At 46.3% G+C, this 144,179-nt stretch overlaps 1 protein-coding gene across 1 annotated transcript; it reads right to left on the reverse strand.

Annotated features, from left to right (window-relative positions):
* Positions 1–14,726: 14,726 nt before the first annotated feature.
* Positions 14,727–115,210, reverse strand: DRG2 (developmentally regulated GTP binding protein 2). The gene is made up of 13 exons (XM_078665188.1): positions 115,016–115,210; positions 86,808–86,968; positions 66,988–67,077; positions 65,824–65,884; positions 63,696–63,786; positions 60,429–60,501; positions 45,187–45,277; positions 39,528–39,625; positions 32,037–32,113; positions 30,171–30,259; positions 28,002–28,060; positions 15,590–15,643; positions 14,727–15,495 (listed from the first exon to the last, which is right to left on the reverse strand). Exons 1-13 carry the CDS (start codon positions 115,077–115,079, stop codon positions 15,409–15,411), a joined length of 1,095 nt encoding a protein of 364 aa, XP_078521314.1. The 5' UTR covers positions 115,080–115,210; the 3' UTR covers positions 14,727–15,408.
* Between the last annotated feature and the right edge of the window lie 28,969 nt (positions 115,211–144,179).

A 144,179-nucleotide genomic window follows, 5' to 3' on the forward strand; every position in this document is an offset into this window, starting at 1 on the left:
GAGTAGTGAGTGCAGAGTAGTGAGTAGTGAGTGCAGAGTAGTGAGTGCAGAGTAGTAAATGCAGAGTAGTGAGTGCAGAGTAGTGAGTAGTGAGTGCAGAGTAGTGAGTGCAGAGTAGTGAGTGCAGAGTAGTGAGTGCAGAGTAGTGAGTGCAGAGTAGTGAGTGCAGAGTAGTGAGTGCAGAGTAGTGAGTGCAGAGTAGTGAGTAGTGAGTGCAGAGTAGTGAGTAGTGAGTGCAGAGGTAGTGAATGCAGAGTAGTGAGTGCAGAGTAGTGAGTGCAAAGTAGTAAGCAGTGATTAGTGAGTGCAGAGTAGTGAGTGCAGAGTAGTGAGTAGTGAGTGCAGAGTACTGAGTAGTGAGTGCAGAGTAGTGAGTGGTGAGTGCAGAGTAGTGAGTGGTGAGCAGTGAGTGCAGAGTAGTGAGCAGTGAGTGCAGAGTAGTGAGTGCAGAGTAGCGAGTGCAGAGTAGTGAGTGCAGAGTAGTGAGTGCAGAGTAGTGAGTGCAGAGTAGTGAGTAGTGAGTGCAGAGTAGTGAGTGCAGAGTAGTGAGTGCAGAGTAGTGAGTGCAGAGTAGTGAGTGCAGAGTAGTGAGTGCAGAGAAGTGAGTAGTGAGTGCAGAGAAGTGAGTAGTGAGTGCAGAGTAGTGAGCAGTGAGTAGTGAGTGCAGAGTAGTGAGTAGTGAATGCAGAGTAGTGAGTGCAGAGTAGTGAGTGCAGAGTAGTGAGTAGTGAGTGCAGAGTAGTGAGTGCAGAGTAGTGAGTGCAGAGTAGTGAGTGCAGAGTAGTGAGTAGTGAGTGCAGAGTAGTGAGTGCAGAGTAGTGAGTAGTGAGTGCAGAGTACTGAGTAGTGAGTGCAGAGTAGTGAGTGGTGAGTGCAGAGTAGTGAGCAGTGAGTGCAGAGTAGTGAGCAGTGAGTGCAGAGTAGTGAGCAGTGAGTGCAGAGTAGTGAGTGCAGAGTAGTGAGTGCAGAGTAGTGAGTGCAGAGTAGTGAGTGCAGAGTAGTGAGTGCAGAGTAGTGAGTAGTGAGTGCAGAGTAGGGAGTAGTGAGTGCAGAGTAGTGAGTAGTGAGTGCAGAGTAGTGAGTGCAGAGTAGTGAGCAGTGAGTAGTGAGCAGTGAGTGCAGAGTAGTGAGTAGTGAGTGCAGAGTAGTGAGTAGTGAGTGCAGAGTAGTGAGTAGTGAGTGCAGAGTAGTGAGTGCAGAGTAGTGAGTGCAGCGTAGTGAGTAGTGAGTGCAGAGTAGTGAGTAGTGAGTGCAGAGTAGTGAGTGCAGAGTAGTGAGTGCAGAGTAGTGAGTAGTGAGTGCAGAGTAGTGAGTAGTGAGTGCAGAGTAGTGAGTAGTGAGTGCAGAGTAGTGAGTAGTGAGTGCAGAGTAGTGAGTGCAGAGTAGTGAGTAGTGAGTAGTGAGTGCAGAGTAGTGAGTAGTGAGTGCAGAGCAGTGAGTGCATAGTAGTGAGTAGTGAGTGCAGAGTAGTGAGTGCAGAGTAGTGAGTGCACAGTAGTGAGTAGTGAGTGCAGAGTAGTGAGTGCAGAGTAGTGAGTGCAGAGTAGTGAGTGCAGAGTAGTGAGTAGTGAGTGCAGAGTAGTGAGTGCAGAGTAGTGAGTAGTGAGTGCAGAGTAGTGAGTAGTGAGTACAGAGTAGTGAGTAGTGAGTGCAGAGAAGTGAGTAGTGAGTGCAGAGAAGTGAGTAGTGAGTGCAGAGAAGTGAGTAGTGAGTGCAGAGTAGTGAGCAGTGAGTAGTGAGTGCAGAGTAGTGAGTAGTGAATGCAGAGTAGTGAGTGCAGAGTAGTGAGTGCAGAGTAGTGAGTGCAGAGTAGTAAGCAGTGATTAGTGAGTGCAGAGTAGTGAGTGCAGAGTAGTGAGTAGTGAGTGCTGAGTAGTGAGTGCAGAGTACTGAGTACTGAGTGCAGAGTAGTGAGTGGTGAGTGCAGAGTAGTGAGCAGTGAGTGCAGAGTAGTGAGCAGTGAGTGCAGAGTAGTGAGCAGTGAGTGCAGAGTAGTGAGCAGTGAGTGCAGAGTAGTGAGTGCAGAGTAGTGAGTGCAGAGTAGTGAGTGCAGAGTAGTGAGTGCAGAGTAGTGAGTGCAGAGTAGTGAGTGCAGAGTAGTGAGTGCAGAGTAGTGAGTGCAGAGTAGTGAGTGCAGAGTAGTGAGTGCAGAGTAGTGAGTGCAGAGTAGTGAGTAGTGAGTGCAGAGTAGGGAGTAGTGAGTGCAGAGTAGTGAGTAGTGAGTGCAGAGTAGTGAGTAGTGAGTGCAGAGTAGTGAGTAGTGAGTGCAGAGTAGTGAGTGCAGAGTAGTGAGTAGTGAGTGCAGAGTAGTGAGTGCAGAGTAGTGAGTAGTGAGTGCAGCATAGTGAGTAGTGAGTGCAGAGTAGTGAGTAGTGAGTGCAGAGTAGTGAGTGCAGAGTAGTGAGTAGTGAGTGCAGAGTAGTGAGTAGTGAGTGCAGAGTAGTGAGTAGTGAGTGCAGAGTAGTGAGTGCAGAGTAGTGAGTAGTGAGTGCAGAGTAGTGAGTAGTGAGTGCAGAGTAGTGAGTAGTGAGTGCAGAGTAGTGAGTAGTGAGTGCAGAGTAGTGAGTGCAGAGTAGTGAGTGCAGAGTAGTGAGTAGTGAGTGCAGAGTAGTGAGTGCAGAGTAGTGAGTGCAGAGTAGTGAGTGCAGAGTAGTGAGTGCAGAGTAGTGAGTGCAGAGTAGTGAGTGCAGAGTAGTGAGTGCAGAGTAGTGAGTGCAGTGAGTAGTGAGTGCAGAAAAGTGAGTAGTGAGTGCAGAATAGTGAGTAGTGAGTGCAGAGTAGTGAGTAGTGAGTGCAGAGTAGTGAGTAGTGAGTGCAGAGTACTGAGTAGTGAGTGCAGAGTAGTGAGTGGTGAGTGCAGAGTAGTGAGCAGTGAGTGCAGAGTAGTGAGCAGTGAGTGCAGAGTAGTGAGCAGTGAGTGCAGAGTAGTGAGTGCAGAGTAGTGAGTGCAGAGTAGTGAGTGCAGAGTAGTGAGTGCAGAGTAGTGAGTGCAGAGTAGTGAGTAGTGAGTGCAGAGTAGGGAGTAGTGAGTGCAGAGTAGTGAGTAGTGAGTGCAGAGTAGTGAGTGCAGAGTAGTGAGCAGTGAGTAGTGAGTGCAGAGTAGTGAGTGCAGAGTAGTGAGTGCAGAGTAGTGAGTGCAGAGTAGTGAGTGCAGAGTAGTGAGTGCAGAGTAGTGAGTGCAGTGAGTAGTGAGTGCAGAAAAGTGAGTAGTGAGTGCAGAATAGTGAGTAGTGAGTGCAGAGTAGTGAGTAGTGAGTGCAGAGTAGTGAGTAGTGAGTGCAGAGTAGTGAGTAGTGAGTGCAGAGTAGTGAGTGCAGAGTAGTGAGTGCAGAGTAGTGAGTGCAGAGGAGTGAGTGCAGAGGAGTGAGCGCAGAGGAGTGAGTAGTGAGTGCAGAGGAGTGAGTAATGAGTAGTGAGTAGTGAGTGCAGAGTAGTGAGTAGTGAGTGCAGAGTAGTGAGTAGTGAGTGCAGAGTAGTGAGTAGTGAGTGCAGAGTAGTGAGTAGTGAGTGCAGAGTAGTGAATGCAGAGTGCAGAGTAGTGAGTGCAGAGTAGTGAGTGCAGAGTAGTGAGTGCAGAGTAGTGAGTGCAGAGTAGTGAGTGCAGAGTAGTGAGTGCAGAGTAGTGAGTGCAGAGTAGTGAGTGCAGAGTAGTGAGTAGTGAGTGCAGAGTAGTGAGTAGTGAGTGCAGAGTAGTGAGTAGTGAGTGCAGAGTAGTGAGTGCAGAGTAGTGAGTGCACAGTAGTGAGTAGTGAGTGCACAGTAGTGAGTAGTGAGTGCAGAGTAGCGAGCAGTGAGTAGTGAGTGCAGAGTAGTGAGTAGTGAGTGCAGAGTAGTGAGTAGTGAGTGCGGAGTAGTGAGTGCAGAGTGCAGAGTAGTGAGTGCAGAGTAGTGAGTGCAGAGTAGTGAGTGCAGAGTAGTGAGTGCAGAGTAGTGAGTGCAGAGTAGTGAGTAGTGAGTGCAGAGTAGTGAGTCGAGAGTGCAGAGTAGTGAGTAGTGAGTGCAGAGTAGTGAGTGCAGAGTAGTGAGTAGTGAGTGAAGCGTAGTGAGTGCAGAGTAGTGAGTAGTGAGTGCAGCGTAGTGAGTGCAGAGTAGTGAGTAGTGAGTGCAGAGTAGTGCGTGCAGAGTAGTGAGTAGTGAGTGCAGAGTAGTGAGCAGTGAGTAGTGAGTGCAGAGTAGTGAGTAGTGAGTGCAGAGTAGTGAGTAGTGAGTGCAGCGTAGTGAGTAGTGAGTGCAGAGTAGTGAGTAGTGAGTGCAGAGTAGTGAGTAGTGAGTGCAGAGTAGTGAGTGCAGAGTAGTGAGTAGTGAGTGCAGAGTAGTGAGTAGTGAGAGCAGAGTAGTGAGTAGTAAGTAGTGAGTGCAGAGTAGTGAGTAGTGAGTGCAGAGTAGTGAGCAGTGAGTGCAGAGTAGTGAGTAGTGAGTACTGAGTAGTGAGTGCAGAGTAGTGAGTAGTGAGTGCAGAATAGTGAGTAGTGAGTGCAGAGTAGTGAGTGCAGAGTAGTGAGTGCAGAGTAGTGAGTAGTGAGTGCAGATTAGTGAGTGCAGAGTAGTGAGTGCAGAGTAGTGAGTAGTGAGTGCAGAGTAGTGAGTAGTGAGTGCAGAGTAGTGAGTAGTGAGTGCAGAGTAGTGAGTGCAGAGTAGTGAGTAGTGAGTGCAGAGTAGTGAGTGCAGAGTAGTGAGTGCAGAGTAGTGAGTAGTGAGTGCAGAGTAGTGAGTGCAGAGTAGTGAGTAGTGAGTGCAGAGTAGTGAGTAGTGAGAAGTGAGTGCAGAGTAGTGATTGCAGAGTAGTGAGAAGTGAGTGCAGAGTACTGAGTGCAGAGTAGTGAGTGCAGAGTAGTGAGTGCAGAGTAGTGAGTAGTGAGTGCAGAGTAGTGAGTGCAGAGTAGTGAGTGCAGAGTAGTGAGTGCAGAGTAGTGAGTGCAGAGTAGTGAGTGCAGAGTAGTGAGTGCAGAGTAGTGAGTAGTGAGTGCAGAGTAGTGAGTAGTGAGGGCAGAGTAGTGAGTGCAGAGTAGTGAGTAGTGAGTGCAGAGTAGTGAGTGCAGAGTAGTGAGTAGTGAGTGCAGAGTAGTGAGTGCAGAGTAGTGAGTGCAGAGTGCAGAGTAGTGAGTAGTGGTAGTGAGTGCAGAGTAGTGAGTGCAGAGTAGTGAGTAGTGAGTGCAGAGTAGTGAGTAGTGAGTGCAGAGTAGTGAGTAGTGAGTGCAGAGCAGTGAGTGCAGAGTAGTGAGCAGTGAGTAGTGAGTGCAGAGTAGTGAGTGCAGAGTAGTGAGTAGTGAGTGCAGAGTAGTGAGTGCAGAGTAGTGAGTGCAGAGTAGTGAGTAGTGAGTGCAGAGTAGTGAGTGCAGAGTAGTGAGTGCAGAGTAGTGAGTGCAGAGTAGTGAGTGCAGAGTAGTGAGTGCAGAGTAGTGAGTGCAGAGTAGTGAGTGCAGAGTAGTGTGTGCAGAGTAGTGTGTGCAGAGTAGTGAGTGCAGAGTAGTGAGTGCAGAGTAGTGAGTGCAGAGCAGTGAGTGGTGAGTGCAGAGTAGTGAGTAGTGAGTGCAGAGTAGTGAGTGCAGAGTAGTGAGTAGTGAGTGCAGAGTAGTGAGTAGTGAGTGCAGAGTAGTGAGTGCAGAGTAGTGAGTAGTGAGTGCAGAGTAGTGAGTAGTGAGTGCAGAGTAGTGAGTAGTGAGTGCAGAGTAGTGAGGGCAGAGTAGTGAGTGCAGAGTAGTGAGTGCAGAGTAGTGTGTGCAGAGTAGTGTGTGCAGAGTAGTGTGTGCAGAGTAGTGAGTGCTGAGTAGTGAGTGCAGAGTAGTGAGTGCAGAGTAGTGAGTGCAGAGTAGAGAGTAGTGAGTGCAGAGTAGTGAGTAGTGAGTGCAGAGTAGTGAGTAGTGAGTGCAGAGTAGTGAGTGCAGAGTAGTGAGTAGTGAGTGGAGAGTAGTGAGTAGAGAGTAGTGAGTGCAGAGTAGTGAGTGCAGAGTAGTGAGTGGAGAGTAGTGAGTAGTGAGTGCTGAGTAGTGAGTGCAGAGTAGTGAGTGCAGAGTAGTGAGTAGTGAGTGCAGAGTAGTGAGTAGTGAGTGCAGAGTAGTGAGTGGTGAGTGCAGAGTAGTGAGTAGTGAGTGCAGAGTAGTGAGTAGTGAGTGCAGAGTAGTGAGTGCAGAGTAGTGAGTAGTGAGTGCAGAGTAGTGAGTGCAGAGTAGTGAGTAGTGAGTGCAGAGTAGTGAGTGCAGAGTAGTGAGTAGTGAGTGCATAGCAGTGAGTAGTGAGTGCAGAGTAGTGAGTAGTGATTGCAGAGTAGTGAGAAGTGAGTAGTGAGTGCAGAGTAGTGAGTGCAGAGTAGTGAGTAGTGAGTGCAGAGTAGTGAGTGCAGAGTAGTGAGTGCAGAGTAGTGAGTGTAGAGTAGTGAGTGCAGGTGCAGAGTGAGTGTGCAGAGCAGTGAGTGCAGGTGCAGAGTGAGTGTGCAGAGCAGTGAGTGCAGGTGCAGAGCGGTGTGTGCTGTTGAGTGCAGAGTGCTGTTTATTGGCAATGTAAATGACAATGCCATTTATTTATGATTTAAAGAAAAAAAAAGAAATGTCATGAGCAATGCCAATAGCTCTACCTTTAATGATGCCGAGACCATTGCATTGTAAATGCTTGTTCTTTATGCTACCGGGATGCCTTTAAAAAGAAACGTTTATTGATTTTGTTTAAAAAGGAGCAATGGTTCCATGAACAATTGCTTCCTCTTAAAACAACCTTTTCCCTTCACAATGGGAAAGCAGTCCCCAGGGGCTATTCTTGTTTGCGAATGCATTAACACTACACTTCTGTAAGTGGGAAATTATTAATGTTTTGCAACTGGAATTCTGAATCAGTTTTGATTTAGTACACCCTTATATGGTTTTTGGAATGCCAAAAAAGGAGCAATGTTATGTGTTTGGCATATAATGAAGACGTATAGGGGTAAACGCTAATCCTGTTTTTTTGTAAATGAAGTATGTATGAAATAATGCACTGAACAGCAAGTGTAAGTGGATCTCGTTTTTTTTGTGGTACAACAGTGGACAAACCATTTCCACCTGAAAGTGTAGCAAGCACATGTAATGGGTTTACAAGACTCTCTCAGGATGTCCATAATTCTTGGGATAAATCAAAAAGTGACAAATTCCAAGACTTCAGGTGCCAAATCGCGAGATTGAACTGCTTGGGATCTGGGCATCTGAAATAACCCTGGGATATGGGGAAGTCAACACCATTGGGGAGATTCTTGTGTGGGCTGATGGACATTTGCATTAGGGCACAGTACGAGATGAGGGCTGTCTTGCCCAGGTGGGCGCCACTAGTATGAGTGTTTGTGAAGTTTGCTGCATCTTCCATACCACTCGTGGAAGAAGCAGGAGAGGTTCATAAGCATAGGGAAATTCCTGACAAATCGGTCCATGTCAAGTCACAAATTGATCATCTGAATTCTCTCCACCTAGGCCTTCTGAAGGGTTTGAGTCAGACGCTTCAGCTGGTTCTCAACCAGCCGTCCAGATTGGTATTTACAACAAGGGGTGGTGAGGGACAGAGTCTCTGAATTAAGCAGAATACTCTCACCCAGTCAAGAGATCAGGGCTAGATCCAACACCGCCGAAGACGCCTGAAATGGCAGAAACCGGTCCCCGGAAGCTTGTTTCCTTCCCAGTGTAAGAATTGGCTTTTGTAGTCTGGTCTGCCCTGTTCCCATGATGCACTGGGCCAGGGACAGACTAATTTGCATACAGCCAGGTTCTGAAATTGGGATGGTGCAATGAGCTAAAAAACGGTGTTGGATCTAGCCCTGATCTCTTGACTGGGTGAGAGTACTCTGCTTAATTCAGAGACTCTGTCCATCACCAACCCTTGTAAATTATTTTGTCCACCCTAAGCGTGGAAGGGTATACTCAGATGTGAGTCCCTTGCTCATTGCACCATCAGGATTCAGGCAAGCCGGGCCGAAGACGCCTGAAATGGCAGAAACCGGTCCCCGGAAGCTTGTTTCCTTCCCAGTGTAAGAATTGGCTTTTGTAGTCTGGTCTGCCCTGTTCCCATGATGCACTGGGCCAGGGACAGACTAATTTGCATACAGCCAGGTTCTGAAACTGGGATGGTGCAATGAGCTAAAAAATGGTGTTGGATCTAGCCCTGATCTCTTGACTGGGTGAGAGTACTCTGCTTAATTCAGAGACTCTGTCCATCACCACCCCTTGTTGTAAATTATTTTGTCCACCCTAAGCGTGGAAGGGTATACTCAGATGTGAGTCCCTTGCTCATTGCACCATCAGGATTCAGGCAAGCCGGGCCGAAGACGCCTGAAATGGCAGAAACCGGTCCCCGGAAGCTTGTTTCCTTCCCAGTGTAAGAATTGGCTTTTGTAGTCTGGTCTGCCCTGTTCCCATAATGCACTGGGCCAGGGACAGACTAATTTGCATACAGCCAGGTTCTGAAACTGGGATGGTGCAATGAGCTAAAAAACGGTGTTGGATCTAGCCCTGATCTCTTGACTGGGTGAGAGTACTCTGCTTAGTTCAGAGACTCTGTCCATCACCACCCCTTGTTGTAAATTATTTTGTCCACCCTAAGCGTGGAAGGGTATACTCAGATGTGAGTCCCTTGCTCATTGCACCATCAGGATTCAGGCAAGCCGGGCCGAAGATGCCTGAAATGGCAGAAACCAGTCCCCGGAAGCTTGTTTCCTTCCCAGTGTAAGAATTGGCTTTTGTAGTCTGGTCTGCCCTGTTCCCATGATGCACTGGGCCAGGGACAGACTAATTTGCATACAGCCAGGTTCTGAAACTGGGATGGTGCAATGAGCTAAAAAACGGTGTTGGATCTAGCCCTGATCTCTTGACTGGGTGAGAGTACTCTGCTTAGTTCAGAGACTCTGTCCATCACCACCCCTTGTTGTAAATTATTTTGTCCACCCTAAGCGTGGAAGGGTATACTCAGATGTGAGTCCCTTGCTCATTGCACCATCAGGATTCAGGCAAGCCGGGCCGAAGACGCCTGAAATGGCAGAAACCAGTCCCCGGAAGCTTGTTTCCTTCCCAGTGTAAGAATTGGCTTTTGTAGTCTGGTCTGCCCTGTTCCCATGATGCACTGGGCCAGGGACAGACTAATTTGCATACAGCCAGGTTCTGAAACTGGGATGGTGCAATGAGCTAAAAAACGGTGTTGGATCTAGCCCTGATCTCTTGACTGGGTGAGAGTACTCTGCTTAATTCAGAGACTCTGTCCATCACCACCCCTTGTTGTAAATTATTTTGTCCACCCTAAGCGTGGAAGGGTATACTCAGATGTGAGTCCCTTGCTCATTGCACCATCTGGATTCAGGCAAGCCGGGCCGAAGACGCCTGAAATGGCAGAAACCGGTCCCCGGAAGCTTGTTTCCTTCCCAGTGTAAGAATTGGCTTTTGTAGTCTGGTCTGCCCTGTTCCCATGACGCACTGGGCCAGGGACAGACTAATTTGCATACAGCCAGGTTCTGAAACTGGGATGGTGCAATGAGCTAAAAAACGGTGTTGGATCTAGCCCTGATCTCTTGACTGGGTGAGAGTACTCTGCTTAATTCAGAGACTCTGTCCATCACCACCCCTTGTTGTAAATTATTTTGTCCACCCTAAGCGTGGAAGGGTATACTCAGATGTGAGTCCCTTGCTCATTGCACCATCTGGATTCAGGCAAGCCGGGCCGAAGACGCCTGAAATGGCAGAAACCGGTCCTCGGAAGCTTGTTTCCTTCCCAGTGTAAGAATTGGCTTTAGTAGTCTGGTCTGCCCTGTTCCCATGATGCACTGGGCCAGGGACAGACTAATTTGCATACAGCCAGGTTCTGAAACTGGGATGGTGCAATGAGCTAAAAAACGGTGTTGGATCTAGCCCTGATCTCTTGACTGGGTGAGAGTACTCTGCTTAATTCAGAGACTCTGTCCATCACCACCCCTTGGTCTAGATTGGTATGGCATCAGCCTAAATTATGTCACACCATGCCTTTACTGGTAAAATTACATTGCCTTCCAGTTGCCCAGAGAACCCTTTTTAAAACTGGGTGTATTATTTTCAAATCTCAATATGACAAACGCCCATCTTTTGAGACTCACAGAATCTGGAATTCTACCTTGGTATGGGCTCATCAGACAGTTATAGCTTGGTTCCAGGACACAGTATGCATGGGACCCATGTCTGGGCATACCCGTCCTACTCATGGTAGCATACTAAAGGATACAAAAAGTGAAGGGTGGAATGCTTGAATGAATCTCATTCACTGGTAATTGCTCTGGCCTCATCCCAGTCCATTATCTTGCGCACCGTGCCACCTCAGTTTGGACCCAGATGTGGGTCCTGTGTATATTCGGTTGGTGAGCCCATAACAAGGGGGAAAACCTGGTCTTGGATTGCGTGTGTTCAAGTTCAGGGAGAACCTGGCTTGGTAGTTTGGGGTGGACTGTCAGATTGAAGCAGGGTAAAAAAGGATTTGCATATAGCTGGGTTCAAACTGAGGTGGCACAGTGTGCAAGATAAATATGGACTGGGATGCGGCCCGAGTATTTATCAGTGGCTGAGATTAATTCAACCATTCCATCCATCACTTCTGTATACTTTATTATGTTGCCTCAAGTGGGATGGGGATGCCCAGACTTGGGTCCAGTACACACTGTCACTGGAACCACGTGTTATCCGACTGATGAGCCCACAAAAGTGAAACCAGTCCTGGATTGCTCGTCTTCCAGTTCAGGGTTGACCTGGCTTGTCAGTTCGGGTTGGACTGTTCCTATTAGAGCAGGGTCAAGACTGACTTACAAAATCTGGGTCCAAACAGAGGTGGACTGGTGTGCAAAATAACAATGTACAGGGATGCAGCACCCAGAAACTACCTAGCATTCCATACATCACTTTTATGCGACTTTATTATTTCATCACAGTCTATAGTGCCAGAGCGAATGCTGAAAAGCTTTTAGGGCCTCGAAGGATTGTAACAGTGTTCAGAATAAACAACCAGCTCAGTTCTGTGCCCAAAGTCAGGGCCAGTCTCAGCTCAGAAGCTTTTTCTCAGTGTCTGACCATGGCTCAAAGGCACTGGTGGTACAGCTGCATGTTTTTGAAGTCCAAGATTAGAGGCTTGGCCTTTACACTGAATGTGGTCGCCCTTGGCTTCAAAGCTCCTTATTATTTATTTTTTATTGTATTTAAACAACTTGTAAAGCGCACAAATACCCATAGGTGTCTCGTGCTATGTGCTGCAGAAGGTATGGCTTAGAATGGGGAAAAAAAACTACTACTTGAAAAGCCATGTTTTTATTTGTTTCCTGAATGACAGCAGAGTAGGGCTTGCCTTAATCTGCGAGGGAAGGGAGTTCCACTGTTTAACAGTGGCATCTACAAAACATCTGATGCCCCAGTTGGTTCTTTTGGTTTTAGGGACGACAAGAAGATTGGCAGCTGCTGAGCGAAGGGATCTGATGGGAGTGTATACCTGAAAAGACTTCTTCAAAAATTCCAGCCCTGTATTGTGAATGGCCTTATAGGCAATACAGAGAGCTTTAAATTTTGTTATGCTTCTTATGGGTAGCCAGTGGAGCTGTTGCACCACGTTAGAAATGGACTTTAATTTAGGAGTACCCAACAGTATCCTAGCAGCCGCATTCTGCACCAAATGCAGCTTACTAAGAACCATTTCCAGTGCATTAATTAGAAGGCTATTACAGTATTCAATTTTGCACATAACAAAAGCGGAGATTAGCTTTCTCCGGGCTCCAGCCACGATAAACGGCAGCAATTTCTTTACCATTCTTGAGACATAAAAGGATAAGTAGACCACTGCGTTAGCATGATGTTTAAAAGACAATTTATCGTCAAGAATGACACCCAAGTTCCTGCCTTTAGTGACCGGAATTGGGGGCGATCCCAATTTATACGACCACAAGCCCGCAGACCACCCTGGGGTTACATTTCCAAAGACCATTACTTCTGTCTTGGATGAGTTTAATTTAAGGAATTGCCCTGACATCCAGGTACTGATGGCCAACATGCCATCGTGAAAGCTAGCCAATACTGCATCCCCGTTTTTATGAACGGCGAGCACCAATTGGGTTTCATCTGCATAGGTGGTGAGAGCTAGTCCAAACAATATGATTACTCATGCTAAGTCGGTGACGTGAATATTGAACAGTGTCAGACTTAATGAGGATCCTTGCGGGACACCACATGGAAGTGAAAAGACTGGGGAATTGAAATCTCCCAGGCTAACTAGCTGGGTACGATTAGATAGAAATGATGACAGAAGGGCTTTTGCCTTGTACCCAATGCCTAGGGCAGAGACAGGATTTATCAGCGTGGCATGATCAACCGTGTCAAATGCTGCTGATAGATCCAATAGCACAAGTACCGCAGCACATCCTTTGTCTAACACAAACCTGATTTTGTCAGTATCTTTGATGAGTGCGGTTTCTGTGCTATGGTCTTTCCTAAAGCCAAACTGTTTCATCCAACAGCTTAGTCTCCTCAAAATGAGCAAACTGAACGTTCATAATTTTTTCAACAAGTTTGGCAGGCAAAGGGAGCCGAGCAATTGGTTGATAATTGTTGGTCTCCCCTGGATTCAGATTAGGTTTTTTTAACAACAGGTGAATAGAGACTTTTTTCCATTGTGAAGGATAGGTGCCTGAGCTGAACCTAAGTGTTGAAAATGAACCTATTAGGTCTGGGATCAGTTTCAGAACTGAGGGGGGGGGGCAAGGGACAACCCGTGAACCTGATTTGGCCATGTTTACCAGATCGATTATCTGTTCCACTGAGACTGGCCTAAATTCCCTGAAGGCAAAGCTGTCCTGTCTCTCGCTATTTAAGTCCAGTTGACTCCGGCCCTCAGCAGAGGCATGAAAGTTTGAATAGATTTGCACCACCTTAGGATCAAGGTGACCCACAGAGGACACGGTACTCACAGTCTACAATGTGGTTTAGACAACTCCAAGCTCTTTCTGCTGTTCTTCAGACTCGGAGGAGAACTCTGCCTCAACGTTCGGATACCACTGGGTAATTTCTGGTTCTGACGGCCCATGCTGCTCCTCCTGTTGTGATTCGCTGCCTTGCTCCCCAAAAATATCAGTGGTGGCTGGCTCCTGGTGTTGCATCCTATTGGTCCACCTGCACTCCTGTTGGTGCCTTAGGGTTTTTTTGGCCAAAAAAAGAAGACAGGCCCAACACGTGGTGTTGTGTTCCGGTGAGAAATAAAGGTTGGAGATTTGATAGCGATCAATCCAAAGGTATTTGGACTGGCACTATGGACAATATTGAAAAGTCGTCTCCTCCATCACTCCAGCCGCCTTTTCCTCAAGAAAGTTTGAGGGAAGGAGCAAAAGCCTTGAAGCCGGTCCAAGGCCCTAATTGTTGGGCATCATGAGTTTTTTGCCTTCTAGTTCAAAGAATTGTGATGAAAATTGGATGAATTATTGTCAAAATGTTTTCCCATGCAAACAGGGTTAAAAAGATGCACAGAGAAGGCTCAAAGAACTGTGCTGTTCACACTGAACATAGAGCCCAGTGGATACACTTCAGACCTGATGTCAGAAAAAAAAAAAAAAACGAACAATGGAGTCGATGCCCATGCAGATTCCCAGCTAAGAGAGGAGTCACTATATCTCATGACTCGAAGGATGTTTTCGAAGAAAAACAAGTTGCAAACGTCCAAGCCCAACACTAGATGATAGAAGTAAGCACAGCACATGTATTTACAGTAACACATGCAGGGCCAGACTGGGAACACAAACAGCCCTGGCAATTGGGATCGGCCTGGGGGGGGGGTCAGGGTAGTGAGAAGCAGTACTGTTGCTGGCCGCTTTTGTTACAGGGGGCTGATATTGCTGCATGGCTGCAAAACCGGCCCCCAGTGACAAAAGCACGCCCCACCACTCAAAAAACGGCCCCAGCCCTTCCGGCCCACCGGGAAAACGCCCGGGCCCCGCTACAGCCAGTCTGGCCCTGAACACAAGCTACAAACATAAGCATTTATAATGCCAAAAACTAAGAATGGAAACAGGTACCCAATCTCAGCATTTTTACTATTTTCTAGATCGAGAAAATAGCATGCAATACTATAAGGACATTGTTTGAAGTATTATCAAGTTACACTCCTCACATAAAAGGAAACTATTTTGGACAAGTGTGTTCTGGTCAAAAGCATGCCTAAAAGACACCTCACACTACTCCTTGCATAGTGAAATTAGGTAACCAATTGCTTTTTTTAGCAGTAGATTTGACACTTATTGATGGTTTGGTCTTGCTTTCAATTCATTGTAAAAGATGTAGCCAAGTTTCAGCCATTATTCGGCATTTAGCTTGGAGCTGTCTTGCAGTACAGAGCTTCTAGAAGCAAGTACTCCCCCCCACCACCCTTCACTATCCGAGATTTGTGGTACTGAGTTACAGCTGAAACACTGGTGTTTCTGTTGGGCTTCTCTGAGAAGTCAATAGGATCACATGGTAAGTTTGTTTTAGCGAGAAATCCAGTGGTTGGTTGGTTGCGTAGGCGTCACCAAAATTTGATAATTAGACTAAAGATGCATTTCGTGGACGACATGAAATACACTGGATTGCTATCTGTATATTGTACAGCATCACCCCTGGATACTGTAAAAGATATGCTACACTGGAATCTACTAGTTCTCTATTGCTTGAAGTCCCACCTCATCAGTTATTTAGAGATTTACGTTAACTTGGGGTATTTGGGTGTACATATGAAAACAAATACAAACAATGTTCATGCTTGCTGCAAGATTTAATTTTCTACAATAAATGTAGTGACCAATGGCACTGCACCTGGGGGATGTGGGACCCCTGGGCCACGCTACCTAGTCACCTCTGAGGTGATTATTGCTTCTGTCAGGTGATCCCACTCACAGTTCTTAAGGCCTGAAGCATAACAAATATGGACCAAAACCAAATGGATGCAACAATCCTCTCCCAGAAGCACATTTAAAACAACGAAATGCATGCACAAAAGAAGGCAGCGGATTTCGAACACTTAAGCCACAGGCTGGCAGGTTTAATGTTAATGCCAGCAGACTGCAGACTTGCTTGTGAAATCATAAGCGCTTAAAAGGCTGCAAACCAATTGGTTATCTTTCCAAACTTTGTAGTTAAAGGGAGAAAGCTGTAGGTCAGCTCCCATGTTCTATGATTGTAAGATGCCGTATAAATGAATTGTCTTTTGAGAAGTACAAGTTTCACACTTTTTTGCTCGTCTTTCCCACCACCCTCGAGATGAGAGCATCACTGTTGGTTGTTCATCTTTTCCTCGGGCTTCATGGAAGCATACACTGATTTACGGCTCTTTTCCTCCTTTTCTCATGGAGGAGCTCTCTTTCTGCAGCAGGTCACATTGGCATGGTTACAGCAGGGTAGGGGAAGTCAGGCACCAGTGATCAGCTGCAGTGGTAGACTACTTCTTCACAATCTGGATAACATCTTCGTGTTCTATAATGTGCGTCAGTCCAACTCTCTGAGGGCTGTACTTCGTGCTTGTGCCCTGAGAACGGACAGCCAAAAAGAAATCATTAGCTAAAGACTTGCTAATTACAAAATATCAACATCAGTGGCTTTTTTGTCTGCCAAGTACTCACCCACACCAAGGCATATTTGAACTGGCTTGCAAGTGTTCGGTGAATTCGGTGGCACTATGAGGAAAAAACAATACCTTTAAATTGTGCTATCAAACCTTTTTAAATAGCCCTCCAACATGGGAAATACTATTGTTTACAATTAAGTAAGTTCTCAAATTGTAATCACCTTTAAATACATACAAATGTTTTCGAAATTGGATCAGGAACATGCAACCTGCTTCTGAAAATTATTTTAAAAATCAGCTGCTTGTTTACATTCCAGTTACTGCTTTTGGAGCTCTATGGTGACTTATCACGATTGTATGCCGTTTACCACAGATATTCCTTTATTGCGCAAGGTAAGTGTAGTTAAGCTAAGTTAAACATACATATACATATAATTAAAAATTCATATTTTTTTTATTTTTTGGAAGGGGAGGCCCGCCCCCCATTTTTTTAAACTATATTTTTCTGTTTATTGGCTGGGACCCCTTTTTTCTTTTTAATTACCTTTACCACCCTATACCCCTACCACCCCAAAAATACCCTTACCATCCTATACCTCAACCCACACCTAAAGCCTAAAAATACCCTCATCACCTTACACCCTTACCCATCCTTAAACCCCCCAAAATACCTTTAACACTCTATATTACTATTTCAAGTTACTATAACACATGCCCTAAAATAATTAATTCACGTCCCCATCATGCACTGTTATCAATGATGTTTTTCCAGATGTTCCAATCATGTTAATAATGAGGGCATAGATCATGTCACTAGTGATGTAATATGGGAGGTAATTAGCAGCGCATGGCAAGGGCACGAGCTACAGTTAGGTGATATACTATATTTGGTGAATTTCACGGGTTGTATTGGTTAAAAACAGTATGATTTAACTAACATGTTCAACTACCTATAACATCACTTTCGCCTTTGTTTTTCTCAGTGAAATTTGGAAGGTTTAAAAAAAATAAAAATGCAAAGTGAGATATAAATACAATTCCTAACTATAACCTCACTTAAACCTTTGGCTTTTTCGTGAATTTCAGTTTTTTTTAATGCAAAACACCAGCCACTCACAGTGTGAGGTTAGACACGGGGCCAGGCTTGCGCCCCCCCTCCCTTAGCATTTGGGGCCTCTGGTACCCCACCGACCCTCTAGGGCCATTTACTTTAAGAAGATGGGACACCTCCCCAAACCAATAGTGGCCCCAGTGACCATACCCCCGGGGGTCTCAGGTGGGTGCTCCCATGTCCACCCGCTGCACAGACAAAACACCATGTTGTGGGCTGCGGTCGAGCCTCAAGGACCCACGGCCTCCCCACATGCACCCATCCTGGAAGCATCAGAGTCTGCATTGCTCTCACCAGAGGGAGCAGGATTTTCACTGCTCCCACCAGGTGGGAGCAATTTGATTTTCCCCAATTTGATTTTCCCTGCTCACAAGAGCACAGGCAGGTAAATTACATGTCTTCTCTCACTTGGCGGGAGCATTTTTAATACTTCCACAGAATGTGAGCAGACAAGTGCTCCCTACCCGCTCACAGGCAGGGAAACTACTGTGTCCTGGCGGTGGTCTCTCAAGGACAGAGCGAGTGAGTTGGCCCCAGAGATGGGTTCCAAGGTTGTGTTTTGCAGCTCAGGGAGGCGGGCCATGTGCATCCCCTTCCCTTTTTTTTTGGTATTCGGCAGAGGGTAATAGGGTCCCTGGGGCCTTCCAGAGGCTTGGGGGTAAGGAGGGGCCATGCACCATCTCCCCAAAATATTTAACTGCCCCGCCCTCCGTGCTATTGTTGTAACACAGATCCTCCGCAAAATCGTGGAAATTTTTTTTTTGTACGCCAGGAGGGTCTGTCCTACTGGGGCCATTCTACTAGGCCTTGGTGGGCAGGGTATCCCTATCCTAACCCTTATAACTTTTTTTTCTACAGGGGTCCGGATTGAGTCCAGAGTCATAAGATGGCTTGCGCAACATCATTGCGGATGTGGTGGCAGACAATCAAACCTCCTCTTGAGATTTGCCGACTCCACAGACCATCCACAGCTTGATATATACAGTGTTTTTGAGCCTTGCTATCTCAAAAGCTACTGAGCTGATCTACATTAAATCACAAAAGCACACTCTCCGGACCAAGATCTAGCTTTCTGCCAAATTTGGTATGATTCCGTTCAGCAATTTTTTGCGGTATCGCTGTTCAATTTTCATATGGAAAAAGCATTTTGGCTCTGCAAGCTTGACTATCAGAGTAGTAAAGAGGAGCAGAAAAGGCTTCTCAGTGAGGTTAAATGGCTGGTGGGGGGAGGCTCAGAGTTCGAATAGTCAAGCAACATACAATACATTAGTAAAAAGAAAGGACTTTGTGACAGCAAAGTGAACTACTATATAGTTTGATGAAAGGTTCAGATATAGGGTTCTACGATTATGCCTACACACTAGTTAAATCACTGCACCTTCTACATAGCTGCAACTATCTATGGTGTAACAGCAAAGATACAGTCATAGGTAAAGATTAGGCAAGTTCACTAAGCAATTATTACATCAGGCATTTCATAGGTCAGTTCAATTAATTCCTACTGGCAAAGAGCTCATACTGGCAAATGGTATCTTTCTAATGGCATGTGTACCTTTGGCATTCATGACAGTCTCTCAATCTTTTGATCTTAGGCCCTGTGACACCTGCTTATTGGAGAGACAGCTTCGAGCAGAGCTGGATTGTGTGCTCAGTTGCATTGCACTGGCTGTGTCTTTGTCAGCATCACAGGAACACGGACAGAGTCCTGTCTCCTCACACGGACTGATTGGATGAACAAGCATGGAAGGCTTGAACAGTGGGTGCTCATATTCTTCAGTTGCAGCCTCTGGGCCATGGACAAGGGCCTCAATATTGAAGTTATGATGGCGCTCACAGAATACATCACACATCGGGCAGCAGTAGCATAATTTCTTCTGGCATGCTGCTATTTTCGCAAGTAGTAGCTAGAGTCATCGCGTCCTGCCTGTCCCGCCAGTCTGTTTGCCGCGAGGGGGACTCCAGCGTCCAGCAGCACCAGCGCCAGTGCAGCGCGCCAGGAGGCGCATAAAACTGAGGCCGGCAACCCGCAGCGCGGGTCAGTCATTGGCAGGAAGAGGCAGGGCCACCCCCTGACGTTTGCTGTTTGGGACGGTGAACAGTGCTTGAGAACACGTAAAGACAAATTACACCCCAAAGGTACTGTTATACTTTCCTGTTTGGGACTGATTGTAAAGCCTTTGGTGTCCTTATCTGGAAGTAATAGCTGTCCTATTATGTAGGGTGAAATGTTCTCTTCTCCTTTTTTTAATTCTTTCTCTTTTAGTGATGTTTTATAGGAGATAGTGTATGTATGTATGGTAGCATATGTTTGAGGTAACTAGCAGGCACCTAGCACCGATTGTGAGAAGAGGCCATACTGCCTAATAGCTATGGGTAAAAGGAAGTTGCCTGACAGCAAAGAAGACAGTGGGGAGGCTGGAGGAAATAGCTGAAACCAGGGTAAAAAGGGCAAGATGGCGAAGAAGTTACAACTGCATGCAGGTAGCAACTGCGTCCTAGATCGGATAGACACCCTCATTGAGGAGTGTGAGGGCATACTAGAGCTGGAGCCCTCGGTGCAATCTATTGGTGAACCGATTCCCCCCAGGTTGTCCCCTGTTGTAAAATTAACTACTCCCACCATCTCGGTAATGTTCCAGAAAACCCTAAAAAAGAATGTGGCCAAAACTACTGTTGGAGGCGAAACAGCCGAAGGGGGAATAGCGAAGAAAGGTAACATTACCACCACAGTGCATTGTACTGACAGATTCCTCCCACTGGTGGACATAGCCGACAACGAAAGCAGTAAAGAAGATGGGCTACAGGTAACACAGGAACTACCAACCCCTCTTGAGCAGGGAAAGGTTATGGGGACAGTTCTGATAAAAGAATATCAAGAGTTGCTACAGCAAGTTACTCTGCTAAGGCAAGAAATGGGCTTAATGAGAGGCCAGATAGAGAGATTGCCATCGCTGGTAAAATCACTGACACGATCCCCCATGCATTCCGGAGATTCAAGAACAAATGGAGGCCCGGGTCACCAATAGGGCGCAATTATACCTACGCAGGTAACACCCAGGGCTTTACCAACTACTGCCCCTCATGTAGAAAAAAGTCAGGGTCATTGGCCCATATCCAATTTGGAAAGGCATTGGTCAGAGAACACGAGGTTGTTATCAAACAAGTCAGTCAGTCATCATCCAGTTTAGCCCTTCCAAGAGTGAAGTGAATGCCAGGTTACATGTGCTCAATCAATCTAGGATCCAGGGAGTATCTACCCTGGACAATATAGACTGACTTCCGGCGATTATGGCCAAGAGGCAGCAGGCATGTCAACTGATCAAGGTGGCCTATGGGGATAGTTTGTCAGCGGATGAATGTTTTACATCACAGCTGGAATGGAGTGTAAAAGAGGGTTCCTTGTCATCTGATCAGAAAGATGGACTAGAACAGGAGGTCAGCCCAAGCCCTCTCGCCATATGTAGTAATATGGCTGTTAGTGCATTACCTGTTTTGAATACATTATTATCATGGAACATCGCAGGATTAGGTTCCAAGATGGGTTCCCATGAATGGAGTGCTTTTATTGAGGAGTTTGAGATCTGTCTGTTCCAAGAGACCTGGGCAAAAGCCCCGCTCTATCGCGTAGGGTATCTAAACTTTTACATCCCGGCCGTTGAAGGCCCTAAATGGGAGACCATCAGGGGGCCTAACAATGTGGGTGAAGCAAGATGTAGGGTTAAATATTCAAGTTCTCCCTACCCATAGTCAGGATATCCAGGCCCTTAGACTGTCTAGAGGTACTAGTGGGATCTATAATATTTATGTGCGAGGCTCCAGGGGGAAAAAGTCAGGAGTTTTAGCAGCTCTTGATGACCTTCTTGAGGATTGCCATACAGACGCATATAATATTGTCGCAGTGGATTTTAATGCGACGTTTGAGCCATTGCTGAGTGAGGGGGATAACCTATTCGTTGAGGAAGATCTAAAGTGGGGTATCCCAAAGCTGGAGTTAGACCCATTAAAAAGATGGTCAGAGTCGGTGATTCAAATTAATTCTATATGCTTGGAAAAGGGACTAGGGGCTGTCAATGGCCGCACAGAGTCTGACAAAATGGGAGCTAACACATTCAACAATGGATATAGCTTCAGCAGGATAGACTATGTACTGGTTAGCTTAGCAATTTGGCATAAAGTGAGGGATATGAGGATTCAGGCTAGACTAGAGCGTGACCATAACCCTCTATGTGTGGATCTGGACCTTTCACACCTCAAAGACCCAGTCATTAGGCCAGACAGTTATATCACCGCTGATTATGTTCCATCGAACGATTTAAAGCGATTAAAATGGGGTAAGGTAAAAGAATTACCGCTATCACTAGCCAGCATCAATAAAGAGTTAGGTCACTAGCGATTTACAAGCCAGCGTAACTAATCTGTTAGATTTAAAGCGATCCACCTGCATACATGACAAATTTTTGGGTCGATTGCCTACGCATTTTAGGAAAAGGGGTAAATCAAAAATGGTTGCAACACCCATAATACAGGGATGGTTTAACTTAGAATGCAGAAAGGCTTGTGCAGACCTTGGGGTAGCTATAAAGCAAGGTGTTCCCGCAGTGGTACGAGCAGCAAGAGCCATATACCGGAGGGCGCAGTTTAAGGCAAAAAGGGAATGGGTCAGTAAGAGGTGGGATGAGCTGAGGGAGGCTTGTGCTAGCAGGAATCCCAAGCAGTTCTGGAATGTTCACAAATGGGATAGAGGAGGGCAGGCCTCTCAGCCCCAAAACCATGTCTCTCAAATGGAGTCGGTAAGCCATTTCAAACCACAATATGCAGTAAGTGAGCACGAAACTGAGGGCAGTATTGTAAAGCAATTCTTTAAGGAGGCAGTCTTTAGTAAGGCAGATGTGAGGTGGCCCTGAAATCAATTATGGCTGAGAAGGCTACGGGTTTAGTTGGATACCGGAGGATATATTAATTTATGATAAAGTGAGATGGAGCAAGTACATACACTTACTGTTAAATGCTATTGCCCAGGGTGCGCCGGTTCCAGAATCCTGGAAATGGGCAGAGATTATCCCTGTCTTTAAGAAAGGGGACAAATCATGCCCAGGGAATTATAGGCCGATCAGCCTTATTGACTTTTTACAAAAGGTGATAAGCAGATTGGTGCTCAATAGAGCGCAAGATTGGATCGATGAATTCTGCATCTTATCGCCCTTTCAAGCAGGGTTCGGTGCCCTTACCAGCACAATCGACCAAGTGTTTAGGTTTATTTTGCTGTGCTGGAAAACAGTTAACCTGGGGAAGGGTAGTTTGTACGCAGTCTTTGTAGGCCTTTAGTCAGCATTTGACCTTGTAGAGCGTGACAAACTTTGGCAGTCATTACATGAAATGGGGCTACCACTTGAGTTGCTGACACTCATCACCAGGCTACATGAGGATAATAAGGCTAAGATCCGATGGGGAAAGCAGGGTGAAGTCACATAATTTTTTCCCTTAGAGAAGGGAGTCCGGCAAGAATGTGTACTGGCCCTGACCCTATTCTCCTTGTACATCAATGGGATAGTGAACTGTATGAGGTTAACCCCCACAGATGCACCGATATTAGCAGGGGGAAAAGTCCCCATATTAATGTTTTGCGGATGGCACGTTGATCCTTTCCAAAACACCAAGTGGTCTTCAGAGGGCACTAACAATCTTCGAAAAGTTTTGTGCTAGTCGATGAACGGAGGTCAACGTGTCCAAAACAAAATTGATAGACTTTAATCCACACAGGGCCTTTAAGGAGGGCATTAGGTTAAATAAAGCCGTGCTGGGTCAGGTCAAGGAGTTTACATATCTAGAGGTCAATATCCAGGAGGGATTAAATTGGTCACATCAGGTCGATATAGCTTCCCTAAAACATCGACAACTGCCTGGGGTGCTACAAAAAGAATACAATACTTCCTATACTAAGATAATTAGCCGCGCTATGGAGATTTACAACCTGAAAGTCATCAGCTCTGCCTTATATGGTGCAGAACTCTGAGGTTATGAGAACTTATCTAAACTGACTATCTCAGAAAATAGGTTCCTCAGAAACATAACCAGTCTGCCCCAGAGTACCCCGACACTACCATTATTGAATGACCTTGGGAGAAAGCCAATCGCAGAAATTGACAAACTACGTCCCCTCTTGTACTGGTGTAGACTCTGGTCTACTCCAGAACTTGCAGCGTACGCGGCTGGCTTCCTAGATGTAATAAGGGTGGATTCACTGCACCAAATACAATGGCTTAGACAACTTAGAGCAACCCTAACAAAAATGGGCATGAGTTCTCTGTGGGATGGTCCCAAAAATAAAAATGTTCCCACAAAAAAAAGGTCTTGAAAGCCAAATATTGGGACATGGCCCAGACCAACATAGTGAGAAGCTGTGAGGCCTCTACCCTTACAGGGCTTTTCCTGGATTGTAAACCGACTAGAGCAATATTGGGACTTCATCACAAAACCCTTTGAGAGCAAATTATATTTCCAGTTCAGGGTGGGCACCCTGCCGCTAAGAGTGTTTACTAGCAAATGGTCTATACCTAGAAATGACCTGTGTCCGGTGTGCGGGTTTGGAAAAGCGTTATCAGCCCAGGTATTGTTCGAATGCATTGGGTATAAAGCTACTCGCCGTGCCTGGTTGACTCCCATTTGCAAGCTCTTAGGAACAAGAAGGGCGCATGAGGCGGAAAGAATCTTAAGAAGTGACACCGCTGAAGCAATCGCTATAGCCATGGCTAAATATCTGGGGTGGGTGTGGGCGATAAGAGCAAGGTCCCTGATGAGGTTTCTGTCCATTAGCGTTTTTATTTTCAGGCTTAGATGAATTTTTTGTATAACCTTCTGCTCCCTTATACTCAATTGGTATATTGGTAGCATGTATTGTAGTATGTTTATAAAGTTTTTAGTATATTAACTTTTAACAACATTTTAGCCTTGTACATACATTTTACCAGGCGAAAGGACTTACATGTATGTTTATGTTTTTATAATGTTATACGTCGAATAAAGCTAGTAGTTTTTTCAAACAGTTACACAGATGAACTGCACAAAGACCAAGTGATTCCATATGGCTTGGGTCGGCAATGGCTTTGCTTCCAATGTCAGGCGGACTCCTCATACGAGGAACATAGCTGGACTTTTCCTTCTGTGTAGAATCTCTCCTGCTGAGTCAAGCACTCTTTCCATCCATCCATCCATCTCACAGTAAGCAGACAGGCTTCTATGTGCTAGGTAAACCCACAGTTACTCTAGTAAGTTGCACACTTCAGGTGATGTCACCTCACCTCTGGAAGACTGGATGCCATGCAGACACCAGCTCTGATCTCACAGCAGCTCTTCGAGGACTCTGTGGAGCATTAACTTCCTTAATCAAGAAAAACTTGGAAAAGGAACAATGTGGGATGTTTTGATCCCATCTGTATATTAATTTTTCAGACAGGAAGTGGATTCATGATCTATGTCTGGGAAGACCCACATCTGAAAGAATGGTAGGAGAACTCGAGGGAGGAGTTCCTACTCGTGTATCTGTTGTGTTTGATGACTGAGCAGATCTGCTATTTGATTGTCTACTCCTGGAAGGTGTTCTGCGAGGAGATACATTTTGTGGCGTATGCCCCACTTCCAGATGTTCTGTGCTAGTTGTGACAGCTGGAGAGAGGGTGTCCCTCCGGTTTTTGTATGTAGTACATTGCTGTCTGTTGTCTGTACGTATCAGGACAGCTTTGCCTAGTAGATGAAATTGAAATGCTTTGAGTGGTAGAAAAATCGATAGAAGCTTTAGATGATTTATGTGAAGCTCCACATGCCCTGAATTGTGTGCGTTTGGGGATGAGCTCCTCAACCAGCGAGCGACGCGTCTGCTGTTAGCAATGTCTGTGTGAACTAAGTCGATGAAGGGCCGCCCTTTTGAAAGATTTTGTGGATTCCAACACTGCAGAGTACAAGGAGTGCGGCCGTCCACCAACACTAGATCTAATAACTGACCCTGAGCCTGGTTCCACTGATGTGCTAAGCATTCCTGAAGGGGACGCATTTGAAGACTTGCATAAGGGACTATTAGGATGCAAGACGTCATCATCCCTAGTAACTGCATGAACACTCGAGCTGGCAATGAGTGTTGTGGCTGAAGCTGAGATAGTAGAGTCTGAATGTTGCAGATACTTTTAGTTTCGGATCTGGAGGAGGAACATTGCAAGGCTCTTTTAATGGAGTCTTTTCCTGTTTGGGCGCTTTTATTGGCGTCGAAAGTTTCAGCTCCTAAGATTTACTCTTCGGTAGCGAGGGAATGGTCACCAAGACATGTTTTGGTGCCGAAGGTTTTGGCTTGGCACCAGCATGGGCCTACTCGAGCCCGTAGGCTTTTCCTTGTGTTTCGGCACCGGGGCGCCCGAAACATTTTCTCGGTGCCGACCTTGGCCCGAGGGCAGAGGAGGGGCCGGAGCCCTTATCTTTTTGTAGTGATGGGGCAAGGGGGTTTCTGTACTCACACTACGCTGACCCGGTGTAACTCGCTCCTGTTCTTCCACGACGAAGTCGGCCTCAGACACAGAGATATGCTCTGCTTCTTCTTCGGTTCCTTGAGCGTGGAATTCTTCTCCTTCGGAATCTTCACCGAAGATGTCCGGTGCGGAGCAGCTTTGATGTTGCATTTCGTGACGTCGAGCCCGGTGGTCACGGAGCGTCTTTTTGGGTCAAAACGATTGGCACGCATCGCAGTCTTGTTCATCATGTTCCGGGGTAGGCAGACGTTGCACACTTCGTGCAAGTCAGTGCGCAGAAAATTTGCGCGACACCCGGGACAGAGCTTGAATGAAGTCTGTTCCATCGACTGCTACTGAGCCCGACGCAGGTAGGCCCAACAGCCCTCCACGAGTTTGCAGATCGAAGACCTTTGAGCCGAAATGATACATGGAGAATGGGGAACGCGATCGTGGAACAATACCATTGAGGGAAGTGGATTGTGCGTCGAAGGGAACCCGAGAAATGGTGCCGAACTGGAGTGCAGTAAGTCACATCCAATCCCGATGGCGGAAAAAAACAATAAAACAATGGAGTCGATGCCCATGTGCACTATCATCATCGAAAGGAGGAGTCACCTCCCTCGGGACTGGGAAAGACTTCTTTGAGGAAAGACAAAGTGCAAACATCCAGACCCAACACTAGATGGCAGACTATGCAAAGCATGTGATCTACAGCTCACAGGCCTCAAACATATTATATGTAGATATATGTGTGTAAATATTTATACACACATTTATACACACAAAGTTATACTGTGTATATATATATATATATATAAATACCTGACTTGGACTACAGTTCCCATAAAAACGCCGCAGATGCTAACGCCTATGGGGCGGGGACTGTGCTATTAATTAGTGTGAATCCTGGCAGATGACGCACAAGCCACTGAAGAAGAGAGCGAGCCTCTCGAAATGCATTTGGCAGTTGACTTACCTTGAAGACCGTCGCCTTTGAATTCCTGCTGGCAGGTTCTTGCAAAATAAAGAGTTCTTCAATGAGTTCGTGTGTGGCAGTTTCCTAAAAGGGTTCCCTCACTGTGTTGAATTTAAACGGCCGCCCGGTCGTGGAAACTGCTCGCTGCAGCAACAGAGCCAGCTCTCCATTTTGAGGGGGCAATTGGTCACGAACGAGCTTAAAGGCATTTGCAGGGGTTGCCTTTTTGAACACTCTATGCAGAAACTGGAAGCAGGGCAGGGAGACGAACGTGATGTGCCTTCTTCCACTGGGTTTTAAATTTGGATCCATTTCACCAGGAAATAATCCCTACCTGACTTGGACTACAGTTCCCATAAAAACGCCGCAGATGCTAACGCCTATGGGGCGGGGACTGTGCTATTAATTAGTGTGAATCCTGGCAGATGACGCACAAGCCACTGAAGAAGAGAGCGAGCCTCTCGAAATGCATTTGGCAGTTGACTTACCTTGAAGACCGTCGCCTTTGAATTCCTGCTGGCAGGTTCTTGCAAAATAAAGAGTTCTTCAATGAGTTCGTGTGTGGCAGTTTCCTAAAAGGGTTCCCTCACTGTGTTGAATTTAAACGGCCGCCCGGTCGTGGAAACTGCTCGCTGCAGCAACAGAGCCAGCTCTCCATTTTGAGGGGGCAATTGGTCACGAACGAGCTTAAAGGCATTTGCAGGGGTTGCCTTTTTGAACACTCTATGCAGAAACTGGAAGCAGGGCAGGGAGACGAACGTGATGTGCCTTCTTCCACTGGGTTTTAAATTTGGATCCATTTCACCAGGAAATAATCCCTACCTGACTTGGACTACAGTTCCCATAAAAACGCCGCAGATGCTAACGCCTATGGGGCGGGGACTGTGCTATTAATTAGTGTGAATCCTGGCAGATGACGCACAAGCCACTGAAGAAGAGAGCGAGCCTCTCGAAATGCATTTGGCAGTTGACTTACCTTGAAGACCGTCGCCTTTGAATTCCTGCTGGCAGGTTCTTGCAAAATAAAGAGTTCTTCAATGAGTTCGTGTGTGGCAGTTTCCTAAAAGGGTTCCCTCACTGTGTTGAATGAATGAATGAATGAATGAATATATATATATATATATATATATATATATATATATATATATATATATATATATATATATATATATATATATATATATATTCCAACCTTTCGTCCACAGATAAGAACGATGTCCAAGCCTCAGTTGTAAACTTTCTTTGGAACTATATATATATATATATATATATATATATATATATATATATATATATTGTTTTACTTTGTGCCTTTTCTCAGACTTTTGCACCATGCTGTGCTGTTTGAATAATTGTTTACAAAGAGCACAAACTACATTCCCTTATTTGGCACTTCACTGATAGGTATACATAGATAATTATCTTGAAAACGCTGTACATCTCAGACACGAATGACTCAAAAACCTTGACAGAAATTGACAACTTATTTAAGGTAGGAATACAACAGTTAACAGCTGTACAAGGCACTGTGATTTTTCATGCTGCATTTTGATGAACTTTTCAGCTCTAAAAAAATATATATTTTTGCTAAAAACCTAGAACCATGCAGCATACTATTAACTGTGTAAAACATAAGCGAAGTCAGTAATTATGCAAATGAACACATGGCCACAGACTGACATAAGGACAGATATCACCGACAATGATAAAGTAAAAGTGTGTAAGCTACTCAAAGGGACCACAGCAGGAGTAAGTGGAATGATGTGTAAAGTCAGCAGGCAAATTAAGGTCATGTTACCAAAGGTGAAGCTTTGTCTGAAATACTATGACAAGATCATGAAGTGCCTTCTTAGCCCGTATAGAACACAGAGCAACATAGCCTTACCACATGTTCGACAGAAGCTCCTTTCCGCAGAATGATTGCATCTGAAAAGTCTGGTCTTTCTGCATAGAAAAAGCAAAAGGAAATTGTAAAACGATGTTACTGAGACACAAAAGGCTACCTTTATTTTGGAAATGTAAATATTGAATTCTGGAGGCTCTCTTACAAGTAATGCCAGTTTTTGAAAATTACTTTGGTGGCTTTTCATAATTGTATTATTTTCAAACACACAACTTTTTATTCTATTTTACACATACATTTGTATACAAAACACAGTTGATCCACAAATGAGAGCCAAATAAAGCCTCCCATTTACATCTTATATTTATTTCATTTTATTTATTTTAGGAGCTTTATATAGCGCTAGCTGGACCAGAGGGTATCAGAGCGCTTTACAACAAGTAAATTATGAGCAAGTATGCAGTACAGGTTATAGTCAAACATGTGGATCAGGCCGAGAGTAGGACAAACAAAGGCACGGTAGCGCGGGCGGGCAAGGAGAATGCAGTTCGAACAAGGTGCCCCCCAAAGGTTGCTTAGTTCACACCGGACGCGAGTCCCAAAAGATTTTCTTGGTCCGAGTCAATGACACTGGTCAAAATATAAGGATAGAAGAGGTGCAGGGGGGAGTGCATCCTGGCTTCTATCGGTTCCTTCGAGAGCGGTCGAGGAAGAGGATTTTTAGCGGATTTTTGAATTTGGGAAATGAGGGTATCGTTCTGATGTGGGGGGGGATGGAGTTCCAGATTTTGGGGGCGTTTCCGGCAAACGATTTTGTCGCGTTTTTCTGCTTGCGAGATTTCAGTGGGATTTGTTAAGAAATAGGAGAGCAATAAGCAGACCATTATAAACCAAGAACTACATTACCATCACGAGTTTACTATGCCAAACCACAAAATTATACATAGCATAAGGACAGAAAACAGCACATGTGTAAAAAGTGCCTTTTCTGGTTTTAAACTTAATAAATATAAAACAGAGATTCTTCCCTTTGGCAAACAATCTCTGGTGTGGATACCACAGTCTTTCTTAATTCAAAAACATTGTGTGGCTGCTGCCTGCTTTAATTTTCTCTGAATGCGGTCAAAGATGTTTTTCATTTCTTCTGACCTTCATGTAAAACAGTGGTACAAGCTCTCCTATCCTCTAAGATTGACATGGGGAATTTATCATAGCCTGGGGCATAACATAAGCAGTGAGTTGCAATACTTACTAGCTGCCTTATATATATCAAATATGTTTTAGTAAAGTGACTGTGTGAAATTAAGGCAGACATCCAAACAAATGCCCAACTAACTGTAGAGGACAACTGGAAGGCATTGTTATCGATAGGACATTAAATATTGATAATAATAAAATGGTACTTGTACAGCGCTTACTGTTGTAGTTATATTCAAATTCATTGCATTCATCTGGATCCCAAGACTGCCCATCACAAGGAGTATACAGGTTACTTCCTGAACTAAGTTATGCCACCTGTTGCAACGGATATTGCGAATGATGCTCTCTACAAAATATTTCAATGCTAATGGGCAGCAGTCTTCCTAATAACACCTCTACCTCCAATCAACATGTATCCTAAAAATCTTTGTTTGAATAAACTATTTAAGAGAAATCACTGTCTTTCTCCTGGAACTAGAAGATTGTTGTCAGACAAGTGGAAGATGATCCTAAGCAGCCGACTTCGGAACCCCCTAAGTGTATGAGATGATGGGGAAAGGAAAGGAACCGTTGAGTTGGTCAGCAATCGACAGTCAACCTATTCCCCACAGCCTATCCTGCCTATCGTCACACTCTAGAATTCGCGTGACACCATTTCTGGTCAGGTGGAGGCTCTCCTACGCAAATAGTGTTGGTATTTGGAAGGGTGTTTAGATGACTTTGGAAAGGATCTCTTCAAATTTGCCACTATAGTGGTTCCATGTGACAAAAGATAAAATACAGAAGCTACATCTGAAAATGGGATACATGTAAAAGGATAGAGAGCAAAAACAGTACTCCCCACAACTCACAAAGGGCAATAAGAGGTTGAGAAAGAAACAGATCTGGTATGGGTTCCGGGTCCTTCATCAGGAATGGAAGATGACAGACCGTAGCTTGCTTTGTTACTGGGCCTCTGCCTTAAAGAAAAATTATTTCCAAGAATACCAATTAAGCAAGCCTCTTAATTACCTCCACGCTTTTTAGTATAGATACAGGTCAATGCAAGGTATTCCCATAGCATCTCCAGTAGAAAATCCAAATTCAACTTCATACCGCAGCTGGAAGAGAGAACAATTAACACCGGGTCAGGATTTTACTAAATCAGAAGAAGTGCCTAGGACCAACACCAAACCCTCCATCACAGCCAAATAGCACGAGGAATCCATGACCTGTTCCAAAATACACAACATTAGTAATGCAGGCCAAATCGCACAGCAAACATGTGCTGGTACAACTGGAAATAAATTGCAGTGAAATGACAATTAAGCTTTCAGTCTGGCAGAGCCTTCACGATGCAGGTATTTGCAGTTATCTGCATTCAATTTACCTAAGCCAACTTGTTTTATGATCCTCAGTAAACTTACCCATCCTCCATGGTTCAAGTATCATCTGGTAATGTTTAAAGGCAAAATGTGTCCACAAACACATATACTCAATTTTCTTATGACATAACTACCAGTATTACAAAAACAAACTGTAAAACATCTGAGGAAAATTCTACATGTCCTGCACTTGTGTGCAACATGCATGAAGGCACAAACAACCATGCTAGTGTACTTTGTTGGAGCATCACTTTGTGCACAAAGGATTGCATTGTTTTCTTGCTGGATATTACTACAGCATGACTTGCGAGGTTGAACTATTACACATTTTTCCATGTGCACCATGAATTAAATAGTAAGACGTGAGCTGTGCCACAGTGTTTTATATAATGTGACTTTTTCCTAAGATATGGCTCTATGAGAAATTGTTTCAGTCACAGGCTCCTAACTGTGGATGTATATTTTTGCTTAAAAGTATTTAAGAAGGCTCCAATTTGTAGGCTCCTGAAAAGAATTACTTAAGTAAATGATGTGCAAGGGTTTGATATTCCAAGACTGCTTTACGATACAATAAGTTAATTATTCTGAATGTCTGTCCTAAGCAAGGCAGCCGTTAGTGTTTGATGAGCTGAAACATCAACACTAACAACAGAACAGATTCTCTTCATGTGGTTGTTTAAGGGATAAATAAATTGATCTGTAGGCTTCAAAATGTTATTTTGGAATTAAAGATATTTTCTGATATTGTATTCCATTATAACACATTGGCCAATAAAAAAACTATGGTTGTATTTCAAGCTAATCAACTGCTTCACAGTATAGAGAACAGATGTATTCCTTATCTTTATACTTTGGAGATTCAAATATCTTTAAATGACCCAGATGGTTATTTCAATGATTTGGTCTTTTGTTTTTTTTTTAACTTCCTCTCCATTTAAAAGATATCAAAGCTTATAAATATCCTTATATTGGATTTCTAAAAATTGTATGGCCTCTTATTCAGCTTTGTGTTTGATGCAGTAGGTTTCTTCAGGATAACTGAATACGAACTTCAAATTGAAATTTGGTCTACTCCTACAATAATAAGATTGACATACATGGGTGGCATAACAAAATATTTTTTTTATAGTTCCTGTTTGAGCCAAACAATGCTAAGCATGCAAACGACTCTTTAGTACTCTCTTATGCACTGTTAAAAATTGATACTCAGTGAAATTGTTGATGTAATCTAGTCAACATGGATACATTTGAAAGTAACACGGGAGTACATTGCACAGAACTCTCATAGAACCAAATTACCACACGCTGCATGTAACAAGCCCCTCTTATAAAGTGGGGTATTGTGAGATTAAAACAGATGGAAATGAACTCATTTGCTAAATGTTTCCTTTTTCTCTGTACACAAATACTGCTCTTTGTAGAGAATAGTTGCATTAACCAAATCTTCACTATGTGGAAATGCAAAGTGCTACCCTCCACCTGTGCACACTTCCCTAAGGGTTTTACGGCTCACCTGATCACAACACTGTTCGGCCTCCGAGCCAGACGGTCCACGTCCTCCATGGAGACTTGATCAATTTTGTTATAAACCTAGAATAAATCAAGAAAACAATAATGCAACACTTTTAACAATTTCATATTTCATAAAGTTTTCATTCAAAGGGAAAATCAATCTCAGCGCAGGACTAATAGTTCTACTCGGTCCCATAAGTACATAAGTCAGCTTCTGTACTCGATAGCGGTCACATATACAATTTATGTTTTAGAGATCTTCAGAAAAAGGCACCAGCAAAAATTGTCAAAAAGAAGAACAGTAAAAAGAACAATTAATAACAATACATACAACATCAAAACACGAGCACACACACACAGATGTACTTGGATTTAGGATCAGAGAGTGGAACAATCTCCAAAGTGGACCAAATTCAATAAATTAAAAATTGGACAATTTATCCCAAAGGACTAAATTCCCCAAACTTTTTGTGTAACAAGTGCTACTGAGGTGTGCAAAAAGTGGATGTTTCAAGTGTAAAATTCAAAACATGACTTACGGAATCATTAAATGTGGATTCCTACGGCCATAAATCCTATTACCACTTACAGACAAATGGTTAATATGATGTATTTTCCACAGTTAGAAGACCAAGAAAAGGGTGGGAGTAGAGACGGTTGCCCGTGAAGATCACTGGTAAGGATATGATCATCCAAAAAGCCATAACTTTGTGAACACTCACAACCAAAAACATTCCAAATTCCTTTTCACTCCATTTTGTGAACTCGTGGTAAAAAAGGTTTTTAAGTGTGCATAACAGGTACTAAACAATATTTTAACACTTCATGTTTGTTGGGGGGTTTAGGGAAAGGGGTATCTCCACAAGCAAACGTATTTAGGGAAATATCAAATAAAAGTTATGGTAAAACCATCACTTCTCCCACAAACGAGTCAAACCCTTAGTTGAATAAATTCTAAGCATGGAGCAGAGAGGGCTGTTCAACATTGCAATGTGCCCAAAGACTTTTGTAATGGTCCATAAATGGACACAATGCTTTGTGCCACTCAAGCACCCGTGAAAACCTTTGAAAATATCCCCCTTGGAGACTTGAACTTTAATATGATAGAGATGGTACGGATGCAGATGAAGTATAAGAGCAGGATCTGCTGAGCAAAATTAATCACACCAATAATCAGTTAGCATTTATTTGCAAAAATATATTAGAATCAGGTCCATTTAAGTCAGCCTAAATAATACTATAACTTAGAATGATTGCAGAGAAATTATATCTTCTATGAAATGACTTGCAGTATGGGAAAAAATAAACATGTTGCCATAAATATCTCCTTTATGTTGATCACTGTTCGTTTTATAAAACCAGATCACGAGAAGCAAAAGCCAATTTTAGTATTTCGCTGCAGCTGTAATTTTGCTCTGTTGTCTGCCTTTCAGTTTTAGCTACAGGCAGTAGACATCATTACGTCACAACTCAACAATAATAATTTATTACAGTTGAGCAGCAATGTAATTTCATTATTACAGGTGACTAGACATGTTACAACTCGAATAGTAAGGGAAGCAGAGACTAGCTTTTATGCAGGGATTGTAGACACTCATGTAGTATAAAGAAATACTGATTGACAGACAGTGGCGTCATTTCATTACACTCACATGGAAGATATCACAAGCCTTTAGACCTCACACACCAGATGACATCACATAAACAGTTATATCAAGCTACCTGATCCTCTACCACATTATAAAGTAACATTAGATAGCCTTTGACCTAGAGTAAAACATATGAATTACCAGAAACAAAGTAGAAAAATCACATAGTAAGTGCAAAAGTAATATAATAACTCTAAAATATCATCTCAAAAAAGCTGATAAAAGGCAAGCACTAGCACTGTAAGAAACAGTCGCACTGCAATCCATGGCAAACCCTACTCTGATGACTCTCAGGCCATCAGTTACCGCTACATATAATAGCATCTTGCTTTCCTCCAGCCTCTTGCTTGGGAGTTTGTGACTCAAGGGATGGCTCACCCATAAGTTCAAAGACTGTCTAAGAGTCTAGCAAAGGGTTGCTAAAGAGGCATTGAAGGGTTATAATCCAGCCCTTATATGACACCCTGGTTGGCTTCACCACAACATTTTGATTAAATCAATCCTTTAGCCCCATTAATAAACTATGTTTTAGAGCAAAGGTACTGTCTCCGCTCATGTCATTAGTCACTATCTCTTACAACAAAAGTCTAAAAGGAAATTGGTTTATATTAAGTCTATTCTGAAGTGTGTAAAATGTGTCTGCGCTCTGACAGCTGAATAATTGGAGGAAGAGAAAGAATGAGAAAGGGAAAGAAAGAAGTGAAAGATGTTTCTGTTATAATGGACTATGGTTAGATCTATTCTGGACATGGCCAGCTCACGCCCTGGCAGTCTGTCAGTTCCTGTTCAGTTTATACAACTTATTTTAAATCAGTCATTGTAAAAAACACACACCACTTTTAAAGCAAATCATTCATGTGTAAAAACAAAATCTTAAGTAACTGTGAATCAAAATGTAAAAGAAGTGCAGTTTTTGGCAGAAAAAATATTACATGTAAAAACACAAAACAACCAATTATAAGTCACAGTTATGTTTCCATTTCAGGTACTTTACTTGCAGAAGTATAAGAGATTAGATCTTTACTCACTACATGAAGGACAAATAAAAAAGCACCTTCCTTTCCGACAAAAGCCCAAAAATGATCCCCCAGCTAAAGATTACACAGTAAAAATGGAAAGCTGAAAAAAAAAATTGCCAATTAAATATTCTTGAACATAGATTATAATAAATCGTGGGATTCTCTTTGATGGCCATAAACACAGTTTAAACAAAGAAAATATTTCAATAAGAAGTAATTTTCTTTATGTTCATGGTTTTGAATTTTGAAAAATTCACTAATTAAATAAATCAGCTATTGTGCATTTGCCTGTTAACACCAATATGCAAACAGCTTTTAGAAACTGAAAAACAAATGGAATCGTAGCATCGGTCATAGGTTCTTATTCAATGATAATAAGCTTTGGCAAAGCCAATAAGTCTGACTTGCGTCTTGATTCCGGACTAAAACATAAAAAACTTATACATGGAGGTGTAGAAGAGTCCTCCTTGCATTGTAATGCAAGCGCTCCCTAGAACGTGGAAGGATAAACAAAACAGCCAGTAGCATAAGGTGACAGGGAAATTCTGATACGTAGAGGACTAGCTATAGCGCTCTGTACATTTTAAAACATTGAGCATAAGTCCCAAACATAGCCTCTGTTGAAGGCTGCTATTTTTGAGAAGCAACTTAGTTTATTTTTATTTATCCACTTGACAGCTCAACATCTTGTTACTTAAGGTAAATGTAAGCGCATTTTTCTTTTAGGTACTTACTCTCCTCATCCTGCTCGCTCTGATGCCACACCAGCTCTCTTTGACAGGTGTCAGATTTGTGAATAGAAGTAGTCTTGGAAGGATGATCATGATGTTGTGCTATCTATATTCCACTTTAATTTTATTAGGTGCAGAATCTGTTGGGGATGCCTTTTAAGAAACAGGAAGGATGTTTGCTTCAGGCGGAAAAGAGAAGTTAGCTGAGAAACTTGTGGGTCCCCCTGTCGTTGCACAGCTGGGGAGAAAGAATCATTCTCTTCTGACCTGCTCCTTTATCAGTGCTCAGCACTACAGTAGGAGGCAGTATTATCAATTCCCTTCATGACAGAGGATAAGACCGCAATGAGTGTGCAGAATCAAATTCAGCTGTTCCCTAACCAGCATTCTATGACGGTTCCAACATCAGTTCTCCTGGATCTGCTGGTACGGACATGTAATCTCTTTTGCAAGAGAAAGTGGTGAAGTTGGTTTAAAAATACCAAGAGATGAGAACATCTGCAACTACCTACTAGTTAAGAAAAACACAAGTTTAGGAAATAACCCAATTCTGGATCTTAAAGGAGCAAACAAATTGGTCAAGAAGCAAAAACTGTTAGTAAGGCATTTCCCCAGCATATGTAACTCCATAGCAGTGCTTCAAAAGAGCATGTGCTGGAGAAGGCCTTTGACCGAGTTGACTGGGAGTACCTGCTTGCTGCTTTGAGGTCATTCGGGGTGGGAGACAACTTCCTACGTTGGGTTCAGTTCCTCTACGCGGCACCTCGTGCGGCGGTGCGGGTGAATAGCTGTAAGTCAGCCCTCTTTCCCATCACTAGGGGAACGCGACAGGGATGTCCCCTCTCCCTGTTGCTTTTTGCGCTATATATGGAGCCCTTTTCTCAACGCATCCGGTCCCATATGGGCATTACGGGGGTCCAGTTTCGTGCGGATACTCACAAGATTAGCCTCTACGCGGATGATGGTATTCTGTCTCTCACCCAACCTCACTCCTCCCTACGACACTTGTCGCGGAACTTCTTGAATTCCAAAAGGTGGCATGATTTAAAGTTAACTTCGCCAAATCACACATCCTTAATGTCTCCATCCCTGACGCAGATGTGCAGAATCTGCGGCAAGACTTTGCCTTTCAGTGGGAGCACTCGGATATTCCATACTTGGGTATCGACTATCCCCCTCTCTCGCTAAAACGGTGTCCCTTAATTATAGGCTGCTTGTTGAACAAACTGTCAAGGCCCTCTCTGATTGGACCCACCTTAACTTGGCCTGGTACGGGAGGTTGGCGGCGGTGAAAATGACTGCTCCCGCAGGTCCTTTACCTTTTCCAAATGCTGCTCTTGAGTCCCCCGCCGGGCACTCTCCGAAAACTACAGGGGCTCCTTAATAAGTTTTTGTGGAACAATAATCGGCCACGGCTGGCGCTGTCCCTCGCCACTACCCCTAAAACAGCGGGCGGGCTGGGATTTCCCCTGCTGAAGGTTTAATATTAGGCATCCTGCCTCCGCTATATAGCGGAATAGGCCAATGTCTAGCAAGCACTGGAACTTTATGGACCAGAAGGTGGCAGGTTGTAACATTTGGCGGGAGTTGTGGTTACCACGCAAGCACAGGGTGTGGGGCCTTTATTCTTCCCCGGTGACCTCCCCGAACCACACAGCATGGGACCAATTGGCGCAGCGCAGTGGGTGAACTACTTTTCCCTCCCCAATGACTCCTATTGTTGATAATCCGGACTTCCCGCCGGGGTGTGCGTCTCCAGTCTTTCATCGCTGGCGAGAGGAAGGCTGTAAGAGGGTGGGCTCCCTCTTCGACCTTGATGGACTGATCCCATTCGCCCAACTACATAAGGAGTACTTCCAGCTACCAGAGTCTGACGCTTTCCACTATTCGCAGTTAGCACACTGGGTGACCCAGCCAGCCAATTTCGCCTCTATGTTTCGCCCTTTGTCAGTGTTTGAAAAATGGCTAGTCTGCAAGACAGATGACCGCAAGATCATATCTGAGTTATACGCGATTATTCTGCGCCATCCTAAGAAGCAGCGTACGAAGGCACAGGTCCGCTGGGAAATAGAGTTAGGGCGCCCATCGACGAGTAAGGAGTGGGAGCATATCTTTTACCGCGTACACCACACTGCCTCTAACACTGCGGGTACCGAATCGGCCTACAAAGTGGCCGCTTATTGGTGCTATACCCCATCGCGCATCAAGGCATGGGACACAGCGAAGTCAGGCCTCTGCTGGCGAGGGTCTGGCCACTCAGGGTCTTTGGTGCACTTATTGTGGTATTGCCCGAAGTTGGTGCGATACTGGGAGGCAGTTCTAGATGATTTAGATGGCGCGTTTCAGATTACATTTCCCCGGGCGCCTGAGCATGTGTTGTTGGGGCTTCCCCACCCTAAGTCCTTTCCCTTGCGCTCGCTGAGGGGTAGACAGATTGCATTAGCTCTTATTGCGGCAAGGCAGGTCCTTTTAGCGCAGTGGGGTTCCCCGGTAATACCAGATCCACGGGATTGGATACAAAGGCTTTGGCTCATTTTAGCTATGGAACGTCTCTCACTGGGCATGGATGGAAAGGGCAACGAATACACAAAGCTCTGGGGCCTGTTCTTACAACTTCTTTCTAAAGGCCTACGAGAAGTAACGTGCCCGAAATACCTACAAATTCTGCAACTCATTCCCTTGGAGCCTCCGGGGGCTACGAATCCTGACTGAATGGTGTTGGGGTGAGCCGGTGGGTCCTAGAGGTTGGATGAAGGAGTTTGAAGCTGGTGCGGAGCGGGGTGGGGGTGGGGGGGATGGGGGTAGGGGTTTTTGTGTCTTCTGTTTGTTTTTCTATTAAAAGTGGTGGCTAAGGCATTTGAAAGGTTGCTCTTACAGTTCAACTCTCTTACGCTGGGTCGCCCTCCGGGTTGTGGGCCCAGACGCAGTTTAATTGCCAAGAGAATACGCCCTGCCGGCAAGTTGATGTAGGCAGCTGGGCTGTGTATTATGTTGCTTCCCCACATAATAAAAATGATTGACTCTAAAAGAGCATGTGCTCCACAGAAGTGAGATTTCACATTCCCATCTTCTGAAGGCAGATTGTTTTTTAGATTTGAATTTGGAAAATACACCACCAATACGAAGTCCTTCTGTTCGGTTCCCTGAGCTCCTTTAAACTCATGGCACTGGTAATAGCTTTGTTTCAGAAGAATGGCACCTATTCTTTTATTTGTACTTAAGACAACTAGCTGCTCAAAGGTGTTAAAGAATGTGCAGATAACGATAAGCCTACTTTAAGACTGATAGGACCTGGCCTGGCAATTCGGTGCAGGGTCAAGACTGATTTGCATATGGCTGGGTCCAAACTGGAATGGCATGGCATGGCATGGTGTCACAAAAAAACTATGGATTTAGGCCCAGATCTCTGTACTGGGGAGAATGTACGGCATTGTTCTGCATTCTGTCCATCAATTGTTATTTTTGCATTTGTCACCCCAAGTGGGACGGGTATGCTTAGACGCGAGTCCCGTGCTCTCCATGCCACTGGAGTCAAGCTATCCTGGCTGATGAGGGCTGAACACCCGAAGCCGGTCCTAGGATGCTTGTTTCCAGTCCAGGGAGGACCTGTCCTGGCAGTTCGGGGTGGACTGTTCCCATTGGGAGCAGGGTCAAGACTGATTTGCATATGGCTGGGTCCAAACTGGAATGGCATGGTGAGCAAAAAAACAATAGATTTAAGCCCAGATCTCTGTACTGGGGTGAATGTATGACATTGTTCTGCACTTTGTCCATCAATTGTTCTTTTTACTTTAAGACTTGGTACAACAGATCTATCTGAATAGACTACCCTCAAGCCTTTTAAAGTCACTCGGTACTTGGGGGCAATGCTGGGCATAAAGATTCCAAAAATATTTGCTTCAGAGTGCCTTTAGCAAGAAAAAGTGTCAATACTGGGAACTCCTCCTCAGTATTCCCTGTACAGGTTGGAATAATTTCTGTGAGAATCAAAGAACACCACATCGCAATACAACGTGATCTATAATGAAAATGTCTGACATCGTTAAAATGAGTAAAAGGTGAGGTTAAAGTCCCTCCTCCAAGTGATACCCACATATAAGCAAGGCATGTAGACCCGGTTTCCTACAATCACATCAATAAAATCATCAGGGGTTGCATCTTCTCGAAACAGGATTTCAGCATTGAAGATTTCTAAGTTATGTACTGTTAAGGAGTCTGTATCACATATGTCATGGACACACAGCAATTTACATTTCACAGCATGGTCACCACTGTCCTTTGAATCCAGCCACATTCTTGCTTAACACACATATGGCATACAACTGACTTCCGAAGTCAGTGCATTAGGACAGAGGAATGTGCAATTGGTAAACAACTAGAAAATACTCAAAAATTCCGCTAATGCAAAGAATCCAAAAGGTAGTAGTTAAATTCATGTGTATTATTTCTATCAAATCTAAATGAAACTTATCTAGAAAGCCCATGCTTTTAATCCCGTGAAAACCTAATTGTGGTTTTTGTTGCCATGTTGAGCTCTCACCATAACTACACAGATAAACTATATGCTGCCCCACTAATTCAAGCAACTATATAGAGATCAGAATGCCCCTGAAAGACTTTTCTCTGGATTTAAGACATTCCCCCAATTCTCTTCTTCCCTAAAATGGATTTACTAGCTATGCAAGGCAGTGTCACTCTTAAGATTACCAGCCTCACATACAAATGCTCAAACAGGTAATCCTCGATCTACCTCCAGAAGAAGTCAAGCAACTCAACCCTTACACAACCGGTCAGCATTACTTTCCCAATACAGAGGAAGAAGGAAGAGAGGCTATTCCTTAACCATTCCTTGCCTTTGAAATTATATTCCTCTAGGCATTCACCAATCAGCAGTGTCAAATAAAGAGGGGCAAGCTAAACATAACCCTCTTTGTTGTCTGAAATTTTGATTAGAACTCTTCCCCTAAATGTATGAACTTTTGAATAGTGTGATAGAAGCCACGTATATACATTCCAACACTATACACTGTCACACACCATGCCTGTATATGGGCCTATACTCTAAATTGTACAATGTGCACTATAGATTGTGGATGATTATATGTAGGTTACATGCAATTGCAAACTCTCCTTATATGTTATATGTTATATGAGGATCGGCCTCAACAAATCCCTGTAAACAAGATTCCTTCAATGTTGTGGCAATAACAATTAAGCTGTGCAGTGTGCACTTCACAAAAATATTTTTAAGTATTCCTGTCCTGTGCCTTAGTTGAAGGGAGTCATCATGGGAGGGAAGTCATAATTGCAGTAGAATCACATACTGGAAATGCCAGCACATCTTGGCAAGGTGGTGCAATGAAGAAAATTAAAAAATATTCTGCTGTATACATGTGCTAACCAGAAGCTTGCATATTACATGACAAGCATTTGCAATGCAATAGGTCTCGCATTTACTAGAGTTTGAGCTATTGGCATTGTAAATGACAATGCCTTTTATTTACTTGTTGATTTTTAAAACATAAATAAAAAGTATGTTTATTTACAATGCCAAAAGCTTAAACTTTCACAAATGAGAGACCTATTGCATTGCAAATGCTTGTTTGACTGGGAAATGGTAATACACTTCCAAGCACTGTCTTACTGGAGAGGTCAAAGTTTCAAATAGTAGCACCCTAAACTTTGTAATTTTTACCCATTACACATTCCCCTCCGAAGGTTCCAGGCTCTATGGATAAGTGGACAGTTTTCCAACAGAATATCTACTACGCTACTGAGTACTGTGGAGTCAGAATGTTGTGAAAGTAAGTTTATATACTCCACATGTATGTACATTAATGATATATATATATTTATTTATTTATTTTCAGGGTAGGTAGATTTGGAGTTAAGAATTGCACACCTATCCTTACCTGTACTCCCTTATCGTCTCGATATTTTGGTATTCAATGTTTTTGACACAATATTTTTGCCTTCGGTATACTGTCACACAACCTGCTGCCTGTGGTTGCCAGTGGTTGCAATTATAGTAGCCTGTTTAAATCCTTGTGGGTCCACTGAGCCTTTCATCCTTCGGAGATCGATAAAAGAAGTACCATTCAGTAGTAACCATAAACATCTGTTAGACAGCGCCAAGATGCCCCAAGGAGTAAACGCGTGCGTACAATTACACGCTATGTTATATTTAGCTTTTACTCCGATAATTTGAGGTGCTTTTTAGTTGTGTTAAAATGATGGCCTTTCTAGTAAATTAGTTAATGAAACACTAAGTGGACATTAATTTAAGCAGAAGTCTGTGTATGTAAAAACTGGACTCTACTCTTTATCTGAATGCATCACTCGTACTGTAAATTGGAGCGACCAGAGAAATAAGCAGTAAGGTTAAAAGGACATTTCACGAACAGGGATACAGAGAGACAGGTGGGAGCCTAGATTTCACAGTTTCAAACAGTTTCATTCATACGAAGCTTACAATGCCAACGGATGCGGTGCCACAGAATGGCTGGTCATTGACTCCTTGCCGGTACCTGCCAACGAGAGCAGCACATACAATCACCCATATCTCCTCTCCTGTGGGTGCTGACGTCTCGGATAAAGTTCGCTCGAGAGGCCAGAGTCCCAGGTGCATAAGAATGACACCAGAACCCATATGTGATCACCAATGTGGAGAAACCACTCTAACCCCACTAGTATGCCCGTGCCGGTCCTAACTGATTGGGGGGGGTGGGTGTATGTTGTAGTCATGCGCATCATCAGTGGAAATTGTGTTTCAGGGATTGCTTTCCTCGGTTGCCCTGGCAAGCTTTGTGGGAGGGGTTCACGCTGCTGACTCATCGTATGCTGGGGAGGATGGAGTTCAGCACATATTGACAACAACCCAAATCGTTTTTGGCATTTACAGGAGATTTGGAGCAGGGCATTAGGGCAGACACGTGCCATTTTCCTGACATTCCGTGCAGGAAACGTGCACCCTTAGCAAAGGCCCCCAGTAATGCAGCGAGGCAGCTGTTGTAGCCAAAACGACGAGAGGAGATCTCCACAGGGTTTGCATATTTTAATGGTTTCCCGCTACAGTACACATTCTCTGTGAGGCAGCTTGCTGTTGTTCCTGTAGCTGAATCATATGCTTCTGTTCATGCCCTGGTTGCATCCATACACAGGGGATCCTTCCCAAGCTGTCTGCGATCCTGAGCACAAGTCCTATAATAAGCCGTGGCCGTGGAATGTCCGGGTCCTTGAAGGGGAGGGACGGAAAGTGAAAGTGCGCAATGCGTGCGCTGCCGCCGGTTTCTCTGCTGAAGGGAGACAGAAGGTGGCAAGCGCGGACAGGAGATGTGCATGCGTACGGAGTGCACATCTCCTGTCCGGGCACGTGCCACCTCCTGTCTCCCTTCCAGCACTAAAGCGGCAACAATAGTCTCGCTAGCGAAACAGCGTAGCGGGACCTAAAAAGGAACAGGAGGGAAAAAGGTGAGGATTGAAACAAATATAGAAATGGAAAGAAGAATCAAAGAACAAGGAGTATAAAGAAAGAAAGTATAAGAATAATAATGCATAATAAAACAAAAGTGGAAAAACGAATAGCAAGAAAGAGAAATAGAACAAGTGACCTGCATCGAACTCTTGCACACCTACATGCCTCACTCCAGCTCCGACCCCCAGGGCCTCATATAATCCACTGAACCACCAACACGAGAAAGCATGCTCAATTCCTACAGCGTGCTTGTATCTGCCCAAAGATTTCCTCAATCCTGAGCACCCATCCATTTCACAGAACCCAACCCAAATGTTACAAAAGGGCTCCCCTTTGACATGATTACAGAGCATTACCCACATTTCAAAAAGAAGACTGCGCTGACGCCATTACCGATATGCAGCGTTGGAAGTAAAAACAAGGAGGGTGGGGGGAAATAATGTGAGGAGGGAGAAAGACTTGTTTATAGAGGAGGATGCTCTTCTCGATTGTTCCTGTGTTGGGTAAGCGGCGCGCACGAATGAAGAAAAAAAGTTAACGAGCGCCATGCCGTGAGCGTGCACATCACCGTATCCTACGACTCGCGCCTGTGGTGTACAGGGAGCCCTAGCGCCAGAGAGGTAGTGCGGGGGCTGAAGTCCCGGGTCCCAGGAGGGGGCCCGGGTGAAGATCGGTCGTGAGCAGTGCGGGGCTCCCATGACTGAGGAGAGAGCCCTGCATCGTGCTACAAGAAGTATACAGGAGCTGGAGTGCTCCGGAATTGCGCTGCAGCCAGCCGTCTTTAAGGAGGATTCCCCCATACCGGGTGAGTGGGGGTTCTCCATTTGTTCAGTGGTTGTGCCGATGAAGGCACAGTGTACATGTTTATTTACTGAGCGGACCCGCCGTTGCGGGCAGCTCCAACGATGGGGAAAGTTTATGGGAAAAGTGTATTTAAAAGCATGATGGGGAAAGTGAATTTAAAAGCATGATGGGGAAAGTGTATTTAAAAGCGCCTTTTGGGGGCCACAATGTTGAACTGAGTGCGCGTGCGCATAAGAACAAAAGTGAAACTCACATTGCTGCGGCTTGCGACCACAGTAGGGAGAAGGGGAGATGTGCACACTGCGTGCCTGTACGTTCGCGTCCACAGACCAGAAACGCCGCGCGTGCCCCGGTCTGTCTCCCTTGAGAGGCATCTCGACGACAATAGGTCTCGAGAGCGAGACCTAATAAAAATGTAAACATCATCTACAATGGTTAGGTTTTTAATTTAACAGATCAAAACAGGTGCTTCCCGGCAGGCATGGCTACTTATAACATATATAGAAACCTCTTATTCTCTTATGCACACCAAAGGAAAATGATGGTTGTTACTAGAGCAAAGAAAAGATATTATTGGCATTGAATTACTGTAACCTGAATACTTAGTTTAACCACAAACTAATATATATATTTAAAAAGGGTTATGACTATAAAGAAAAAAAGAATTGGCAAAGTAAAGTATTAGCCTATCTGCTCTGGCACTAAATTATACTTCTTTTTAGGCAGATGTGAATATGTGATGGGGCAAATTGTTTCCACTCGTAACACAAGCTAGCCAATGACGGAAATAGGTTTTTCAATTGTGCAATGGTGTATTGCTATGTTGGCAGCAAAATGTGTATGAGAGTTGAACGGATGAAGAGAATAGAACCAAAGCCCTTCTATGTGTATGTATATATTTTTTAATTGACAAATTATTTTAACTATACAAGCCTAGAGAAACAACCTAAACTGTTTCCACACATGACCTAAAAACTCAGTGAAAACTGCCATAATGTACAGTCATTGTGGGAGGTACTGAAGACTCCTCGTTTTGCCCACAGTCTAAATGTAGCGAGTCCTTAGATGTGACTTATGGGTTTTAAGTGTTCTAGATATAAACAATGAAACTGGAGCCGCCACAATTTCACCCACACTTCCGCCTTCATTATAAAAAATATTTTACAAAGCTTTTGTAGGTTGCAAAACAAAATACATTTGGGGATTGAATGGAGGATAACAGAGGTATCACAAAATTATATTTTTTGACAACTAGAATTAGTAAACTTGTGGGATAAAATGACAGTACTCCTCAAGAATGCACCTAAAAAAGAAAAACCTATATCAATAGGTAATTTTACTAGCCTTTGTGACACAAGAGATGTTAAAATGAGAGGGAAAGACAACATAAAAAGTAAGACATTTTAAAGCAATTACAAAATTTTGCTTAGCACTCTTGATACATTCTGTGTACAGATGCACGAGGAAAGGATACTGTATTCATGGAGGATGAGTTGGACCAACTTTTCAGAGCACTGCGTCAGAGGAACTGTTGAATTGAAGGACATACCGCCACCTTTCTTTGGCTGCAAAATGAAGAGGAACATTAATTATTTGAATGGTTATTGCTCCATATGTGACAGTCAGCCAGTAAAATAGATTTTCTATAAATAATAATCATAATCAAAATGTCTTTATTCGGTTAAAATAAATTAACCATAAAAGATCCATAAAATACGTATACATAACCAATAAAATGCTTCAGAATATCTGTAGCTCCAGCTACTACATTCCACAATACCATAAAATACACCGAGCATCAAAATTAAAACAATAGATCAACATCAACAAAGAGTACATAAACATTTTCTAAACATAGGGCCTGATTATGATGTTGTATAGACTACCACTGACAGGACATCGGTGGCGATCCGTCTGACATCCAGGGCCGCAATCCGAATGCTGGATTACAATGACTGCGGTATCCACATATAGAAGTGAGGTGTATAGGCAGATTCTAAATTTAGCTAAAAACCAACCCGGACGCACCCTTCGCCGGACACAAAAAGTGTCCGTACACAAGCAGACATTATTGTAACAGAGGACTGCTGACATTTTAATGTGCAAATCGTTCAGAAAATACCCTAAATCAGGGTTCATGCCACGGGACGACATGATGTTCCACGATTTCGCCCTCTTAACCAGGTCGAAGGCTGATGTAATGTCCATGAAATCCAATGACCTTCACAACAGTGTTGATCAACGAGATGGGGGAGTTCTTTGCATCCTTTTTAAAGATCGGCATAATGATAGGGTTGGACCAAGATGGAGGTAGATCAACCCTTACAGCAGCATTAATAGTCTGCATAAGCAAAGGGGCACGCAAATCGGGTTTACTGATATACAGATCATGGGGGATGCCATCTGCACCCAGGGCTATGCCTTTTGACAACCACAAAATAGTGGCATTCACTTCCTCCAGCAAGAAAACCAGGTTAGAGCAACTTAGGAGCTGAGGTGACACTCCAGTGTTCTAAATGTCGGGCATTGCTTTATAAATACCTTGAAAGCTCCTCAACCAGCGATCAGGGGAAATGTGTGAACAAACCAAAACACTATCAGAAACAGTGAAAACCTGGTGACTGATTAATAGCACTAAATGTTGAGACATTATTAGACAGCTGGCTTGTAAAAGTCGTTCCCACACCTCATTCCTTAAAAATTTCTTTAGCCTTTGAAGCCTTATTTTATAGCTCAGCGAAAGGAAGCTATTAAGTCTTTATCCCTAGGGCATGAACTAAGGGCCTTCTTTACATTTCAATGGGCTTTAGAACAGTGTTTTTCAAACCACCACTTGAGGTAGAGAATTCTGATCACAAACTGACAAAAGATCAAAAACTTTCTTAGCAATTGTGTCAAAGGCGCCCAAAATATCATGATCACGCAAATCTTCTGTCAAAGAAAATGTAAGATCTCGAGCACAGCTGTTAAACATTTCCACTTTGAAAGCTGCGGTAATGACCCCTGATCACCGTAGCTGCCAACCCTGGTGGGTCAACTTTAACCCCGTTACTAAAGACCCTATGAAGGTCGCCAGCTAGAGAGGATTCTCATCTCGAATGAGAGATATACAGGGTTTGTGGTCACTGAACCCTTTGGATTTTATCTTGATGTTGTTAATTGAACAAACAATGAAACTGAAAGAAAAATAAAGTCAATGACTGAGGAGCCGCCAAGCACTGTGAATGGGGGTCGTAAGGAAACAATCAGACCAAGCACTAATTTCTCCAAAGAGCATATTTAGCGGTGTTCATACAACACAGAGTTCCGAAAATTTCCAAATGTGGTATGTTCCAAATGAAAGGACGCATTAAATGTACACCTAGATCTTGCCTTAATAGAAGGTAATGCCCACACACAGGAAAGGATTTTAAATTAGCATAATAACGAACCAACATGATGTTTCACAGCTCTCCTCAGGGTGTTCTAACAGTGTTCATTATGAGTGAAGACGCTAGGCATCAATCTATGCAGGATTAGCATTATAAAAAATTTGCAACATTCATTTAGACCAATTAGAAAAGATAATTAGTACAACATGAACAAAAGGGGACACCATATGAAACTCCTTGAAGTGACACACAAGAGAGTGATATCAATGTTAACATCCCTCATTTATATCTACCAGAAAGAGAAGGAAACGCAGGCAGGGAAAAATAGATTCAATCATCTAAATGGAAAGTATTAGACACGTCCTAAGTTTATGGCAAACAGATCACTTCGAAATGGTCTAATAAACAAGATCAATGATTTGTCATGTTTTTACCTATTCAAGCCAGCTCGCAAATTCTAGGCTATGATGCATAATATGAACACAGTTAAGGGGCAAACTAGCCAGGGGGATCGGGGCTGACAGAGACAGGACGCGCTTGAAACAGTCAATCATTACACTCTCAAAAAATTAAGTGGTACGAATCAGTTAGAAATTGAAATGATAAACATGTACGCTTTTGAAATGGGAGCACTCTGGGGGAGTGAGGTCTGCAACAAGGGAGAATGCCCCACAGCTTGACATGGCCTATAGAAAAAGCCCAGCGGTAACAGATGGAAGTGGGGATACTATATGGCCTGGAAGCCTGCTCCAAGACCTGCGCTGCCACCTCCTTGTGGTTAAACTTGACAACCACACAGTCTCCCCAAAGTAATTCCGAACTGTCCCTACCCAACAAACTTGTCTCACCATAATATTATGGCGTCCAACGGGCCCTACCTCCTCAACATGAGTGCTTAGCGATTGAATTACCTTATTTCTCAACTTTTAATCGTTTTCTCTCACTCACTCCAATAGAAGCTGTACATTACCTAGAACAGCAACTTAAGGAATAGCACCAGATGGAAATTTTAAAACTGTATCATCAGTTGTGGCACACAGACAGCTAGATCCAAATTCTTCCTTTTTTAAACTGTGGAGCATTAGTCACATAAGCCTGACTGGCAAGAACAGAAAGAGGGGCCACCAGGAGCAGGCTCATTAGGCATTCAGGTTTAACTCAGTGAGATCGGGGGGTGTCTCTAAAGAGCGTATAGCAGCCACAATTTCAGTAGGCATCCCCATGGAGAAACACTAGGCTCCACCAGAAATATGTGGGATAGCCCCAGCTGGAGTGGCCATATACACGGAGCACTCATTTCACTTGTTTTACTCGAATGTATATGATGCATTTAAATACAGGTGATATGAATAATCCTTTTGCATCCTGTGATTTATTTGGTCTTAGCCTTTGTTTCCGTTCTTTAAAAAAAAAAAAAAAATTGGGGGGCATCATACTTTTAATATGATATTTTAGGCATTATGAAGTATGTTTCCTAATGATACTCGATAGGACATTGTTGAAGTTGAATGTCTCATACCCTAGTCAATTCAATTCAATTCATAAGCTTTATTCGATTATTCAATAAACAATCATAAAAGCACACAGAATATAAAAAGACAATCAAATTAAAATTGTTAAAAGAGAATTACAATATATTACAAGATATTGAACAGTTCAGTTGAGAGGAATACCATAGACATATCAGTAGTTGATTATATAAAAGGCAAAATTAGAATTCCAGGCTTTTTCTAATGGACACTGATTTTAAAATAAAGGTTACAGTAAAAAAAACAGGTATCCAAGGTATCAAGTGCAAATAAAAATCTCAGGGCGTTTGCAACTGTAAACACAGAATGTTTCTTAAAAAGAGGTTTGAGATAACAAATACGGAGGTGCAAATACAGGGGGCAGATTAGCATAAAGTGCATCGTGCTCTGTTTGGAGGTTCCATCGCACGGGCATGGGGATGACATAGTATTTCATCCGAGGAAAGGCCACCAGGTTATGGACTATGCCTAATCTCAGCCTTGTAAGAACATACTGATGTGACTGTTTGGTAATTACTTTTAAATACTTAGGCATGCCATAACCTTCCTCATTATTAGATTGATAAAATACATGAGTTGTTAAATGCTTACATTTATCTTGGCGCATTTTAGATTTGTTCCCCAGAAAAACACTTTTGACCTCCTGTTTAGGTATATTGATAGCACATGCGGGGTCACTAAAAACATCCAAATCAAACATTCCCTTATAAGAAGTTAAGACATATTTCAACCAGGGGATCTGGCGGACTTTGTCCAAGCGAAAACAGTCTTGTATTATTCGCCTGGTAAATACTGTTTCATCCTTGGCCCAGATTGACCTCCAAACCATAAGTGGTCTCAATCCTGTTAGGTCAGTGAGATATTCCAGCCCCACCTCTTTATGAATCAGTTCGGTAGATGCCGAGGGGGGGAGGCAAAGGAGTCTCTTAAGGAATGTATTTTCAGCTACTTGCAAGTCCCCTTGATTCCAATGTCCCCAAACTCCTGAACCGCAAAGAGCAACCGGGGCACATCTGTGCCGGTAGACATTTAACATATCAGGAATGCGACGACTACCTAATTTGGAAGCAAAACGAAAAACTCCTGAAGACCCCTTGCCCATCTTGGCCTTAATATTAAGTACCTCTGGGGCCCACGACCCATTATTGCTAAAAGTTAAACCTAGATAACAGTCATTCAATCAATCAGGAGTTTGTTAAAGCGCGACTACTCACCCGTAAGGGTCTCAAGGCGCTAGGGGTGGGGGGGGTTGGGGGGGTGCAGGTTCCATTCCATCAAGGAGGGGGTCTGTCGAAGAGCCAGGTTTTGAGGTTTCTTGCGAAGATGGGGAGCGATGTTGTCTGTCTGAGGTGGAGCGGAAGGGCGTTCCATGCTTTGGCCGCGAGGAAGGAGAAGGAGCGGCCTCCCGATCTGGTCTTTCTGGTGCGGGGGACCACAGCGTAGGAAAGCTGGGCTGATCGTAGGGTCCTTTGGGGTGCGTGGAATTTGAGTCGGCTGTTCAGGTATGCTGGTCCGGTGCCGTGGAGGGCCTTGTGTGCGTGGGTGAGCATCTTAAAGGTGATTCTCGCCTCGACGGGGAGCCAGTGGAGTGTGCGCAGGTGCTGGGAGATGTGGCAGTGTTTTGGCAGGTTGAGGACCAGTCTTGCGGCGGCGTTCTGGATGTTCTGTAGGTTGCGGATGAGGTTTTTGTTTATTCCAGCGTAGAGTGCGTTGCCGTAGTCGAGTCTGCTGGTGACCAGAGCGTGAGTGACTGTCTTTCGGTGTTCGAGGGGGATCCATTTGAAGGTCTTACGAAGGAGGCGGAGGGTGTGGAAGCAGGAAGATGAGACAGAGTTGATCTGGCGGTCCATTTTGAGCTCGGAGTCCAGGATGATTCCCAGGTTGCGTGCGTGGTCTGTGGGGGTTGGCGGGTTTCCGAGGGCGGTGGGCCACCAGGTGTCACTCCAGGCGTCGGGGTTTGGGCCCATGATGAGTACTTCTGTTTTGTTGGTGTTTAGTTGTAGGCAGCTGTTTTTCATCCATTTGGCGACGGCTTCCATGCCTTCTCGAAAGTTGCGTCTGGCGGTGTTGGGCTCGTTGGATAGGGAGAGGATGAGCTGGGTGTCGTCTGCATATGACACGATGTTGAGTCCGTAGGTTCTGACGATGGGGGCAAGTGGAGCCATGTAGACGTTGAAGAGCGTCGGGCTGAGGGAGGAGCCCTGGGGGACTCCGCAGGTGATAGGTGTGGGGTCCGAGAGGAAAGGGGGGAGTCTGACCCGCTGCGTCCTGCTGGAGAGGAAGGAGCAGATCCAGTCGAGGGCCTTGTCCTGGATTCCTGCATCGTAGAGTCTGCGTATTAGGGTGCGGTGGGAGACTGTGTCGAACGCCGCTGATAGGTCGAGGAGGATGAGGGCTACTGTTTCTCCTTTGTCCAGTAAGGTGCGGATGTCGTCTGTTGCGGCGAGGAGGGCGGTTTCCGTACTGTGGTTTTTTCTGAAGCCGGATTGGGAGGAGTCGAGGATGTTGTGTTCTTCAATGAATGTGGCGAGTTGGCTTTGTCCACAACCTCAATTCTATGATCCTTAAACTGGAATGATTCAAGTTGATTCACCTTTTTCCCGCAAGCCATAATAAAAGTTTTAGAATTATTGATTTTTAATTTCCTCCCCTTAATAAAATCATAAAAGTGATTCATTAATTTTTGCAGACCTGTCGGTGTTCTCGAGAGTAAGACAGTATCGTCAGCCTAAAGCAGTACCGGGATAGCTTGGCCCTCGACCTGAGGAGCATCAGCTTGGACCTTCCTCAAGTCGGATTCCATAGCATTTATAACAAGCATTTACAATGCAATGGTCTCGGCAATATTATAGGTAGAGCTATTGGTATTGCTCATTATTTTTTTATCTTTTTTGTATCCCTAAATAAATGGCATTGTCATTTCTATTGGCATTAGCTTATTTTTTTGCATATGTGATACCTATTGCATTAGCAGAGAGAGAGTGAGGTATTGAAATAGAGAGAGAGTGAGGTAGTGAGAGAGTGAGGTAGTGAGAGAGAGAGTGAGGTAGTGAGAGAGTGAGGTAGTGAGAGAGAGAGTGAGGTAGACAGAGAGTGAGGTAGTGAGATAGAGAGAGTGAGGTAGTGAAAGAGTGAGGTAGTGAGGGAGAGGGATGTTGTGAGGTAGTGAGATATAAGCAGAGTGTGATGTTGTGATGTAGTGAGATAGAGAGAGAGGTAGTGAAAGAGAGTGAAAATGAGTTAGTGAGATAGAAAGAGTGAGGTAGTGAGATAGAGAGTGATTGAGGTAGTGAGTTAGAGAGAGAGTGAAGTTGTGAGGTTGTAAGCTAGAGAGTGAGGTAGTGAGAGAGTGAGGTAGTGAGGTTGAGAGAGAGAAGTTGTGAGATAGTGAGGTAGTGAGATAGATAGAGTGGAGTAGTGAGGTAGAGAGAGTTATGTAGTGAGAGAGAGGTAGATAGAGAGTGAGGTAGTGAGAGACAGAGAGAGTGAGGTAGTGAAAGAGTGAGGTAGAGAGGGATGTTCCGAGGTAGTGAGATGGAAACAGTGAGTGAGTTTGTGAGGTAGAGAGAGAGGTAGTGAAAGAGTGAAAGTGACTTAGTGAGATAGAAAGAGAGAGAGTGAGGTAGTGAGATAGAGAGAGTGAGGTAGTGAGTTAGAGAGAGAGGGAAGTTGTGAGGTAGTGAGATAGAGAGTGAGTTAGTGAGAGAGTGATGTAGTGAATTTTTGAGGGAGTGAGTCGTGATATAGTGAGGTAGTGAGAGTGAGATAGAAATAGATAGAGTGAGGTAGTGAGATAGAGAGAGAGTAAAGTTGTGAGGTAGTGTGTTAGAGAGTGATGTAGTGAGAGAGTGATGTATGTAGAGATAGTGATGTAATGTGGTATTGAAAGAGTTATTTAGTGAGGTAGTGAGATTGTGATGCTGTGAGATAGAGAGTGAGTTAGTGAGAGAGAGTGAAGTAGTGAGAGAGAGAGTGAAGTAGTGAGAGATAGTGAAGTAGTGAGAGAGATAGTGAAGTAGTGAGAGAGTGAGTTAGTGAGAGAGAGAGAGAGTTAGTGAGAGAGAGAGTGAGTTAGTGAGAGAGAGAGGGAGGTAGTGTTAGGGAGAGAGAGAGTGAGGTAGTGATAGAGAGAGAGCCAACTACACACACACATACAGACCCACCCACACAGAGTCACACACACACAAAGTGCATCACCCACAGACACACATACAGAGCCACATACACACACAGAGCAGCAAGCACAGCGAGGGGGCAGGGAAACAACTCCGCTTCTCTGATCCATTTGTGACTCACCACCTTCACTTCTCCTACCACACAGCGCCTTGAGGCAGCACAGCGTTGTGCAATTGCATTCATGAATTCATGTCGCTCACAGCTCGGAGGCAAGGCTGTGAAGCGGTTTGTGGCCCTATGTTTTTCATAGCTGTCAAGGGATTGTATTACATATCTCTCACCTTCAGGCACATTACATCGTAAATGGCAAATGTGATGCTTATGGCTTCAGTACGTTCAAAAACAACGCTTCGACCATTAGTACTAGCTAGAGACGTAACTAGCTGTTTTAATAACATACGATTACTAGTGTAATTTAAGTCAAAACAGACTTAGCTGCAGGGAGCACGGCTGTAAATGTCCCCGGACCCAGTGCCAGGTTTTACATCGGTCAAGCCTATATTCCCATTTATTCGACACCTGCCCTTGCAGTTTGTGATAGAATACAACGAGTTCAGTTAGACAATACAACACAAGTCCTACGAACAACTGTGGCACCCCAGAGCCTCTATGGACTCTAATTAAGCAATGCAGGCGGTGAGCCACGGGGCTCTACATACAAAATGCCGCCTTTGCCCTGGTGGGCTTTTAAAACCAATGGCGCCTCCTCGAGCCTCTCGGGGCTCTGACAGAACTGTGGCGCCTTCTTGAGCCTCGTGGGCTCTTAGACAACAAAATGCCCCCAAGATACTGGAGCCTCGCTGGGCTCTATCTTATACTCTGCCCCCGAGCCTCTCAGACTCTCTGAAGGAGTGCCCCCTGCCCGTCTACACTCACCGGGCTCTGTGGACTCCTGCGGAGGCTCGGAGGGAGCAGCGCATCTCCTCTGCCCGGCGGCTCTTCTCTTCTCCCTTGGCTTCTCCTCTGGTGCCGCGGGTGGGGCTTTGCTGGCGGACCCAGCACTCTCCTGCCGGTAAGCCCCGGGGCTCTTCCTTGCTCCTCGGAGCCCCGGGGGGGAAGCCACCTAGACTTCCGGTTGTCCGCTAGTCCCGCCCTCGTGCTGCCTGGCTTCCGGCTGGGCAGCCAATTGCAGCGCGGCCCCTTGGGCGAGCCTCCAGGCTCCGGGCCGCGCTGCTCTCAGGATTCAGTGAATTACGGGGCAAATGAAGGCAGCACTGAGCGGGGCAATGCCGGGTGGGCACCGGCTTTCATTAGATTATACAGCGAGGTGGGCACTCGCTAGTCAAGAAACAGCGCACGGTCCCTGGCAGGGTGGGCACCTGCCAGGGGACTCAAAAACGGCAAAAAGCGGCGTGGGCAGCCGCGAACGGAAAAGTAAAGCGCTCCCAGCGCTCAATGGTCAAGCCTATATTCCCATTTATTCGACACCTGCCCTTGCAGTTTGTGATAAAATACAACGAGTTAAGTAAAATAGTGCCCTGCCGGCCACAAAGGCAAACCGAACACGAGACTGGTCAAATAACGTGCAAGGGAAGAGGAAAAGAAAAAGAGGTGGTCAAAGACAGCAACGGTGAGGCTAAAGACAGAACAAAGTGAACACAAGAGGACAGCGAGGCTCACCTTCATTGCGAACAAAACAAAATGGCGGCCGGCAAGCTCCGTCTTTTTTTCGGATTTGGGGGCGTGTTCGGTGGGCGTGGCTAGAAAGTGGAAAGAGGAACACCGAACACACCTCCAAATCCGAAAAGGACGGAGCCTATTTGGAGTGACGGCTCTCTCCTCCAATGGCTGGCCTCCATTTAGGAAGCCAGCCAATGGGAGAGAGCCAAAATTAGAGGCGGGATAAAGAGCCCCTCTAAGGAACATAAGATCTCTCTACTTCCAGTTCTGCCTTTGGCAGAACCGGATAGTACCTCGACCTAAAAAGGGAGAAGAGTAAGGGGGCCAAGAAACAACCTTGCCTAATGCCGGATTTAACCTTAATCTTCTTCGTACATTCCCCCGCTAGGCCGAAGCGAATCTGTGCTGACAACTTGTTATATAGTCTGGCTAAGAAGTGAATTATAGCAGCTGGGGATCCCATTTCGAGTAAGGTGGACCATAGGAGAGTATGATCCACCAGATCAAAAGCACTAGAGAGGTCTGCGAAGCAGAGAAATAAAGAGCCTTGCTTAGCTTTGGTATATTTCCCAATGATAAGATCTAAATTAATGCACTGCTCAATAGTCCCGAGACCCTTACGGAAACCAAATTGGGAGTCCGCAAGGATATTATTGGCTTCAGCCCATTCCTCAAGTCGTAACAGTAGGACCCTGCTCATAATTTTTAACAAAGAATCCAGAAGGGAGATAGGGCGGTAGTTCTTGGCCTCACCTCTATCGCCCTTCTTATAAATCGGCAAAACTATGGACTCACTCCATGTGGAAGGTGTATTATCACTAACGGAGGCATTAAAAACCTGGGTCAGGAGGGGGCACCAAAGCGCCGTATCGGTCTTATACAGGCCTTCCCCCCCTTGCTGGTGCGGATAGCATTATCAACTTCAGAAAGAGTAATCCCCAGAGGTTGTATAGATCCTAAGATAACAGCACTTGAACTATCATGATCCTCTCTGGCAGGATCGAAAATTCCTGTAAAATATTGGACCCAGTTGTCCTCACTAACCTGGGCTGTTAAAACTGGAAATTCCTCCTTTTGGAGGAATGGGCTGTTAACAGTACTCCAGAATAACTTACTGTCACGCAGCTCTGCCACTTTAGTCAGGTTGTCCCAAGCTTCCTCCCTAAGCTCCTGTTTTCTACGGGTTAGCTGGTTTTTGTAGCTTGCCCTGAGATGTATAACGGCTTCCCTGTTTCTAGGGTGGCTTGACAGTGCCCTCTTTAGTTCTTGTAATGAGTTTGTACAGGCTCTGTCAAACCAACCTACCGATGCCCTCTTTGATATACCCTTAGTGATGGTGAGGGACCTTTTAATTATTTCGCCGAGTTTTTCGAAATCGGCGATAATACACCAAGGGGCAGCATCATCATCAAGGCAGCGGAATAACTCTTCAGAACCAGCTCCCACTATTTTCCGCAACAATTTATCAGAATTATCCCCACACCATTTGATCCTAATACCATTTTGCCTGCAAGGGGTAATTTCATCAATAATTCTACGCTTAAGTGTGGGCATAGTCCCCCAGATAGAAGTCGACATAGTAATGGCATTGTGATCACTAAAACCAAAATCAACAATGGTAGGAACGGCACAGAGTGGAGCGATATGCACCGAGATCAGCAGATGATCTATAACGGTGGCGGCGTTCCTCCCTACGAAAGTCGGCACAATATTACCCTCTTTATCCACAGCAGGTTGAATGATTAACAAATCAAAATTTAGGGTGTATGAATAAAATGGGCCCGATACTCCCCATTAACCCCATCAAACCCACATACATTTGTGAATGAGTAGGGACAGGTTCGAATATTAAAATCCCCTCCCCAGACAATATCATAAGGATTATGAATATCCCTACAAATTTTCCTGACAGCTGACTCAAGTTCATTTATAAAATGGGTACTAATGGCGTCAAACATATTATTGTAGTGATTAATTAACAAGGTGTCACGGCCCCCTCTTTGTTCCAACCATAGTATTTGTGAATGGAATCCCACAATAGAATGGGATTTCACACGTACTGGGAAGTTGACAGACAATAGAGTTACGAGCCCACCTTTTTCCCTACCCATAATATACTCTTGCGCTGGACAGTTATACCCTAGTCTTTTGGGGTCTACCAGTGGCTCCTGTGGATCATAACAACACAATTCTAAACAACACTTGATTTCTCATGAAAGTACTGGTGCCACTTGAGGCTTAAGCCTCATGTATGAAAAATCCTACAGTTCAGATGTTCACCCACATTTTTTTTCATTATTCATGCCTGCAGGATTTTTGCTTTTTAACCGCATCGGTGCGGCGCATTTTCCCGCTGTGCGCTGAAGATTTGAAAATCCCGCGGTTCATGACGAGCTCAGCTCGTCATGAGCGTACGAGAGGTGTACCTCATGACGAGCTGAGCTCGTCATCACCGTCGAAGGTGTTAAGTCTATGAGATATCTCGATTCTAATGTACTCTGAGCCTAGGTACAATCTCCACTGCCCTCTGGGATTTCTTAGAATACCATCTATTCCAAAAATGAATTAATAACCCTGGTTTATTTGGATGCCAGTATTTGAAATAATGGGCAACTGAATATGTTGAATCTTGCTTTCTTATGGCCAGCAAATATTTCACTACCCACTCCTTCAGTGAATCTTTTAAGATAGGGCAATACATGCCACTGAACAAATAGTAATCAGCAAGATTTTGATATTCCGGGACATTCTGGGGTAGACCGTGCGGAATCTGGTCCTTAAAAGTAATTTTGTTAAGTTTAAAGACTGCTTCTATGAACCGCTTCAGGGTACCTGTGTCGGTGCACATGTGTCCTGAAGATAGTGATCTTATTTATACATGGGGCCATTTGAGCAGAAACATCTACAATGAAGTAGACCTCCTCTCTGAGAATGTGACTTCCTGGTCTAGAGGACACCATTTTTATCTTGACCGGTGATATTGAAATACTAGAAGTTCTGGTTTTCAGAACTTGTTTGAATAACCTTCAATTTACAGCCAAACTAAGAAAAAGTAATTAATTCTTAGACATCTGAATATACAAGGTTGAATTCAGAATGTATGCAGAATTATTTACCAAACCTACCTCCTGAAATAATTAGTTCCTCTATACTAGCTTTCATCCCAAATCTCAAAGGCAGCATCCCCCATCAGAACAGTTACCCCACCTTATAAAAAGGTACTGTACAGCCATGCACACTTACTTAAAACATGGAAAGCTTTTGAAAGAGGAACGGCTGATAAGAGGATATTCTAGTTATACTGTCCCTACAAAAGTTGTACATACTGCAGCCAGGATTTTATGTTTGTATCCAAGATCAACAGAGATACGCAGGATAAAATAGTTTGCGGTATTCTCCTTTCCACATTATCAATACATTAAGAAATTTGATAAATTCTAAGTGGCATATTTTAAAAACATTTTTCTTGGCAGTTGGAAAGACCACTTTTTTTGCATTATGCAGAAACAAGAACATAAGAGAAACACGTACACATCACAGAAAAAGAAAGGGCCTCTCAAGCCACATAGTATAGTTTACCCAGTACAAAAAAACACTTTTGACTGTGGTTCCTCCCATGCTACCGAGGCAGCACTGGTCAGTTATTTTGTGGAGCTAGGTGAAAGGAAGTAATAACGGACTTACATTCCTTACTGTGGAACAAATAATATTATATCATCAATTCTCTGTCCATGTACTACAGGCCGACAGTTTATTAAACATTGCATGTGAGACAAGGTGACTTCAACAAGTAACCAACTCGGCAGGTTCCCAATTCTATAAGCGTACATATCGATTAGAAGTACCTCGCTCTGCCACCGTACAAATAGAGTACTGTTTTATGTAAGCTTCTTTCTGTCCCCATATGAATGTTCATCTTGCCCGCAAGCAGAGTTTTATTTAATTCAACTACAAAAAGAGTGGTAGTTTGACACGGGTTTGTCTTCTAATCTTATTGGAAGCATTCTATTTCCATTTGAGTATAAGAGTTTCATAATATGAAAGAAAGCTTGAATAACATCTAATAGCTGTAAAGAAATCCTTCTTGGAAGACATCCTTAAATACATTAACCCGTTTGTTGCGTGCGTCGGCCAAGGCCGTCGCCAGCACTACCTCCGTTGGCCGACGCGGCCCCGCCCGCGCATGGAAAGTCCGCACAGCGGCGAATTATGTGCCACGCTTAAGGGGTTATGGTATAAATTCATACAGCAGAGCATAGCACATTTAAAAGTGTACAATTTATGTGCTTGCAGGATCTTTCACAATGTACTAAGTAATATTGTGGGAGGCACAATATTTGCAACGAGCACGCCCTAAAACATATTGAGTGTTTACATTTGCAAAAACAACAGAGGTGCTGGCTGCACTGTTTGAAACCGCTGCCACCTTTTCTGTATGACATACCTTAAGGTATGAACGCCTACGTGTATGGGTTAGAGTAATGGAGCATTTCTGTTAAATTTCCAATGGAGATTTTTTTAAATGTCAACATTTCTGTTGATATTTTTTTTTCAATAACTTGAGGTAAAAGACAACATGGGATACAGTTATGCATGAGCCCCGCAATGATCAGAAAGCTTAGAAAAACGGACTAGGATTGTTTGATAAATCTGCAGAGAATGTTGACCTTCGATGCAACTGAGAGGTTTGCAATATTTAACTATGTGACATTGCAACAACTATATGTTTTATATGAAGACTTATTAATTGAATATTCTCTCTTCTAATAGTAATGGTTTTATGTAAAAAAACAATTGCATTATAAGTATATCTATTTATGTTACCAATGTTAAGTGCTAGACAAATTGCTATTTGCTAGAATTAACATGGGATTAATTGTCCATTTCTGCATCAGTGAAGAAAGTTTGTATATATGTATTCATATTTACGGTACATGAGCTCACCAATAAAATGAGCATATAGGTCTACATTAATAATAATGATGATCTGTATATATGTGCTTATAGACTGTCATATGAATGTTTCTTTATATTTGCATGTTTATATAATTCTGTTATTTGATGATACTAGATGTCTCCAACTACTAGCTGAAAAAAAAATTCTATGTCCTGAAGAAAGTGACTATCTACATCTACAGCCCAATTTGTGGGACACTGTTTTTAATACCCTACGTACTGCCTCATGACCTAATACCAGTATGAAGATACCATTTGGATCACTTTTGATGATTGACTTTTGTAGCACGTACATAAATGTTTTTAATGTTTATTTTCATTGTTTTATATTTCTCCAAAAATAACGATTTATGGGATTTTAAAGTATGTATGTATGCAATTTGTTTCCAATACAAAGTGGATTAATAAATGATTGACCTTTTAAAGAATATTCACAAAATAGTAAAAAAAAAAAGAAAAAAAAAGAAATCTCTGTTTTTGACCTGCAGATTACTAAGGTATAATAATTAGTTCACAAAGGTGTGGATTTTAGTGTGTACATGGTTTATGTAGTGTGACAGTTACTTGTAGCGTTTACCTGTATTTCCTTATACTAGGGCTATTCTTTTGTGGTTGTTGAACAGACATTACTAAAATTGGTGTGGCTGGCATGGGTCAATACATATGATGCAAGGATTTGTGAAGCCTGAAGGAAAGAGACTCGTATCATATGAATCAAGAAGAGTTCAAGATTTAGCAGTGAAAGGAGATCAAAAATACAATACACACGGAGTCCCTTCAATTGTTTCAACTCAATCACCACTGAAAACATTCAGGGGATGCAGCATATATCAATTCATTTGTATTAGTAACTTTTCTTATTGATCTCTATTATTACAGCCAAAAAACAACTTCATGTAACGTTTAGGTTTTTTAATATTGAAATAGTTATTACAAATATACAAGAGGTATATACCAACTTGTAATCCATCTTTCAACAATTAAACCAGTCAGCATAAACCTTTTTATTCTCAGTGAGATAGAAAACAATTAGCATTCAACGGTGCCCAACATAATATTTTTACCTTGTAATAGATGTTCGGTTTTGGTTTGTTCAGCCGAATTCCAACAGATTCCAACTCCTTTTCCAGTAACTCCCTGCAGAGAATGACAGTGAATTAGAGCTTAGGATGTGATATGAGCAAAGACGCAAAAGCCGCTCTTCACAATGGATGGGAAAAGTTCAGATGTGAATTAGATGTGGATAATCGCTAACACTGGATCATGAAAAGGCTCCGTAGAGGAAAAGGGTCTACTGACAGATTCTGTAACCTTAAAATAAAAGTATTCATGAAATGTCTAAAAAACATGATGTTCGCTTATTCTTCACTGCACTCACACCTTTAATGACTAGACTACTCTTGAACAATTTTGAGGATTAAGTACATAGCATGTGTTTAAATCATCTCAATGATATAGTCCCTACTTACAACCCATTCTGGTCCTTAAGGTCTGAAACTTCTGTCTGGACACTGAGGGCCTTAAGTGCTGTACAATTCATCATAGCTCAACTACTAACGTCACTCATTACATTTGAGGCTGTGAGGCATTAGCAGATTTCCAAACCATGTCAGTCTCACATTTTGATAACAGAAATGTTGGGTCAATGAATGTATACTCCTGTCTCACGTTCCAGGGATGCCAGAGTAGATCAAAGAGAAAGACTTCTAAATGGTGCAAGTTCAATGGCACTCAAAGGGCAGAGACCTCGTCTGGCAGCCTTGATCAGGACGACTGAATAAAGCACTCCTACATCACGTGAAAACATGTGTGTCTTTCATTCTACATCTGGGCAACATTCTCTATACATTTCTAAGGAGCTGGGATGAGTTAAACACCATTGTAGCAGTAAATAAAAAACTTTAAACCTCAAGTTATGTGACATTTATGTTATATGCTATATTTATTCTGTTCTTTTGCAGCCAAAAATCGATGCGCATGTCACCTCACCATGCATCTTGCTGAGTAACGCTTCCCATCCCGAGAAACTTCCAGTATAGTAAAGTTATTGCCTTTGGCAAATGCCCAGGATTAACAGTGTATGCATTGCCCCACATGTCTCTAGTTCCAGAACCAAACTGTATTATGCAGTCGCTGTCCTCCCAGGACATCAAAAGCCGACTAAAAATCAAATCAGGCGATTGTTAAGCGCGACTACTCACCCGTAAGGGTCACAAGGCGCTGGGGGTGTGGGGACATCACATTTGTGCAGGGTTACTGGGTTAAACAGACTTGTCAGACAAGGCACACTTGTGTCAGTCCATTTTGTCCTACCAATACTATGGATCCTTAAGACATTTACACAGACACTAAATTGGAGATCTGTGTGCATAATAAGCAATAGGATCAGAAAAAAGACCTGCATCAGAGTGGTAAACCCACAGACCCACATATTGAAATGTGGATGTGGCTCACCTTCAAGCATTAGGCAATTTACCGTGAGCATCTTCAACTTATGGCACTTTCATGGGAAAAGAATATTGACTTCTAGTTCACATGGAGTCAAGATAGTTGGCAAATAAAGTATACCATCCTCGCGGCAAAAAGTACATCATGGAATACTAGATGTACAGAAGTACATCAGACTCGTATTGCGAGATGATGTGTTGACCATCCATATTTCTATTCCCTTTCCAAACCCCAATGTCTGAACCAGAAAAGCCAGCCGCTCCCTACACAACAATAACAAGGGTGAAAGGGGCGACAAACCCTTGTGAGGTGCCACACTTTACACTGCACTGGGACAAAAATCACTCAAACTGTGTGCATCTGCACCACCGGATGTGTGTACATAGGGTAAATCTAATTCACGACCGCCAGTCCATAGTTGATGGTATAACACTGCACATATGTACTCTCAAACCTGCATGCTAAAGGCTTTTTCCATATTGAAAGGCCCCTTCAGACATTTAACTATTCGCTGGTGCACTTGCATGTCATTGAAAAAGGCATCTGGGTGCCTTGCTTCTACACAGCAATCGGAGAGCTGCCCTGATATCAAACAAAGTTATAAGGCCCTTCCTACAGTTCAAGAGATCATCTAGGAATGAGGATTTCCTCAAGCAAGCCATAAACTTGATTGGCGTTAAGTGAGGGTTGGGATTAGGGGCAATTCCTTTACAATGTTGCTGGGGGACGCTACCCACGGGGACATGCATCTCAGGGTACTGGTAAATGGGCGTATTTGGTAGTGTGCAGGACAACACGATCAACCTAAAGCAAAAAGTCTGACATCAGCTACCAGCGACTCCGTTACATCCCACAACACGCCACCCTTAAAACTACAGCTATATCTTCTAGAGCGCAGAGTGCACAATATAATTGTGCAGGTAGCACACAGTCAAGAGGGATTGCTTTCTAACACCTTTGACCCTCGTTGTACACTTTGGTACCCAGGCTTTATGCACAGGATGTGCTATGTCAAGACTGAAATAAATAACTGCATTTAAAAAAAACACATGGCTATCACTGTAAGCAATAAATACGAATAAGGTTAAAATAAAATCACACCTCGTGATGGAAGCATGTTCTTCACATAGAAGGCAAAGGTTCCCTTTCTTTTCATTGTAAACAGAGGTCTGAGAAACATCTGATCAAAGAAAAGTCATTATGAATTTTAAAGTTCAAATGTAGATTAAGTCAAACCAATTGCCCAGAAAAACGTATCTTTTTTCCATTCTACTCAATGGGTAATGCTTTTCAATAAGCAACTGACAAGCTAAACTGTGTGATCAAATACAATTACCGATTGGGAATCCTTTGCCACGGCGGGAATAGTAATCATTTACTGGTGGCGTCTTTTCCCCTTTGAAACCTGGCTAGCTACAGTAAAACATCTTGCATGCTTCCCCTTAACACACTTTGAACCAGTGTGCCAATGGCATAAATGTTTTCAGAGAGCGCTATTGTGCTCGTTTTAATGTTATGTTTAGGTACTCCTACTGTTAAAATAATTGCAGCAACATCACCCACTTTAAATTGCACCAACATTACCCACTTATTATTGCTATCTAAAACTAAAATAATTCAACACTGCTCTTGATTCTCTGCACTGTAAACACCATTCTTTTACCATGAAAAAGACGTCTGTCACTTCTCGGTGTCCACCTGAGCAGTACATATTGCTTGAATTGGTAAAAACTGTGCCACAAACTTTACTGTATGCCTTAGCCTATTTTGCGCACACAGCCCCAGATGCATCATGCCAATCAATGTCTTTGCCCAAGCTCCCCAGGAGCATTCCACATGCAATCAATGGTTCCAGCTCCAGCACATCCTCTTTAGACACTGACCTCTGTACTTCTCCTTTGGTGGCATCCAGCATCATGATGACCACGTCTGCAGTTCTAGCCACAGCTATAACTTGACGACCTCTGCCTTTGCCTGTAAACAAGGATAAGCATCAGTGACACTGCGTGAGGACAGTCAATAGTAATATTGCAGAGAAGGAGCAATGGTATATCACAAAGACTGGCAGAAAGGAAATGCCAAAGTTTCTAACCATGTATTCAATTTGAGTTGATCAAAAAGCCTTGTAGCCTTCAGTCCCAACTATCTGCTTATGAAACACATCTGTAGGACAAGCCATGGCTACAGCCACCGGAGAAAGTAAGCCTGACTTCATACACTGTATGCAACATGCCTCAACTGGTGAACATTCCTGCTTTTTTTTATAAAGTTGTATATCCTTCGGCTATTTTACTGTTTTAAGTTTATTTAAAATGAGTATCCTCTTAAAAGAGCAATGCTTTACACAACAAATGGTTTTTCAAGCATCATTATTAGGGCTACAGATTTCTTGGTATTTATTGACATTTCCGTTCGTATTTATCCATATTTATTTTGAGCATATTTGATCTGTATTAGTTTGCGTTTAGTGCAAAAAATGAAGCTGCAATAGGTATATCTCCAGATTTATTTAACCGAAAAATCTTTATTCATGTTTGAATGTCCAATTGAGTTTAACCATTTACAGGACAAGGCAGTCATTTGAAACCATTTGCATTGTATAACAGCTGAAACAGCTGTACTGCTGAAGTTATTTAAGCTACATTAGGATAACCTTTAAATTTTTCACCTTTCTAAGCTGACAATCTGCAACGCTATTGACTTAGCACTCATGACTGACAATAGAGAGAGTAGTCTAAGAGTAAACCCATTTTCATGATTTATACATATGTAAAAATAAATAGACAGGAAAGTAGATGGTTTTCTGCCTGTATTTATCTGTAGAAATGGAAAATTGGGAGCCTTAATCATTACATGGGAATTCAGGGCTGTATTGAATACAGGAGAGAGATAACAGCACATAATTGGTTTCCATTGGAAAGGTGTGTGGGGGGGGGGGGGTGCTGATGATTTAGGTTCGAAAGAAGATTATGGCAGCTAATAACACATTGCAAATGTGATTTTAAATGGCAAGTGTGTGAGAAATTCATTGAGTTGTGCCATGTATCATGCCGAACACAAGACTTAAGTGGGTAAAATGGACAGTGTTCTTCAAGGACTGCCACACAGCCTGTTAGAATGTAGAAGTGGGGGCATGCATGCAGAGGTTAATTAGAATCCATGTGGTAAAGTTAACAAAATGTCCAGAGAACAAGTCATAGGGTAGGATGAATTTTAGATTGTTATAGAGGGGGGTGTACTCATGACAAGACTGCAGGCGAGAGATATGACAGGTGAAGGAGAGGGTCCAATTTTCAAATGCTTAAGGGGGACTGGCCAAAACAAGGGTCATAGTGCAGCAGTCGCTGCTGAAAATAAAATCTCTTTTTTAGCAGAATTTGGCTGAAAACCATGGGCCGTCTGCTAATCAGCAAGTCAAAATACCAGACAAACGGAGGAGGAGACAGAGGTGGTAAGGAGAAATATAGTTTAGTGGTTAGCATATAAATTATATGAAAAGCAAAAAAAGTAGATATTATTAAGGCTATACAGAGGAAGAATTAAGAGACCATATACTGGGGGGGGAGATATTTACAGGCCGGGGAAGTATAGTGGTAGGTGGCAAGAAGGAGTGTAAAAAAAAGTGAAAGATTTAGGAAGCAAGAAAATACCTATTTTACAGTAAAGTCAGAGACTAAGTGGCAAGAATTGATACAAGATTGGACAAATTAATTGGGTTGAATGCTGAACATAAATTTTAGAATATAAGGAGATGCAATTTTGGTGGCTGAGGTAACAACGTGGGAATCATTGGCGACTGCAGTTTCCATAGTGTGGCTAGCTCAGAAACAAGACTGGAGTGATGAGGGCACATGGAAAGGATAGAAGTATGGCAATTGGAAAGTGGGTGTTTATGTCTGTTATAAGAAGCAAACCTCAGAAATAGTGATATTTGAGGAGATGAAGTGCCAGCCATTACCATTTTTAGTAGCAGCAGAGCTGAAAAAGGAGAAATACAACTCTATAACTAACCTTGTGAAGCGCCTTCAATGATTCCTGGGAGATCGAGAAGCTGAATATTCGCCCCTTTGTACTGAAATAAAGATATGAGGACCCAGCGGGTTAGTAAATCTTTATCACCTATCTTTCCAATAACAATCTCTGAAGCACCTGGCAACACTGATTGGAAGATCTATACAACATATCAAGAATAGGGTACCCTGTTTTATTGTATTAATTGTTTTTAACAATTCCTCCTGTATTTATTTATATTGATTTTTGGCCATTTTTTTTAGTAAATTTGTATATTTCCACATTTAACTGATAAACATGTAGTCATACTATGATGCCAGTCACATTTTACCAAATTAAGCAGCCAAATATAGCAAAACACTACACCGACAGGTAAATATTACCAGTATATACAAATATATGTTAACATATGCCTGTTTTTAAGGAATCTCACTCTGTTTTTGCATCCTAATGGTGTCTATCTGCTTAGCAGTTGGTCTGGAATTCATGAAGGACAACAAGGAGAGTCACTCACAAGAAGCACAATTTTCAGTATTTTTCAGATTTTAAAAATAAATACAGACGGGAAATATATTGTTTTCGGTCTGCATTTATCTGTAAGAATCAGTAAAAATGGAAGCCTTAATCAAGAAGCGAGGAATAAACAACCTTTCAAGGGATTGCTGCTCTGATGTATGGACTAAAAGCTATAGTTGGAGCGAAATATTCAAGATGTTCTAAGAGTACAACTTTATGTATCACTTCTGTTTTTCTTCAAATCCCTTTCCCTTAGGGCGAGCCGATATCCTAAATAAGGAGACACCAGCTGTACCTTTTTTTCTATTTTAAATCTTTTTTTTACATTTTAAATCCACAAAATTTACAACAGGGTGCACTTAGTACTGATTTACAGTTCTCAACTGAGCATTTTTAGATCATAACATACTTTGTTGAATGCATGACTCCCACCAACAGCCTCTCATTCCACTTCCCTCCTCGCCTCCCCCCAAATGTTCATTATTCACAGCTTGTGTCATATTTTTTGTAATAGCGCAACTGTGTTGACCACTCAATGCATCATATGTTCTTCATGCAATTGTCACAGCCCTCCTTTGCTTTCATGTACAGAGAACTGTGGCAGCTGTACCTTGAATGCAGAAACCCAAAGAGATGATTCCAGCTTACCTCAATGACTCCTGGAATACAGGTGAGAGTTGTGAACTCATACGAGGCTGCCTCACTGGCCGTGGAGGTCATCAAGCTGAGGAACGTGGACTGAAAGACAAAACAATATGCCACTGATTAACATACCAATGTGATATGGGTAAGGAATACGAGAAATCAAGTGCCTCACACAGTGGTAAATACACTTAAAAGTAAATAATAAATAGACCACATGAGCAAAGGTCAAAGACCCTTGTGTCAACTCTAGATGTACGCATAAGGACAATATAAAGTTTTTAAAGAAAATTAGTAAAGGGCACTGCTTTGTCTTTTTTTTTAATACTAGATACAAAACAGAAGATGGTACAGTATATACAGCGGGTGCAGGTGGGGCCACAAAACCCTGGCAGGCAATGCAGCAGTGAAGCAATAAGTTCTAAATGTGTCTTTTTTTCAAAGAGGAGACAACACAGAAGTAAAATTAAGGCCAATGCAAAATGGTTATGTGAAGATGATCGTGGGATTTCCACAAGTAGTTATCAAATCCAAAACATGATATGTCATGCATGACCAAGATCTTTATATGTTTATGGGGACTCCTCTGCCCCTAACTGACCGCTTTCCGGTGTTGAACACCTGTACATCCCTTTGAACAATGTTGTTCTAATGCATGGCTTTTCAAGGGGAAGCTCGGGAGCTACTGGTAATTCGCCAGTTCCCTGGAAGTAACTCCATGAAGCGGAGCACTGCACATAAATCAGGTGGTCTACACTAGCCATATTTAGAAGGTTACTTTGCAGAAACAAAGGCAAAATTGTCTGAGAGAGCCAACCCAAAATGAAAAGTGCATATTTAATAAAAAATAATGTTTCTTGAGAAATTGATATGTTGATGTATTAAAACAAAAGGATTGAAAATCTAAAACCTATTTAAATTGCTCCTTCAATGATAATTTATACTGTATTGTGAAGATTTCTAGCTTTTAGTATTTCCTTTGTGCCTGTGGACTGCTGTGACTCCCATTAGTCACTTGGAGGTATTTTATTATGATTAATCTTTTCCTGACATTGCGGTTAGTTACCCCTCTTATATATCGGGTTCTACTGAAATTGTCAAATGTTAAATATCATCCTGCCAAAATACGGTATCCAGAATATAGACTTCTACAGTATCAAAAAGGTAACTATATAAAAAGAGAAGTATAGATTAATGCATGTTCTTATTCGATCCATTTATCTTTAAGATTTATGTGTGGTTTAGGAAAGTAAATATATGTACTTTCATGATATTGTATTAGGCAGTATTATGGGTATGATATTGTAGTGTAGTTCCTATATTCCCAATAGGCTCTGCGCATTGGAATAACATAAACGGTAGTTTCGACGTAGGACTGAGATCGACTGGGTCTCTACTGAATATGTTAGACTTAATTATGAATGCCAGCTAGCTCAGAGGTCATTAGAAACTTTCTCGAGTAACCAGGAAGGTGTTAACTTTCCTGAATAGACAAGAAGGGATTAGTTTCTGACAACCGCATAAACATGACAACTTTGCTCCCTCCAGAATAAGGAGTATATCTCCAGAGTCGCGGAAACAATAGACCACTATTTTACTCAGTCAATCGTGCATGCTTAGTTTCACCAGAAGCGCAGAGAAATAGAGAGACTGGCGTTTTCAATAAAAGTGGTTATTTACTGAACAGTCTTCTTTCTCATGCAAGAGAAGTGAATTGCCAAAATTGCAATACTTGTCATAAAGTAAAGTACGTACAGTAAAAGGAGTATTATGAAATAATACTGTAAAAGCATTTATATGGTTTCTAAGCCATAAGATACTTAAAACGGATAAAATACATACAATGATAAAAGTTGACTAAACGTACTCAACTGGTGTTTCTAAAATACGCCTACCTCGGTGTACCTAACCTAAGCCTAGTATGTGGGAAGGAGTAAGTGAGATATAGTTTTGCCAAGAATCTGAATCAAGAATTCTCTAAGGATCTAATCAGCTCTGTACCTTGGTAATAGAATGAAGGAGGTCTTGTTTCTCTTTCTCAGGACTCGATCTCCCAGCAACCCGAAAGGGTGACTGGAAACAACGGAGCTAGATTTCTCGGCAGGAGAAAAGACAGCGTCTCTCTCAGTGCGTCAATGGGAGGGTCGGCTTCCTACGGCACTCGTTTTCCAGCAGGGCGTCGGGTAAGTAGATAGCCGATCTGCTCCAAACCACCGGGTGTTTGCTAAGGCAGATGCTGGTATATTTATACCTGGAAGGCGCCAAGTTTGACGTAAGGTTGGACATAAGACGTCACTAAGAACTCGCAGTTCTTTTAGGACTCCAGGAGTTCTTGGACAAATCAAAACAGAAGCAGGGGGAATTCCCGGGCTCCTGGAGGCGTGGTTTGTTTAAAGAACACGTTGTACTTTCTAGGAGTCTATGGGAGTAGCCTTGCCGTATTTGGACTCCATTGGCTATGACTAAATATGGATATGATTCTTATGCATTTATAAGGATATGATTTGTTATAACCACAAAAGGGCATGAATCGGGAATATTTAAATAGGGTCCTAGATACGTTCACAACACCCACTCCACGTATCATGTCCATCATTACTAAATACTAAGCAATACTAAACATATAACGATGCATGCGTTTTCCAACCCACCACATTTGAAATGGTATATACACGAAAGATGAGTATCATACTGTACGTTTTCAAGCAGAGGTAACATTCAGTTAATGCATATATGGTACGTTGGCTGAATGATTTGCGAAAATTACATTTATGAAATTGCTCTTAATACAGAAGAGAAGGTCGAGACCATTTCATCACATATTTATACAAGATTGTACATGTGCTAGAGTGAGTCAAAATATTGTCTCTAGAATTTCATAATATAAATCTTGTTCTCTAAGAATAGTTCTACCTTAAGCAGTGTACCATGTGCCAAAAAATTTTGGGAATGGAAAAAATTATTTTGCTTTCAGGGAAGAAAATTAGTTCCAAAGTTTCTAGCAGTTCGGTTTATCAAAAACTGAAGGCCGAATTCACAGTTCAGGGAATGCTGTGTGCTCAAAAGTTATTCTCGTTGTTAGGAGAGAACATTAACTCAGATAGGGTGGCAAAGAATTCATCTACAACAGTAGGTGAAAGTTCGACCAAGTTCGAAAAAGCAGAAATAGTGCTAATGTGAGAATCATTGCCATCATCGATGTCTGTATCAGCAATGTTCACAGAAGGTTGTACCTGTGTGCCGCTTTCATCGCGTACCTCACCATCACCTAATCGTAATGGTGAAGTCTCAACGAATGCAGTCATCAGAATAGGTAACCGTTCGGGACAACACGTAGCATGAGCCGTTACCGAACCAAGCAAAGTATCGATATCCATAGGTACTGTTGATGATAGTGTAAGACAGATGTCCAACACGCATTCTTCTCCGCATAGCAGGCATCGTAGAACAGGTAAGATGCAATCTTGCCCGATTGGTCTGAATGAGAGAAACCAGGTAGTATTCAGATCTCTTAGCTTCGCCAAGCCGAGCACCTTAGTAATTCTTTCTCGGTATCTTATCGCTAGGATCGTTTCTTCCATTGTTGCCTGGGTTTTGTCTGTGACTTGACTTGCCATATCGGAGCAGAAGGAACAAAAATAAAATTCCTGCTACGAGTCCCAAAAGAAGAGGCAGGCCGCCGAACACAGAGTGCACGAAATTCGGGAAGATGTTCAGGAATGCTTCAAAGGGTGCTAATAGTCCCGAAAAAATTGTCTTAAATACATGTGCGATGCCACTGGTATCTGACATGTTTAAGATTTGACCTAACATTTCTACGAAATGCACGGGGCAATTTGTCGATAATAGTGTATGTATCTCTGCCGCTGTCCTTGCAACTTGCAGATCATACGTCTCTTTGGACGAGGTTAAAGGCACAGTTGTCTGTAAAAGAATAGACTTCATTCTGCTTAAAGTATCAATTCGAATAGAAGAGATATTCAGAGAAGGCCATATTGCTGCCTCCTTGTCTGGTTTGCTGTTTGGATACAATACTTGCATACAGCAAATGACCCTGGAAGTAACGCTCACGAGATAGGCTATTCCTGGCACCATGCCACAACAGCTGTGGTCACTTATTATAACGTAGCTGCCGTTGGAAAGCTGTCTGAAAAAAGGCTCTATCTGTGTTGCAGGGGTGCCATGCAAGTGACCTGAAAGGTTGTTTGATGAACTTTCGCAGGCTCCATGCAAGTTAATATCTTGACACAGAAGTGTAGCGCTTAGTGAATTTTTACAGTTGTTTCCACTAAGAAATACTTCTTTTTTTTCCCTTCACTATAACATCTATGTGTATAAGGTAAATTCCAGGTTGACTTGATGTATCCTTTACCCAACCTTTCATACAGGCCTGCTGGTATATACTTTTGGCAATACTGAAACTGAAAAGTCGTTATCGGAATTGTAATTGTACTATGTATTATCCATTCAATGACAGGTCGTTCTGACATTGTCAATGGTAATTTTTCAATGCTCAGCACCGTATAGTCTGCTCCTTTTTGTGCCAAAGAGATTTGTTTATCTGCAAGGTTAAAAGATAGAAAATAATGACGTTGTGTTATTAGACGCCATGGCACGTAGCCTGAATGGAGGTTTTGCAACGTCCAGCCTAACTGTACAATAGAACTTAATTGGGACTGGCCATGTTGTAACATTAGCATATCCTGTTCTATTATATCAATAGCAGATGATACAATGCTGTCCAGTGAATACATTCTGGAGGACAGAGTCGTTAACCCATTGTCCACTACAGTGATTTTTCCAAATGAATACGATCAATTTCTCGTACTTTTTCAGCAGCGTATATACCGGCGTATATGAAACGTTTTAGACGCTGTTTGCGAGGTCCCAGTATGAAATCTCGCAAGTCAGCACCTTCTTTAAGTAAAGTCAAGTGTTGCTTAATTTCAGACAGTGTGGATTTCTGTAGTCATTCGAGACATAGCTTTCCTACACTGTATGTTGCAACTATCCCTGGATGTTGTCTCTGGGAATATCTTGGGTCTGGTCTGTTCAGTTTGAACCCCTGTCTTTTATTCAGGAATCTATTTTGACAGTTATTGGTATCTGTGGGCCAGATCAGCCATTTTCTCCAATCAGGATTTGTTCTGTTTTGGTGTACAACATGGGATACGTCTATCTCCACATCTGTAGTGCTATTACTATCAGGTATGGGCTTTGGAGTAGACGGTTTGTTTAAGTCTTTTATCTTGGCTAGTCCAAGACAGGTGGTTTGTTGAATGGTGTCATTCAGGAATATTATCTGTTCTGGGATCATGCAGGCTCTGAATAGTGATTCTAAACCTTGTACCTGCCAGTCTTTTTTACCCCAGATGGTTTTTTGTCTCAATGTTGTTTTTCCAAAATTCAAAACCAAATGTAGACATTTTTTCATAACATTTTTCAGAATAAATCAATTTAGTATTTGTCAACATGTTTTTCATTCCTGTCTTATTTAACATTCTAAAATAAAACGTTTCTGGATCAGTGATGTTAAACCCTGAGAAGTATGGCTATTTCTCATAAAATGTTTTCGAACTGCCTTTTGGCGGTGTTGAGTTTGAGTTTTAAATTATTTCTAAAGCGCGCGTACACCTGGCGGTTTCATGGCGCTACAGTCTGCTGATACCTCAGAGGGCGGGAGGGGGAGCAGAGGGGAGTTATTGTGGGAAGGCTTGTTGAAATAGGAAGGTTTTTAGTGCCTTTCTGAAGACAGAATATTGGGTTATGGATCGGAGGTGATCCAGCAGAGAATTCCAAAATATAGGGGCTAGTGTGGAAAATTTGGAGCCTCCCCATTTTTTGCGACGAAAACGGGGAACTGTCAACAGGTGTTGAGAGGAAGAGCACAGTTCCCTAGCGGGGGTGTAGGCATTAATCTCCGACGAGATAAAAGCAGGGGCAGAACCTAGTTGGGCCTGGAAGGTGATGCAGCCCATCTTGAACTGGGAACGTTCACGGATGGGGAGCCAATGCAATGATTTTAAAAGAGGGGTGACATGATGTGATTTGACTAAGTTAAAAACCAGGCGGGCGGCTTGGTTCTGGACCAGCTGTAGTCGCCGTACGCTATAGGCAGGCATGCCACAATATAGGGCATTTCCATAGTCTAAGCGGGAGACGACCATGGCTAATACAATAAGTTTTAGGGCAGTGAAGGAGAAGAAGCGGGAGACCTTGAGGATAGTGCGGAGTGAGAGAAAGGATGAGGACACCACTGAGCTCACCTGGGAGTGCAAAGTGAGTTGATCGTTGAGCTTGATACCAAGGGTTTTAACGGAGGACGAGGGTAAGGGGGGCAAGGGTAGAGGGCCAAAAGAGGGGGGACCAAGGACTGGTACAACCACCTGTCAGGACCAGTTCGGTTTTATCTGGGTTTAGTTTCAGGTGGTTGTAATTCATCCAGTCCCGGATGAAGATCATGGTGGATTGGAAGTTGGACTTAGAGTCAGAAGATGGTGAAAGGGAGAAGATGAGCTGGAGGTCGTCCGCATAATTATATACGGAAACCTCCATTTGCTGCAAAGAAAGATGAGGGGGGCTATATACAGATTTAAAAGTAGTGGGGAAAGAGAAGAGCCCTGAGGGACCCCGCAAAGGACCTTCCGTGGTTCGGCCGAGAAGTCGCACCGCTTGGGTGCGATCGCTTAGAAAGGAGGACAACCAGACCAAGGCCGAACTGCCGGCCCCAGCCGCCCCGACACGGGAAAGTAAGATGGAATGGTCCACCGTGTCGAAGGCGGCGGAGAGGTCGAGGAGGACCAGGGCTTGGGGGAGGTTGGTGTCCAAGCCTTCTCTGAGGTTGTCGAGGACCTACAACACAACAGCCTCAGTAGAGTGAGAGGGGCGAAAACCGGCCTGATGAGGGGCTAATACTCGTTTTTTTTCCACGAAGGTGGTTAATACTCTGGCCACGTGTCGCTCCAGTACTTTCCCTAGGAAGGGGAGTAAAGAAATGGGACGATAATTGAGGGGAGCTGAGGGGTCGGCGCCAGGTTTCTTAAGAATGGGAAGGATTAATGCTGTTTTGAGAGTTGGGGTAACAACGCCCTGAGAGAGGGAGCTGTTAAGAAAGGTGAGCGGGGGTAGTGCACAGGTTGTGTAAATGTGCCTGAGCATGTGAGCGGGACATGGGTCAAGCGGGGACCCTGATTTGACCAAAGGAAGAAGGGACAGGAAAGATTCTTCCGTTAGGAGAGGGAGTGAGTCTAACCGAGCCGCTGGGGGGGGGACAGGAGGGATTAACGAAAGATGGAGAGGGGGGAGGGATGTTGGCTTTAATGTTTGAGATTTCGTCCAAGAAATAGGTATTCAAGGAGTCGCATAAAGACTGTGACGGAAGGGGTTTGAGGGTGGTTCTATCAGAATAAGCGAGCTTATGGACAATAGAAAAAATTTCTCTGGACTGGTTCTCGGCTGCTAAGATTTTTAAGGAGAAATAGTCCGTTTTGGTGGTCAAAATGTTTTTTTATAAAGCGACAGGAGAGAGGTGAACTGGGCTTTGAGAGTGGGACAGTACTGTCGTCGCCAGGCTCGCTCGGCGTGGCGGACTGTGAGTTTCAGAGCTTTCAGTTCATCGTTGAACCAGCGGTTGGAGTCGTTGGTCCGTCTGGAAGAAACTCGCCTGGGAGGGGCAATAGAGTCACAACCTGATAGAAGCCAAGAATTGATGGAATCTGACTGTTCTGAGGTAGACGGACCAAAAAGGTCTGGGCTGGAGGAAGAGAGAGAAGTTGCCAGTGAGGCCACATCAACCCGGCCCCAGAGCGCGCCCAGATGTTTTTGGGGAGCGAGGGCTTGGTGGCAGGGCCGAGTGGTAGGGAAAAGGAAATCAGGGAGTGATCGGACCAGGAGCAGGGGGAAATGGAGAGGGACCCAATGGGGCAATTGAGGGACCAAATCTGGTCGAGGATGTGACCATGAGTGTGAGTCGGAGTGGTGACATGGGAATTGAAATTGAGGGATCGAAGGGATTCGGAGAATTCTTTAGAAGTGGAGCATTCTGCTGGATCAGAGGGCCAGAAGTTGAAGTCACCTAGCACCATCGTGGAGGAGTTGTTGACCGCCAGGGTGGCTACGAGCTCTTGAAATCCAGCAAGGAAAGATTGAGAGGGTTGCGGGGGGCGGTACATAAGTAGACAGGTGAGAGGCATATCAGAAGAAAGAGAACGGGCAACTAGGAAGTCTGAAGAACCGATAGATGGGAAATTGAGAGGCTGGAAGGGAAGTTCTTTGCGGGCGATCAGGGCGACGCCCCCGCCCAATTTGCCAGCTGGTCGGTCCGAGAGGAGAGCGTAGTAGTTAGAAGGAAGGGATGCAAGTAAGGAGGGAAGGGAGCTATCGCGGAACCAGGTCTCTGTGAGGAATAAGAGAATAGGTTTGTGAAGGTCCAGAAGGACAGAGAGTTCATGATAATGCTTGACTGCAGAACGGGTGTTAAGATAATAAATGGAGAGAGAGGTGGGTTTGGGTGCAGCAGGGGAATGGGAATGAAGAGTAGGAAGGGAAAGGAGGAGGGGAGGGGGGGAGAAGGGGAAGGGGTTGAGGCGGTCAGCCCCAAACTATTAATATAAATGGTCACGGAGGCATCAATTGGCCAGGGGCCTTGGAGTACGTGCAGTTGCGACGATGAATAATGTCGCAGTTGGGCATAGTGGGGTGGCCCTGGGCCCCGGTCGCGGACGGGCGCAGACGGGCTTGCCTTAGGCGCGCCTTCGGCGCGCAATTGTCACGCCCGCTGCGCGACCGGAAGTGGCACATGATTTATGGTGGACAGGAGGCCAGTGGGGGCGTGGCCTCGGTGAAGGGGCGTGGCCTCGGCGCTCGCCGTAATGGCATCAATAGGTGAAATTGAAGGGTGTCCTACCGCAGCAGCGTTAAGTCGGCTGCGCGGGGAACACGAGTCAAAGGGTAAGTGATTTTAAAATAGGCTGAGCATACAAGTGAAAACGAACAATATCAGTAAATTAAAAACAACAGCAGAAACGCGCTCCCGGCTTCCGCCTCAGGAGGTGTCAGGTAGACTGGGCAGAGGCTTGTATTCAGCGCCCTTTTATGCGCGGCGGTGGGGGGCGTGGCCTCGGTCAAGGGGCGTGGCCTTGGCGCTCGCCGTAATGGCGTCAATAGGTGAAATTGAAGGGTGTCCTACCGCAGCAGCGTTAAGTCGGCTGCGCGGGGAACACGAGTCAAAGGGTAAGTGATTTTAAAATAGGCTGAGCATATAAGTGAAAACGAACAATATCAGTAAATTAAACACAACAGCAGAAACGCGCTCCCGGCTTCCGCCTCAGGAGGTGTCAGGTAGACTGGGCAGAGGCTTGTATTCAGCGCCCTTTTATGCGCGGCGGTGGGGGGCGTGGCCTCGGTCAAGGGGCGTGGCCTCGGCGCTCGCCGTAATGGCGTCAATAGGTGAAATTGAAGGGTGTCCTACCGCAGCAGCGTTAAGTCGGCTGCGCGGGGAACACGAGTCAAAGGGTAAGTGATTTTAAAATAGGCTGAGCATACAAGTGAAAACGAACATTATCAGTAAATTAAAAACAACAGGAGATACGCGCTCCCGGCTTCCGCCTCAGGAGGTGTCAGGTGTTGGACAATGTTCCCATTGATTATAAGTAAAAACATTTCTAGGATTAGCAGATTTATGCAAATAGTGATAACCATAATGATTAAAACAGTATATTTCTTCATAATTTGATGAACCTTGTAAATAATCATGTTCTGAAAATTTTGCTGACATATCTAAATCTGACATCATGTTATTAATATTTTCAAAGTCCCAATCATCAGAGAAAGTACTTGGTGTCACAAATTCACTTAATGACACCTTGAACTGATGTGGATATTTCAAGAGCTCAATCGGGCCATAGATTTCATAATCCGTTGTGTCCCATGCTACACCACCGGGTATAGGATTGGCTGTGATTTTTTTAAATTTATTTTGAAAGTTTTATATAGCGCGAACAAGATCTTTGCAGATATCAGAGCGCTTTACAAAGCCGGGACTACAACCATAGAGTGAGTAGCAAGTCATTAGGTATAGCGAAATTAAACGTAATAAGTGAGATGGGTAGGTATGTGAGGGAGCAGAGTATAACAGGTACATCAATAATGCAAATATTACAGATGAATGTGTGCATAGATAGTCAGGTAGGTCAATAATACAGGTGAGACACTGATGTTCACTGATGACAGTTCTCTTTTTTCGATGTGAGAAGATCTGTGAGGCTTTAGGACCAAGTTGATGTTTTGACTTGCTGTGTCCATTATACTATATTTTCCATCAATAAATCTACCCAAACTTAAAACCAAGATGAGCTAAAGTAGGAGGAAAAGTACACCTAACACAATCCATAATTCAATCCATGGTGAAATCAGATATGTTTCTTTGAGTTGATGAAAGAGTTCACTTATTTTTTCTTTGAAAGTTTTAGTTGCTGGTGTTTCTTCATGTTCACTTGGATCTTCAGAAAAGTCATTGAAATTGATGAAGTAGCCAGATGCAGTTCTGTCAATTGTTGAAATCGCTTCCGGATTTTCATTTATCTTTGGATATGTATGTTCAGATGCTACATCATTGTAGACTGGTGTTTCTTGACTAACTGTTGCAATTTGGGTTTCAAGAGGCACAAGTTCCATGGCTTTGTTGCTTAGTCCTTTTTTATTCACTGTAGGTTTATCAAAAGTGATTAGTCTTTCAGTTTGAACCTCTTGGATTGTAGCAAGGTTTGGTCTTCTGCTACTTCTTGGGAGTCCACTGGGCCTACTACTTATTATTGGCCACATGATTGTGGTTTTACCAGGTCGATTGATACAACTCTGTTCTCCTATTTACCAGCAAGGGGCGGTAGTACTACTGATCTTGTTCCGCTGACAGCTAAGACAGGTACTGCTTTTTTGTAAGAAGGCCCAAATTCCTTCTTCACCGCGATCTTTTCTCTGACCAGATCCCCAATCTTTGGAATCCAGACAGATCTTGCTGGGACAGGTGGTTTTTCTTCAGTGGCCGTTGGCTTTAGCTTTGTGTTACTTAGACTTCTTCTTGTTTCATTCAAGTCCTGTAAAAAAGCCAAACGATCTTTGATATCAAAGGTTTTTTGTTCCACCACTGAAGTCTGACAATCGAGATCATGAATGATCATTCTAGTACCAAACAAAAGTTCGTATGGAGTGATCCCTCCTAGAGAATTTCTTGGCAGGTTATTAAGACTACGTTGGACACTTATTACATGTTTGACCCACCCGTCACCCGAACCTAATACCCTCGTTGTTATAGATTGCTTTGGGTCACGTTTTTTTCTCTCCACTACCGCATTTCCCACGGGATGGAATGGACTAGAGTACCGCATAGCAATGCCCATGCTGGCCATGGCCGCCTTGTAAGCTCGAGAGTTAAACACAGGACCCTGGTCAGAATGTAGCATGCTAATTGCGTATGTGCCGATAAAGACTCGCAAATCTTTTATAACAGTTTTGGCGTCAGCCGAGCGCTGGGGCCACATCTAAATGAATCTCGTCTTAATAATTATAGGATCGCATTTTTCCGTCTGGATGTCTGCGTATAGATAGCCTAATGCGGTCTAATAGAGGTGTCCGGGCAGGTGTCTGGTCCAGTTCACAACTGCGATCTCTGTTGAAGTCCTGACAATTCATTGCAAAGTTATAAATTTGCACGCTCATCCTCGGCCACCAGTATTGTGATTGTAATTCTATTAGAGATTTCAAGATCTCTTGGTGCCGCAGACTCATTCCCATGTCTGCTTCTTGAATCAAGTAAGCTCTCCGGTTCGTGTTTGGAATTACCCTATCCCCCACTCCAGGGATTCGAACAAACGGAACGGAGTTCGCATCAATTATGTATGTATTTTCGAGTGGATAATTTAGAGGCAACACCGCATAGTTGCCTTCCATTGAGGCTTTTACTGCTAGTAGCGTTTCACCGCCTATTTGTTTTTTAGAACGCTTTTTTGTGGCTACGGAAGCTGGTTTGACAGCTGCCGCTGTGGCTCTGTTAGCTAATGAATTCCCCGCAACGTGAACGTCATCACGTTGATGACTCAGTGTATGTATCACGTGAGTCTTTTGTAGTTCTTTCTGCAAAAGAACGACTTGTTCCCAAAGTTTTTTTATGCTTTATTGTGGCACCTGTCTCATCTTTGAAGCCGTTTTGAACCCAGTTCTGCAAGTATTTATTGTAAGATTGTACGCAGTAATGCGAATCGCACACTATTAGAGTGGGGAATTCGGGATCAGCATTTTCAAGCGCCATCTTTAAAGATCTTATTTCAGCTCGCTGAGCTGTACAGTTTGAGTGATTCAGTTTTAGTGACCATTGGTCTGAATTTACCTAAGCGCCAGCGACCTTCAACAATCGCGCAAGCTGCAATGTAAATTTGTTTTTCCATAATGTAGTGTTGTGCAAATCTGTCCGTGTAGATTACACAGGTGTATTGTTCGAAAGGCAGAATTTCGATTGACAGAGGATATTCATTTTTGTATTCTAGTTCTTCTAGCTTTTTCATTTTGGGATCAAATGCGTGTTTCACGTCTGTTGTAGCAAGAGAATTTTCCCATTGTATCCATTTTGGATCTAATGCCACCGCTTTTGGAATGCTTGGTCTTGTTACTGCCTCAAGGGTTGATACTGCTGTTAAAACAGATATGCTCTTGCCTTGGGCTAGGGCTGTTTCTTTTGCTACCGCAGTCAGAATTTTTTCCGCTTGTGTGTACAAGTGTGATTTATAAGCTATTGGTACCGTTTCTCCCTCATTAGAGGTCAGGTACGTGAATCCGCATCTTCCTGGGATGACTCTGATTACAAGGTTGTGTTTGTTTGCAGTTTTGTTTTAGTTAACATGTCTGTTTGTAATGATCGTAAAATTTCTGTATGTTTCGGAGTCCAATTAATTGGTTTGAAATCAGGTTTTATTAATTCGTAGAGGGGTTTAACCCTCTCTGCATCATTTAGAATGTATGTTCTTCCAAAATTCAGGAAACCTAGAATGGATTGTAAATTCTTCAGTGTTTTTGGAGCTTGTAGTACTGCACACTTCTCCAAGAAGTTGTCTGCTAGGCTTTTGCCTTCACTTGATAATTCCTATCCTAAAAACAGGACAGTTAGGTGGGCAATTCGTGACTTTTTAAAGTTGAATTTGTACCCTTCAGCTGCGAACCCAAGTATTATGGTGTTCACTCTTTTCAAGTGTGTTTCCAGGTCATCGTCTGTAAGATAGATGTCATCGACATAAGATAATGCCTCATCACCATACAATTGTAGTAACTCTGTTACCCTGGCTGAGAATAATCCTGGGCTATTCTTGAATCCCTGTGGGAGACGACAACATTGCTTTTGGGCCCCCATACAGGAGAAAGCGATCAAATACCTGCTTTCTGGTGCTATGTTTTGACAGAAGAAACCATTTGAAATATCTAATGTTGTTTTATATTTTGTGCGCACGATGTTATTCATTAGTGCTGCACTGTGTGAGTTTTGTACTGCAAATGTTTTGCAACAAGAGTTTAGGTGTCTGTAGTCCAATACTAGACGATAGGAATCGTCTGGCTTGGAGACAGGAAACAAAGGATTGTTCATTTGTGAGGTGCATGTTTCAATTACCCCCTGATATTCAAGTTGATCTAAGATCTCCCTGACTTGTTTTTTAGCTTCTTGCTTAACAGGATACTGCCTCTGTGCAGTAGGTTGATTTTTTAACTGAATTTTATGGTGAGGAGAATCCTCATCCCATCCTACATGATTTTTATATAATGCAGGGGCTTGGGCTACAGCCCATTTTCTAGCATATGTGTATTTTTTATGAATTGGAATGTGATTTGAGAAGGCAGGCATAATCATTTCTTCGCCATTTGGGCACTCCTTGACAAACTCTGGTGGCCAGTCTTTCTCTGCTAGCAGGATATCATAGCATTTAGATAGGTTATCCCAAAAGAGACCTCTTATTTTCCTAGTTTTGTCCCCCTCAATATGCAGTGTTATTTCATATAATTTATGGGGTATGCTAACTCTGGTGTCTGCAGTTTCCACCTGAATGTATTCATTCATGTCCACTGTCTCCAGAAGATTCATCAGAATCTTGCGAGCTATGGTCACTTCTGCTGCGCTGTCTAGCATTGTCTGGGCCCACTCTCCGTTTCAGTTCTGTCCTCAGAATCCTCGGCATGTTTTATTTTAATACTAGCTACCTTCTTTTTTGGAAATAGTAAATTTTTAGTTTGATGAGCAGGTTCCTTGTCTTTGGACTTGACGTGCTCTTCTTTGTGTTCTGACCGTCCTCTTCTTTCCGATTTCTGTGAGGAAGTCTGAAAAGATCGAGAGGGACGTGTATCAATATCTTGATATCTGGCAGGTTTTCTTAAATTGTCCCTATTTCTAAGGTTGTATCTTTTTTCTGAGGGATCCCTGTGGGGAGACTTGCCTCCTCGTTCTGGAGATCTATCTCTCCGTTGAGGAGACCTTCTTCTGGACTGAAACTGTTTTTTCTCTGGGAGTGGTTTGTTTATTACCCTCCCACCTCTTTTTTGGAGTATTGAGATTATTCTTCGAAAAGGTTATTTTCAGGATTTTCAGTTAGTTGTGGTTTTAGTGGTTACCCACCCATACTATCTCTACCTAATTCTTCATAGGATATTCAATTATTCTGGCAAGTTCAAAAGGTTGTTCTGCTATATCTGTTTCTTTCAATTTTTGGCGGATCGCCACAGATGCTGCTTCTCCTTTTATGTTGGCTAGTAGTATAGCCGAGACTTGCTTAAAGTCTTTCAGTAATTTCATACCTAGAGTTAAAGCAGGTTCTGGACCGTATTCATTTTGAATCTGTCTTAGTACGTCTGGTATAACCGCCATAGACGGAACACCATGTGTTTTTGTGTATATTGAAGCAAAGACTGTGCCCCAAGTGTCACAGTCCTCCACATGTGGTGCGATCCCCATTGGAAGACAGATAGTCGGGATTCTGTGTTTCTCATTAGGTGTAGTATCAGGAAATACAGCCTCTATTTGAGTGATTTTTTGAGCTAACCAGAATGGAATTTGTTCCCGTTTTGCGGGTAATTTGCCAATGACCGATTGTATAGTCTGTGGTGTAGTTTTATTTGTGTTCCCCTGGTGAGGGGTTTGCTGTGGAATTCTAATTGCTGGTTGGACTGTTGAAGTCCGCATGACATATTGGACCAATTGTCTATGTATTTTAATTAGTTGTTTTAGCTGAACTAAAAGTTCCCGGTCTGACATTTTTTCAATGTCGGGATGTGGTGTATAGCTGGCTAGAACCGGCCATGTGGCTCCTGGTCTACCTAGTGGACCGAGCCTGGTAATGTGATTTTGATGTTTTAGGGCGCCATTAAACCAGAGCTGATGCTCTTGGTATGTTAGTGGAATTTCAACGTCCTCGAAAGGGGCGTATTCCTCTGGAGATTCATCTATTTTGTAGTAGTGAAACTCGAGTGTCACAGCATGTGCTGCTGGAAAATGTATCCAGGAATAGAATACCTCTGTCTGCCGATATTCATGGGCCTCTACCACAAATATGACTGTACCACCTCTTGGGGATACTCCATTTTTTATAAGTTTCATAGTTATAGTTTTTCTTATATTGACTGGGATGATTATAGCATCCGGGTCATCTTGCCGGAGACTTGTGTCTTCCGCTAAAAGTTGAGTTTCTAACGCTTCTCTTTCTCTTTCCTCTTCACGTTCCGTCATTTTACTGACTGAAAGGTTTTTTGCAGAGCAAGTTTCAAGGAAACAAAGATTAGGTGCACAATATTTTGGAACATTGTATCCTTCAACGTTGACTAAACCAAAAACTAATACATAGGAATCTGTTCCTACTACGTTTTGGCGGATATTAACCTTTCACCCACTCCAGACGTCTATTGGAGTATTTGCGGGAAAAAGGAGTCTGTGTGAAAAGCACGACTGAGTTACTCTAGCATCTAGCTTTAAATTATCGCCTTACCAAACGTTGGGCGCCATGTAGTGTAGTTCCTATATTCCCAATAGGCTCTGCGCATTGGAATAACAAACGGTAGTTTAGACGTAGGACTGAGGTCGACTAGGTCTCTACTGAATATGTTAGACTTAATTATGAATGCCAGCTAGCTCAGAGGTCACTAGAAACTTTCTCGAGTAACCAGGAAGGTGTTAACTTTCCTGAATAGACAAGAAGGGATTAGTTTCTGACAACCGCATAAACATGACAACTTTGCTCCCTCCAGAAAAAGGAGTATATCTCCAGAGTTGCGGAAATATTTGACTCAGTCAATCGTGCATGCTTAGTTTTACCAGAAGCGCAGAGAAATAGAGAGACGGGCGTTTTCAATAAAAGTGGTTATTTATTAAACAGTCTTCTTTCTCATGCAAGAGAAGTGAATTGCCACAATTGCAATACTTGTCATAAAGTAAAGTGCGTACAGTAAAAGGAGTATTATGAAATAATACTGTAAAAGCATTTATATGGTTTCTAAGCCATAAGATACTTAAAACGGATAAAATACATACAATGATAAAAGTTGACTAAACATACTCAACTGGTGTTTCTAAAATACGCCTACCCCGGTGTACCTAACCTAAGCCTAGCACGTGGGAAGGAGTAAGTGAGATATAGTTTGAGTTAAGATAGTTTTGCCAAGAATCTGAATCAAGAATTCTCTAAGGATATAATCAGCTCCTTACCTTGGTTATAGAATGAAGGAGGTCTTGTATCTCTTTCTCAGGACTCGATCTCCCAGCAACCCGCAAGGGGGACTGGAAACACTGGAGCTGGATTACTCGGCAGGAGAAAAGACTGCGTCTCTCTCACTGCGTCAATGGGCGGGTCGGCTTCCTTCGGCACTCGTTTTCCAGCAGGGCGTCGGGTAAGGAGATAGCCGAACTGCTCCAAACCACCGTGTGTTTGCTAAGGCAGATGCTGGTATATCTATACCTGGAAGGAGCAGAGTTTGACGTAAGGTTGGACATAAGACGTCACTAAGAACTCACAGTTCTTTTAGGACTCCAGGAGTTCTTGGACAAATCAAAACAGAAGGAGGGGGAATTCCCGGGCTGCTGGAGGCTTGGTTTGTTTAAAGAACGCGTTGTACTTTCTAGGAGTCTATGGGAGTAGCCTTGCCGTATTTGGACTGCATTGGGTATGACTAAATATGGATATGATTCTTATGCCTTTATAAGAATATGATTTGTTATAACCACATAAGGGCATGAATCTGAAATATTTAAATAGGGTCCTAGATACGTTCACAACAATATTTTAGCATAACTCAATATTGTGACATGCATTCCGGTTACTGCCACTAGTAATCGTGCAAGGTGGGGCCACTATTGTGATTGGTTCAGTAGTGACTACATCAGATACAATCAATCAGAAGTAGACTTCTGTTCTAATATGGCGGGTGGAATACCCTATTCTCACTCAATGTAATGCTGTGCAAACCTGAGAAAAACGTCAAGCTATATCTTGATGAGTCCAGATCATTTGGGAAGCAAAGAAGGGATACGGTTTCAAGAACAGCAGCCGTTCCACAAAATCTGGATTGGTCTTCTCAAAGTACGATCTGTGTAGGACCTTCAACTGCTTTTGACGTGCTAGCTTACACGTGCCACCTTGCCAATTGCCATTTGTACCTCTGTTTCCACAGACAGTCTCGTTCATGTTGTTTTAAGTTTCCCTTCCACCCCCATCCAAACCGGCTGAAGGCACTTAAGTCTCCAGTCAGGATGTCGTTCCTGTTGACTGCGCGACTAGCCACAGTGTGTCTGATCAGTAGATGTTTGTATATTTCATTAGAGTATGGGTTTTATTTGGAACACAGTAGTTATAGCTTCCCATCTGGCAATGGCTCCCAGTCTGGATATACCAATGAGGTTCCTTCAACGAAAGTTTGTGACCTGAGCCACTGCAGACAGCCCTTTAGGTTGGAGTCTCACTGGTGAATTTGTCCTTCCAGTCTGTCACAGCAGTGATAGCCTTCCACAGTTACATAATTATAGACACCTTGTAAATAATGTACTTAAGTTGTATCCCCGTGGCAATTAGATTTACACTTACCAAGGTGTTGTCCAATGGGACTTAGGGCCATTTATTGACCACGACCAATTGGGAGATCCAATCTTAACTACCAATGTTGGGGAGAGATATTTACCAATCACAGACACATCCACGAAGGGCATGCAGAGCTATTTGAGGAACCTTATCATCAAGACATACAGGTTTTTCGTGCACATACAAAAATGTGTGTGTGTGTGTGGGGAGGGGGGTTAACAGATCATTCTAAACATTACAGCATGCCTCAGACGGGGAAACTTCCTCCAGTGTCTGACATCATTTTGGAACATGTTCCACAATAGTGTATATGTGTCCAAGCAAATTCGATCCTCAGAAACCAACAAAGCAGGTCTAGAGCTAAATTTCCCTGATCTCCCAGATGCGATTCTATATGAGCTGCAGTGATTATATATATTCCTGAAATGCAGACATGAACATTGACACTGAATTCCAAGGGTCAGCTTGGCAAAGAAGGATATCATGCACATACAGTGAGATCCTACATTGATACCAAGGATCCCATTTAATTCCCCCCAATAGTGGGTCCACAATGACAGGCATACCAAGACTGCTCAAAGAGCAGAGGAAGAGGGGTAGCCTTGGCCAGACATTCTCATTGAATTACACGAACACTACACCTAAATAGCTGCTGTGGGTTTTTGTACAGGAGTCACTCATGACCAGAATAAACAAACGCTGCAGCGCCTCATGGAGGAAGTCACATTCAATAACTAGGCGCAGGACGTGCTCGGTTAGGTAACGTTGAAGGACATGAGCAGTGGCCTTGAAGTGGAGGAGGCTTGGCTTATGATATATCACGAAAAGTTGAAATCCAATGATCCAATGGGGAAAAACTTTAGGTGTGATTTTAGGTTTGAGTTGGTAGCAGTCAAAGAACATTACCACATTAAAACACGAGTTTCAAGACTTAGGGTATATAAAGAAAGAAAAATACTTGAAATTCAACAGATATGGTAGTTGTTGACAGAGTCCATAAACACTGTGAAAAGTAAGCCAATCAGAATGTGCATTTGTATTTTTTCCAATGGTCTTGAATACCTAATGGATATATAGAGAACCAGAGCATGAGCTATGACCACTTTGTGTTTTGCTTGCAAATTAAAACAAATGCAACATAAATATACCAACGAAAGGCACCATATAGAGTCAAGTATTACATGTCTACCAAATTTGTTGTACTTTCATTCAAATTTTTTTGTTTGTCTTCGACTCAAGTTACTTACATAGATTTCTAAACTGAAAAAATAATTGTGCGGGAGGCCCCTTAAAATTGGCTGCCCCGCAACTGCATAAAGTCAGATCTTTGTACAAGGCTTGGGGGAAACTGGATAAGGGTAAACATGACTGGCAATTATGTAGTGTATAGAAGACAGACAGACAGACACACAGACACAGACACACACACTCACTTTTCTGTGCATCTAGGTTTCATTTATAAATACAATACAAACCTTTAAAAGTAACTAAAATATAAGGTACTGAAAAATGAGGCCTTCAGCTGCCAAGAATGATTTCCTTTAAACAACACTCAATGAGGAAACATTTTAACCTTAAGATCCAACATTCAGCTCATTGTTGGCTAGAAAGAAAGAGCAAAACTGCCAAGAATGATTTCCTTTAAACAACACTTAATGAGGAAACATTTTAACCATAAGATCCAACATTCAGCTCATTGTTGGCTAGAAAGAAAGAGCAAAACTGATCACTGACCTTACCCACAGAAGGAAAGCCAATCAATGCCACTCTGGCATCTCCAGATTTCATCACATCAAATCCTTCTCCTTTGGCCGCTGCTGATTTTGAGGGCTCAAGAAGCTGGGCACGGTACTTCGCAAGCTTGGCCTTCAGCAAACCAAGATGGTATTCAGTGGCTTAAAAACAAAATATGTATATAATAAATAGTGATAAATGCTATTGCAGAAACTCTCCACCAAGTCATCATAATAAATACACCACTTTAAACTGCTTGAGCGGAGCACCATTTAAAGCACATAATTAACTGCACACTGTTTTCCATGCAGCTTCAAGCAACCGGATTGCTTACTGCTATTACAGATGGCAGGGTCTCTATTTAATCAGAATTTCCAATATTTGACTCAGTGCTAAAGTACTGCTCAGATATGATCCAAATTACACTGAATATCTGTAGACTCAATTAGTGCAGCCTTTTCAAAACTTCTCTGTCACAGTTATTATTTCATAATCTGCCTCTTCAACCTAAACAGGCAACCACTGGCCCTCCTAAAAATGAGTCCATTGGAAAACATCACCTCAATAAAGATTGGATTTGTCTGGATTGGGATGAACAGGATTTGAGTGGGGCAAGATTGTTTTGGGCTGCAGCGGAGCGGGGCAATATTGTTTTGGGCTGCAGCGGAGCGGGGCAATATTGTTTTGGGCTGCAGCGGAGCGGGGCAATATTGTTTTGGGCTGCAGCGGAGCGGGGCAATATTGTTTTGGGCTGCAGCGGAGCGGGGCAATATTGTTTTGGGCTGCAGCGGAGCGGGGCAAACTGCTTTGGGCCGGAGCGGGGCAGACTGCTTTGGGCCGGAGCGGGGCAGACTGCTTCGGGCCGGAGCGGGGCAGACTGCTTCGGGCCGGGGCCGGAGCGGGGCAGACTGCTTCGGGCCGGGGCCGGAGCGGGGCAGACTGCTTCGGGCCGGGGCCGGAGCGGGGCAGACTGCTTCGGGCCGGGGCCGGAGCGGGGCAGACTGCTTCGGGCCGGGGCCGGAGCGGGGCAGACTGCTTCGGGCCGGGGCCGGAGCGGGGCAGACTGCTTCGGGCCGGGGCCGGAGCGGGGCAGACTGCTTCGGGCCGGGGCCGGAGCGGGGCAGACTGCTTCGGGCCGGGGCCGGAGCGGGGCAGACTGCTTCGGGCCGGGGCCGGAGCGGGGCAGACTGCTTCGGGCCGGGGCCGGAGCGGGGCAGACTGCTTCGGGCCGGGGCCGGAGCGGGGCAGACTGCTTCGGGCCGGGGCCGGAGCGGGGCAGACTGCTCCGGGCCGGGGCCGGAGCGGGGCAGACTGCTCCGGGCCGGGGCCGGAGCGGGGCAGACTGCTCCGGGGCCGGAGCGGGGCAGACTGCTCCGGGGCCGGAGCGGGGCAGACTGCTTCGGGGACGGAGCGGGGCAGACTGCTTCGGGGACGGAGCGGGGCAGGACGGTTTGGGGACGGAGCGGGGCAGGACGGTTTGGGGACGGAGCGGGGCAGGACGGTTTGGGGACGGAGCGGGGCAGACTGCTTCGGGCCGGGGCCGGAGCGGGGCAGACTGCTTCGGGCCGGGGCCGGAGCGGGGCAGACTGCTTCGGGCCGGGGCCGGAGCGGGGCAGACTGCTTCGGGGCCGGAGCGGGGCAGACTGCTTCGGGGCCGGAGCGGGGCAGACTGCTTCGGGGCCGGAGCGGGGCAGACTGCTTCGGGCCGGGGCCGGAGCGGGGCAGACTGCTTCGGGGCCGGAGCGGGGCAGACTGCTCCGGGGCCGGAGCGGGGCAGACTGCTCCGGGGCCGGAGCGGGGCAGACTGCTTCGGGGACGGAGCGGGGCAGACTGCTTCGGGGACGGAGCGGGGCAGGACGGTTTGGGGACGGAGCGGGGCAGGACGGTTTGGGGACGGAGCGGGGCAGGACGGTTTGGGGCCGGAGCGGGGCAGACTGCTTCGGGCCGGGGCCGGAGCGGGGCAGACTGCTTCGGGCCGGGGCCGGAGCGGGGCACACTGCTTCGGGCCGGGGCCGGAGCGGGGCACACTGCTTCGGGCCGGGGCCGGAGCGGGGCAGACTGCTTCGGGCCGGGGCCGGAGCGGGGCAGACTGCTTCGGGCCGGGGCCGGAGCGGGGCAGACTGCTTCGGGGCCGGAGCGGGGCAGACTGCTCCGGGGCCGGAGCGGGGCAGACTGCTTCGGGGACGGAGCGGGGCAGACTGCTTCGGGGACGGAGCGGGGCAGGACGGAGCGGGGCAGGACGGTTTGGGGACGGAGCGGGGCAGACGGTTTGGGGCCGGAGCGGGGCAGACGGTTTGGGGCCGGAGCGGGGCAGACTGCTTCGGGCCGGGGCCGGAGCGGGGCAGACTGCTTCGGGCCGGGGCCGGAGCGGGGCAGACTGCTTCGGGCCGGGGCCGGAGCGGGGCAGACTGCTTCGGGGCCGGAGCGGGGCAGACTGCTCCGGGGACGGAGCGGGGCAGACTGCTTCGGGGACGGAGCGGGGCAGGACGGTTTGGGGACGGAGCGGGGCAGGACGGTTTGGGGACGGAGCGGGGCAGGACGGTTTGGGGACGGAGCGGGGCAGGACGGTTTGGGGACGGAGCGGGGCAGGACGGTTTGGGGACGGAGCGGGGCAGACGGTTTGGGGACGGAGCGGGGCAGACGGTTTGGGGCCGGAGCGGGGCAGACTGCTTCGGGCCGGGGCCGGAGCGGGGCAGACTGCTTCGGGCCGGGGCCGGAGCGGGGCAGACTGCTTCGGGCCGGGGCCGGAGCGGGGCAGACTGCTTCGGGCCGGGGCCGGAGCGGGGCAGACTGCTTCGGGCCGGGGCCGGAGCGGGGCAGACTGCTTCGGGCCGGGGCCGGAGCGGGGGGCAGACTGCTTCGGGCCGGGGCCGGAGCGGGGGGCAGACTGCTTCGGGCCGGGGCCGGAGCGGGGGGCAGACTGCTTCGGGCCGGGGCCGGAGCGGGGGGCAGACTGCTTCGGGCCGGGGCCGGAGCGGGGGGCAGACTGCTTCGGGCCGGGGCCGGAGCGGGGGGCAGACTGCTTCGGGCCGGGGCCGGAGCGGGGGGCAGACTGCTTCGGGCCGGGGCCGGAGCGGGGCAGACTGCTTCGGGCCGGGGCCGGAGCGGGGCAGACTGCTTCGGGCCGGGGCCGGAGCGGGGCAGACTGCTTCGGGCCGGGGCCGGAGCGGGGCAGACTGCTTCGGGCCGGGGCCGGAGCGGGGCAGACTGCTTCGGGCCGGGGCCGGAGCGGGGCAGACTGCTTCGGGGACGGAGCGGGGCAGACTGCTTCGGGGACGGAGCGGGGCAGGACGGAGCGGGGCAGGACGGTTTGGGGACGGAGCGGGGCAGACGGGCCGGGGCAGACTGCTTCGGGCCGGGGCCGGAGCGGGGCAGACTGCTTCGGGCCGGGGCCGGAGCGGGGCAGACTGCTTCGGGCCGGGGCCGGAGCGGGGCAGACTGCTTCGGGCCGGGGCCGGAGCGGGGCAGACTGCTTCGGGCCGGGGCCGGAGCGGGGCAGACTGCTTCGGGCCGGGGCCGGAGCGGGGCAGACTGCTTCGGGCCGGGGCCGGAGCGGGGCAGACTGCTTCGGGCCGGGGCCGGAGCGGGGCAGACTGCTTCGGGCCGGGGCCGGAGCGGGGCAGACTGCTTCGGGCCGGGGCCGGAGCGGGGCAGACTGCTCCGGGGACGGAGCGGGGCAGGACGGTTTGGGGACGGAGCGGGGCAGGACGGTTTGGGGACGGAGCGGGGCAGGACGGTTTGGGGACGGAGCGGGGCAGGACGGTTTGGGGACGGAGCGGGGCAGGACGGTTTGGGGACGGAGCGGGGCAGGACGGTTTGGGGACGGAGCGGGGCAGACGGTTTGGGGACGGAGCGGGGCAGACGGTTTGGGGACGGAGCGGGGCAGACGGTTTGGGGACGGAGCGGGGCAGACGGTTTGGGGACGGAGCGGGGCAGACGGTTTGGGGACGGAGCGGGGCAGACGGTTTGGGGACGGAGCGGGGCAGACGGTTTGGGGACGGAGCGGGGCAGACGGTTTGGGGACGGAGCGGGGCAGACGGTTTGGGGACGGAGCGGGGCAGACGGTTTGGGGACGGAGCGGGGCAGACGGTTTGGGGACGGAGCGGGGCAGACGGTTTGGGGACGGAGCGGGGTGGATTGGATTAGAGAGGGAGTGGGGTGGATTGCATTGGGGTGAGGTTGATTGGAGTGGGGTGAATTGGTATGAGTGGGTGGATTGGGGAGAGGTGATTTGGACTGGAGTGGGACGGATTGGAGTGGGACAGATTTGAGTGGGGCAGATTCCACTGGACTGAGTGAGGCAGATTGGGGTGGGGAAGATTATTCAGGATTGAAGTGGGGCAAATTGGAATTGCGTAGCTATGACTGTAGTGGGGTGGATTGTATTGAGGAGGGAGTGGGGTGGATCAGGGTTGGGCGGCTTGGAGTGGGGCAGATTGGAGGTGGCAAATTGTTTTGGATTTGAGTTGGCAGATTCTTTAGGATTGGAGTGGGGCCGGATTAGAGTGGGACAGACACGGTTTGGAGTGGGGCAGACTGCTTTGGATTGGGTAAAGCAGATTGTTTTGCATTGGGCCAGATTGCTTTGGATTGGAGCGGGCCAGATTGGTTTAGGACTGGAGCGGGCCAGATTGGTTTAGGACTGGAGCGGGCCAGATTGGTTTAGGACTGGAGCGGGCCAGATTGGTTTAGGACTGGAGCGGGCCAGATTGGTTTAGGACTGGAGCGGGCCAGATTGGTTTAGGACTGGAGCGGGCCAGATTGGTTTAGGACTGGAGCGGGCCAGATTGGTTTAGGACTGGAGCGGGGCAGATTGGTTTAGGACGGAGCGGGGCAGATTGTTTTGGGACGGAGAGGGGCAGATTGTTTTGGGACGGAGAGGGGCAGATCGTTTTGGGACGGAGAGGGGCAGATCGTTTTGGGACGGAGAGGGGCAGATCGTTTTGGGACGGAGAGGGGCAGATTGTTTTGGGATGGAGAGGGGCAGGTTGTTTTGGGATGAGATGGGTAGATTTTTTTGGGATGGAGAGGAGCAGATTGTTTTGGGATGGAGAGGGGCAGATTGTTTTGGGATGGAGAGGGGCAGATTGCTTTGGGATGGAGAGGGGCAGATTGTTTTGGGATGGAGAGGGGCACAGTGGGGGCACATCGTTTTGGATTGCAGTGGGGTGGATTGGTTTGGACTAGGGAGGGAGTGGGTTTTATTGGATTGGGGTGAGGCGAGGTTGCTTGGAGTGTATTGAATTGGGATGGACTGGGTGAATTGGGGTGAGGTGATTTGGACTAGGGCGGATTGGAGTGGGCAGATTGTTTTGGGCTGGAGTGGGGCAGATTGGAGTGGGGTAGACTGTTTTGGATTCGGATGGTGCAGACTGTTTTGGATTGGCGTGGGGCAGGCTGTTTTGGATTGGCGTGGGGCAGGCTGTTTTGGATTGGCGTGGGGCAGGCTGTTTTGGATTGGCGTGGGACATACTGGGAGTGGGACAGGCTGTTTTGGATTGAAGTGGGGCATACTGGGAGTGGGACATACTGGGAATGGGACAGGCTGTTTTGGACTGGAGTGGGACGTACTGGGAGTGGTTTTGGATTGGACTGCAGCAGACTGGGAGTGGGGCAGACTGTTTTGGATTGGAGTGGGACATACTGGGAGTAGGGCAGGCTGTTTTGGATTGGAGTGCAGCAGACTGGGAGTGGGGCAGACTGTTTCGAACTGGAGTGGGACATACTGGGAGTGGGGCAGGCTGTTTTGGATTGAAGTGGGGCATACTGGGAGTGTGGCAGGCTGTTTTGGACTGGAGTGTGGCAGACTGGGAGTGGGGCAGACTGTTTTGGATTGGAATGGGGCAGACTTAAGTGAGCAGGCTGTTTTAGATTGAAGCGGGGGCAGATTGTTTTGGATTGAAGCGGGGGCAGATTGTTTTGGATTGAAGCGGGGGCAGATTGTTTTGGATTGAAGCGGGGGCAGATTGTTTTGGATTGAAGCGGGGGCAGATTGTTTTGGATTGTAGTGGACCAGCTTGTTTTGGATTGGGCCAGAGTGGAGTGGGCCAGATTGTTTTAGATTGAGTGAGGCAGGCTGTTTTGGATTAGAGTGGGGCAGACCGCTATGGATTGGAGTGGGGCAGGCTGAAGTGGCCATGCTGTTTTGTATTGGAGTGGGACCGGCTGTTTTGGATTAGAGGGGGACGGGCTGTTTTAGAGTGGGGCAGATTGTTTCAGAGTGGGGCAGATTGTTTCCGAGTGGGGCAGATTGTTTCCGAGTGGGGCAGATTGTTTCCGAGTGGGGCAGATTGTTTCCGAGTGGGGCAGATTGTTTCCGAGTGGGGCAGATTGTTTCCGAGTGGGGCAGATTGTTTCAGAGTGGGGCAGATTGTTTCAGAGTGGGGCAGATTGTTTCAGAGTGGGGCAGATTGTTTCAGAGTGGGGCAGATTGTTTTCGAGTGGGGCAAATTGTGTTTTGGGCTGGAGAGGGGCAGATTGTTTTGGGCTGGAGAGGGGCAGATTGTTTTGGATTGGAGAGGGGCAGATTGTTTTGGATCGGAGCGGGGCAGACTGCTTCGGGGGCGGAGCGGGGCAGACTGCTTCGGGGGCGGAGCGGGGCAGACTGCTTCGGGGGCGGAGCGGGGCAGACTGCTTCGGGGGCGGAGCGGGGCAGACTGCTTCGGGGGCGGAGCGGGGCAGACTGCTTCGGGGGCGGAGCGGGGCAGACTGCTTCGGGGGCGGAGCGGGGCAGACTGCTTCGGGGGCGGAGCGGGGCAGACTGCTTCGGGGGCGGAGCGGGGCAGACTGCTTGGGGCCGGGGCGGAGCGGGGCAGACTGCTTGGGGCCGGGGCGGAGCGGGGCAGACTGCTTTGGGCCGGGGCGGAGCGGGGCAGACTGCTTTGGGCCGGGGCGGAGCGGGGCAGACTGCTTTGGGCCGGGGCGGAGCGGGGCAGACTGCTTTGGGCCGGGGCGGAGCGGGGCAGACTGCTTTGGGCCGGGGCGGAGCGGGGCAGACTGCTTTGGGCCGGGGCGGAGCGGGGCAGACTGCTTTGGGCCGGGGCGGAGCGGGGCAGACTGCTTGGGGCCGGGGCGGAGCGGGGCAGACTGCTTGGGGCCGGGGCGGAGCGGGGCAGACTGCTTGGGGCCGGGGCGGAGCGGGGCAGACTGCTTGGGGCCGGGGCGGAGCGGGGCAGACTGCTTGGGGCCGGGGCGGAGCGGGGCAGACTGCTTGGGGCCGGGGCGGAGCGGGGCAGACTGCTTGGGGCCGGGGCGGAGCGGGGCAGACTGCTTGGGGCCGGGGCGGAGCGGGGCAGACTGCTTTGGGGCCGGAGCGGGGCAGACTGCTTTGGGGCCGGAGCGGGGCAGACTGCTTTGGGGCCGGAGCGGGGCAGGACGGTTTGGGGCCGGAGCGGGGCAGGACGGTTTGGGGCCGGAGCGGGGCAGACTGCTTTGGGGCCGGAGCGGGGCAGGACGGTTTGGGGGCGGGGCAGACTGCTGTGGGCCGGAGCGGAGCGGGGCAGACTGCTGTGGGCCGGAGCGGAGCGGGGCAGACTGCTGTGGGCCGGAGCGGAGCGGGGCAGACTGCTGTGGGCCGGAGCGGAGCGGGGCAGACTGCTGTGGGCCGGAGCGGAGCGGGGCAGACTGCTGTGGGCCGGGGCGGAGCGGGGCAGACTGCTTTGGGCCGGGGCGGAGCGGGGCAGACTGCTTTGGGCCGGGCGGAGCGGGGCAGACTGCTTTGGGCCGGGGCGGAGCGGGGCAGACTGCTTTGGGCCGGGGCGGAGCGGGGCAGACTGCTTTGGGCCGGGGCGGAGCGGGGCAGACTGCTTTGGGCCGGGGCGGAGCGGGGCAGACTGCTTTGGGCCGGGGCGGAGCGGGGCAGACTGCTTTGGGCCGGGGCGGAGCGGGGCAGACTGCTTTGGGCCGGGGCGGAGCGGGGCAGACTGCTTTGGGCCGGGGCGGAGCGGGGCAGACTGCTTTGGGCCGGGGCGGAGCGGGGCAGACTGCTTTGGGCCGGGGCGGAGCGGGGCAGACTGCTTTGGGCCGGGGCGGAGCGGGGCAGACTGCTTTGGGCCGGGGCGGAGCGGGGCAGACTGCTTTGGGCCGGGGCGGAGCGGGGCAGACTGCTTTGGGCCGGGGCGGAGCGGGGCAGACTGCTTTGGGCCGGGGCGGAGCGGGGCAGACTGCTTTGGGCCGGGGCGGAGCGGGGCAGACTGCTTTGGGCCGGGGCGGAGCGGGGCAGACTGCTTTGGGCCGGGGCGGAGCGGGGCAGACTGCTTTGGGCCGGGGCGGAGCGGGGCAGACTGCTTTGGGCCGGGGCGGAGCGGGGCAGACTGCTTTGGGCCGGAGCGGAGCGGGGCAGCCTGCTTTGGGCCGGAGCGGAGCGGGGCAGCCTGCTTTGGGCCGGAGCGGGGCAGACTGCTTTGGGGCCGGAGCGGGGCAGACTGCTTTGGGGCCGGAGCGGGGCAGACTGCTTTGGGGCCGGAGCGGGGCAGACTGCTTTGGGGCCGGAGCGGGGCAGACTGCTTTGGGCCGGAGCGGGGCAGACTGGTTTGGGGCCGGAGCGGGGCAGACTGGTTTGGGGCCGGAGCGGGGCAGACTGGTTTGGGGCCGGAGCGGGGCAGACTGCTTTGGGGCCGGAGCGGGGCAGGACGGTTTGGGGCCGGAGCGGGGCAGACTGCTTTGGGGCCGGAGCGGGGCAGGACGGTTTGGGGGCGGGGCAGACTGCTGTGGGCCGGAGCGGAGCGGGGCAGACTGCTGTGGGCCGGAGCGGAGCGGGGCAGACTGCTGTGGGCCGGAGCGGAGCAGGGCAGACTGCTGTGGGCCGGAGCGGAGCGGGGCAGACTGCTGTGGGCCGGAGCGGAGCGGGGCAGACTGCTGTGGGCCGGGGCGGAGCGGGGCAGACTGCTTTGGGCCGGGGCGGAGCGGGGCAGACTGCTTTGGGCCGGGGCGGAGCGGGGCAGACTGCTTTGGGCCGGGGCGGAGCGGGGCAGACTGCTTTGGGCCGGGGCGGAGCGGGGCAGACTGCTTTGGGCCGGGGCGGAGCGGGGCAGACTGCTTTGGGCCGGGGCGGAGCGGGGCAGACTGCTTTGGGCCGGGGCGGAGCGGGGCAGACTGCTTTGGGCCGGGGCGGAGCGGGGCAGACTGCTTTGGGCCGGGGCGGAGCGGGGCAGACTGCTTTGGGCCGGGGCGGAGCGGGGCAGACTGCTTTGGGCCGGGGCGGAGCGGGGCAGACTGCTTTGGGCCGGGGCGGAGCGGGGCAGACTGCTTTGGGCCGGGGCGGAGCGGGGCAGACTGCTTTGGGCCGGGGCGGAGCGGGGCAGACTGCTTTGGGCCGGGGCGGAGCGGGGCAGACTGCTTTGGGCCGGGGCGGAGCGGGGCAGACTGCTTTGGGCCGGGGCGGAGCGGGGCAGACTGCTTTGGGCCGGGGCGGAGCGGGGCAGACTGCTTTGGGCCGGGGCGGAGCGGGGCAGACTGCTTTGGGCCGGAGAGGGGCAGACTGCTTTGGGCCGGAGCGGGGCAGACTGCTTTGGGCCGGAGCGGGGCAGACTGCTTTGGGCCGGAGCGGGGCAGACTGCTTTGGGACGGAGAGGGGCAGACTGCTTTGGGACGGAGAGGGGCAGACTGCTTTGGGACGGAGAGGGGCAGACTGCTTTGGGACGGAGAGGGGCAGACTGCTTTGGGACGGAGAGGGGCAGACTGCTTTGGGACGGAGAGGGGCAGACTGCTTTGGGACGGAGAGGGGCAGACTGCTTTGGGACGGAGAGGGGCAGACTGCTTTGGGACGGAGAGGGGCAGACTGCTTTGGGACGGAGAGGGGCAGACTGCTTTGGGACGGAGAGGGGCAGACTGCTTTGGGACGGAGAGGGGCAGATTGTTTTGGGACGGAGAGGAGCAGATTGTTTTGGGATGGAGAGGGGCAGATTGTTTTGGGATGGAGAGGGGCAGATTGCTTTGGGATGGAGAGGGGCACAGTGGGAGCACATCGTTTTGGATTGCAGTGGGGTGGATTGGTTTGGACTAGGGAGGGAGTGGGTTTTATTGGATTGGGGTGAGGCGAGGTTGCTTGGAGTGTATTGAATTGGGATGAACTGGGTGAATTGGGGTGAGGTGATTTGGACTAGGGCGGATTGGAGTGGGCAGATTGTTTTGGGCTGGAGTGGGGCATATTGGAGTGGGGTAGACTGTTTTGGATTCGAATGGGGCAGACTGTTTTGGATTGGCGTGGGGCAGGCTGTTTTGGATTGGCGTGGGACATACTGGGAGTGGGACAGGCTGTTTTGGATTGAAGTGGGGCATACTGGGAGTGGGACATACTGGGAGTGGGACAGGCTGTTTTGGACTGAAGTGGGACGTACTGGGAGTGAGTGCAGCAGACTGGGAGTGGGGCAGACTGTTTTGGATTGGAGTGGGACATACTGGGAGTAGGGCAGGCTGTTTTGGATTGGAGTGCAGCAGACTGGGAGTGGGGCAGACTGTTTCGAACTGGAGTGGGACATACTGGGAGTGGGGCAGGCTGTTTTGGATTGAAGTGGGGCATACTGGGAGTGAGGCAGGCTGTTTTGGACTGGAGTGCAGCAGACTGGGAGTGGGGCAGACTGTTTTGGATTGGAATGGGGCAGACTGAAGTGAGCAGGCTGTTTTGGATTGAAGGTGGGGCATTGTTTTGGATTGAAGCGGGGGCAGATTGTTTTGGATTGAAGCGGGGGCAGATTGTTTTGGATTGAAGCGGGGGCAGATTGTTTTGGATTGAAGCGGGGGCAGATTGTTTTGGATTGAAGCGGGGGCAGATTGTTTTGGATTGAAGCGGGGGCAGATTGTTTTGGATTGAAGCGGGGGCAGATTGTTTTGGATTGAAGCGGGGGCAGATTGTTTTGGATTGAAGCGGGGGCAGATTGTTTTGGATTGAAGCGGGGGCAGATTGTTTTGGATTGAAGCGGGGGCAGATTGTTTTGGATTGAAGCGGGCAGATTGTTTTGGATTGGGCCAGAGTGGAGTGGGCCAGATTGTTTTGGATTGGAGTGCCCCAGATTGTTTTGGATTGGGCCAGACTTAAGTGGGCAGATTGTTTTAGATTGAGTGAGGCAGGCTGTTTTGGATTAGAGTGGGGCAGACTGCTATGGATTGGAGTGGGGCAGGCTGAAGTGGCCATGCTGCTTTGTATTGGAGTGGGACCGGCTGTTTTGGATTAGAGGGGGACAGGCTGTTTTTCATTGGTGTGGGACATACTGGGAGTGGGACAGGTTGCTTTGGATTGGAGTGGGGCAGATTGTTTTAGAGTGGGGCAGATTGTTTTAGAGTGGGGCAGATTGTTTTAGAGTGGGGCAGATTGTTTTAGAGTGGGGCAGATTGTTTTAGAGTGGGGCAGATTGTTTTAGAGTGGGGCAGATTGTTTTAGAGTGGGGCAGATTGTTTTAGAGTGGGGCAGATTGTTTTAGAGTGGGGCAGATTGTTTTAGAGTGGGGCAGATTGTTTTAGAGTGGGGCAGATTGTTTTAGAGTGGGGCAGATTGTTTTAGAGTGGGGCAGATTGTTTTAGAGTGGGGCAGATTGTTTTAGAGTGGGGCAGATTGTTTTAGAGTGGGGCAGATTGTTTTAGAGTGGGGCAGATTGTTTTAGAGTGGGGCAGATTGTTTTAGAGTGGGGCAGATTGTTTTAGAGTGGGGCAGATTGTTTTAGAGTGGGGCAGATTGTTTTAGTGTGGGGCAGATTGTTTTAGAGTGGGGCAGATTGTTTTAGAGTGGGGCAGATTGTTTTAGAGTGGGGCAGATTGTTTTAGAGTGGGGCAGATTGTTTTAGAGTGGGGCAGATTGTTTTAGAGTGGGGCAGATTGTTTTAGAGTGGGGCAGATTGTGTTTTGGGCTGGAGAGGGCCAGATTGTTTTGGATTGGAGAGGGCCAGATTGTTTTGGATTGGAGGGCCAGATTGTTTTGGATTGGAGAGGGGCAGGCTGTTTTGGATTGGAGAGGGGCAGGCTGTTTTGGATTGGAGAGGGGCAGGCTGTTTTGGATTGGAAAGGGGCAGGCTGTTTTGGATTGGAAAGGGGCAGGCTGTCTTGGATTGGAGTGGGGCACGCTGTCTTGGATTGGAGTGGGGCAGGCTGTTTTGGATTGGAGTGTGGCAGGCTGTCTTGGATTGAAGTGTGGCAGGCTGTCTTGGATTGGAGTGGGGCAGGCTGTTTTGGATTGGAGTGGGGCAGGCTGTTTTGGATTGGAGTGGGGCAGGCTGTTTTGGATTGGAGTTGGGCAGGCTGTTTTGGATTGGAGTGGGGCAGGCTGTCTTGGATTGGAGTGGGGCAGGCTGTCTTGAATTGAATTGGGGCAGGCTGTTTTGGATTGAAGTGGGGCAGGCTGTTTTGGATTGAAGTGGGGCAGGCTGTTTTGGATTGAAGTGGGGCAGGCTGTTTTGGATTGAAGTGGGGCAGGCTGTTTTGGATTGAAGTGGGGCAGGCTGTTTTGGATTGAAGTGGGGCAGGCTGTTTTGGATTGAAGTGGGGCAGGCTGTTTTGGATTGAAGTGGGGCAGGCTGTTTTGGATTGAAGTGGGGCAGGCTGTTTTGGATTGAAGTGGGGCAGGCTTTTTTGGATTGAAGTGGGGCAGGCTGTTTTGGATTGAAGTGGGGCAGGCTGTTTTGGATTGAAGTGGGGCAGGCTGTTTTGGATTGGAGTGGGGCGGATTGGAAGGACTGGAGTATGGTGGACTGGAGTGGATTGGGGTGAGGGGTTTGGATTGGTCTGGGGCAGAATAGATCTAGTGTGGTGGGTGGGGTGGATTGGAGTGTGGCGGATTAGAGTGAAGTGGATTGGAGAGTACTGCACGATTATGTGTTAAAGCATCATTTCAGAAAATACACACAAGAAAGAAACAGTGTTGCTTTGCAAATCAATAATCCTTATCTTTTGAGAACAGCCACCACAAGCAAAAAGAAAAGAAAACATGAGTCCAAAGTGAGAAAAGAAGCCTTGGCAAAATAAAAGAAATATAACTATAGAAAATAAATCTGTGCAATTTTGTTTGTCCTGCTGGACATGTTTTTGCCAGTAACATGCCTTCTGCTTGCAGGGCACTTAATGTTAAACAGACCAAAATCATACCTCAATCATGTTGGGAGAGGAAAACTGGCACTGATTAAGTTGAATCAATCGGTGCTTGGTCCATGCTCCACAGGCAGGAACAGAAATGCTGTTAAGCCTACCGTAACAAATTAAAAGGCTATAAAGAGTAGTGCGAGGCAAGCAAACAAATGGTAAGCAATGGGGGCATCAAGCCCTTTTTTGTTAACAGTGTCTCACAAACGAGACACTGATTAGGGCATGCTCTTGCAGGCTAGACTCTAAGAATAGTTCTGTGCACGGCTCCTCTGGATCCTTCTTCATCTCACTGCTGTTCAATGTGTACAAATTAGCCAGATTATCAATCTCTGCCACCTTCAGTTCAAGATGTATGTCAAGAACACCCAGATATACCCCCAAAATAATGTCATTAAGCGTTTCAGGGATATCCTCTTGAAAGTAAAGTTACACCTGCTTCATAGGAAGAGACCCCAATATTAACATGTTCTACCTTGTACATGGACTCCTTCACCGGGCCAACCCAATAAAATCCACAACAAAAAGCAAACAATCTAGGAGACCTATTTGATACCAAGATGTTCTTTGTGCCTCTGATCAACTTTGGGGCCAAAAGTACTACCAACTTTCCCAGGCAAAACATTTTTTCCCTCTACTACATGCCAACCACGTAACTGAACCTGAGCTCATTGAGGCAGATATACCAGCCCACTTAACCTGTCCAAGGTTCTTTTTTTGGATTCACTATTTGAGGCTATGTTAGAGGTTTTGGCTCATCTATGCTGTTTCCATGTCTAAGGGTTCACAGATTTGCCGGATCTTTAAAAGCAAGCTTTATCGTCACCTGCTGGTCTCGCTAATACATGGGTAGAATATAGTCCTGATACTCAACAGTAATTGATACATTTTGTGACGTTTCTGTCAATGGTAAACAGGGTCGGTGATATCAGTTTTTCAGCAATTGTATATGTTGCCTAGGGTACTTAGCTATGGTTCAATGAATTTCTAATCACTTTTAGGCCGGATATGAAGCATAACTAACAAATAAAAGGGACAGCTACTTGTATAACTGTTGAAGACCAGCAGGTCACCCTTCCCATACTCTTGCCTTCATCCAGAATCAAAATCAGCACATGGAGATAGATTCCTCTGCAGGTGGCTGTACAACCAGGCGGTGTCTTTTTAGGCCTAGCTTGACAGTGGAGCTGCTGCCAGACCTTATGCTAACAACTTAAAAAAAGAGCTTTCAAGGAGTATTACAGTGAGGGTTTTTTACTGCACGCACATGTTGGTGGACAGGAGTACATATTTTGATTGGGCAGAATCTGTGGGCTTCCCCAAAAAATGCTTCCCCTCCAAGCAGCTGTGAATATTTCGTTTATCTAGCTGCCTGAGACATCAGCATTATGGCTTCCTTGACCTTGCGGGTCACTTGTATGGCACTGAGTCTTCGCTAAGTATTTAAATATAGAGTCTGTTTCCCTTGGACGCCAGCACATTTGCAAGGAGGGCAGTCATGAGGAATGTATTGCAGTTTCCAGTCCCAGCATACTTCATTATCCTAATTATCTTTAATACTTCAGAGTGCAGTTGTGTGTCTGACAGCAGTATGTGATGCCTAGTGCTACATTTAGGCATCACTTGAGTTTATGTGATCCTCAAAAAAAGATATTTCTCAGTATCTACCAAAAGAGGGGCTTAGGCTCCATCCACTTGTTGGTTTTTCTGAGTTCAGGATATGATTGGGACGCAATTGTGTGCTTCCACTAAGAGTGCTTGTATTGAATATTTCGGCTTGTGGCAAAGCTTCTACTCAATACAGCAGGACTAAGTTGAATTATTGTGGCAAGTAAGTGATCATGACTATAGGCTTAATGTCTTTATTATGAAATGTTACCATAAAAGCAGAAGGTAGGACATACTTATTGTGACAAGCATATGTTAAAGTCAATAGACATTTAAGGGTGGACTTTTATTATCCAATAAAGCCTACAGAAAGGTGTGTTGTTACATGTCTCACAAATTACTGTAGTAAGCATGGGTTTTGGTGGTGTTTATCACTTGTGAAAAACTGTGGAGATAGAAGATTTTCTCTATGACAACCCCTCTTAGGAGATAGAATGTTACTTAGTCATCTGTAATTTCGTATACCGTTACAATTGTATGACTGTGTGCCTAATGGCTGTCTAGTTAAAAAGCTTATATTCAGAACAGTAGACCCACTAGGGGCCTGACTGCTGCACTCTGAAGCGTAATGCCGATGCCACTGGCCTGGACTGCTAACTATAAAACATTATAACAAGGGCAGTTGGTCTAGCTTCCTTATTGTGACAAGCATTTGTCAAAACCGTTAAGCCTTTAACGGTTGGTTGCTATCACACTGTGTTTCAGGCTATAGACAGGTATTTTTGCTACATGTAATCTTAAAGATTACCATAACAGGCAAGGGAGGGTTTTAGTGTTTGTCACACACTTTGACAAACCCTGAGAGTTTTCACAGTGATGTAACTCGTTAGTCCCTATTGAGAAGGGTTGCAGGCCTTAAAAAATCACTAAAATCTTACCAGACCAGCAGGTCTAGTAACTTAATTAATCTATTTGTTCCAACTAATGCACTTCACTCATAAACTGGTCTCAAATTGTGTCATCCTAGGCAAATATTTTATTTGACTGAATCGCCTTTCAGACTCCCCAGGATATTGGGGCATAGATTTGCAAATTTTGCGGCATTATTGCAGCACTTTATTTGTCTTGTAATCATTCCATTTCAGCCTTAAATCATGGAAAGTGCTTTAGCAGAGTATTCATCTTTGAAACAGGCATGTTTAAAGTGTGTCTCAGAGTGGTTTTTTTGCTACATTGTCCTTTGTGGTAACATTCTGGATCTCTGGATCGTAGGTTAAGCCCGCACAATAGCACAGGATTGCTAGTCATCCTGTTTTCTGTGGCACTGTGCCGACTTGGAGCTAGTGGTGCCAAGCCCCAGAGGGAACGAAGTGGCCTCTGGACACTTGGTGCATGTACTGCATGTCCTCAGAGAGCAGCCTGGCATCGGGTGTGGGTGATTGAGGGTGGAAGTGGGGCAGATAGAAGGGACCTTTGACTTGAGACTGAAGGGCCGGTCTATGGATGACTGCTGCATGCAGAGCACGTCTAAAGACTCCTCAGAGGGCAGCCTGGCATCAGGTGTGGGTGATTGAGGCTGGAAGTGGGACAGTTGGAAGGGACCATTAACTTGAAAATGAAGGGCCTATTGACGCCTAGTGCATGCAGAGCAGGTCTACAGACTCCTCGGAGGGCAGTCTGGCATAGGGCATGGGCTGGTGATGGTGGCAGTAGAGGGTAAGTGGAACGGTCAATGGAAGGTACTCTTGAATTGTCACATAGTAAGCAACTTGTGTATTTTTGTGCTTGCTTGAGGTCTGCCCGTATTAACCAATTGAAACTCAGCTGAATTATTGACCTCGGAAGGATGAAATAGTGAGTTGGCACAGCTTGAAGTAAAATCTGGTCACATACAGACCTTTTCTCCTGGACTGGCCTAACCTGCAACCAGCTTAGCCTCAGTATATATACACACACACATCAAAAGGCGAGAGCAAGGCCAGGCTGCCTCAATCCAAAAGACAGGAACTCCAACTAGAAATAGACTGTTTTACACATTTCACAAGGGTGTTTGTGCATGCAGAAGAGAAGTTTTCCTAAATGCTGGTGACTCGGTTTGTCGATGGGATGTGTTTGTTTTATGTATGCTGGGTGCACTGTTTTTTTTTTTAAATCAGCTAACATGGTAGGTCAGGAGAGAAATGGACGCCCTTAAATGTAGAAATAGTTAAACTGGTGCACGAGGACCTTATTGAGGATGGAATGAGTGGAGTCACAAGCGAGTTACACTTTGCTCAGAAGGGAGATGCGCCTGCGACTGAGATGTGTGCAGGTGCTGCCTTTTTTTCATATGCTGGCTTTTTTTTCAATTGTGAGAGTTAAACACAGCGCTGTGAAGCTGCAAGACAGTGAGTGCTATACTGAAAGCACATTGTTGGTTGTGATTCCTGTAATGCAGCGATACAAAGCGTGGCCTAAGAGCCATGGGCCTCTACTCACTGGGTTGGTTTTTACATCTGCTCAGGTCACAACGGCTGAACTTGAACGAGTTTGCGCTCTCAGGCCCAGTGTCAGGAGCCCCCCTTTATCAATGTCCCCACTCACAGGTGAAAGTCTCGCTGGTGCCATGAGCTGTCCTGAACGCCCCTAAACCGTAAGGCTTGTTCAATTATTCACCACTTCTAAATTAGCTAGTATGACTGTACGATGCTATGTAGTGACGAGTGCATACACCCAATCAGATGTCACCATTTTCTTTGCTGTCTGTCGGAGACACTTCCACTACAGCTCCACTTCTGATCGACTCAGCGCTGGAGGCAAAACAACCTTTATACCTGTGCTACATCGACTATAGCTCCGCCTTCGACCATGTAAACAGAAATCTACTATGGCAAAAACTAAAGAGAATGAAAATCCCTTCAACACTGCTGAACCAACAAATTCTTTTGCACAGCGATACCTGGGTCCAGGTTAAACTAGGAGCAGGGGACTTCTTAACTAAGAAAATCCCAACCAGCACAGGAGTAAAGCAAGGATGGGTGTTAGCGCCAACTCTATTCAATCTTTTTATGGCCGAACTATCAACCACACTAAACGAAAATAACTCCCATGCACCTAAATTAGGGGGCTTCCAGCTGTCCAATCTATTCTATGCTGACGACCTGGTGCTAATTAGCTGGACCCGATAGGCCTACAGCGGCTCCTTGACATCACCTCGCAATATTCCAGAACAACTCAGCATCAATTATGACAAAACAAAAGTCATGTGCCTTAACCATTGCAAAAAGAAATTAACACCCAGCTGGTTCATGGATACAAGGAAACTGGATGTTACAAATAAATATCGCTATCTGGGAGTAATCATAGATCACAGGGGCAGCTTCATATCACAACGAGAGGAAACAAAAAAGAGAGCGCCTAATGACAGCCGTATCCTTAAAAAACAAGATCGCCGGGCCAAACCTCTCCCCACTAATGAAGCTGATCCAAGCCAAACTGATTCCATCTATTACCTATGGAAGTGAAGCAATGAGAGGCAGGGATGCCGAAACAGTAGACGGAGTAATAACAAGAGCGATGCGCATGATTTTTGGCCTCCCGCGGTACACTTCACCGGCGCAAATCCGACTCGAATTTGGGTTGGTAAAAGAAGAGCTGGCTTGCAAGGGAGTAAACCTTAAAAGTTGGTACAAAATCAGTAGGGGAGAGGCAAATACCCTTAACGCACTTCTTTGGAAAGATCTACAAAGTAAAGACAACAGCCCAGCAAGGCTTTGTCTGGAGGACGCAATAAAACAACTGGGGGTGAGACAACTGTGGGATCTACAAGGGAACCTGGCAGGCTTAAAAAAAGCAGTAAACAAAATTGTCAGGAAAGAATCTCTCTTACAAGAGAAAGCTTCACTAACGGAGCGAGCACATGGCTGGTTAATTGTACAAACTTACAATAAACTTACACCACAAACATATCTTTTGACCAGCTTTACCAAAAAGACAAAAGAGTCATTTCTAAAATATCAGCTCATGGTCCCATAATGATGGAATATCTCCGAGCAAACGCGGCCCCTAAAGGCCTGTGGGTCCATAATGCCCCTCAGATCTTCTTGCAAGATATTTTATTCCGAAAAGATTGGTCAGCAATATCTTGGAGCAGTACAATAGACTACCTGGTCTTAATTATTAAAACATCCACAAGATTAGCAGAATTGCTAATCATAAAAATCCAAATAAGAGAAGCCAAATTAATAACAACGGTACATATCTCCGTTTTTAAAGAGACTGGATGAAATCAATAAAGAAATGAATGAAAGGAAGGACCACATTACCCAGAGCAAGATACACAAATTAGGGGAAGAACTCAAACGATTTTCTCAAGAAAAAAAATGTACATTTACATTAAAGAAGGCTACATAGCACCAGAAGCACTGAGTGACAATGAGTCCTCAGGAGGTAACTCCTCAGATAACACCGATTGGAGCACCGATGAGATACAATACGAATGCTGCAACAGATGACGCAACAGATACCCCACACGAGGTGGCTAACGACCTGGAGAACACCTCATTTTGGCTATCACCAACCAAATGTGTGGCAACTATGTGCACCACCATTCACAGGATGGATGAACCCTTACATGCAAGGACTCCCACCTCCTCCAACTTTCCAAACAACAAAACCTCCTTTTTTATGAAGAGCCCCAACCAAATCGAGGAAGGAGAAAAGGAGTGACTTGGAATGAACAAGATCAACGAATCCAAAAATGCAGCATGCTAAAAGACCGAGTGGGGCCTAGCACGAGTCAAGTCAAGTCAAAAAGTACTTTATTCGGTTAAAAAATAATAACCATAAAAGTTCACAACATGATTTACAATTTACACAGGGAAATATCTTTTTGTTTAAAAAGCCATATCTTCAAATTTCATTCAAATCAATTGTTTTCCGTAATTTAAAAACAAGTTTAAAAAGCCTAAAAATACATCAACAGTTAAAACAGTGTCCATTCTTTGAAGTTCTAAAAATGCTGGGCGACATCTATTTAAATTCATTTCTTTAAAAATTGCGATAAGGAATTTTCTACGAGGTAAAATATAAAATTTACCAAAAAATAAAATGTGAATATCAGATTGGCATGACAGATCATCACATGGACACATAGGCAAATTTTGAGACCATGAGTTCATTACTGGGAAGGACAAGAGTCTAAAAAGAATATTTAGTCTAAAACGGGTCACGAGAAAACGGTCATAGTTAGACAACGGTAGCATTAAATACGGCTGTATCTTATCACCAGTGATTACTAGGAGATGCGAGGTAACAGTCTTTTTTTTCATTTCATCTCGCTTTCTCCTCTCCTCTAGGTATTCCATGCATTGTTTACTCAACAGTTTCCTAGATATGTGGACCATAGTGAGTGGATCGTCATAATATTGTTGGCGACCAATTTCAACAAGGAAACATTTTACATACTCTAGCCACTCAAACCTACCCACATTTTCCAATTTTAACATATCCTGGAACATAGCCCGGTTCATAAAACACTCATTCGTTGTCCACACCCTATGCCACAAAAGGATGGGTTGTGTTCTAATTATGTCCGATATATGAGGTTGTCCTAGCTCGGTGTGGCAGATATAAGACGCCACACTTTCTGGTACTGCTAGTACATCCCTCATAAACTTATTTTCGGCTTTTTGAATTGAGTTTATGTTCGCATATCCCCATAGGGCCGAGCCATACAAAGCTACCGATCTACACGTGGCATTATATATTGTTAAAGTTTCTCTTATCGGCTTTTTACCCAGTTTTTTAATAAAATTCTTTAAGGCCATTATGGTTTTTAAGAACAATAGTGTTCTGGCCTTAACTGCACTTGTCCAACCCCCTGATTCATGAAACAAAATGCCAAGATAAGGGAAAGAAGCGGTATTTTCCAAGGGAATATTTTTTATATACATACTTCTCATTTGCTTTCCAGTTCTTTTACCACAGTTCATGGAGAAGGTTTTACTACAATTTATTTTCAAGTCCAAACTCATCATGAACTTTTCGAAAGCTATTATCAGCTTTTGGAGGGCCAAGGGGGACCGAGCCATCAGGACTGCATCGTCCGCATACAAGAGTGCAGGGATTGGCCTCTGGCCGACCCTAGGCACATCCCTGCACCCCTGAAGCAGACTACGCTCAAGTCCATTAATGTAAACCAGAAATAAAAAAGGAGCCAGGACACACCCCTGGCGTACTCCTCGGTCAACACCAAAATTTCTGGTACATTTGCCCCCCTTTCCATAGCGAACCGAGGCCGTAGCTCCCGCATATAATTCTCTTACAAAGCAAATGATTGGGGGTTCCACACCCAAACCTTTTAAAATTTCCCAGAGTTTCGCATGTAACACACAATCGAATGCTGACGTAAGGTCAACAAACGTAAGATACAAGCGTTCGCCCTTTACCCTTCTATATTTTTTGTTGGACAATCATTAAATTTAAACATTGTTCTATTGTCCCTATGCCCTTCTGAAATCCAAACTGTAGATCACTCAATATCTCATTCTCTTCAGCCCAGCTTTGGAGTCTTGCCAGGATGACTCTGCCAAGGATTTTTATAGAGGAGTCCAAGAGGGAGATTGGTCTATAGCAAGCACAATCTTGCCTATCTCCCTTCTTGTAAATCGGTACAATGACCGAAATAAACCAAGACGGGTTCAGTCCCCTTACTAGTGCCGCGTTAAAGAGTTGTACCAGCATAGGGCCCCAGATCTCGCAGTTGGCTTTGTATAGATCTGCTGGGATTCCATCAGGACCCGCTGCCTTGCCTCCTTTAGTTGCTTTCAGGGCCGACATAACTTCCTCCAATGTTATCACCCGTTTCACAGCCCCTGGCACTGTATTATCCATTTTAGTTGGGTCTATTATAGGACGGTCATCTTGGCACCTATAAAGGTTTGAGAAATGTTTCACCCAGTCCTCCTCAGCAATAGCAATCTCTATTCGTGCCTTACAATTGTCATAAAGAAGAGGAGCATTTACGGCCCTCCAGAAAGCAGATACATCTTTTGATTGTGATGCTACGCATAGCGCTTCTAGGGCCTCCTTCTTTATAACATCTTTCCTTTTCTTTAGGGCCTCATTATATGTTTTCCTAAGGGCTCTTATTTGTAGGGGATCTCGGGTGTGCTATGAATAGCATGTTTCAAGTCAGTTAGTGCCCTTGTACATGCTTTATCAAACCAACTTTTATTACCCTTCACCTTGTTTTTTGCCTCCACCCACAGGCATTTTCTAATTGTGGTAGCTATAATGTTGAAATGCTTCATAATCTGTTCGCTATTAGACTGCTCATTCAAGCATATTACAAAGCTATTCGAACAGGCATTCAACAATTTTTCTAGGAGCGTTTCTGGGACCACCTTTCCCCAATTTAGAGTATACCCATTTTGTCTCCCAAGAACTAAATCTGGAATTATACATGGAGGATGCATATCATCATGCTGCTCCAGAAACGGGTTTTCAACCTCCATTATTTGGGGCAAATGGTCACTTAAGGGTACCTCCATAATCTTTAGCCCCTTAATATTATGAGTATAGCTATTTGAGGCAATAATAAAATCAATTGTAGTCTAAGCTCCTCTACCTATAAACGTGGGTGCAAAAGGGGTTGGTTTTTGGGCAATTTCATTAGCATATCCCATATTATACATAAACAGTATTTCATTTAAACTATCCCCTAACAAAGAGTGATCAAAATGCGTTAAGTTAATATCCTGTTCTAGCATTAGTCCACAGATGCCCTGTGTGCCCTTTTCACAGAGTGGACAATTAAAATCCCCCCCATAAAATTGTTACTTCCCTGTCCTTTTTGTCAAATTCATGTTGTATATCATCCCTCAGCATTTTTAAAGTGCTGGTGATATCATTTTTGGGGATATTATTATAAAAATGTATCAGGACCAAGTTAATTCCCTTGTTATTTAACCTGATTACTTGATAATAACTGAGTTTGGACGTAAAGTGTACCTGCTCATACTTAAGCCGATTCGAAAGGAACGTGATTAAACCGCCCTTTGCTCTCCCAAATTGACCCCTTATGGCCGGAGTAAAAAAATGTTCTATACCCATTTAGAAATACTGGATCAGTGGTCCAAGTTTCTTGTAAAGCCAGGATGTCTGATCCATTCATAACGCTTTCCCAGGTTGGGTTACTAATTTTCTGCCTCAATCCTGCCACATTCCAAAATAAAAATGTACAGGATTTTTTATTCTCTTTTACTGGGCGATCACCCACTGATGCATTAGTCAAATCCCTGCCTCCTATCGAGTGGCAAGCTGTTCTGCACTTCCCCCCATCTTTTAAATCATGGTTAGTGGATATCATGCATCCTTCCTCCTCATTGTGCCCGTGAATCACAGTGGGTACTATGGCAGGTTGAATAATATTTTCGTCGCCCTCCCTTGCCTCCTGAAGTCTTCTCTTCTCCTTAGGTTCATCACTATTCTCCCCTAATCCTAATACATTGGTGGGAGAAATGCCCTGTTTTTGTCAATCCACATAGTCAAGACCCGAGAATACATCAAACTGGTTGTGGACAGGAATGTTATAAACACACGGAGCTATGCCTCTGTTATCCCACAAATGATTGTTCCTAATATTAGGCTTAGGAGTTAGTGGATAACGCTCCCTGGGATAGAAATTGGGTAATCTCCGAGGTTGGAAGGACAGATTCTGAGTGTATCCAGGATGATTGAAACCAAGCCTTTCTGATTCATGAGTTTTGGGATACTGGGCTGAAACGTATGGATAGAAGTAGCTAAGATAGGGTGTAGAAATAGAATCGCTACTTCTTGACTCATACCAATCCCCAATATGCCCGACAGCTCTGTGATCTTTAAAGTTTATAATGATTACATCTCCTTTCCTATCTTTAGGTCGAGAGCCCACCCATATTGACCGCCTGACATTTAAGATTTCCCCATTAATATGGGCAGGCAAAGGTCTGTTGTTACGTAACCAATGGGTAATTTTATTTCTTAAGGCTCCATGACCTTCCTTAGTGACTATAGGGAGCTCAGGGACACCCGCCATGACAATCACATAAGGCGCAGCTTCAGGCGGTAGATCTACTATTCTATGTGTTTGCCAGTTTGTATTATGGATGTTCCTATCCCCATTATCCTTAATAGCCTTACTTTGCGGGAGTTCTACCTTGTCTTTTGTAATCAGATTATTCTCCCCGGTCGGCATCTGGTCACTCGCTACGATTGTGGATTGGGCTGTACTTTCTGACTTCTTCTTTGGTAGAAAGAGAGGCTGCACCTTTTTAGGGGGGGGGGGGCACTAGATGTTTTTCCACCGGGGCAAGCTTTTAAAGGAAGGGTAGATTGTACTGGGACTTGTTCTGCTTGTGGCAATGTTTTCCCGGGCTTTACTAGGGTGTTTACATTTGCCAGCCCCTTCATCAGATCTGACAGTAAGTTGGTATTTCGTTCTACTTTTTTATCGATTAAGTCTAGGTGAGTGTTAATCATCCTAGTCTCTTCTAGCAGAGGGTGCATAAGTGTTTTTATCAGAGTTTCAATTTTTTCCAGGAGGCCATCCTCCCCAGAAAGACAATTTGTTGTAAATACGGGGGACTTATTTGGGGCCACAAAATCAACCGCATTCAGCGATGTTAGGGTCAACGCCTTCTTTTGTATTTTAGCATCCCTAGTTTTTAGGGATCCACCCCCTCTTATTTTAGTTTTCATCTTAAGCGGTGTAATCTCACTGGTATTGAGAGGGGATGGAGATGGAGTAGAAAATCTCGGGGAGTTTGATAGGCCTTCATCATCAATGCTATTGGATGAGCATAGAGGGGACAAATCGGGAATAGTGGGCGAACACAACAGAGGAACATCAATGTTAGTTTTAGAAAACATTTCTACTCTACCCTCCAAGTCTCCAGAATTCACCAGCCCACTTTGTCCCCCTACATAATTTGTAGAATTTGGCGACATCATGGTCCCTATTTGCCCCAAGGATGTTTTTTTCCCAGTCAAAAAGTTAAGAGCAGGTCCCTTCTTTGGTTCAACTACATCAACTTTTTTCTTACAGTACTTACCCCCCCCCCCCCGTCTTACACGTGCTTTCCTATATTTTCTCACCGATTTAGGTGCTGGCGAAGTATGCTCAAGAGCTTTAGTAACAATATCAGGGCGATCTTGCTGCCTCTCAGCATGCACTTGTGCTACAATCGTCATGACCTTCTTTACTCCAATTTCAAGTTTAGCAGGCATAACTTCATCCACCACTATGAGGGGAGTATCTTCTTGTACCATAATAGGTAATTATCCATAGTGCCTAAACAGGAGCAATATTATCATTTTAGGCCGAGACATCTAAAAGTCTTGTGGATACAGTTAATGGGTCTCCAAATATAGGGGTAAAAAAAACCAGATCGTACAAATACGCTAATGCACCGACACCATATGTAAGATAAGTTCTCACTTGAGTATATGTAGTTCTCCCCACCAGGATCAAAGCCTCTGGCCCAGCCCAGTCTCCTCAGGCCACAGAGGGCCACAGAGGGCCACAGAGGGCCCGCCCTTTGCCCGGCAACGCCCACGCGCGTCCCGCGTTGCATGGGGGAAGGCGGCGCTTTGTAGCGCGATGACAGCGCCTCCCCCAGCAGCAGCAGCTGATGACTATTAGGCCCTCTGACGGCGAGGCAAGGAGCCGGAGCACCCTGGGACCACGAGTCCCACCAGGGAAACAGAACACAGCAGGCAGCGTCACCTCACACCACAAACCAGCTGCAGGACGAGAGTAAGTCCAAAAGCGTTTCTTTAGGGCCCCGCGCTGCGTGGAGGAAGGCGGCGCTTTGTAGCGCGATGACAGCGCCTCCCCCAGCAGCAGCAGCTGATGACTCTTAGGCCCTCTGACAGCGAGGAAAGGAGCCGGAGCACCCTGGGACCACGAGTCCCACCAGGGAAATAGAACACAGCAGGCAGCGTCACCTCACACCACAAACCAGCTGCAGGACGAGAGTAAGTCCAAAAGCGTTTCTTTAGGGCCCCGCGCTGCGTGGGGGAAGGCGGCGCTTTGTAGCGCGATGACAGCGCCTCCCCCAGCAGCTGATGACTATTAGGCCCTCTGATGGCGAGGAAAGGAGCCGGAGCCCCCTGGGACCACGAGTCCCACCAGGGAAACAGAACACAGCAGGCAGCGTCACCTCACACCACAAACCAGCTGCAGGACGAGAGTAAGTCCAAAAGCGTTTCTTTAGGCCCCCCTAGCACGAGTCACTATTAGTGAATCTCACAAATCCTTTGTGTCTACCCAATCCACACAAAGTGTAGCAAACCAGCTTACAAATGAAAAGAACTGCAGTCCTGATGAGAAGTGACTGTGGTGGTGCATTAATGAAAATATAATTTCTCCTGGTAAACCATTACTTCAAAAACTACACTGGCTACCAATACGCCAACGTGTGAAGTTCAAGACCTGCTGCGTTATCCATAAGGGACTTAATCAATTAGGACCAGAGTATCTAGCCAGCAAGTTTGTTCCTTATGCCCCTATTCGATCCCTCAGATCCAGTGACCAGCTGTTACTAAATGTTCCTAGGATAACCAAATCCAGACTAGGTGGTAGGGCCTTGTCTGTAGTAGGTCCTAATCTTTGGAACTCCCTCCCACTTTCACTAAGACAGTGTCATAACCACCTCCAATTCAGAAAATGTCTGAAAACCTTTCTGTTTGGCTCAGTTTAGTTGTTTATTTGCTGGACTCGGAACCTCACAGTACTCTCTTTTTAATTAAAATGCTCTTTTGTCAGTTGCGTTACTGGTTGCCAACAGCGCGGAGATACTCCTTCGGGAGTCTATTCATAGCGCTATAAAAACTCGCAAATAAATAAAATAAATGATATTGTCTTATTTGTCGCGTTCCTTTTGATAAGGGCCATTACTGCTACATTCAAACTATAGCTATGATGCTGAGGTATGGTGGTAACATTTGCCTAAAAGCATACCAATCTTGCTTAGACATAGGAGAGCTGGAGCTGTACTATTTATGCTATGCCAGTGTTGGTGTGAAGTGCAGGGACTGACCCGTTGAAACCAAAGGAGCCTTGGAAATAAGTGCCAATATTGTCCCAATTAAAATATTACAGCCCTAAGAAGAAGTGATACTAGTACCCCATAAAACTGCTAGCATCTATGTTTTGTGGTGGTGGTTGCTTCAATGCAAAGTATGGGAAGTATTAATACTGTTCTATTATAAACAAAGGGGCACAGCCCCTACATAAGGTATAGAAAGAAAACGAGAGGGCAATGCTCTGCCACCTTTTAAGTAAAGCTGCCTTGCTTAGTAGTGTTGGAAATGCCTGATTAAAAGTAGAGCACCAACGACTTCTAGAACATTGTCCCAAGTACAGTTTATCCTTTTTTCAATGGCTTCGCTGGGAGGGGGCAGGGTGGGGTGCCTGGTTCAGCAGGTGCCTGTACCCCACCTGCAAGTGTCCGGCCCTTCACTTGTGTCCCACCACAAGCGACAGCCATCTAAATCAGACACTGCCCTCTTAGCCTGGGAAAAGCAATGTTGTTCCGGTTTACATGTCACATTTAACTTAATCTTGCACTCCCTAAGGGTTTCTGCTATTTCCAGGATGGTGTGTTTGTAGTTTTTCATAACACATGTTTATTACTCCTTTATAGTGTGTACTGTAAGAAGGAGGCGCTCCTATGCAGCTGTGTGAATTCCGGTTGTGGGTGGGCCAATTCCGGTTGTGAGTGGCTATGAATGAGAACTGTGGAGTTTAGGTCAAATGCAGGGCAAGTTTCTCTGTCAGCAGGTCATAAAGGGGTTCAGAAAACATGTGCATCCAATCCTTAGCCTCTCTGCAAAACACACAGAGCAACTGTCAGGTGTGCCAATTGCAACTTTAATAATATGAAAAAGTGTTTAAAGATGGTAGATAGCAGCCAACATATGGACACGGTTAAAGTAAAAGAAAATGCAGTGTGTACTGGTAAGTGCACTAAGTGTGGGTGTATTGGTGGTGTGAAAGGGATGCAAGGAGATACGTGCAAAAGAAGGTGAAAAGAGGGAGTTTAAGAGGAGAGAGAGGTACGCAGATCAAACGTATCAGTAAGATATGAGGAGTCTGCTGGTCCGTTTTTCTGTTGATTTCCTGGACATTAAAACAAGCAATGCATGAAGCAAGCACAAATGTATGCAGTCTCCCACATATTGCAAAACACATATACAGCGTGTCTTCACAAGTTCAAATATGAGCCACTTATTTAGTTACCTAATTCGCTATTGGGTATACTTTTTGGTGCCCGGCCTATTTTCTATCTCATTTCGAATCTGCATAAGAAGTTAGCATTTGTCCACTCTCTTTTAAGTCATCCTATATCCCTTTATTTATCTAACACTATTGGAGTTCTCATGTCGCCTCTTTCTCTGAACTGCTTTAGCCCTTCCTACACCTCGCCTTTTGCATTGAACACTCTATGCTCCCTTTTCACGTGTAAACCACCATCCACACTCCTTTCTCCCCTGAGTCCATCTCCCCGTACCCTTGTTCTTCTGCGTCCGTGCTATCTCCTTCTCAATCTCAGATATCTTCTCCAGGATCCCCATGGCGGCTGCGGGACAGGAAGATGAGCGTGTATCCGAAGAAAGCCGGTGTCAGGGCTGCCCTAGCCGCGAGATGTAAGTGTAACGAGGATCCGGTGAGCCGTCAAGCAAACCGGAAGCCAGCAGCCAATGTGCTCCCCGATTCAGTGTTACACACTAGAAGCTCCGGGAGAAAACAAGTGATTCACTAATGGTTCCGCCTGTCCTTTGGTGACGCGCTTCCCCTGCGCCGAATGTACAACACTTCAGTGCTAGAACGCTGGGGGTGAGTGCGTGAAACGTCACACTGTGCGCGCTTCCCGGAAATAACCTTTGCTGGGCACTAGGTAATGAGAAAATCAGGATCGAATCTCGACCTCCGCCCAACACCTTCGGATTTTTGGACTTAATTTACCCGTGCCCAAATTAAACGAATATATTTAATCTGAAACTGGTGAAAACGACGTTTTGCCCTTGTTCCGTACTCGCGCTTTATAAAAATACAATCTAATACATTTAGAGCCAGATTTACCAACTTTATCAAACCTTCCCAAAATGTATTTTTTTGGATTCACTTTCCAGGGCGAAAGTTATTTTTTCGCTGGAAAGTTACCTGAAAGTGATGCAAAGTGCTTTTTACATTTTTTTTTTAGCAAAATCCTTTTTACTAACAGTAGTCAGGGCCACTGGATTATAGTGGCTAAGTGGGCCAAATTATAGGCTAGGAAAGGTAATTTATGGGGTGTAATGCGCCACATTTTGTGATAGTATTACTTTGTTATTTTGACTTTTTTTAGGTCAAGCCTAGGCAGGGCGCAAGCGCTGTCTGCAAGACCTGTTGTTATCTCGTCTATCGGCTTTTGGCATGCCCATGAATTGCCATTTCTTCGTTGTTATGCCATTTAGAAATACAGGGCTTTTATTGGGTCTGGTTCTCCCGACTTTGCATGCTTCAGTCAAGCCCAGGCGATTTCACTCATTGTTTGCTTGGGTTGGCCATCCCAATACATCAGTGGTTCCTCCTGGTCATCCTGATCTGCCTTTTTATTTTGTAGGATATCACCATCGTTTTAGGCTTTCAGGCCGTTTCAGGAAGCAATGCTCTGTTCTGCTCTTGCAAAGTGGCAATTTCTGTCAGGTAGCAGTTGAGTTATGACAATAGCTATAACTGACCTGGTTACACCTCGCTAGTACCAGTTTAACACCCAAATATAGCAATAATCAACAGAAAGGTGACAAGTCAACTTTGCAAATGTTCGTCCTCTGCATGGCAATGTGTGTTGCTTTGATTTTAGTAACTTTTGAACAGTTTGAGCTATAAACATTTTTTTTGTTAAAATCTGCAGATTATGTGGTTGATAATGTATTAGACGGCAAATCTATAATTGTGCGAAAATCACTGCGGTGGAGCAGTCACATAAATCCAGTGGCCCTAACAAGGGTTTGCACAAAAAAATATTATGCCAAATGAAAGCCAGCATTAAAAAGACAAAATGCTTTCATTTCTTTTAACGTTTCATAAAGTGCATGTGTGCTGCACTGTACAGCACACAACCTAAGTGGGAAAAGTTTTAAAGTTTGTCTAGGCATAGTCATTTGTTCTACCAGAGTACCCCTACAGTGCAAAACCTATGCTAGACTCATGCATGCTCCTTTGCTCTATAATATTGATAGAGCGAAGTACAGAAGATTTTCTGTATACCACGTTCAGACCAGTCACCCCCATAACAAAGTAATATATTAATTTTGATTGCTGTGTATTAACCAAACACACACATTACATGTGGGAAATGCTCTGCATTAACAGGTTTGATTAACACATTAATTAATGATGTAAAACGCATGTTTAATCTATTTTGTGCATTTTAGTAGTGTAATAGTGCATGTCTATGTTGTAGTTTACATTGTGCATTACATGCTGCTTTTTGCTTCATTTTTAGGTCTCACTGAACCAACGCGCATGCGTTGTTCTGCGAGAGTATAGTAAGGGGGCTTTAGAAAATGCTCCCAAAGTCTGCAGGCGGATCGGGCACAGCACCATTTGTCCGCCTACAGCCTTTGGGAGCATTTTCGCGGCCGCTTTGATGTTCTCAGTGAGCCGCGTGGCCACTGAGAACATCAAAGTGGCCCCGAAATGCTCACCATTTGCCACCCCCTCCCTTATCCCACTTCCTATTTTTTTAATTTGTTTATTTATTTAGTGTTTTATAGAGCGCGAACCAGACCCGTGAGGGTATCAGAGCGCTTTACAGTAGAATCAGGGGAATATATAACAAAGGGGGAGGAGAGTCCAGGGATAAGGGAACAAATAGAAACAGTATATGGTAAAACAAAACAGACATAATAATCGACTACTAAAAGGGATAGGAGCAAAAACGGTGCAATAAACTAGAAAAGCAGTCTCATCACCCAGAAGGATTGTTCGAAGTGCAGGGTGGGTAACATAGAGGAAGGCAACCAAGGAATAGTGCAATGACGATAGGTAAAGTCAGGTTGAGGGGGTGATTGTAGTGTGAGCTTTAGGAGAGGAATTTGCCCATTAGGAAAGATTTGGTTCTCCTGCTTGTTACTTGTTGTTTACAGGCTCGGTAACATATCAATTATGCTTTGCAGTGCCGCAGGCCCCACTAGGGTTCTCGTCACTCAGATAAAAGCAGGTTGCATTTTTCGATTAATTTAGGTGACTGCAGCTCCTTAGAGTTTATTTTTGTAACCAAACCCCTATGCTTTTATTGGCTTCAGATAATACGGTGCTCTGTCCTGTTTAAACAGCGAAGATTACAGTGTTTTAGCAGCTTTTAGAGTTTGCGTGCAATTGATAAGGCACAAGCGCCACCTGCTGGGCAAAAGTTAGATTGATTTTACTTTGGAGTTAATAGTAAAATGCATCACCATTAGTTGTTTGGTTGCAGCAGGGTAAACGTTTAGCTTTCTCAAGTAAAAGAAGTCTAAACTGGTTTATGTAATTTGCTCTCCCTGCACAACCACCCTACCAGTTGCTCTCAGATTCCTGGCATCATTCCAGGTTGCTGTGACCCTGTGATTTAAAGCCAGCAAAACTGTTACGTATATAACGAAACGCACACAGGGTTTCTCTGTGCCATGAAAAAGAGCTAGGTGGGACTTAGTGGAATATAAAACTGCCATAACAGTTTTTCCGAACATATCTGATCTGAACAAGTGTATAGAAGTTTACGGAAAGATGCAAGCTTATGTTTTCTCTCAGATGGACAGGCAACATATTGGACAGCCTTTAAACTGTGACTCCACAGTATAATTTTCTTCCCGATTGATCATAAATTTATGAATTAGAGAGTCTTTACCAAAGACCATCTCCGTCGGTTTCAGCATTAATCATTCATTATTGCTATATGCAAACCCTCAAATAAAGCACTGATTGTAATCTAGTATCGGTAACAGAGATAAGAAACAATATTTCATTAGATCGCACACAAACTGCAAAAATACCAAAACCAAGCCATATAACTACATTGCAACTTGTGTTTGTTGACCTGAATGTGAACATCTTTTCTCTGAGGCTTCACTTGGCTCTCTCTGCTGGCGAGTGGGTCTATCAACCATACGCTCTCGCTTTACTGAAAATCATTTCTATGTCCAGATTCACTCGGATGGACACACAACCCCCCACACACAACCCCACACACAAACCCCCCACACACAACCCTACACACATACAACCCCCCACACACACACAACCCCCCTAACACACACCCCCCCACTCACAACTACACACACACAACCACACACAACCGCACACACACAACCACACACACACACAACCACACACACACAACCATACGCACACAACCACAAGCACACACACAACCACTCAGTCACACACACAACCCCACAACCACACACACAACCCCAAACACAACAAACACAACCACACACAACCCCAAACACAACACACACAACCACACACACAACCCCACACACACAACCACACACACACAACCGCACACACACAACCACACACACAACCACACACACAACAACAACAATATCTATCTATCTATCTATCTATCTATCTATCTATCTATCTATCTATCTATCTATCTATCTATCTATCTATCGCATTCACTCTGTCTATCTCTCTATCTATCTATCACCCTCACTCTATCTATCGCATCACCACAGCATCACGCAGCACCACCACAGCATCACTCAGGGGCACCACAACATCGCTATGCGCTACCACAGCATCACTGAACGTCACATCATCACTCGTCGCCACCACAACATCTCTCAGCCCCACCACAGCATCAATCTGTGCAACCATTCAACAACTACTGGTTCAAATATGTTCTCTCAATGTTTCAAGCTTTATTACAAATGTCACAAAAAGATGTTAATATTTCCCTTCTGTTCTTGGATTTTCATCACAATAAAATACACTGAACATAATCTTCACAAAAGTTATTTACAAAAGTTTAAGCTATTGCCATTATAAATTACAATAACTTTTATTTAAGTATTAATTATTAAAAAAATTAAAAGCCATTGTTATTTGTAGTATCAATACAAATAAGTCACGTAAATACAACACATATTGCATTACAAATGCTATAGGTGTCACATTTGTGAAAGTTATAACTATTGGCATTGTAAATGACAAAGCTATTAATTTCGCTATTTTCAAAACCAACACATAAATAAAACAATTGTCATTTACAATAGCTCAAACTTTCCTAATGCGAGACCTATTGCATTGAAAATGCTTGTTAATGGTTTGCAGTGTGATGCTTTTCCGCTAGGTAACAGTTTTTAGGGGATAAGTATTAGCACTGGCGGGTGGGGGGACAGAAAACAACTTATTTTCTATATATTTACATTTTCTTTGTGTGTTTATCGTAGTTTTGGCTGGTGACCAGTTCCAAAATGGCTTCGTTTTCCCGGTTCTGCGCATTAGAGGATGCTTGCATTATCTGGCTGGAGGAACCTCGTACATGCTCTGTGCTTCACTGAACTTTGCAACTCCAGCTGACTATGTTCAAGGCCATCTAGTATGAGTGCTGGCGAGTGGCTGAGAGGCAGAAAGACAACACAAGAACAGCTGAAACTCTGCCAATGAACAGTTAAAATGCCTGCCAATGAACTGTGGGACATTTGAATTTGTATCTATCAGCTTGTCAATCATGAAATTATTGACGGACATCCTGGGAGCTGAGAACTGCTTTGTCATGAAAAATCAGAAGCAAGGGAAACGGCAAAAGTTGAAACATATGAGGGTAGAGAGCCAGCAAAAACAGTATAAATATCAGACCAAAATTGGGAGTAAAGAGAAGCTGTTTGCAGAGATGCTGGGAGCCTGAAACTATGCCAGAATGCGTACTGATGACCCCTGTAGGTTCGAGATCGTTGCGGGACACTAGCCTGGGTGAGAGATGTGTCGAGGAGGCCAGGGTTAATAAGTAAGTTGGGGTTTTAGTGCTGGGAAGGAAGATTTTAGTGTAGGAAATGTTTGGAATTAAATGCGTATTTTAACTATGGTTTTGCTGATCCTTCATGGGGAACCCTCTGTCAGTTACATGACCAAGGATTGATTTTTAACTATTTAGAGAATAATGGAATAAATGTGAACCTACATTTTCTCTTCATGATTTTTATTAAACAGTTTCTTGATTTATTTTTTGAATAAATGGCAATGCTCAGTGAGAATTAATAGTGAGAAAATAAATTATAATTTCTTTTATGCAAATTAATTATATAAAATCTTTAAATGATTTCACGTGTTCGTGATTCTTTTAGAGTCTATTAATTATGCAAATCCATGTATTGTTGTAGTGAGGTTAAGCTGGTCTTGACAATCACCATCAACTTGCTCAACTTATTGGTCCATCGACCTAATTAGCGGGGTACATTGGTGCATAGATTAGTTAGTAGAATTATGTGATGAAAACAAATGTTGGTGTTAAAATCTGTGCTTAAAGGTATCCTGTTTTAGGAGAGAATTCAGCCAACTCATTGTAGTTTTTATTTGCAAGGGTCTGGGGAAAAGTGTGTGACTGGGTGTGTGTATTTCGGTGTTATGGGCCCCACCGGAGTGACCCGGATCCTGGGTTGGTGATAATTCTGGGTAAGCGCTGCATCAGATTACATAAATGTGTGTGTATGGACAGAGGGACAGACCAGGATAGTGCCATATCTTGGTAGATATGGGTCTTTCCTGCTCTCTCCGTCATGTGGCACACGAACTTTGGGTACTGTGCTGCATTGTGTGACAGTTTTGTAAATCTGGGCCTTGATTTCACTGTCAAGGATGCTGATTACGAGTGTCCTGATAACTTTGATCATGTTCAGATCTCTGTTTGCACATGGGTCAGAATTATAAATTATGCTGCGTTTACCCTACCCAGCAATTTCTGTGTGTGTTAAACTGTACATGCATGTTGGAATGGGATACCTGTTGAAATGTACCAGTGAGTGGTGTCCTGTGTTGCGCCAAGCCACAACACTGAAACTTAGTTGAGGGTCGAATGGAATGGAGCACATGCCCCAAGCTCCCTTTTGCTAGCAGAGTTGCCTGACTGGTGATGTTTGTGAAGAATCGTGGTGTAGACAATGTTAGGATAGCCCTCTTGTAGCGGGGATTGTCCGGTGATATGTCTGTAAAACACCACATTCCTACCAAAAGTCAAATATTCCTACAAGGCAAAAAAAAAAAAAGAAAACAGAACTCAACTGTTATTCTAAAAATAAATTCAACAGGACAGTAGTTGACAACTGGACGAAAAATGCCAGTTAAAACAGCATATCGTTATTCAAGTTCAGTTTAATAAACTGATGTGAGTTAGGGCACAAGCAATGACATGGACGAATGTTGCATAATGTTTACAGCTTCAGCTGTTCAGTGGCAGGCTGAAACCTGGGTAGGTGGTCATGGTCACATGCAGAAGGCTGTGCCTGGTTAGGATGGGTGACCAGATGGTTGCTAGTTGGCCATAGCTGCGGATGGATGCTTCATTGCCTTTTGTATGATGCTGCAGGTCTCGAAAAATCAGCTCCCCGCTGGCATGTGCGAGACAGATTTAATTAGAGCGAACTATTTTAAGGTCCTACTCTCCATTTCTGGCAATTAGGAAGACAAACTGACATTTGACCTCGTCTCTGAAAGCAGAGCAAATGAGACAAGATAGCAAGATTTAAAGTCATCTTTATTGCTCACAAAGTGAATTGCATAACAAAAGGAACAATGTCTCAACTGGTATGTCATTCAGGGGGGACTGTTCATAGAAGGTGTAGCAGTCGCACAGGAGGGGGGAAAAGGGGGGGCATGGGAGACCAAGGTAGAGTGGAAGAGTTGTTATTTGCATATAGTTATAGAAGCACTATGATACAACTAGATTGCAGTTACCATAACAACCAATTGTGCACTGGAAGTGTTGGTGTGAGTGAATGGCGCAGTGACACAAGGGATTAGAGAGCAACGTGAGTCGGCGAAAAAACAGTAAAAGTAATAAACAGTCCCCCCTGATTGAGATACCAGTTGAGACATTGTTCTTTTTGTTATAAAGCTTACCCGGTCTCAGCTGGGGTAACGGGTTTACTCCTGTTTCTATTTTCTTGTTACAAAGTGAATTGAGCAATAAAAATGCCTTTAAATCTTGTTAACTTATGTTTCATTGCCCGTCTAGGTCTTCCTGGGCTCCAAATAAATTTGCCACACATCGACTGCAGAGCCTGTACCCTAGCTTTGGTAATTTCTAGAGGTATTGACCTAAACAGGTAAAGTAACTTTGGTAACACATTCATTTTTATAATATTTGACCATCCAATAATGGTAAGATGTAGTCATTCCCACCTAGCCAAAGAGTTCTTAATTTTAACCATTAGTGTGTTCCAATTACTATCCACTAACTCGGTCATATTAGCCTTTAACTGAATACCTAGATACATAGTCTCTTTCACCACTCTCTCGTCCTGCCAAGTTAATGAGTCCGAACATAAAATCTGAGTTTTTGACTCATTTAATTTATATCCTGCTACGCTTCCAAACTCCTTCGCCAACCGCTCTATCTCTTTAATGGCAGTGGCTGGATTAGTCATTGCCACAGCAATATCATCCGCATACGCGAAAACAGAGAAAATATATTCAGACACATGGTAAGGTGGGATCAGGTTACTTCGACTCAATAACCCAATAAAGGGATTAATATATAAGGCAAACAAAAGGGGGGAGCACGGACATCCTTGTCGAGTTCCCCGTGCAATATTTAAGGAATCCGAAAGTCAGCCCATAGCTGAGATCTTAGCCGTGGGAGTTGAATAAAGGGCCTGTAAGGCACGAATACATTTTGATCCAAATCCCATTTTCTCCATAAGTCTCCACATATAACTCCACTGAACCCGATCGAACGCTTTTTCAGCGCCAAGTAGGATAAGCGCTAGCTCGTTTTTATTCACAGCTGCCATATCAAATAGGGTGATAACCTTCTTAACATGCTCTACCGTTCCTCTTTTTGGTATAAAACCATGCTGTTGTTGTGATACTAAAGACACCATGCATTCTGATAATCGGTTGGCAAGGATTTTAGAATACATTTTGTTATCAACATTTAGTAAGGATATTGGACGGTAGGATCCTACTAGATCCGGCGGCTTACCCTTCTTGCAAAATACCGCTATCGTAGCGTCTGACCATGAACTGGGAGGGAAGCCCGCCTAGGCCGTCTGCATAACAACTAGCAGCTCATTCTTAATAATTTTATAAAACTGTCTATAAACCTCACTAGGTATCCTATCAGGGCCTGATGCTTTTCCAAAAGCAAGACTACTCACTGCTATTTCCAACTCCTCCTCAGTTATTAAAGATTCAAGTTCCTGAGCTAATATAGGGTCTAGTATTTTTAGTCCCACTGCGAGCATTTCCACCCAGTCTAATCCATCCCCTGTCCAACTTTGCTGTGCATATAATTCAAAATAAAACTGCTGAAAATTTTTAAGGATCAGAATGAGACACACCCATGGCATCTTTCATAACCTGGATGTTTCTGGCCGACTCCTTCATCCGTAACTGAACAGCCAGCCTCTTCCCAATTGTTTCACCATACTCATGTTTTTCCATTCTAGATGTTAAGTACTTTCTTGCGTTCTCTGCACTCCAAAAACCCACCACCTTCGGTCTATCTATTGCCACCTTATTCTCTAAATCTGCTAAATCATTCAAGCCTCAAACAACAGCATTGGTTAATGAGATTTCAGACTGAGTTAAATGTCCATATAACATAGCTAGTTCTTGTTTAAATTTCTTTTGCTGACAGAAACTAAAGCTCATACATTCACCGCGAAAGCCTGCTTTAAAGGTGTCCGAGACTATGCCCACAGTGGCCGTTCCTTTATTATTCTGAAAAAAAGTCTGAATCCACCTTTCCATATGAGCCTTAAACTCATTGTTTAACACCAGCTTCCGGTCAAACGTAAAGTTTGGACATTTAGGTCTGTTTGAACCTCCTTGTATCTTCAGTACTATCGGAGCATGATCCGATGAAACCCTGGGATAAACACTCACTGTAGCACCACCCAGTAATACCATTGGGGCAAAAAAGTAGTCCAATCTAACTAACTTCTTGTGAGGATAAGAATAAAAAGTATACCCATTATCCTGTGTCCTCAAGTTACCCCACACATCCACCAACCCTTGATCACTCACTAAATTATGCAAAGCCCTATATACTTTTGGTTTACGTCCCTTATATTTATCAACCCCATCCTGCAATGCTCTGTTCGTCAGATTGATATTAATATCTCCACATAGCACCACTGGTTGTCGCCAAGTGGCCAATTCCAAATTTACTTTGTTTAATACTCCCGGATCATCCACATTAGCTCCGTACACTGTACAAAGCGTCAGGTTCTTTCCTTCAAAGCTACATTCTGCAATTGCCCACCATCCATTTTTGTCCATTAGTGTCTGCCCGGTTTCAACATAATTTTGTTTAACAAGAATAGCCACCCTCCTTATCATGCTGGTTTGCCCTGTCGCTACTACTAATGAATATCCCAAATCCTTTTTTTTTTTTTTTAAATATTTTTATTAATCATTGCAAGAGAAACATACATAAGAAGAAAAAGAAAAAAACATAAGAAATTCATAAAGCGTTAGCATCTTATACAATAGTCAATGATACAGAGGAACACTTGAAAAACAATTGATTTTTTCAAGATTCAGAAATGAATAAATAATGATTGTAGCCAGCATTACCCAAACAATAATATTACATGAAAGGTCTCCAAATTTTCTCTCTTTTCCTTAGAGATTGAGGTCCCCTTAGTTTTGCTAGTGAAAGTTCCAACAACTGTATCTCCTTGCTTAAAGCCCACCATTCTGAAATGTGCGGGGATTAGGAGAAATCCATGCCCTAGCTATAACCAGTCGTGCACAAGCAATTAAGATGGTAGTGAGGTCTTTAAATATGTTACTAATATCCTGCAAATCGAGTAGAATCAGCTGTGCAGTGAATTTCGGGCTAGTTATTTGTTTATGGGAAAGTATGTCTTCTATTTTTTTTCCAAAATTCAGTCAGAGAAGGGCATGAAAAAAACATGTGCACTAGATCGGCGGCATGTAAGTCACATTTAGGACACTTCGTGCGGCTGCTAACATCATTGTTGCCTGCCCAGCTAGATATTCTCTGCGGCGTATAGTAAAGTTGGCAAATAGTTCTATAGTGCTGTAATCTTAGGCTAGAGGACTGGACCACCTGATTGATTTGATGTAAAGAACTCGAAATTTGGTTTGGTGTTATGTTTATACCCATCCTATTGGTCCATTTAATAGCAAGTTTGCCACAGTCGTCCATTTTTAAATTTATTAGACATGCGTACCCCTCACTAATAATTGATTTAGTTTTGATAAAGTACAAACAATTTAAATTCTCTGATTGGCTAGCTTCTTTAATTTTCATTTTTTCTCACTAGAAAGTCTCTCAATTGTATGTATTTAAAGTACATGCCATCATCCAATTGCTATATAGTTTTTAATAACGTAAAATCTAAAAAGCCCTCGTGTCCGAAAAGGTCTCCTAATTTACGAACCCCATATCTAGCCCAGGAAATCCCTGCCCCATCTGAAAAAATTCCAGGGAGGCCTGGGTTATCCCATAGAGGTAAGTCTGAATGAAAGAAAGAAAATTTCCCATAATTCATAATGGTGTTCCAGATGGCAATAATTTCTCTAGCGGTCTTAAATTTAACACTTTTGAAAAAATTGGGATCATGGACCCTTAATAAGAAATGGCTGCTATCAGAGCCTAACATGAACTCATAGAAAAAAAGTTGAGGCAGTTTAGTGGTGAGCAAACTTCGGAGACGAGAAAAAAAAGTTGCAAAAAAATATAATTTAAAATCAGGGAACTACAGGCCACCTTTCTCAGTGGAGAGTTTCAATGGTTGGATAGATCTGCGAGCTTTCCTATAGCCCCATATGTAGCTGATACATAACCCATCAAGTCTTTTGAAAAAAACACTGCTAAGTCGAAGGGGGATGCATCTAAACAAATAAAGAAATTTGCGGACAATTTTCATTTTAATTAAGTTAAATCCGGCCGGCAGAGCTCAGTGGGATCTTGTGCCACTTTTTAAAAGACAGTGCCACTTCTTTCAGAAGTGGACTGTAATTAAGAGCGATTAGATCCCCAAGATAAGCTGACATTTTTATTCCAAGGTACGTAGCGTTGTTACAAATGCCAGGGACTGGAGTCAGTGTTTTTTTATAATTGACTATGATTTGCGTCTTGTCTAAATTTAATTTATACCCCGAGGCCTTCCCAAATTCTTCTGATTCTCTAATAATGAGGGGTAGTGATTTAGGTACATCAGTTGTAACAAACCCATGCTGTTGGATGTTAACCAGCTCTGGCATAGCCGAGTGGCCAGTATTTTGGTAAAAGCCTTAGCATCAGTGTTTATCAAAGAAATGGGCCTGTAGGACCCACAATCGTTGTCTGGTTTCTGTTTTTTTAGAAAAAATACTATTTTAGCCTTATTCCATGAAGCTGGCACTTTCCCTGTTTCCCTAATGGAATTGATAACTAAGCTAAAAAGGGGAACTAGTTCCTGTATACACATTTTATAAAGTTCGATTGGGATTAGGTCTTCCCCGGCCGCTTTACCGGATGGAAGAGAAGCTATTGCTGATCTTATCTCCATAATAGAGATATCGTTCTCCAATTGATTGAACCTTTCAGCGTCATTTTGATTGGCCAGATTTTTATTAATGTAAGATAAGATAAGATCGCTGGAAGGGGAGTTCTCAGGTGTATGTAGCCTAGTGTAGTAGTTAACAAACTGATTTAAAATATCTTCCGATTGAGTGTAACAGACCGCATTGACATCTTTAATAACTTTGATCATAGTCTTCGCTTTCTAGTCAGCAACTTTATATGCTAATAGTTTTCCTATTTTGTCCCCACTTTCGTACTGTGAAAGATGATACTGATGCAGTTTTTGACTTTGTCTCTCAATCAAGATCTTTTTAGTAACAAGCTTCAGATTAATCAAATACATCTTTATCTGATCAGCATTTGGTGTTTGTAAGATCTGGGACCACCAGTTCTCCGGGGGGTAGCTTGGCTCGAGCAGGAAGACAGCCAGGGGCTTTCGTGTAAAGTAGCTACTCAACACACTCATCCACTGAGTCAATAAGTGGGCGCAATATTGGAGACCACACCAGTACTTTGGATTAAAACTCAAAAGCTTTTATATAGGATTAAAGTCATGGCAATTAATTCATCAGCATTTCTTAAAGCATTTAATGGAAGCATTTCCTTATGCATTTTCATTAAAGCAGTAAACATCAGATAACACAGCCTGTTGCATTATACTCTTCAGCAGGCTATGGGGGTACTTTCATAAACCATGGGCTAACATTTCAAGGAGCAGTTATGAACATTTCCTCTTGTAAATATCAACAGTTCAATACCAGTAATCATGTCATCGAAATATCAATGGAGTAAACCAAGCAGGTGTCATATCTCAACCCTCTCAGGATTCGTAGAAGCCCGCCCCTGCAAGAAATTCAGTACAGGGAAATATTACCACTTCATCAGCAGGGGCCTGACGCCAGGCATAAAACAGTTACTCAGGCCTGGTACCACTTCATTGTTACTTTCGGGCCTAAGCAGTTAATTAGGTGTAAATAGCTAAGATGGGGATCAGCCCGATCCCAGGCATGCACAGTTAATGGGCCCGTGTAGTCTGACCGTTTCTACAAGGCCTCCCAGTCACTGAGGCTCCTTGGGGGCCAACGGGGCCCAATCGCCGTGTTCCCCGGGGGAGGGGCGAACTCAGGGCCCAAACCGGCCTCTCGCCCTCCTCCCCTGGGGTTACCTGTCGTCTTTGGCCCTCCGGGGCCCTTGCGTTGGTCTTGGAGCAGGGGGGAGGGGTTCCGACCCTCCCGTGGGCCTCACTCGGCCAGCTGCGGTAACGGGGGCAGTTGTGGTACTCTGGCGCCTGCAGGGGGTCAGGCGCAGCGTGTGGGGCAAAGCGGAGGGGGCTCTTGTGTTCCTCCACCCCCTCCGCGGTGAGCTCGGGCTTTCCCCGGGTGCCGGTTTCGAGGAGGGGCTCGATCTTAGCCGCCAATGGCTGCGCGGCTCTGGCGGGGGCGTGGCCGATGACGCGGCCGCGCTCCCCGTCACGTGATGGGGAACAGCTCGCCTTCAGGCCTAACACTGCCTGGTACACTCGATGCGGCGGCCCTCTCCTGACACACGGGGGCCGCCGAGGGGGGTACAATGACGGCGCTGGCTCCGCTGGGGCCGCAGGACACAGCGCGAGGGCAGGCAGCCGGAAGCGCCTTGGGGGTGTCGAGAGTGCGGTGCCGGAGCAGCGATCGTGAAGAGATCTCCTCAGGCGCCTCAGGGGCAAAATACAGAGCTTGACGCCGAGCCAAGTGACCGCTTGAAGGGGGGCGATACGATGCTCTTCGGAGGGGCCCAGCGCCGAGGGAATTTCACAGCGCTACAGGTCAGTGTCAGTCAGCGCTCACACGGGGCAATCCAGCGCTTGGGAGGTGCTTCACAGCGCTCGTTGCAGGCAGGGCAAGGAAGGCACCCTCAGCAGTTCGTGACAGGGCAAGCAGTCTCCGATACAGGGGGGGCGCTAGAGGGCGCACTTGCTGAATGGCCGCACCTACGTGAGGCTCCAGCTGCCTGGCATAACGATCCGTCATTTCTCCTGTTTTCCCGGCACTCACCTGCCCGAAAATCCCCACGGAGGGGCGACGGGCCACTCTCCACGCTCGGTGCAAGTTTTGTGAAGTTACTCCATTGTGACCCGGAGTTACGAGCTGCGGAGCCCCCCGGCCGGCGCGAGCCTTGATGCAACGGAGACTGCGGCCGGCACTTGGACGTGCGCAAGCCCGGGGTTCCCCACGAGGCAGGTAGGCCTCTGGCGCTGATGGGCGGTGCGGCCAAATGCGGCGCTGGGACTGACATCGAGCGAAAGCTGCGAGATACCTGTGAGGCACACTGCGTACTACGCGGGAGGGGAGACGGTGTAAGACTCCCGCGGGTCTCGCGCTCCTGAGCGCTCCGATATTGCCTTTCTGGGCGCGCTGTTTTGGCGCCATTGTGGACCTGCTGCACGCACTGGCGGGGGGTCCGGGCCGCCGAGGGACTGCTATCCCGCCTACTTCAAAGCCTCGGCGACTGCCTGTGCTGGTGTCCTGGTGAGCGGCCAACTCTGTTGAAGTGACTGCCTCTTCTCCTCTAGGCGCTACGCCTCTAGCTGCGCTTCCCACGCTGTGGCGCTGGTGATCTCTCTCATCCTGACCTACACTTCTTGTCGCTGCGGACAGCCCCGCTGGGGATTGCTGTGCAGCCCCACATTGACTGGCGCCTTGGCTGCGGGGGAGACACAGCTGTGCCACAGAGTGCGAGCGTGCTGCCTCTCTTTCCACCTCCCCTCCGGCAGCAGTGCAAACAGCGCATAGTCGCAGTGGGCTCATACACCTTACTGGCAGCATGGGCAAGCCTGACAGTCGCCAACCCAAGCTGCAGTTTGACAGCGCGGCACAGAAGAAGACGACGCGACACACGGGGGACGCGGCGCCACTCAGAAGCCCGATCGCGGAGGCCTCGACATCAGCCCCGCTGACCCCGGATATGGCCACCATACTGCAAGAGATGCGCCAGGGCTTCGCAACGGTGGTCGACAAAGTAGATCGGCTAACATCTAGGATGGACGGAATTGCCCAAAAGATGGACGTCCATGAAGAACGCATAACTGAGGCGGAATGCAGGATCTCGGCATCTGACGACGCGACTGCGGCGCATGACACTCGCCTGGCCAGGATGGACAATGTACTGAGGGTGATTGCCGCCAAGAACGAGGAGTTGGAGGCGAGGAGCCGGCGGAACAACGTTCGCGTCACGGGCATTCCCGAATCGACCAACACTGGGAAGATGGAGCTCTACATCGAGAAACTGCTAACGGCAACAGTGGGGGCAGACGCGCTCTCGAGTCAATTTATTGTGGAACGTGCACATCGTTCCCTTGGTCCTCAGCCCAAACCTGGAGCCCCACCGCGGCCCATCATAGCACGCCTACTCAACTACCGAGATCGAGATGCGGCACTCAGAGCCGCCAGAGCAAACCAGAACCTAACATATGATGGCATGCCCTTCTCCATTTACCCAGACTTTACCCCGGTAGTCCAGGAACAGCGACGGAAATTTCTTGCAGTCAAAAGGAAACTACGAGACTTGAACATTGACTATGCTCTCCTGTACCCAGCCAAGCTGCGTGTCACACACCAGGGTACGCAACACTTCTTTCTCAACCCGCAACAGGTTGAAGACTACCTTAAGACACTGCCCAAAAGGCCCAGGAGATCTGCGGACGCTGCAGACTTGAATGCATCTGACGTTGAGTAGGCCACCACGGGCTCTCTACGGCTACACTTCTTGCATTTCAATGGTTTGTCCTCACTTCCCTCTCTGCTGAGGGGGCCTCATTCTACTCGGTGGTGGCTGCGGCTGCCTCTGGGGTGCCACGGGCGGGTGTTGGACTGCAGGTGGTAATGTATGCCAGGCCCCCACCCTCTTAATCCCTCTCTGCTCCGGATGGAGTCTCCAAGGGTGGACTTGTTCAGAGTGGGATGGCTGGGGGTGGCGGATCGTGCACCTCTGATGACCTCTACTGGGTGTTCCCCAATGACATTTACTTGGATTCATGTTTATTGGATAGTTTTTAGTATTTTCTTTGTTTATGGGTGGGGGGCGGGACTAAGGTACTGGCTGGTTGGGGTGGCTTCAGTGGGCGGGGGGTGGTGGGCTACTTATTGGATGAATCGAACTTGCAATAGGCGAGATACGGCATCTGTTAGAGAAGCTGGTGACCTTTGCACTGTATGGTTCTGTATTGAGAAATATTTGTCCTTTTTCCAGCTAAGGCTGGCTTTTGAGGCTGTTGGTAGGGGGGAGGGATGGGAGAAATGTTGGGAGGGCTGTTGGGTTTCAGGTTTCGACATGTGCATGATATGTTCTGAACTCTATTGTCTGCCCTATGGTGGGCTTCCTAGACATGACTGGGGGCTGTGGGGATGGGTTGGGTGGGTTGCACGTTATTTGTGGCTGGGGGGTGGCACGGAGGGTGGAGGCGCTTCGTTGCTGTACCATTCTGCTACCTCGTGGGGTGTTGTTGACCTGGTCCGATTGGCCAATAGCATATCTGTTGCTGAAGAGTGCTTCGCTATTTTCCACACTCTATTATTCCTGCTGTTCATTACCCTCCTACATGTCTGATACACGCCTAAATGTTGTCACTTGGAATGTGCGAGGGCTGGGGGACCATAGGAAGAGGAGACACATATTGAGGTACCTTGATCGCCATAGCATCCACATCGCTTTCCTCCAGGAAACGCACTTTGCACCCCACAAAGCATGCGCATTTGGGAATAGGTGGGCCTCTCACTCGGTATTCGCCAATTACTCCTCGTATGCAAGAGGTACAGCCATTCTAGTTAAAAGATCCACGCCATTTCAGCTGGTGGGCTCTAGGGCTGATCCACAGGGGAGGTATTGTTTGTTATGGGGCAGGCTAGGGCATATGTCAGTGACTCTAGCATGTTGCTATGGACCTAATTCAGATGACCCGCACTTCTTCACGACTTTATGGGCTGCGATAGTTGAGACAGGGCCACAACACCTCATATGGGGGGGGGATTTTAACATGTCCCTGCACCCCCCTCTGGACAGGTCGCACCCTGCCCCACACCATTATACTAATGGGCGAGAAGTCCTTAGAGCGACCATTGCCGATAACAATCTCATTGATGCCTGGCGCTCACATTGCGGGACAAGACAAGAAGGTACACACTTTACGGCGCAAGCCAAGTCGTGGGCGCGGCTTGACTACTTCCTCCTAACCTCACAACTCTACACGGCGCTTACACACGCGTCACACCTCCCCAGGACATATTCCGACCACTCCCCTGTTCTTATTACATTGGCCGGCTCTGAGCTGGGCCCCCCAGTAACGGCGTGGCGTATGCAACCCTCTATGTTATTGGACTCGGTATTCCAGGAGGAGCTCCGAGATGAATGTCTGGATTTCTTTAAACGAAATAAGGACTCTGTCCAAGACGTTGAGATCATATGGGATGCCTTTAAGGCCACGCTCCGGGGCTTATGTATTTCAAAAGGCTCGGGAGTACTCAAGAGTATACTGGCTAAATTGCGCTCCATAGAGGATGACCTGCGTAGTGCTGAGAGCCGCCTTAGGACTAATCCTGATGGTGCGACCCTTGCTACCATTCGTGTGAAGCTGTCGGAGTTCTCCGAGGAGGCTGCTCGTGAGGTGAAGTTTAGGAACAAGTACTGGGTGGCCAGGCGGTATGGGGAAGGCGAGAGACCTGGGAAGGCTCTGGCAGCGACGGTCAAACTGATGCGATCGCCGACGGTCATACTAGAACTGGAAACGGCCGAGGGGTTGGTACTCAGGGACACTACCCAAATCCTAAATGAATTTGTGCAGCATTACGGGACGCTGTACACCTCTAACGGGAATGGCGGGCTCACACTAGACGAATATCTGGCTGATGTCTCTTTAGGGTGGTTGAGCGATGCACAGCGACAATTCTTGAGCATCCCCTTTGAGCTGGATGAGGTCAGAGAGGCTATCATGGGCATGAAATCGGGTAAGGCTACTGGATTAGATGGTATTCCCATTGAGTTCTACAAAACGTTTATTGACTTCATGGCGCCAGTACTGCGGGAGGTCTATGAGGACGCGCTGGAGGTGGGATATCTACCGGCCTCCATGAGAATTGCCCTTATTACGTCACTGCTTAAACCTGGAAAGCCCGCCTCTAGCTGCGATTCCTACCGACCGTTGTCCCTTCTAAATTGTGACGTTAAAATTCTCGCGAAACTGATTGCAACACGCATCAGCCTCCTCCTGCCAACTCTGATACTGCCTGATCAGGCCGGGTTTGTGCCTGGCAGGGCGACGTCACACAATCTCCGCACTTTTTTTTCGGTGTATGATTCTGTTCATGAAGACCTCCCAATGGCGGCTATTTTTTTGGACGCCACCAAGGCGTTCGATTCGCTCGAATGGGATTATGTGTTCAGGGTTCTTGAGCGAATGGGGTTCCCGCTTGTATTTATATCCTGGATTAGATTACTGTATACCCGTCCGGAGGCCAGAGTCCTCATCAATGGGAAATTGTCGTCAGCCTTCCCGATCTCCAGAGGGACGAGGCAGGGCTGTCCCCTATCCCCCCTCCTTTTTGCCATAGCCACTGAACCACTAGCTGCCAAACTGAGGCAGCAGCATCGGGATAGTGCACTGCGTTGTTATCAGAGACAGTTACTCGTCTCTATGTATGCGGACGACATCACCCTTTATGTTCGCCACCCTAGCGATAACCTGCATCCCATACTTAGGGAGTTCATACGATTTGGTGCCCTTTCGGGAATTCAGATTAACTGGAGGAAGTCATGTATCTTCCCTCTTACTGCCTCGACGGGTCCGTTTCCACTGGAGTTCCCACTTGCATGGTGCTCAGGAGATTTCAAATACTTAGGCATACATGTGGAAAAGAGTAGAGAGGAGCTGATTCGTGCCAATTATGGCACTGTGATGGACAAGATGCGTGACAATATATCTAGATGGATCACGCTCCCCCTCTCCATGGCGGGGCGTGCCTCATTGATTAAAATGGTTATACTCCCTCAGCTATTATACCTTTTTATGAACATTCCGTTTCACCCCGGATCCCATTTCTTTCGAATACTGCGCTCGGAATTGCTCCGCCTAGTATGGGGTGGTAAGACACCCAGGCTCAAGTGGGACATTCTAGTCCGACCATTCTCCCAGGGGGGCTTCGGAATCCCTGACTTTGAGCTTTATTACCGAGCTGCTCAGGCCCATTATGCGTACTTCTGTATACGCCAGCAGAGGTATATGCCGCAATTAGCAGCCGAACACTGGTTGGCCCATCCGATCCCCATTGAAGGTGCCCTCTACTCCCGGATTGAGGGTAGGGACAAGACTCCTTCCACGGTATCAAGCACGGTGACGGCATGGCACTCCATTGTTACTATGCTTGACTTGGACTTTCTCTATGCCCCACGGCTGCCGCTATCCTATCACCCGCAGCTGCCGCTCCTGCAAGAGGCTGGCTTTCAAAAATTGCTTAGGAAACTAAACGTCAATACATGGGGAGACCTGTATCTGAACGGCGTCTTCCGGACTAGAGATCAGTTTTACGGGAGCATACAACCCACACCTCTTGACGTATTTTACTATGTAAGACTCCGACACGGGCTACAAGCCATCACGCCTGATTTCCCTCGTGAGCCCTCAGTGCTTCCTCCCCTGCAAAACATGCTGCTTCTTGATAACCCTATTAAGCTGGTGTCCACACTATATAAATCTGTCAGGACTAACATGACCTATACTGATCTGCCCGCTAGGCGTAAATGGGAACATGATCTGGCCTTCACTCTCACAGACACTCAATGGGATTTTTGCCTGCAACAAACCGAGCGCATATCCTCTAACAGCCGTTATAGGATACTTCATTATAAATTCCTTAACAGGCTGTATCACACTCCAGCGCGCCTCCATAGGTTCCAGCTTAGGCCTACTGATACATGTGACAGATGTGGGGCTCCAGGGGCGGATTTCCTTCATCTTGCCTGGGGGTGTACCGAAGTGAACTTATACTGGACTCAAGTGTTTACGGCACTATCCAAAATGTTACACATGACGATTGATCCATCCCCATTGGTGGCACTTCTGGGGTATGTTGCACCTCTCCAGGCGGCTCACCGTAAATATGTGGCGCTGGCTATGCTTCTGGCTAAACGCAGGGTGGCCTGTAGATGGGGGAGGGGAAGGGCGCCAAAGTTTAAGGACTGGATGAGTGACATGGTGTACTGCCAGGAGCAATTACATACCTATGCCGAGCTACTGCCGCCCACATCTCGGCCTACTGACATCTGGGCCCCGTTACAATGTTATTTGGTAACTGACCCACTCGAGGGGGATAGCAATTGAGGTTGAGATGTTGAGGTACTGAGAGGTTGTTGTTTCTTGATCTCACATTGAAACTCCTGATCTGATGTATAGGGCATGTTGTGTACGCTACTCCGTGCCCCTGCCCCCCCCCCCCCGCCTCATCCCCCCTCTATGTGTCCCTCGGGCTCCCCGTTTCAACGTTTTTTTTTATGTGAAGCCCCGGACTCCAGGACATCCCCCCCCGAGTCTCGAACGGCCTCATACCTCTGATAATATGACCCGCCTCGCACTTGGATTGTAGTTGTATAGCTTTGCTGACCACGTGCCCCTCAGGATTTGATACGCCCGATGTGCCTGTTCCCCCCCTCCCCCCCCCCTCCTACATGGGTTCGCATGGACATTGCACATGTTACTGTTCATATTTAGTTTAAGGTATAATTGGAAAAATTGCAAGACTCATAGATTTCGTTATAACGACGCTGCATTTGCCGCTCTGATTGTACTGGTGCCGAGATTGTTATCGCATTCATCCACATCTGTTATGATTTATATTTCTGTATGCATTGATGGCGGCCGGCCTCCGGGTTGTTGGTAAGACGCTGTGTACTCCTGGCAATGCTAAATAAATGTTTTGCACTTAAAAAAAAAAAAAAAAAAAAAAAAGCAGTCTCCGATACAGCGCTGGACAGGGGAGCAGGTTATAGCGCTTTTCAAACAATTCAGCAGGGACTGCAGGCAGGATAGGAACCAGAGAACTCAGTCAGGGGGAGGCAGGGAGTGCGCAGGGGCAGCACAGTCCAGTACCTGGTCGATCCCCCAGTAGTCTCTGGTCACAGGCAAGTAGTCTCTTGGCGCTTGGATGGTTCTGCGCCCTTAGGTGATGGTTTCTTGAAGAAGGGGGGGGGGCTTGAGTTGGAGGCTGGATAAGTTTCCTCAGGTCACTGAAGATGGACCCTGGGGTTCCCTACCGCTGGGCCAGATCAGGGGGCTTGTCTAGGATACCTCACTCAGCTTAAGAGTCAGCACCTAAATCCTGTCACTCCCAGTGGCATAAGTTCCTGACTAGGCCCTCCCACCTAAATCTCCTGCGTGGGTTCCCCAGGTCAGTGATGCCCCAACTGACTAGAAAAAGTTCCCTCCCTTGCTTAAGTATGCCCAGGTCAGGTGACCACTCTCTAAGGCGGCAAAAATCAGCTCCGCCTTTCTTCTGGAAGGTTCCAGGAGCTTCCCCTCTCTACCTATGGACAGGGCAGGCTGGAATTGCAACAATGTATGGTGATCCAGCCAGCTCCTGGCAACTAGGGTGCTACACTAAAAGACCACGCTGCAGTAGCAGGGGCCAGTGGCAGCCATGTTTGTAGTAGAGAGCACCTGCACCCTAACATGGATTAGCCATAAAAAGGTGCCCGAAGACCTAAGGGCCAACAAAAAGAAGGTGGGAAAAATGAGGCAAGGGCGAAAAAAATAGGGAAAGACCACCCTAGGGCTGACAGGTCTAACATGCATCCCCCCCAGCCGAAAGATGGGAGAACTACCCAGCCTCTAGGGAGTTCTCGTCGCGAAGGCGGAAAAAGCGGGAGAGACCGTCAGCATTGGCGTGGTCAGCTCCGGGCCGATGTTCCACCCTAAAGTCCATCCCCTGTAGGGAAATGGACCACCTTAGCAACTTGGGATTTTCGCCTCTCATCTGCATGAGCCAGCGAAGGGGACGGTGGTCGGTTTGAACTAGGAAGTGAGAGCCAAAAAGGTATGGCCTCAACTTCTTCAAGGCCTAGACCACAGCGAAGGCTTCTCGCTCGATGGTACTCCATCGCTGTTCCCGAGGGAGGAGTCTTCTGGAGATGAAGGCCACAGGTTGGTCTTGGCCATCATCGTTGAGTTGCGACAGCACGGCGCCTACGCCATGCTCTGAGGCATCTGCCTGCACGATGAATTCTTTTTGGAAGTCCGGAGTGGCCAGCACCGGAGCGGTGCACATCGCGCTCTTCAGTGTATCAAATGCCTCCTGGCAAGCAGCGGTCCAGATGACCTTGCGTGGCTGCTTTTTGGACGTCAACTCGGTCAAGGGGGCCACGATGGTGCCATATCCCTTGACGAACCTGCGGTAGTAGCCAGTGAGGCCGAGGAAAGCTCGGACCTCAGTCTGAGTTTTGGGGGGCTCCCAGGCCATGATGGTCTCAATTTTGGCCTGGAGGGGCTGCACCTTACCCCCGCCCACCAGGTGTCCCAGGTACACGACAGATCCCTGTCCAATCTGGCACTTGCTAGCCTTGATGGTGCGGCCAGCGCGCTGCAACGCCCGCAGCACCTCCTGGAGATGCTGCAGATGGTCCTCCCAGGTGCTACTGAAGACAGCTATGTCATCCAGGTACGCCGCTGAGAAGGACTCCAGGCCAGATAGCACCTGGTTCACCAACCGCTGGAAGGTGGCCGGAGCATTCTTGACCCCGAAGGGCATCACTCGAAATTGGAAGTGGCCCTCGGGGTGGAGAACGCTGTTTTCTCCTTCGCTTCATTGGCCATGGCAATCTCCCAGTATCCTGATGTCAAGTCGATGGTGCTGAGGTACTTGGCTGCTCCCAGCCGGTCAATCAGCTCATCTGCCCGTGGTATCGGGTGAGCATCTGTCTTGGTGACAGAGTTCAATCCCCGATAGTCCACCCAGAACCGAAGTTCTGGTGTGGTGCCCGATGGGGCCGCTTTCGGCACCAGCACGACCGGACTAGCCCACGGGCTGCTGGAGGGTTCGATCACCCCCAGCTCCAGCATTTTGGTCACCTCACCCTGGATGCTGTTCTTCACTTTCTCGGACAGCCGATAAGACTTGGTTTTTACTGGCGGACTGTCCCCTGTGTCCACATCATGGGGAACAGATGTGTAATTCCAGGCGTGAGGGGGAACAACGAGGCGTGCTGCGCCAATACCTGGCGGCAGTGCCTCTGTTGTTCTGGGGTCAAGGATGGGGAGAGGACAACTCCCTCCACTGAACCATCCTTTTCCTGAGCCGCTAGAAGGTCAGGAAGAGGCTCACTCTCCTCCTCCTCGCTCCCATCCGTCACCATGAGGAGAGCAAGCTCCGATCGCTCATGGTGAGGCTTCAGGCGGTTGACGTGGAGCACCCGATGGGGCTGACGGGGGGTCTTCAAGTCAACAACGTAGTTGGTCTGGCCTCGACGCTCCACAATCTCGTACGAACCAGTCCACCAGTCCTGGAGGGCGCTAAGCTCCCCAGGCTCCATGACCCACACCTTCTGTCCAGCGTCTAACTCCACCGTCCGAGCGTTGCGGTCATACCACTCCTTTATGATGGCTTGGCTAGCCTCTAAGTTGTCTGAGGCTTCCTTCCACAACTTGGCGATCTGACTGCGGAACGCCAGTATGTAGCCGACAACATCACGGGGAAGCTTCTTCGAAGTCTTCTCCCACCCCTCTTTGACAAGACTGAGGGGTCCCCTAACGGGATGGCCATAGAGCAGTTCGAAGGGGCTGAACCTGACTCCTTTCTGTGGTACCTCGTGGTACGAAAACAGCAGGCAAGGGAGGAGGATGTCCCAATTCCGCCTCAAGTCCTCGGGCAGGCTCCGAATCATCCCCTTCAAGGTCTTGTTGAAGCGCTCTACGAGCCCGTTAGTCTGGGGGTGGTAAGGAGTGGAGAAACGGTAGGTCACTTCGCACTCCTTCCACATGGCCTGCATGTAGGCCGACATGAAATTTGTGTCCCTGTCGGACACCACGACCTTGGGGAATCCCACTCGGGTAAATATCCCCATCTGGGCCCGTGCCACCACAGGTGCAGTAACGGTCCTCAGAGGGATAGCCTCCGGGTACCGAGTGGCGTGGTCCACCAATACCAAGATGAACCGGTGTCCCGCAGAGGTCGGAGAGTCCAACGGCCCAACGATGTCGATTCCGACCCGCTCGAAAGGGGTCCCGACCACCGGGAGTGGTTCCAATGGGGCCTTCACTTTGGTCCCCGTCTTGCCACTTGCCTGGCAAGTCTTGCAGGTCTTGCAGTAGGTGTCAGAGGCAACCCTCATCCTGGGCCAATAAAAATGTGGGACTAGCCTCGCAAAGGTCTTGTCCTGGCCCAGGTGTCCAGCCAAGGGTATCTCATGCCCCAATTCCAACAAAAAGGCCCGGTAGCATTGGGGGACCACTAAGGCCCTCGAGGATCCATGCACCGGAACCTTTGGCTCACTGTACAGGAGGCCATCCTGTAGGAGTGTGGAGAAGTGTGGCTCACTGGTTAGAGGAGGCAGACCTGGAAGCAGAGGTCAGCCCGGGACCAGGGTTCAATTCCCGGCTCGGCGGGGTCTTGAGTCCTAAAATGTCCATGGACTCGACAATTCTCGCTCTGGTGCCTACTCGATTCACGGGTTCACACTCTGCGACTCTGGGCAATAGCTTGCTTAATCTCCACAACGGCCCCTCGCGGCGGGATGCCTGGCTTTCACCTTGCGGATACCCTGCTGGGTTATCTCACAGGGGAATACCAGGACGGGTTCCCTAAGCAAGCGCTTAGAAACCGCTCGGTGATTTGCGCTATATAAATTCCTGTACATTTACATTTACATCCTCCCAATACACGTGGTAACTGCCGGTCTCTTGGTTGACCGCTTGGGCTCCGGCCTGTCGCCGCATGCCTTCAAGCGTGGGGCACTCCTTCTGCGCCCGACAGAATTCCTCCCGGGTAGGCCCTCCTTCCACGTGCCACTCGGCAAGGGTCGGTAAGTCCTCCACGGGAATGACATCCACCTCCACAGACTCCGGGGGTACCTCCGCGGGCTCCCCATCCATCACACGGGGGGTGTCCTCCACCGCATTCTCCTCTCCACGACCAGCATCGGATTGGGCCGCTGTCTCAAGCTTCAATCCGGGTTGAGCTTCTTGCTGGGCAGCCATGGACCGCGTGACTACGCAAGACCACCCTGGTAACCCCAGCATCTCAGTGTGGGCCTTAAACTCCAATTCCTTCCAGGCGGTATGTTCCAGGTCGTTACCTAGCAGAATGTCCACAGGCAAGGCAGGGCTGATTGCAACTCTCAATGAGCCTGACACTCCTCCCCACTAAAAGGCAACTTGAGCCACGGGATAGTAGCTCATACTGCCGTCAGCCAACATGGCCGGATGGAACACATCAGGTACTACCTGCTCAGGGGACACCAGCCGCCTCACTACGGTGGTCATGCTGGCTCCTGTGTCCTTCAGAGCGTCCACCTCCTCCCCATTGACCTTCACCCTCTGCTGGTACTTAGCAGTATTCGATGGTAAGGGCGTCACTGGGACCATCTCTCTATCCCCAAGTGAAACCAGGGTCAGGCCTGTCCACTCCCCTTCCCTATCTAGGGGCAGCTCCATCCCAAGCGCTACACTAGCCACCCCGGGACTCTTGCCACCAGTGGGGGCTGGGGGCCATTTGTGACACTGGGCATCTCCCTTGTAGTGTCCGACCTCTCCGCACTCATAGCACCGGATCACTTTTGGCTGCTGACTCTTGTCAGGGTAAGTGGGTTTTGGGGAACGGGTCTGAGGTGGGGTTCCTACTCCTTTCCCAAACTGTCTAGTTTGTGGGCCTCGTGAGAACTCCGGTCGTTTATCTCCACCCTCTTTCTTCTGGGGGGTGCCCTGTCCGCATTTCGGGCCATCTCCCCCAGGGCCCTTGTGTGACACCCGGGTGCTGACCCAAGTATCCGCCTCCTCCGCAAGCTCACGGGGGTCAGTAAGCTTGCGGTCCACCAGATGTTGGCGCAGCTCCGGAAAACACTTATCCAAGAGGTGCTCTCTCAAAAAAAGATTGTACAGGGCTTCATAATCACGCACCTCGCTGCCACGCACCCAACCATCCAGGACCTTGCGGGCATACTTAAAAAAATCCACACAATTCTGCGTCGACAGATTATGGCTGCCACGGGAACCTCTGGCGATACCTTTCGGGGGTTGAGGCCAAAATGTTTAATGAGCGCCTCCTTCATGGGGGAATACCTAAACTGGTCTGCCTTATCTAAATACAGGAGGGTGTCCCTGACGTCAGGAGGTATATACTGGTACAAACCACCTTCCCAATGTTTCTCGGGCACCCCATGGGCAGTCAAGGCCACTTCATACGCCTCCAACCACCTCGCAATGTCATCCCCCTTGGTGTAGCTGGCTATCACCTCCTTAGGTAACCAGAATCTGGGCTCCTGCTGAGCCTCTGGTACGCTGCCACCATTCGGACTTCCTGGCGCACCCAACTGTAATGCTCTCAGCTCCATTTCTTTGAGCTGGAGCTCGTGCGCCAACTTCCTTTCCTCCATAGCAAACTGCTTATCCTCCCTTTCTCTCTCCCTCTCGTGCTCTAACTTGGCAAGCTCCCACTTCAATCGCCTCTCCTCCCTCCTGTACTCGTACTCCTGCGACGACACACTCCCCCTGGATACACTACTCCTTGCCCCGGAACGTCTTCCTGGCAATACATTGTCAGTCATATCAATGTTGAGCAGGCCTGGGTCTTCTTGAGTGCCCGCCTCCCCTTGTGTGACCTGTCCCTCCTGTTCCTCATCCTCACTCTCCCCTGGGTGGGCCCTTACCCATGCCCTCAAGGCGGTGCGGAGCGCTTCTTTCACAGCTCTCTGCCCCACCGGCACCCCCATCACCTGACAAAACTCCCTTAACTGCACTACCGTGTAGTTATCAAGGTCAGCCAGCTGGAACTCCATTCTGTCAGGTGGGAACCCAGGTAACTTAGAAGAAAGATACTAGGACGTAGGCAACAATGCAATCCCTACACACTTTGCAGGCTAGACAGTGGTGGGCAATTGAGTTAGCTTGTAGGCACAATAGGTGTCCAATTAATTGCAGCGTACTCTGTCCCACTGGAGGGTGTTAGGTAGCTACAGGTCCTGGATCCCACCGCTCGCCAACAATCTAAGAACTGGGACCACCAGTTCTCCGGGGGGTAGCTTGGCTCGAGCAGGAAGGCAGCCAGGGGCTTTCGTGTAAAGTAGCTACTCAACACACTCATCCACTGAGTCAATAAGTGGGCACAATAATGGAGACCACACCAGTACTTTGGATTAAAAATCAAAAGCTTTTATATAGGATTAAAGTCATGGCAATTAATTCATCAGCATTTCTTAAAGCATTTCATGGAAGCATTTCCTTATGCATTTTCATTAAAGCAGTAAACATCAGATAACACAGCCTGTTGCATTATACTCTTCAGCAGGCTACGGGGGTACTTTCATAAACCATGGGCTAACATTTCAAGGAGCAGTTATGAACATTTCCTCTTGTAAATATCAACAGTTCAATACCAGTAATCATGTCATCGAAATATCAATGGAGTAAACCAAGCAGTATCATATCTCAACCCCCTCAGGATTCGTAGAAGCCCGCCCCTGCAAGAAATTCAGTACAGGGAAATATTACCACTTCATCAGCAGGGGCCTGACGCCAGGCATAAAACAGTTACTCAGGCCTGGTACCACTTCATTGTTACATTCGGGCCTAAACAGTTAATTAGGTGTAAATAGCAAAGTAGGGGATCAGCCCGATCCCAGGCATGCACAGTTAATGGGCCCGTGTAGTCTGACAGTTTATACAAGGCCTCCCAGTCACTGAGGCTCCTTGGGGGCCAACGGGGCCCAATCGCCGTGTTTCCTGGGGGAGGGGCGAACTCGGGGCCCAAACCGGCCTCTCGCCCTCCTCCCCTGGGGTTACCGGTCGTCTTCGGCCCTCCGGGGCCTTTGCGTTGGTCTTGGAGCAGGGGGGAGGGGTTCCGACCTTCCCGTGGGCCTCACTCGGCCAGCGGCGGTAACGGGGGCAGTGGTAGCACTCTGACGCCCGCAGGGGGGTCAGGCGCGGCGTGTGGGGCAAAGCGGAGGGGGCTCTTGTGTTCCTCCACCCCCTCCACGGTGAGCTTGGGCTTTCCTCGGGTGCCGGTTTCAAGGAGGGGCTCGATCTTTGCTGCCAATGGCTGCGCGGCTCTGGCGGGGGCGTGGCCGATGACGCGGCCGCGCTCCCCATCACGTGAGGGGGAACAGCTTACCTTCAGGCCTAACGTGGCCTGGTACACTCGATGCGGCGGCCCTCTCCTGACACACGGGGGCCGCCGAGGGGGGTACAATGACGGCGCTGGCTCCGCTGGGGCCGCAGGACACAACGCAAGGGCAGGCAGCAGCGTTGGCGGCCGGAAGCACCTCGGGGGTGTCGAGAGTGCGGCGCCGGAGCAGCGATTGTGAAGAGATCTCCTCAGGCGCCTCAGGGGCAAAATACAGCGCTTGACGCCGAGCCAGGTGAGCGCTTGAAGTGGGACGATACGGCGCTCTTCGGACGGGCCCAGCGCTGAGGGAATTTCACAGCGCTACAGGGCAGTGTCAGTCAGCGCTCACACGGGGCAATCCAGCGCTTGGGAGGTGCTTCATAGCGCTCGTTGCAGGCAGGGCAAGGAAGGCACCCTCAGCAGTTCGTGACAGGGCAAGCAGTCTCCGATACAGCGCTGGACAGGGGAGCAGGTTATAGCGCTTTTCAAACAATTCAGCAGGGACTGCAGGCAGGATAGGAACCAGAGAACTCAGTCAGGGGGAGGCAGGGAGTGTGCAGGGGCAGCGCAGTCCAGTACCTGGTCGATCCCCCAGTAGTCTCTGGTCACAG

This window comes from Lissotriton helveticus, chromosome 10 (genome assembly GCF_964261635.1).
Source record: "Lissotriton helveticus chromosome 10, aLisHel1.1, whole genome shotgun sequence".
Classification (NCBI taxonomy): domain Eukaryota; kingdom Metazoa; phylum Chordata; class Amphibia; order Caudata; family Salamandridae; genus Lissotriton; species Lissotriton helveticus.

What these genes read in the sequence shown, in the direction of transcription:
- DRG2 (XM_078665188.1), bottom strand. Translation starts at nt 115,079, where the DNA reads ATGGGGATCCTGGAGAAGATATCTGAGATTGAGAAGGAGATAGCACGG. An exon ending in CTATACTAAAAAGCGTGGAG is followed by an intron (nt 28,061 to 30,170) that starts GTAATTAAGAGG and finishes TTTTCTATGCAG; the next exon opens with AAAGACCAGACTTTTCAGAT. An exon ending in GAGCTTCTGTCGAACATGTG is followed by an intron (nt 15,644 to 28,001) that starts GTAAGGCTATGT and finishes TTTTCCTCATAG; the next exon opens with TGCCACCGAATTCACCGAAC.